This window comes from Enhydra lutris, unplaced genomic scaffold (assembly GCF_002288905.1).
Source record: "Enhydra lutris kenyoni isolate GAN:26980312 unplaced genomic scaffold, ASM228890v2 scaffoldscaffold9, whole genome shotgun sequence".
In the NCBI taxonomy this organism is placed as follows: domain Eukaryota; kingdom Metazoa; phylum Chordata; class Mammalia; order Carnivora; family Mustelidae; genus Enhydra; species Enhydra lutris.
In genome coordinates this window covers 33,763,765-33,907,943 of record NW_019154093.1, presented here as the reverse complement: position 1 = coordinate 33,907,943, position 144,179 = coordinate 33,763,765, and the positions used below count along the sequence as shown (strand labels likewise).

At 38.3% G+C, this 144,179-nt stretch overlaps 1 protein-coding gene across 2 annotated transcripts; it reads right to left on the bottom strand.

The window, feature by feature from the left end:
- Positions 1-28,151: 28,151 nt before the first annotated feature.
- LOC111143310 (leptin receptor) lies at positions 28,152-96,838 on the bottom strand. Of its 2 annotated transcripts, none has more exons than XM_022496962.1 (18): positions 96,591-96,630; positions 90,853-91,182; positions 88,404-88,527; positions 72,733-72,941; positions 68,097-68,242; positions 65,496-65,640; positions 59,529-59,819; positions 59,253-59,370; positions 56,785-56,984; positions 54,037-54,185; positions 52,858-53,017; positions 52,659-52,741; positions 51,110-51,326; positions 48,323-48,505; positions 46,806-46,901; positions 44,902-45,007; positions 43,666-43,741; positions 28,152-28,979 (listed from the first exon to the last, which is right to left on the bottom strand). In XM_022496962.1, exons 1-18 carry the CDS (start codon positions 96,628-96,630, stop codon positions 28,152-28,154), a joined length of 3,501 nt encoding a protein of 1,166 aa, XP_022352670.1. The 2 variants fall into 2 exon arrangements, with proteins under 2 accessions (XP_022352670.1, XP_022352671.1); XM_022496963.1 differs by lacking the exon at positions 28,152-28,979 and adding an exon at positions 29,770-32,054 and having other exon boundaries at positions 96,591-96,838.
- Between the last annotated feature and the right edge of the window lie 47,341 nt (positions 96,839-144,179).

Sequence of the window (144,179 nt, the reverse complement as noted above, 5' to 3'; positions counted from 1 at the left end):
GTCTGGAACAAAACAATAATGTCTGTGCTGAAAACATGAATCTTTACATTATCAGGAAACAGATACTGACTGAGGCTACGGGAAATGAAGGAGTATTCCAGGGAAAATAGGTAGATTGAAGAAATAAAATAGCCACTCTCAGGGCCCTAAGAAACATGAAATCAAGGAGAAAGAGTCTTCATTAAAAACTGAGAAAGAATGGCTAGAAAGGTAGGAAGTATCCACGAGAGCATAACGTTGCAGAAGACAAGATGGTACAATGTTTAAAAGGAGAAGTTGTCAACAGTCAAATGTCACCAAACAATGAAATCTAGTCCGATCTGCAGCCAGGAGTCGGTTTCCTGCCTAACCGCCTTCAGAATCACCCTTCCCGACAGAGAAATAGTGATAAGCATGATGGAACAGCCCGTAACTGCTCAGGGAAACAGAGGACACGTTACGTGGTTTAAAGAGGGCATTTCATGCTAGGGATTGGTTATGGTTATTGCTGGTTATTATTGGTTATGGCAGTGCCGGAAGGCTGCAGGAGCAAGGAGGGAATACGGCAACCTCTGGGGAACAAACACTGCAGAGCGCAAACCTCCTTCCTAGGAACGAGGAACCCAGAGGAAAAAGTGTTTCCAGAACTGAAGAGCTGGGGATTCAGACTTCTTGGAGGAAGCGCTGGGAAGCTGGCACTCAGGCCACCGTGGGAGAAGAATCCAGCAGCGCTTTGGCTTATCGAGGGCTTTTCAGGCCCATCTGGTAAAGGACCAGAGAAGGCTGGGTCCCTGATTGCCAGTGGACTTGATCCCCAGCGGCTGCTGGAGTCCCAGCGGCACAAAAACGGCGGCGGGGCCAACTCAGAGACAAGAACGTCCAAAGCGAAGGGGTGGGGGAAATCGCCCGCTCCCGCTCTCACCTCTCCAACCTCTTTCTAGCGCCTCCCAGTGGCCAAACCTCATAGAAAAGCAGCTGGCAAAGGCGGGGGTGCGGGGCGGGGGGAGGGGGGGTACAATTTGCAAAGTCCCTGGCCGAGCACCACAGATCATGGATAAAAGGCTAGGCTCGTTGCTGAGAGATAACAGGTTTTTTTAAAACCCAGCCCTCGTGGCATGTAAGAGCCTGTGTAATCCGCATCCGCGAAATGATGTCGCTTGCGCTGGAAAATGCAGCTTTACCGTTGACCAGCTCTGTGGATCAAGAGCGAGTTTCATGCATCCAAGCTCCTCTTTTCTCTTCTACAAAATAGAAATTCAATCGTTCATATATCCGATTGCACTCCATAGATGATCCTGAAAAATGTCCTGTTCTGCCAAAATCACACACTAAGGACAAAAGGACTGAAGGGAGACACAAATTGGGCAGGTCTCTCCAAAGCTGTGAAACATGGTAACCAGAGCATGAAGGAAAACAGAAGGAAGTCAGACGCAGGAGGCAGGTCATTCAGTGCACGTGAAGGCTGCTTCGGGGGATATTTTTAAAACATAAAATTATAGAGCAGAGATGCTATCCTGTAGCAACGAAGCAAATGCAGACAGAAGCAGAGCTCTGAGCGGTGGGGGGAGCCAAGGTGAGAGCAGACAGAGAGGGACTGGCTCCTGCTGGCACCTGTCAGGAGTGAGGAGCCTGTGTGAGCCAGCCTCCCTGGAGAGGGAGCCCCGGGGTAGGCTCTCATGTTTGATTTTCTTAAAGTAGAGCAGTAGGGGCCCCAGCCGAAGCCATACTTGAGCCAAAGGCATTCTCATTTCCTGCTGAAAGTTCTAATTTTACTCCAGCTCTTCCAATCCCCCTTCCCCAGGGGGGAAAGAAAATTGCTTTTCAACCAACCCAGCTTCATTGTCCTGAAATCATTCCCTTATTTTTTCAATCAGGTGTGAGTTCGGTGTTATCATAACACATATTGTAGCAAAACAGACTCTTCCCATAATCAGGATTTTGTGAAAAGTCAATAAGAAAGCCTATGAGAAATGCCAGGCAGAATACAGGGCCCTGAAGATGCTGTTGGCATTAGTGCCCTTGTTCTTAGGCGCCCAGCATCTCCTTCAACTGCTGTCTCTTGGGCAGCCTAAGCTCCAGCCGACCTAGACTACTTGTAGCAGCACCTACCCTGGACTCATGCAGTTCCACACATCTGCCTGTCTGTTGCCCGTCCGCCAACTCCCCACCCCCCATCCTCACCCCAGGCAGGCTAGCTAACTCCCATTCCCCTGAAGCTCTCCAGCCTAGGCTCCTAAAGACCTCTGGGCATTTCTCTCTGGAGCACTTACTATACTCCTGGATGCCTCTCCAACCAGATTTGGAGCACTGGAGATCTAGTACTGTGTCTAACACATCTCTATAGGCCCAGGGACACATGATGCAAATTTGGCTACTGACTAGGTTACAGGAGGGGAGTAGTAGACAATCAGCCTGGGATGAGACTGTGGAGGGCCTTACCTGCCCACCTTCTGGAATTCAGATTTTATTTTTATTTCATTTATTATTCAGATTTATTTTATTATTTAATGCCAAATGACGTGTGAACGGTTTTGGCAGGAACAGTCAAAACTGGCCCTCAGATGGATGAAAGCGGCATCTCTGAGTCAGATGGGCGGGGAGACAGACTAGGACCTCCAAACAGCTGAGGAGGCTTCAGACTGAGCAAGGACAGCGGGATGGAGCAAGGAAGCCACAGAGGGAAGGAGCAAAGATTGAGTGTCCCAGAGACAGAATCTTTGGGATGGGACACTTGTTTAGATGGGAGAAGAATTAAAAGCAACTCCCAGATTTTATACTTAGGTTTCTAGAAGGATAATGGCCCTGTTTTCAGCAAGGGGGGGAGCGTAGAGAAGAGTTCACTGGGAGTGGGGAGAAGCTGGTTTTGATTTCACTCAGGTGGTGTTTCATTTGCTAATGGGGAGAGCCTAGATTTTAGCTCCTCTCAGCCTGAGTTAAGCTATACAGGTTAATAATTCTTAAATTTTGACATCCACGAGCCTCTCCAGTAGCAAACAATTAAAAAAATAATAAAAGTCCTTGTGGCCCCCTCCTCCTCTCTCAAAGTATTCTTTGTACTTGTGTACTTGTGTACTTGTGTACTCTCTCAAAATACTACTCCTCAAAGTATTCTTTGTACTTGAGTGAATATATACATATTCTCCAGATTTGGGGTGGAAAAATAATGGGCCGTCTTCTGAAGTCGTTAATGGTTTCCATGCACCATTTCCATAACTGTTCCATGAACAATTTGGAGTCTGAGTCTGAGAAGCCTGCTGACTTTAACAGCCACCGAGCAGAGGCCCTGGCATAACCAGGTCAGCTGCTTGCAGACACACCCCAAACGAGGGAACTTTCTCTTCAGTAAGTCCATGGGCGAGTTTTAGCCAGTGAGGTCAGAGCCAAGCCAACGGTCTAAAATAAACTCCTTCAGAAGAACTGCAGGGGCGCTGTAGTCACTGCAGGCCTGAGCCGGCAGGGGGCCTAGCACGGACTGCTTGTGAAGCTCTGACAGCTTTCCCACAGATGACCAATAGGTGGCAGCAGAGCACAACGCAAAAATCGCGACTAGCCGGGGACTGTTTCCCAACTCTTTGGGGGGTTTGAAATCCAGGGATCTTCTGGGCTCACCCACTGCCATCAGTTAGCAGAGCTTTCCTATGAGAAGCACAGTCTTTGATAAGCTGCTTTCCATGATTATACGCCTTAAGACCCGACTCCATTCCTTATTCAGCCAATTACTAGTTCTGACTTGTTGGAAAATGTACTAAGCCCCCGTTTTCTTGCTGGCGTTATGAACCATTCTGAGGATTAAAATGAAAAGATGAAGTTAAACCGCCAGCACATTGGCCACATGGAAAGTTCTCAGTAAACGCCAGTGATCTTGCCCCATCCAAGACAATATAAAGTGAGGTGAATAAAGAGATCATCCATTATAGGGAGGGGTGTCATTTCAAGTTTGAAAGACAAAGAGAAAATTATTCTCAAATCAGAATTTTCTTTGTTAATTTATTTTTAACTTTCCTGTGCAATGCAAGCAATGTCAACGCTTCTTTGTCCTAAACATTTCCCTCAAAAATTGATTCTGTTCAATGTCACATGTAAAAATTTACCAAAGACCTATGAGGACCCAGGTGTTATCACAGATACTAGGGGTATATGTAGGGGACAAATATAAGTAAAACATTTGATTTGTTAACATTTTCTTGAAGATTTTGTGTCTATATTTATGTCTATATTCTGAGATTAGGCTTCTGGGAATTCAGTATGGGATTATTATTATCAGTTCTTTCATGTAATATCTGTGTCTGGTTTTGGTATTGGGGCATTTTCAGCCTCGTACGATGAGTTAGGAAGTATTTTCTCCTTTTTTTTTTTTTTTTTCTTTTTTAATTCTGGAAGAGATGATGCAGAACTGGTATTATCTCTTCCTCTAAAGTTTTCTAGAACTCACGAATGAAACCATCTGGGCCCAGAGTTTTTGGGGGGGGGAGATTTTTAAGAACATATTGAATTTCTTTAATAGATATAGAACTAGTCAGATTAACTCTTTTTTTCTGAGTAAGCTTTAGTAGTTGTTTGTGTCTTTCAAGGAATTGGCTAAATGGATGTAAGTCTCCAAATTTTGATTGTGTTGTGCCACTCTGAGCTCTTGAACACAGAGCACAGAGGACAGGAAATGACACCTAGAAAAAGGCGCCTTTGAAATGCATCAGGTTTAAGAGGTGGCCAGGAGCTCTATGATTCTGAGATTAGGCTTCTGGGAATTCAGTATGGGATTATTATTATCAGTATTATTTGGGGGAAAAAATGATGGGTTTGCTTCATTTCAGGCACTGTCCTGGGCATTAAGGATATAGAATTGAAAAAGCAACGCCATGCCCTCCTACAGCATATAAGCTTATATGAAAGTGAAATATACAAGCAAAAAAAGTAAGCAAAATAAATATTCATATGATTCTATTTAGAGAATAGTTTTGTTTTTTTTTAAAGGGAGAAAAAGTCACAACTTTTAGTAGTTTGGTCTTGGATGGTCTCTCTGGGTGAGGAAATCAGTTTGAGGGGAGATGTGCCTGGGGTGAGTCTGAGGCAGACAAACTTGGGGGGGTGGGGGAGGGGCAGGGGACAGCCTGTGCGGTTAACAGGTATGAAGTGAGAACCAGGGTCTCATGTTCTGATAGTCGGACTCTACGGTGTCTTTATCCAGCTCAGTGTATTGCCCTCAGGACAAAGATTTGCGTGTGTCCTTCTTTGTATGGGGGCTTCTTTAGATTCCTTACGTTTTTAGGATAAGCGAGAAAATCCTAGTGCCACTCATTTTTACATCTATACATTTCTGCCAACATGGCAGAAATTTTTATTTCTACAAAAACACTAAACTTAATGAGGAATCTCCACTTCTTTCCAGCTGAGGGGCAACAATACACTCTCTGCCTTTCCCTGTCTGCTCTTTCCCTCTTCCTCACACTTCTCTTGGCCTCAGAAAGCTAACCTGTACGGACTCTATCAATAGGCCTCCATATGCCTTCTTTTCTCTGCCTGGGTTTGAGTAGCTGAACCTCTGGAAGGAAACTGGAGGGAGGTGAGGAGGGTGATGTTGAGGTAGTTACTCCTTTGACTCTCTCCCTGTCTGGAGACAAAGGTCAGTGGCCCTCAACTGAAGCCCACTGCTCCTTTCAAAGTGGTTCTTTCTTTCACTATGTTCTCTGGAGGGAGCTCAGTCCACTCATCTTTCTGGGCTTAGGTCTGGTAACCATCTGGCTGTTACTTTCCTGACATCCTCATGGGAAAAAAAAGAGTCCAAAGTCTTAGAGAAACAGATAAGTTGGAACGGACCTAATACACGCAACCTGCTCAACCATCTTTGTCATAACCTCCTCAGAGGACCAGAGGATGGTCCCTTCACCAGTGAAAAAATGGCCTCATGAAGGGGCACCTGCACCGCTGAAGACCTCTGTGGTAACTGTCCTCTGAGGCCGAGGCTAGAGATGACCGTGCAGCATGATGCAATGGAACCGGCTCTGATAAGGAGAAGAGGATACCGGCATGGTAGGGGCTGGGTGCTGGCGCATAACAGTCGGTGATAAAGTGGCACAAATACCAAAGGAAGGAAGGAAAGACAGGACGTTAATCAGAGTGGTTTAAAGTGGCCTTAAACTAGCAATAGAAAGCAGATACTCTGGATTATAAACAAAGAACAAAAGAATGAAGATGAAAGCATGACAATCTGTGTCTTTTTCTCATTGAATTTGGGGGGAAGCTGTCTATATTTCATGCAGTCATCTACTTGGTTGGAAGGTTGTGGGTGGGAGCTGTTCCATTCTGGGAGACCATCAGTTTCTAGAGGATAAGAACCCTCAGCTTGAGGTCTGGTAGGAGTACCCATGGCAGCTCCCAGGTCTTCGATGGTGACGTTTATGTCTGCTTTTGTCCCTAGGGGTGGAGCAGTTCCAAGAGCTTCCACTTGGCCTTTCCCGCAATAATGGCTCCTCTCCCGGGCCAGAAAACAAATGTGGCAGATTCTGACAGTTACAAAGAAAGTCTATTCCCACTGTACAATCTGGGACTAGGAAAAGAAACACAAGACAGGGGCGCCTGGGTGGCTCAGTGGGTTAAAGCCTCTGTTTTCGGCTCAGGTCACGTTCTCGGGTCCTGGGATCGAGCCCCGCATCTGGCTTTCTGCTCAGTGGGGAGCCTGCTTCTTCCTCTCTCTCTGCCTGCCTCTCTGCCTCCTTTGGATCTCTGTCTGTCAAATAAATTTAAAAAAAAAATAGAAAAGAAAAAGAAACTCAGGACAAATCTGAAGCTTGGGCCAAGACTCCCTCTCTCACTGAGCTCCATAAACTCTCATCTGTTGGAACATGGGAGTGTTTGTGATCTCTGGGAATCAGGGCAAATTCAGAGCCATGGAAGGACAGTATTTCCCTGGCCCCAGGGCACCATTAGTTTGGTGAATGGCTGCAGTTGCTCTCACTTGAAGATCTTCAGTTCTGCAAACTGACTTAGTTCTAGGAACTCAGTAAGAAGCTATGAATCTCTACAATACATCCATGTCATCTCAGCAAATCCCCATTTTTCTTTCTATGTATGTCAAGCCACACTTTATGAGGCTCTCCATCTATTTCTAGAGACCCCGTGACCAATTAGCCACCACTACAGGACCCCGTGGTTAGAACAACCCGGCAGTTCCGTAACCCCTATCAAGTTAACAGGTAGGTTAGCAGAGAGGAGGAAAGAATATTTTTGGTTAAAGATCTGAGGATGTGCTTAGGGTTAATCTGGAACAGGAGAAATCCCTGAGGATTATTAGAGGTCCCCACTATTTGGGTTTGTTGATTTTGAGGGAGAGGTGGTGAATTCGTGGTAAGGATTAAGCTTTACCTGGTAGTGTCTATATCAATGAAAAATGTTCAAGGTTATCCTTGAATAGAGAAATTTCTCCTTGGGGCGCCTGGGTGGCTCAGTCATTAAAGCGTCTGCTTTCAGCTCAGGTCATGGTCCCAGGGTCCTGGGATCGAGCCCCACATCGGGCTCTCTGCTCAGTGGGGAGCCTGCTTCTCCCTCTCCCTCTCCTCTACTTGTGTTCCCTCTCTCACTGTGTCTGTCAAATAAATAAATAAATAAATAGAAATCTTTTTAAAAAAGGAATTTCTCCTTGTGAATTAAGTCGACATTTTTGTTATTGTTTGATACAGTCAGTTTATCCACATGCTTACCAATTTATCTGCTGAAGAATACAAATTGTATCTCACTTTGCCCTGGGTTCCATTTCTTCTGGGTATCACACATGGTTCCTCCAGGGTACGTCCATGCATGGCAAATTCCAGGTACACTGTGATTTTCTCTCATGGCATTAATTCACAATTTGGACCTGGGATTCCTGGATCTTTTTTTTTTTTTTTTAAAGATTTTATTTATTTATCTGTCAGAGAGAGAGAGGGAGAGACAGTGAGCACAGGCAGACAGAATGGCAGGCAGAGGCAGAGGGAGAAGCAGGCTCCCTGACAAGCAAGGAGCCCGATGTGGGACTCGATCCCAGGATGCTGGGATCATGACCTGAGCCGAAGGCAGCTGCCCAACCAACTGAGCCACCCAGGCGTCCCGGGATTCCTGGATCTTAAACTTCATGCTTTTCATTCCCCCAGCATGATGCATGAGCCCCTGCCTTAGCCAACTCCTGGAGAAGCCACACCGTGGTTCAGGTGAGCTCGTCTAGAGAGCTGATGCATAACCTAGCTGTCATGAAGCAGACTATGCAAACCTATAGAAACCCCATCATGGCCTAACTCAAACCAAGTCATCCAAAGCTATATTTCAGCTTCTGCTAACATCTTGCCATTACTACAAAGCTGATGGCAACATTTTTCAATTTGTACATTCCTTGGCATATGCCTCCCAAAAGATGCTACTCCTTAAGTGCCTAACATTTCAAAAAGTAATGATCATAATTTGTTAGCTGTTTTAAGAAGGATGAACATATTTGCAAAGGATACATATTTGCAAGGGATTTTTATTTTAGAAAACGAATTGTCCCATGTGTACTGTTGTTTTGGAATAATGTTCTTCTGGCTTTGGGTGGATAGACTTCTGATGAAGTTAAGGGTGATATAGATCACCTGCCTCTTTTACACCCCCATGTACTCTCTGGCATGAGTCCCTTCCTTCTGAGCCTGATTTTTCTCTAAAAATTTTCTCTGGGGAGCAGAGGGGAGGAGCACAATGGCAGAAGAGTAGGAGACCTAAATATCATCGGGTCCCAGAAGTTCAGCTAGATGGTTCTCAAACCATTCTGAACACCTACAAACTCAACAGCAGATCAAAGAGAAGAAGAGCAGCGATTCTAGGAACAGAAAATGGACCACTTTCTGGAGGGTAGGACAAGTGTAGAAGTGAATCCGAGGCAACATACAGGAAGAGAGACCGGGGTGGGAGGGGCCGGCACCTGGAAAGCGGTAGAGCAGCAGAGCACAAAATCAGAACTTTTAGAAGTCTGTTCCACTGAGGGACATCATTCCAGCGGCTAGGTGGGGGGTGGAGCCCTTGAAAGACAGTGTGTTCTCAGGACCAGTGGGGTCACAGAAAGACCAGGGGTGCCTGAGTGTGGCAGAGATCCCAGGTATTGGAGCAGGGAAGCTGGCTGCAGAGACAGAGCTGAAGGGTGAGCTCTCACCTAGGAGTTACCTTAAACTGTGATCTGAGCCACAGTCGGGCCACTGCTCTTTGAGCAGACCGCCTAAGTGGCAGATCTGGAGAGACCCCCTCCTTCCTCCTCCAGGAGGGGTGGTGCAGGAGCGTACTGCACAAAACTGCTGGGATTGGAGACTCCGAACTGGGCTGGGTGCCAGAAATAGAAATGGTCGTTCACAGGCCAGGTGAGATCAGAGTACTGCCTGAGACCAGGGAGATGTGAGGGATTGACTGCTTAACTCTGAGGGTGCACTGAGGAGTGGGGCCCTGAGCTCTTGGCTCCTATGGGGCTGGAGATTGGGAGGACACCATCTTCATTCCCGTCCTCTGAAGCTGTACGGAAAGAGTTCTCGGGAACAAAAGCTCCCGAGAGCAAACCCGAGCAGATTACTTAGCCTGGCCCCTGGCAAGGGTGGTGCAATTCCACCTTGGGCAAAGACATTTGAGAATCACTGCAACAGGCTCCTCCCATGGAAGATCACCAAGAACATCCAGCCAAGATCAAGTTTACCGATCAGTGAGAACTGCAGAACTCCAGAGCTAGGGGAAAGCACCACGTAGCATTCATGGCTTTTCCCCCATGATCCTTTAGTCTTTCAAAGTTAAGTTTTTTTAATTTTATTTTTTTCTTATTCTATTTTTAAAAACTTCCTTTTTCCTATTTTAACGTTTTTTAACTATTTTATCAATACTTTTTTTTAAAGATTTTATTTATTTATTTGACAGACAGAGATCACAAGCAGGCAGAGAGGCAGGCAGAGAGAGAGGAGGAAACAGGCTCCCTGCTGAGCAGAGAGCCCAATGTGGGGCTTGATCCCAGGACCTGGGATCATGACCTGAGCCAAAGGCAGAGGCTTTAACCAACTGAGCCATCCAGGTGCCCCTTTATCAATACCTTTTAAAAAATCTTTTTAAATATTCATTGTTATTGTCATATTCTATCCCTTCATTGTCTTTTAACCTTATTTTTTGTATATATATATAGGTTTTCCTTTCTTTAAAATTTTGGGATACAGTTTCTTTTAATAGATCAAAATATACCCTAAATCTAGCACATGGCTTTGTTCTAGTCTCCAGCCTGATCACATTCTTTCTTGTTTTTTTTTTTTCTTTTTCAACCAACTTCTTATCTTATCAATTCCTTTTTCATAATCTTTTTAAATTTTCATCCTTACAGTCATATTCCATCCCTTCATCGTGTTTACCCTTATTTTTGTTTATATATAAGTTTTTCATTCGTTAAAATTTTGGGAGGCACTTTCTTCTAACTGACCAAAATATACCCCAAATCAGGTGTGTGGTGCTGTTCTATTCACCAGTCTACTAATATATATATATGGGGTTTTATCCCTCCTTTCTTCTACCCCCAGTCTCAAGTCTCTTCTGATTTCATTAGTGTAAATTTTTCTGGGGTTGTTGCTATCCTTTTAGTAAAATTCACCAAAAAAAAAAAAAAAAAAAAGAACAAGAAGCAGTACCGATGGCTGACAGCTAGGGACTTAATCAATGTGGACATTAGTAATATGTCAGAACTAGAGTTCAGAATGGCAATAATCAAGGGGTTGACTGGGCTCAAAAAAAAGCACGGAAGATACTAGAGAATCCCTTTCTGAAGAAATAAAATCCCTTTATGGAGAAATGAAAGAACTAAAATCTAACCAAGTTGAAATTAAAAAAGCTATTAATGAGGTGCAATAAAAAATGGGTGTTCTTACTGCTAGGCTAAATGAAACATTAGAGAGAATTTGTGATATAGAAGACCAAATGATGGAGAATAAATAAGCTGAGAAAAGAGACAAGCAAACACTGGACCGCAAGGGGAGAATTCGAGAGACAAGTGATACCATAAGATGAAACAATATTAGAATAATTGGGATCCCAGAAGAAGAAGAAGAAAGAGAGAGAGAGGGCAAAAGATATATTGGAGGGAAATATAGCAAAGTATTTCCCTAATTTGGCAAAGGGAACAAGCAAAAAATCCAGGAGGCACAAAGAACCCCCCTCAAAATCAATAAAAATAGGTCAACACCCTATCATCTAATAGTAAAACTACAAGTTTCAGTGACAAAGAAAAAATCCTGAAAGCAGCTCAGGACAAGAGGTCTGTAACATACAATGGTAGAAATATTAGATTGGCAGCAGACCTATCCACAGAGACCTGGCAGGCCAGAAAGGACTGGCATGATATATTCAGAGCACTAAATGAGAACAATATGCAGCCAAGAATACTATATCCAGCTAGGCTATCATTGAAAATAAAAGGAGAGATAAAAACTTCCAGGACAAACAAAAACTAAAAGAATATGCAAATACCAAACCAGCCCTATAGGAAATATTGAAAAGGGTCCTCTAAGCAAAGAGAGGGCCTAAAAGTAACAGAGCAGAAAGGAACAGAGAAAATATACAGTAACAGTCACCTTACAGGCAATACAATGGCACTAAATTCATATCTTTCAAAAGTTACCCTGAATGTAAATGGGTTAAATGCCCCAATCAAAAGACACAGGTATCAGAATGGAAACAAGACCCATTGATATGCTGTCTGCAAGAAACACATTTTACCCAAAGACACCTCCAGATTTAAAGTGATGGGGTAGAAAACAATTTACCATGCTAATGGATAGCAAGAGAAAGCTGAGGTGGCAATCCTTATATCAGATAAATTAGATTTAAGCCAAAGAATATAATAAGAGTTGAGGAAGGACACTCTATCATACTTAAAGGGTCTGTCCAACAAGAAGATCTAAAAATTTTAAATATCTATGCCCCTAACATGGGAGCAGCCAATTATATAAACCAATTAATAACAAAATCAAAGAAACACATTGACAATAATACAATAATAGTAGGGGACTTTAACACCCCCCTCACTGAAATGGACAGATCATCCAAGCAAAAGATCAACAAGGAAATAAAGGCCTTAAAAGACACACTGGACCAGATGGACATCACAGACATATTCAGAACATTCCATCCCAAAGCAACAGAATACACATTCTTCTCTAGTGCACATGGAACATTCTCCAGAATAGATCACATCCTGGGTAACAAATCAGGTCTCAACCAGTACCAAAAGACTGGGATCATTCCCTGCATATTTTCAGACCACAATGCTCTGAAACTAGAACTCAATCACAAGAGGAAAGTTGGAAAGAACTCAAATACATGGAGGCTAAAGAGCATCCTACTAAAGAATGAATGGGTCAACCAGGAAATTGAAGAAAAATTGAAAAAATTAATGGAAATAAATGATAATGAAAACACAACTGTTCAAAATTTGTGTTTCACAGCAAAGGCAGGCCTGAGAAGAAAGTATATAGCAATACAAGTCTTTCTCAAGAAACAAGAAAGGTCTCAAGTACACAACCAAACCCTACACCTAAAGGAACTGGAGAAAGAATAGCAAAGAAAGTCTAAACCCTGCAGGAGAAGAGAAATAATAAAGATCAGAGCAGAAATCAATGAAATAAAAACCAAAAGAACAGTAGGACAAATCAACAAAACTAGGAGCTGGTTTTTTGAAAGAATTAATAAGACTGATAAACTCCTGGGCAGACTTACCAAAAAGAAAAGAGAAAGGACCCAAATAAATAAAATCACGAATGAAAGGGAGATATCACAACCAACACCAAAAAAATACAAACAATTATAAGAACATGTTACGAGCAACTATATGCCAGCAAATTTGACAATCTGGAAGAAATAGATGCATTCCTAGAGATGTATAGACTACCAAAACTGAACCAGGAAGAAATAGAAAACCTGAACAAACCCATACCAGTAAGGAGATTGAAGCAGTCATCAAAAATCTCTCAACAAACAAGAGCCCAGAGCCAGATGGCTTTCCAGGGGAATTCTACCAGACATTTAAAGAAGAATTAGGGGTGCCTGGGTGGCTCAGTGGGTTAAAGCCTCTGCCTCCGGCTCAGGTCATAATCCCAGGGTCCTGGGATCGAGCCTCCAGGGAGTCTGTTTCCTCCTCTCTCTCTGCCTGCCTCTCTGCCTACTTGTGATCTCTGTCTGTCAAATAAATAAATAAAATCTTTAAAAAAAATGAAGAAGACTTAATACCTATACTCCTGAAACAGTTTCAAAAAATAGAAATGGAAAGAAAACTTCCAAACTCATCTTATGAGGCCAGCATTACCTTGATCCCAAAACCAGACAAAGACCCCATCAAAAAGGAGAATTGCAGACCAATATCCTTGAAGTACATGGATGCAAAAATTCTCACCAAAATACTAGCCAGTAAGATTCAACATTACATTAAAAAAATTATTCACTACAACCAAGTGGGATTTATTCCTCGGCTGCAAGGTTGGTTCAACATCCACAAATCAATCAATGTGATACAATACATTAATAAAAGAAAGAACAAAAACCATATGATACTTTCAATAGATGCTGAAAAAGCATTTGACAAAGTACAGCATCCTTTCTTGATTAAAACTCTTCACAGTGTAGGGATAGAGAGTACATACCTCAATATCATAAAAGCCATCTATGAAAACCCACAGTGAATATCATTTTCTGTGGGTCAGGAACACAGCAGGACTGTCCACTATCAACACTGTTATTCAACATAGTACTAGAAGTCCTAGCCTTAGCAATCAAATACCAAAAACAAATAAAAGGCATCCAAATGGGCAAAGAAGAAGTCAAACTCTCACTCTGTGCAGATGATATGATACTTTATGTGGAAAACCCAAAAGACTCCACTCCAAAACTGCTAGAACTCATATAGGAATTCAGTAAAGTGTCAGGATATATAATCAATGCATAGAAATGAGTTGCATTTCTATACACCAATAGCAAGACGAAGAAAGAGAAATTAAGGAGTTGATCCCATTTACAATTGTGCCCAAAACCATAAGATACCTAGGAATAAACCTAACCAAAGAGGCAAAGAATCTGTACTCAGAAAACCATAAAGTACTCATGAAAGAAATTGAGGAAAACACAAAGAAATGGGAAAACATTCCATGCTCATGGATTAGAAGAACAAAAATTGTGAAAATGTCTATGCTCCTAAAGCAATCTACACATTTAATGCAATCCCTATTAAAATGCCATCAACTTTTTTCAAAGAAGTGGAACAAACAACCCTAAAATTTATATGGAACCAGAAAAGACCCCCAATAGCCAGAGGAATGTTGAAAAAGAAAACCAAAGTTGACAGCGTCACAATTCCAGATTTCAAGCTCTATTACAAAGCTGTGATCATCAAGACAGCATGCTACTAGCATAAAAACAGACGCATAGGTCAATGGAACAGAATAGAGAACCCAGAAATGGGCCCTCAACTCTATGGTCAACAAATCTTCAATAAAGCAAGAAAAAAATGTCCAGTGGAAAAAAGACAATCTATTCAACAAATGGTGTGGGGAAAATTGGACAGCCACATGCAGAAGAATGAAACTGGACCATTTCCTTACATCACACACAAAAATAGATTCAAAATGGATGAAAACCTCAATGTGAGACAGGAATCCATCAAATCCTTGAGGAGAACACAGGCAGCAACCTCTTCGACCTCAGCTGCACCAACTTCTTCCTAGAAACATCACCAAAGGCAAAGGAAACAAGGGCAAAAATGAACTATTGGGACTTCATCAAGATCAAAAGCTTTTGCATGGCAAAGGAAACAGTCAACAAAACCAAAAGACAAGTGACAGAATGGGAGAAGATATTTGCAAATGACATATCAGATAAAGGGCTAGTATCCAAAATCTATAAAGAACTTATCAAACTCAACACCCAAAGATCAAATAATCCAATCAAGAAATGGGCAGAAGATATGAACAGATATTTCTGCAAAGAAGACATTCAAATGTCCAAAAGACATATGAAAAAGTGCTCCACATCACTTGGCATCAGGGAAATACAAATCAAAACCACAGTGAGATGCCACTCAACAGTAGTCAGAATGGCTAAAATTAAGAAGTCAGGAAACGACAATGTTGGCAAGGATGTGGAGAAAGGGGAAACCTCCTACACTGTTGATGGGAATGCAAGCTGGTGAAAACTGCTCTGGAGAACAGTATGGAGGTTCCTTAAAAAGTTCAAACTAGAGCTACTCTGCGACCCAGCAGTCACACTACAGGGTATTTACCCTAAAGATACAAATGTAGTGATCCAAAGGGGCATGTGCATCCAAATTTTTATAGCAGCAATGTCCACAATAGCTAAACTAAGGAAAGAACCTAGATGTCCATCAACAGATGAATGGAAAAAGAAGGTGTGGTATATATATACAGTGGAACACTATGCAACCATTGAAAAAAATGAAATCTTGACATTTGCAATGAATGGAACTAGAGGGTATTATGCTTAGGGAAATAAATCAATCAGAGAAAGATAATTATCATATGATCTCTCTGATATGAGGAATTTGAGAGGCAAGGAGGGAGGGTCATGGGTGTAGGGAGGGAAAAAATGAGACAAGATGAAACCAAAGAGGGAGACAAACCATAAGAGACTCCTAATCTCAGGAAACAAACTGAGGGTTGCTTGAGGGGAGAGGGTGGGGAGGGATAGAGTGGCTTGGTTATGGACACTGGGGACAGTATGTGCTATGGTGAGTGCTGTGAATTGTGTAAGACTGATGATTCACAGACCTGTACCCCTGAAGCAAATAATACATTATATGCTAACAAATAAATAAATAAATAATAAATAATAAATAAAAGGCTCACGTTACAAAAAAAATTTTTTTTCTCTCTTCTATGATGCTATACTCCCCACAGCCATTGCACCTCTATTAATCTCATTCTCCAGCACTCTTGGCCTACACATCTGGCTGAGCTATTGAAACTGCTGAAAATCTCAACTCAGAGCAGTTTCTATGCCCAGTTTTTATGACCAGAGTCTGCAGGACACAGTCTTGTACAAGGCAATGCTGAGCACATATTGCTCAAGTTGCTGCAAGGAAAATCTAGGGAATCGGAAGCCATCTATTTGCTACAAGGACTCTAACGGGTCAATTGCCTTGGAGAAAATAATTAACAATTCTCCCTTCAAGTGCCCTCGACTACAGATCAAACACACCCCAGCTCAGAAGGAATAGCCACCTCCTGTGTAGCTCTCATCTACATCACCAAGATTTTATTTCCTTACAGTCATTTTTTACTTAGATGGCCTCATTCATTAGATATAAATCATCTCTTCCTCCGATGTTTGGACAACACTGTGAAATTGACAAGATGTACCAGTGTGGTAGGTCATTGATATGCCAGTGGTAAAGGGAGCTTTCAGCACACGGACTCACGATGACCTCCCACCTCAAGTTCCCGCCACCCCCCAGGCCAGGGAAGAGGCAACAGGTAATTCTTTCCATAGCGATTGACAGTGACGAAGGCGACAGGCATCCAAGCTTAAAGGACTGTGTATTCGTTGTGCTGGGAATTACTGAAACCAATAAACCCTCTTCTCCTGTTTCCTAGACTGGGGAATACAAAGCAGACCTTGAATCTACATGTATTCAGAACTCAAGATGCCACAAGAGGCAGGCTTAGGGGGTAAGGTGGGGGTTGGGACAGAAACCATGAACTTGTCATCCCCTAGACCTGCCACAGGTCTGACAGATAGCCGATTCTGGTTACATTTCCAGCCTAGATGGGAAATAGTTGGCCAGGTGGGTGGGTGCTCACGGATCATTGCTGTCGAAGGAAGAGGGGCAGATGTGGAGCCCAGCCCTGCTGTTCTAAGGCAATTAAGAAGGTAATTTTTGAAAATAAATCTGAAGTAGTGTCTTTCATTCTGTGAAATAACGTGGGTTCTGTGAAGGTGGAAGATTTCACACTCAGTTGGAACCAACTAAAAGTAGTTAAGTAGGGGATATTTTAGCATATAAAACTTTCTTAAGTTTTGAAATGTGTATTAGATTTGAAACAGGCTGATAAAGTGACTCTGTTGCAACTTCATTATTCCCAGATTATAGGGCAACATACCACAGAAGATCTAGCTGGCTAAGGTTATTTTCTGGAAATAAATACTTCTTTCTTTAAATTGACATAAATATCCTCTGAAATCAGAAGTTTATCTCGGAAAAATGCAACATCTTAAAATAGAAGATGGGGTTGAAGACCGAATAAAGTAAAACCCAAAGCTATCTAGATACCTTAAGCATAACGTGGGTAGACTAGATATTCTCAAAAAGACAGACATCCAACTGCAAAACATCTACCACTCAATGAAAAGTTAATGAAATATTCAAGGTCAAAAATCTTGAACAGGAATGGAAACCAGAAAGATATGAAAACCAAAATTCAGATAATAAATTCAGAAAATAAAACTATAGAACACCCAGCTAATATTCACTTGAGTTTCAAGTGAAAAATGTATATTTCCTAGGACATATTTGTAATAAAAAAATTATTCATTGTTTATATGAAAGTCTAATATAACTAGGTGGTGTGTATTTCATCTGACAACCCTGTCTCTGAGCCAAATGGTTGATGCTTACACATAACTGGGAAATGGGGCTTTGTCACTACAAACGGTGGGAGCTAAACCTGAAAGCTTCAGACAAAGCTCTGACCCTCTTTCTGTCCAGGGAAACTAATGTAAAAATTTGTCCTGTATCTCCTACATTTCTGGGTAAAGGAAAAAACATATGTAGCTCTAATAACTCTCCCCATGAGAACATGGAACTGGGATTCGAATTCGTATTTACAATATGGTGGGTGAAACTACAAGCTGAGAAATTGAAGTTCTAGAAGATTGATTGGACCCCTGGTGCTAGAGAGAAGAATATGCAAATCCACTCTAAAAAAAGCACCCTTAACTCAGATCTTTTAAATTTTCCAAAAATGAAGTTCAGCCAACTGATTCCATAATCTAAAAACCCATAATTTAAAAAATATATATAAGAATAAAGAAGTCACTATGAGTTAGAACTAGCAGAAATAATCAGGAGAACTGAGACTTCAAATATTGGTATTATCTGGTACAGAAAATAAGATGATTACTAAAAAGTTACATTAGAAATAGATGTTGAGGGGGATATTTTCTGTTCAGGGTATGATCTCAGGGTCCTGGGATCAAGACTCTTGTTGGGCTCCTTGCTCAGTGGGGAGTCTGCTTCTCCCTCTGCCCCTCCCCCTCCCTCTGCTAGTGCTCATGCTCCTTCTTGCTCTCTCTTAAATAAATAGTCTTTATTTTTTTTTAATTTCTTTTCAGCGTAACAGTATTCATTGTTTTTGCACCACACCCAGGGCTCCATGCAATCCGTGCCCTCTCTAATACCCACCACCTGGTTCCCCATAGTATTAGAAGTCCTAGCAACAGCAATCAGACAACAAAGAGAAATAAAAGGTATCCAAATTGGCAATGAAGAAGTCAAACTCTCTCTCTTCACAGATGACATGATTCTTTATATGGAAAACCCAAAAGACTCCACCCCCAAACTACTAGAACTCATACAGCAGTTCAGCAACGTGGCAGGATACAAAGTCAATGTACAGAAATCAGTGGCTTTCTTATACACTAACAATGAAAATACAGAAAGGGAAATTAGAGAATCGATTCCATTTACTATAGCACCAAGAACCATAAGATACCTGGGAATAAACCTAACCAAAGAGGTAAAGGAACTGTACTCGAGGAACTACAGAACACTCATGAAAGAAACTGAAGAAGACACAAAAAGATGGAAGACCATTCCATGCCCTTGGATCAGAAGAATAAACATTGTTAAAATGTCTATACTGCCTAGAGCAATCTATACTTTTAATGCCATTCCGATCAAAATTCCACTGGTATTTTTCAAAGAGCTGGAGCAAATAATCCAAAAATTTGTATGGAATCAGAAGAGACCCCCGAATTGCTAAGGAAATGTTGAAAAACAAAAATAAAACTGGGGGCATCACGTTACCTGCTTTCAAGCTTTACTACAAAGCTGTGATCACCAAGACAGCATGGTACTGGCATAAAAACAGACACATAGACCAGTGGAACAGAGTAGAGAGCCCAGATATGGACCCTCAACTCTATGGTCAACTAATCTTCGACAAAACAGGAAAAAATATACAGTGGAAAAAAGACAGTCTCTTTAATAAATGGTGCTGGGAAAACTGGACAGCTATATGTAGAAGAATGAAACTCGACCATTCTCTTACACTGTACACAAAGATAAACTCAAAATGGATAAAAGACCTCAACGTGAGACAGGAATCCATCAGAATCCTAGAGGAGAACATAGGCAGTAACCTCTTCAATATCAGCCATAGTCCTGCTCCATTATCCTCTAGGCCCTTACTTCCTAAATTTTAGGGAGTTTGTTATCCTGGATTCCCCTAGTCAGATGGGAGAAGAGAAAACAGAGGTGTGGCTAGGCCTTACATCTCCCTCCTGGGAGTGGTATCACCTCCCTCCTGGGAGTAGTATCATCTTCCCTCTGGTAGTGGTATACATCTCCCTCCTGGACTGGTATCCTCTCCCTCCATGGGTGGTATACATCTTCTCCACGTTATATGGGTAAGAAAACTTAGACTTAAGTGTGCTCCTCGGCAATCCCTCCTTTTACCCCTGCCGACCCCAGGCAAGCTGCGACCTACTTTCTAGAACCGCAAGTTACTTTGAATTTCCTAGAATTTTATTTTTTTAAGATTTTATTTATTTATTTGACAGAGAGATCACAAGTAGGCAGAGAGGCAGGCAGAGAGAGGGGGAAGCAGGCTTCCCGCTGAGCAGGGAGCCCGATGTGGGGCTCGATCCCAGGACCCTGAGATCATGATCCGAGCCGAAGGCAGAGGCTTTAACCCACTGAGCCACCCAGGTGCCCCAAATTTCCTAGAATTTTAAATAAATAAAATCATTTGGCACGTACTCTTTTTCTTTTCTTTTTTTTTTTTTTTGGTCCGGCTGGTTTCACTCAGCACAATCATGCTGAGATTCACCCACATTATTGTGTATATTACAGACTAAGTACCTTAACTGCATTTCACAAATTTTGATATGCTGCTCAATATTGTCTTTAAGGACCAAACTTTTCCATTTTCCTCCTCCACCTTCCTCAGAATATTGGCTTGGTTTTCCAGTCTCTGTGGTTCTGATACTGTCATCTGTTGTTCCTGCTGACTCTCACTAATGGCATCTGTGTCCTTGTGTAAGTGACTTTGTCAATAACCATACGTTCCTTGGAACTCTGAGGTCTTCTGGGTCTAGGCTGAAGGTGGATTCCCCCAGAGACCATTTGTATCTGCTTCTGGGGTGGACCTTAAAGGCTCAGCCAATCTGGGGCTCCTGAAAGTGAATATTCTGTTCGTGTTTTTCTGCATCACACAAGTGGTATAAATTCGGGCCCCAAATCCATATGAATGAAAATCTGAGGATAGAAATCCGAGTGGATACAAACCTGAGAGTAGGTGGCTTTTTCTGCCCCCCACCTTTTTTCAATTCAGTCCAGAGTAGTGGCTGAGATAGGAACATAAGCCCCAACATCTTCCTCTGCTGGGCATGATTTTCTTGTTCACTTCTGAGGTCCTCATTGTGAGATCTCCCCACTCTTTTTCTTCCATCATATTTTCCTTTCAAAACTAGGCTATTGGTCATGGAGAGCAGGTGATTCCAAAGCTATTTGGAATTTCCTTCTTTTTCCTTCAATGTAGCCATAGATTAAGATGATTTTTTTTAACCTACCAATTTTTATTTTTTTATTTTTTTTTAAGATTTTATTTATTTGACAGACAGAGATCACATGTAGGCAGAGATGCAGGCAGAAAGAGAGGGAGAAGCAGGCTCCCCACTGAGCAGAGAGCCCTATGCGAGGCTCAATCCCAGGACCCAGGGATCATGACCTGAGTCGAAGGCAGAGGCTTTAACCCACTGAGCCACCCAGGCGCCCCTAACCTACCGATTTTTAGATATGCTATACTGAGAGAGATTTCTCAGAACATTTAGTATACCTTATTGCTGGATAAAGAAAGCTTTTATGTTACTTTTGAGAAAGAGACACGTATATACAAATAATGCTATTTGCTACTAGATAGTTGTTTTCAGGTGTTACAATGGGAGAATTAAAGCAGTACTTTCATGGTCTTTAAAGTTCACCATGATTTTCAAACACCCTATACTTGAACAAATTTGATAACCACTGGTACATTAAAGAGATAAAAGCAACAATTATTGTCAGAGGGCTAGTCCTTTATATGATAACCACGTATTTTGTTTGTCAAAACTAGGGCACTTATAAGAATGAAAGGGATCATTATATATACCTAAAGAAAGATTTGGACAGGCACAGTGGGATGGATAATCATGCTACTTATAACCCCACATCGAAAGCATGAAGTTTAGAGCACCTACCACATTTCTATTCCATAGTGTCAAAGGTGGATTCTGGGAAGAATTTAATATTGCAGATGTGATATGAATTATTTGTCTCATTTAGGAAGACACAAATAACAGTTCCTTCCCCAAATTTTTAAATTTATAGGCAACACTGGGCAACAAAATACTGTTTTGATAACATTTTTCAGTACTTTTATATTTGCTACAATACTTTCATATTAACTACAATTGAAATACCAACAAAATTATTGTTTATAAAACTTAATGATACTAAAATTGTTCTGGAAAGAATAGCAATGAAGCATAATGAGCAGGGCTGAGGAATCCAGCCCTCCAGATATTAAAACATAACGGGTAGATGGTGGTAATTAATAGACTTAGTACTAGATGAAAACAGACTGAGCAATCAATGCAAATGAATAGAGAGCCCAGAAATAAACACAAATATACTTGGGAATTAATTAATGATAAACATGACATTTTATGTGGCTAAGAAAAAGGATTGTTCTCCCAGAATCAAATTGTGTTAGGACAACAGATTAGACCCTTGGAAAAAATAAAAGCTAGATCATTATATCACTCTTTACAGCAAAATTAATTCCAAATAAATTAAAAATATGAACCCCAAAATGACAGCACAAAATATCAGAAAAAAATAGTTATTAAGGAAGTCACAGTTGATCTGTAGGACAAGAGATTTCTTTAGGATGAAGGGAAATTATCCCAGATGGAAGAACACACAGATGCAGGAAGGAACAGACTACACTACAAAGGGCAAATTTTAAAGACTATTTACTGCTTAAAGCAACAATATAACAATACTTTAGATGTTTATGAAATACATAGAGATAAGATCTATGACAAAACAGCAAGTATGGCAGGAGAAGAATTAATTAAATGTTACTCAAAATCATTACATGTTACAGAGGTGCAAACCGAAACCACAAAAAACTGTTCCATGACCATAAGAATGCTAAAATTCAGAAAGCTGACAGTATCAGTGTTGAAGCGGCAGAACTCTTCTGCATTACTGATTGCAGTGTAAATCAGTTCAACCATTATTTGGCCTATCTATTAAAACTAAATTAGAACCTAGCCTTCATTCAGCAATTTTACTCCTAGATAAACACTCAGGGGGAAATGTGTAAAAATTCATTAAGCTATACACTGAAGGCTTGTGTATTTTTACAGCATATAAGTTACATCTCAATTAAAAAAACCAAGATCATGTATGTAAAAAAAGAATTATAAGAAATTATTAAAAATTATAACAACCCAATAGAATTCAGTACATATGAAAGCACAGAAAACCAAACGGCTTATAAACATGAAAATAGGTTCAACTTCATTCATCAAGATGAAATTAGAATATCGAAAAGATACTTCAATTTGAGTTGATTTCTGACACTTGTAATCAAGATTCCGGACAAGTAGATTTGCAAAATATGCCAAGACGATTATGTACAAGAATGTTCACTTCAGTATTGTCCGTTATAGTAAAAGATTGGAAACAACTGAAATGTTCACCAACTGTAAACTGTTAACATAAATCATTGTACTTTGATACAGTGGGACACTGTGAAACCATTACAAAAAAAGAAATAGGTATATATGGGTTTATATGGAAATATGATTTATTAAGGGAAAAGGATAATTTTATGACAGCAGGTGGAATACAATCCCAACAATACAAATTTTTTAAAAGATATGTGATATCATACTAACAGGTTATTCTGGGGAATAGGAACTGAGAGCTGGGTAGGGAAAGATATTTAGACCTTTTATCTTATATTTCTCTGTACTGTTGGAAATTTTTTCTGTGTGTATTTGTTCATTTACATTTTAAAATTAGAAAGCAAGAGAGTGAAAGTGTCTGAATACTAGCCCAAAAAGGGGTTAAAAATTCAAATTGCTGGAAACCTAAATGACGAAACAAATGTTCACAGATCACTAAATCAAGATTTCTTAAGGAAGTAAAGAACCAAACTAAAGAGCTCCTGATGTTTAAAATGAGTAATTTTTCATCACAAGTGGCTATAATGCCAGAAAAATTTGGTATGAAGTGATGCATTGAGTAGATGCCCAAGACAGTAACAGTAAAGGGAGATACTTGCATCTAAAATGTTTTCAAACCCCTTTCAAAGGAAAGGCATTATATAAGTATTTTGAAGATATAAAGGCTATCAATGTATAAAAATTTTATGTTAACTAAATTAACTACAATGATTACTTCTTTGTATTTTCAAAACTTTGCTGAAAGTAATCATATAATAATAAGACAATTCTAAAATAACTTAAACTCATAATAACTCTATTTGGACATTTGATTTCTCAAAATTCTGACATTGCTCATGATCTGTGATGATAAAATATGAAAATTTTCAGTCATAATTTACTTTCCTTCTTCGTGACTTTAGGGACATAAAGGAGAATTAGAATAATTACATTTTATAAAATAATTGGTGATCATATCTCACTCAACACTTGTGTTTATAACATTTGTTAATGTACCAATTGTGACCAAAGAGGAAATGTTCACTGAATGCCAAATACTTAATGACAAGTTTTAAAAGTACAGTATCTGCAATCTAGGTATTTCACTACAAAATTAGATAATTTCCCAAATTCTTCTCAGTTCTAGGGGTTTTGAATGAACACTATTTAAAATATCCTGTCAAAGATCCTCACAAAATTGAATTCAATGTCAAACATCTTAAGTAAAATTTTGAAAAATAGACATCTTCAGCAGCTTTCCAAAATAAACACTGAGTGACAGACTTTGTATAAAAATAATTTGTTCAGTACAAGAACCCATGAAAACCATTTCTTGATGCTCATACAAATACATGGGAAAATATCTCCGTTATAATCCAGACCTTTGTATTCTCAGCTGCTCCCCTGTGATTCAGCGTGGGAATGCTTCACCATTTTAAATTAGTTGTTCAAGAAAAAATAAAACTAGTGATTTCTCTAGTTTCCTTTTGTAAATGTTTTTTCACATTTTTTGGGTAACCCTCAAATGCAACTTCTAATCATCCTAGTAGAGTGGACCCTTTACATCTTGTGTTTTAAATTTGAGAACGTGTTTTTTCAATAAAAAATAGTCTGGCAAAATCCGTAACTATCAAGATGACCCTTAAAAGTGGAGCAAATGTCTTTTAGAAACTACAGGAAAGAATTTGGAAGGGGGTCTCTTTCATCACGTCTAGGTGACATATGGCTGCAGCATGGCCTGATCCATTCAGCATATTGTCCAACCCCATGTGAGCCCTGTGGGCACAGCTCTCAATGGCCTAGCTTGGATCCTGTGCCAACCAAAGTGGCTTTGGAATCTGGTATCAATCTGTGGAGGAAGTTTATCTTCTCTCCGCTTTTGAGGCGTCAAGATGAATATTCCTAAGGGAATGTGACCATATGTTTGGCGTTTGGAAAGAGGGAGTTGGCTTTATTGGAAAGGGATGAGAGAAGGTAGCAGCTCATGGCTCTGCGTCATCAAGCCTTATTGTAGGTCCAGGATCACCCACTGGTTTGTGAATGTAATCCAAGTCTTCTTACTACTTGAGACTAGGCTAAAAAATAGAAGACTATCTGCTCCCATTTCTCTTATCCAGATGTAGTTCATCTCCAAATGGGAACCCAGGTCTCCAACAGGAGGCCTCGGCTGTTACTGCTGGTAAGTGCACCTTGATTTGATTTCTTCGTCTTTGTTCTTGGGGGTTTAACCTAGGAGACATATCATCTCATTAACCCTGACAAATGATTTACCTTCAGACAATCTGTTGAAACTTGCAGCCCTAGCTCAAATTAGTAACTTCTGAGTTTCTTTTCATTAAGTTCAGGTTTAGAGAGACTGACTAGTAACTTGTCTTTCGGTTCAAGGCCTTCAGTGAAATACTCAAAATTCCAGATTTTTCCCAAATGTTGAAGTCCAAACCCATATTTCAGCTCTTCTCTCCCCTAACATTTTTTTAAAGGAATCTTTGGGAAGAAATGGAGAATACCTGGACCTCCTGCAGTATAAAAATTCTAAATTTTAATGAAAACCCACTATTTAATAACAGATAACTTTCACAAAGACCCAATAATGTATAGTAATACATAGAGTGAAACAAACTTTCAAAAGTGAAAATCAGAGCCCTAACACATTGACTATAGAAAAGAACTAAATCTATACATACCAATAGGCCAAACTGTACGCTTTAGCCTTCTCCATGAAAGAAACTCTCTTGGCATATTGATATTTGAGATATTTTCACTTGTTTTTAGGAAATCAAGCTGTGCCAGGATGCTGGTCATGCTCTCAACTTAATGTGCTGTTACTAAATTCTTTTCACACAAATAGTGGTCCTGGGACTTCTGAATTCACTACAGCGAACGTATAGCATGGTGAAATCTTGGGCTGATCGGAACCTCTATCAGTTTCTCTTCCTCACAGTTACAGGTCTCAGACCACAAGAAAATGTGTCTCAGTGGACATGCCCAGTGTTTAATCTCTAACCACGTGCAGACTGGAGCAAAATGTAATTCCTGTCTCTCCTATATGGTACCCTCAATTAAATGTCTATATTCTATAAGCAGCCTTCAAAATAATGGCCAATTTTACCAGAGCTTCCATACATGCAATAATTTCCTCTGTTTCTGAATCTGTGGACTACTTAAAACATCAGTGAAGAAAATATTCTTTCAATTTATCTTTGTGTGGAACTAAGGCTTTCATTCCGTACTAATTATTCAGTGAGTTGATAGGAGCCCTCTACCTTTCTCTGGTGAGAGTCATTACCGGAGTATGAGATCCCAAGCTAGCTCAATGATGCCTATGATAGGAAACAGCTTTATTGGTTTCTAACTGGCAAATGATCATGAAGTGTGAAAAAACACCTGTTGGTTGGGGTCTGAGATCTTTGTCATTGTCTAGAACTGCTCATTTCATAGGGCCTCAACTAGCATAGCGATAGGAAGCAGGATTTTCTTTTGGGTAAAAGTAAAATCAGCAGGATCCTCTCTCAGGCTAAGTATGAAACTGGGGATGTTTAACAACCAATAGGCATATTTGCAAGGACTGAAGTATTTGTTTTGATCATACCGATCATCTTGACATTCTTAATTATTGCCATTCAACATCGATCTCTGCAGGTTTCTTAATTTAGTTTGTTGCTCAATATGCTTTGAGTTTTGTTGCATACTAGAAACTGAAACCAACAATAAATATTAAAGTCTTTAAGGGCAAAAACAACATCTGTGTAATTCTCACTTAATTTTCATCCCATGTTCTATTTCTGCTTAATAAATTTTACTTGATTACATTTTTTTAATGAATGGCAAAGTAAGGTGTAGGTTTCAAACACAGTCACTAGCATTAAAAGATCCGGACTTGGGGCACCGGGTGGCTCAATGGGTTGGGCCTCTGCCTTCAGCTCAGGTCATGATCCCAGGCTCCTGGGATCAAGTCCCGCATCCAGCTTTATGCTCAGCGGGGAGCCTGCTTTCCTCCCTCCCTCTCTCTGCCTGCCTCTCTGCCTACTTGTGATTTCTGTCTGTCAAATAAATACATAAAATCTTAAAAAAAAAAAAAAAGATCTGGACTTAAATTTGAATCCTGGTTCCATCACCCACTAACTCTGTGACCTTGGGAAAATTACTTAATCTTCTAATCTTTAAAATGGGTGTTATAGGGGACCATGTCCCATATGATTACTTTAATAATTAGTTGAGTTAAAGTACGGAAAGATTTAATACGGATGTGGTTGATTATATGAGAGAGAATGCTCTGTAAGTTAGAAAAAAAAATAGCACACAAGCAAATGGAATCAGGGAAGACAGTGATTCTGGAGTGAGATACAGTAACATGTGGCAATCGAACTGAATCCAAAAGTGACCACTGCGACATCTTTTATAGAGAAGAGTTGAGACAGACATTATGTCTTCAAAAGTGCTTTTGTTGTCATCAAAATATTAATTGTGGGTATTGCCATTCTAATAGATAGTTTCATTCAATGGTACATATCTTAGATTTGACACATAAAGACTGGCCTACTTGTCAGTCTTCAGAAGTATATCCCCAAGGCCAGAGCTAAATCTTCTATTTATCTGCAATATTTAATGGAGTGCCTACCACAGAGTAAGTTCTCAAGACAAGTTTGTTAAATTGCAAAATCTTAAAATCACACAGTCAAGTAGCACAAAATACAAATACATCACATGCTTTAAAAATGTATGAGGATGCCTCTTAGGTACAAACGGGTGTGTGCGTGAATCGGTAGAAAGCAAAGACAACTCAAGGTAAAAAGTTAAAACAATGACACCCTTGAAACAAGTTACATCTCACAACTATCAGTTTGAAGTCTTCTTTCAAACTTAGGTATAACTGAGAAGATTAGCTCTTTCTACACAGGTCTCCTGTTCCCAAATGCGATATCTGTTGGGCTTGTTTCTAGCTTTTAAAAAACTTTTAAGAAGCTAGAAACAAGCCATTGGAAACCTTCCCGGTGTAGCTTGTTAATGGAATTAGAAGAGTCAGTCTACATTGCCAGGCTCTTGAAGGGTGTCTCACACTTTCTGTCTACCTTACTGAATGAGGACAGATACCACTGATTTGGGGACAATCGTTTCCAATTTTGATGGTTTTCTTTCCTCTCCCATAGCCACAACCACAGCAAAATATATTACACTTCACATGATTCATTCTAACATAAATCTGAGATGCTTCTTGAATGAAATTAGACAGTTAGGTCACACATTTTGTTTTCCATTATTTTCTGAGTCTGAGTGGAACAAATCTGAAACTGAGGCATGTAAGATACAAAAGTCTTCTGACCAGAAGTTTCTAAATTGAAGTTATTTTCTACAAGGTGTGAACAACTGTCCTGGAGGATTCTGATGTCAGTGAATAAACAGTGGGCTGGGAATGGACACAACACTTGGGACTGGTCAGTCAAAAACACACCAGTCTCCCTTTTTTTGATTGCGGTGACCCCTAAATAATAGACAGACCTTTCACCATTATTTTCTTCAGGGAAATTTCCCTCGAGTTTCAAAAGTTCGTCCAATCCTTCTGAGAATGGAAGGTGTGGCGAAATTATATTGGGATGCTGATCTGATAATATAAAAAATGCCTGGGTTTCTATCTCCCATGAGCTGTTGGAAAAAGAACCCTTTGGTTGGGAATCTTTGCTAGAGAAGCATTTGCTGACTGAGCTGTTTATAAGCCCCTGCTCGTCATCAATTTCACTTGATTTCGAGCTGCCGAGGAGGGTGGCGTATCTAACAGAGGGCTGCCTCCTGTTTTCATCCTCACGGGCTATCACGGTGCTCTCCAGCTCAGAGAAGTTAGCACTGCTGTGCTGGTCATGGGTACAAACAGAACCCTTCTCAAGATCCGGAGTTGTCAAAAGTACAGAGACCATAGTGGCTGGTACCATCTCATCTTTATTCTTCCATGATGTGTCAACACTGATATCTTCTGAAATGGTTTCAGGCTCCAAAAGAAGAGGACCAAATATCACTGATTCTGTATGCTTGATAAAAAGATGCTCAAATGTTTCTGGCTAAAAGAAAAGACACATTTTAATGCTCAATTGTATTAAATTTCTTTTTGCTTCATTATGACATCATTGCAGAAATGAAAGTGTGAAAGGTTACTACTAAAGGACATAAGTCAACCGCAAATGAACTGGGTTTTTGGTTTTTTTTTTTTTTTTTGGACTGAAAATGAATATGTCAAAAATCATAAGGGAGAGTCAGCAGAAGATGGTTTAAAAGTGGGATGAGACAGACTTTGGTCTGAGCCCTTCTATGACCATGGACAAGTACATTAACCTCTTTGCCTTTTAGTCTCTTCATCTGTAAAAATATGTTCAGTATTTACTTCCTGGCATTGTGGTGAGGAATAAATTAGAGAGTGTCTGAAAGTGCTTAGCTCTCAATAAAGATTGGTTATTGTAATTAAAAAGGGCTGTATTCTGAAGAATTCCTAATATTTTACAGCAAATTAGATTTCCACAAACTGAAAATTTAAACCTCCAATAAATAAAAAAAGAATTGAAATAAAGTTAAATGAGCAAACCAACTAGTCCAAAGACAGTTAAAATAACTACTCCATGACATAAGATATGGTACGAGGGTAAACTATTTGTGACTGTTAAGACTTATCTGCCTTACATCATACTGAAAATCTGTTTAAGACTTTCAGAAAAGAAGAACTAATACCGTTTTGTTGAAAACAGTGATGGTGAAAGCTATGATCACAGACTCTTAAATTACTATTCCTTTTAAATAGCTTCAAATGAAAACACATACTGTGGAACATGTGGAATGAAGACAAAGACGCAAAACAAATGCACATCGTTTCTTTTATAAGAATGCTGGTTACATCACAACAAAAAATCCTGCTATGCAGCCACAAATAAAGAATCTGTGTATAAAAAGCTCAACTCATACAATGTAAACATATTGAAAAAATAAATGCAAAATAAGGAATACCATGGACACATCAGACTGAAAAATTAATGCAACTAAATGAAGAGCTACTGAAAATGGGGTTCAATTCATAAGACATATACATATGGTTGAACTTCTGAATTTTACAATTTTTAAACCACTAGAATGAATTCAAATTTATTGCCTGAAATAACAATTTCCCCAACTGTTCTTCATAATGGCAAATATATTCCATATAAAAGCATAATTCATTAGCATAGTTTTAAACTCTTAAAGGAAACATATTGGTGATTATAACTATAAAAGAATAAATATACCAAACACTAAAAATAATAAAAATGGAATAGACTTATATAGATATTAAAATACTGCATAATGACAGACACCATATTAACACAACCTCTTCTGTTATTCTATGAACATAATGTATGAAAACTTCCCATGCCTTTCCTCTTTCTGATATAAATCTATCATTAGATTTATGATTTCCTTCAAATATTTACTTGCTCATTTTGCTTTTTCTTAAACTTACTACTATATATGTCTTGAATTACTTAAAATTCAAATGAACCTAGAAATTAAGATCACCAAATAAAGGCACTACATGCTGTCAATATGAAAAGAAAAAATACACACCAATAGCTAATAGCACACAAACTCACATATGCTCCTCAGATGATGTTTTTGGCATACTACATGCTCTCTAAAACTTTATAATCAGTAACTAACTACTGATACTGGATAATGTCCGTGTCTTCAAATGCATTCAGATGGAAGATTTCACTAATAATTAATAAGAAGTCACATACTCATATATTATTGATGTATATTTTATCAATGGGTCATAAACCTGTATTAAAAGTATGTTCATTAAAAAATTATTTCAATCATTAGATGCATCTAATTTTTCAAGAGTTTAGAATGGTCTGGGAACATATTAAATATGTAGTCAGCTGGTAGGAATGAAAGAATATCCTTTCATAATCTCACACTAAGATTTTACATTCAAGTGATATCAATTAAAAGTCAATGAAGGGGGAAAAAGGACCCATTCTTCCATATTTTTTAGTGTTGTTTTCAAAGCCAAATAAAACTGTGAATGAAATCTAAATGTAAGGGGTCAATATATTTCCTAAATTTGAATATTATTTAGGTTTATCAAACAGAAGGTTTGGTTTATTTTGAATGTGAGCAACATAACACATTTAGTATGCTGATATCATAGAAATAACAAGGGCATTTTTTCAGGAAGAAGAGTCCTGTCTTTGCCATGAACTATTTGTAAAAACTCCCTTTTTGCATCACTGTGTACCTACCTCTCTGCCTGCCAGAAGCTTTGGGTGGTTTGGTGTAAATAAATTGAATGTAGGCAAGAATTTCATGAAGAGGCTGAATTGGAGACTGATGTGTTTTCTCATCTGGTCAGTCTGACCTGGATATGTCAGGTCATCCTGATAAGAACTGTAACTTCCACTGGCCTCTGACCAGCACACACCCTAACTTCTGGCTTTCCCTGAACTGAAATCAAAGTTAGTGCCTAAGTCATTCGCAAGACTACTGAAGATGGGAATTTCCAGACTGACCCAAATTAGACAGACATAAAAACTACAAGACAGTTGAAAGAACACACACATGGGTCCATTTATAAGCTCAGGTGTCTATGAAAGAATACAAAATGGAAAATTTGGGACATAAAAATATAAACTAGATAGTTTCACTTTATCTTGTAATTAGATTCATTGTGTTTGCAAAGTTATGTGTCAGAAGCTACAGTTTTCACCTAGTTATGGCATTGTCTACTACTTGCCTAATGATATTGAATAGATATGTGGTTAGAACAGTCATAGCTTTTAATGTTTTATGACCACACAAATGATAAATCAAAAGCCAGATACCATGAATATTATTTTTTAAACTTTAGGTGACCCAAAAAGTAATCATACATTCAAACTGAATTGGACTCAGACCTATCTCTTGACCCCAAATTTACCCTTCTATTTAAAGTTCTATATCAACATCATCCACCATACTTTAGTTCTCAATAGTTCAACCAAATATTTTTTAGATTTGTCTCCCCTTCTTCAAAATGTAAAAATCTTCTAATACTCTACAGAATGTTGGGAAGGTGGTACATTGGATTCATCTGTAGTGATCATGATTAGACTTCAAAGAATGTCCGTTCTCTGTTTAGATAAAATAAAACAAAATAAGAAAGCAAAATAAAAAATCACTCACAAAGCAAAAGACGAAAGATTTCAAAAACATTTTCTGTCAGGCATGGCTTCTGGACTATGAATTCTTCTGTTATACTAGACTAATACATCTTTTTAGAGAAGAGTAAACTTTTGAATTGAGGTTGTCTCTTCTATTTTTGTAAAGCACGCCTTTACATCACGCTCTAGGAATAGTCTTGGTGACCCCAGACAAGGAAAAACTATAGAAGAATAACAGAATAAGAAGAAAAAAACCAAAGAGCTGGAAAAATAAAAAGGAGGATATTGGGAGCAACAGAAGTATTGGAGAGAAGTATTGAAACAAGAAAGAGTAAAAGAGTAGAACAGTAAAAGCAAAAATTTAAAAATTAAGAGAGAGAAGAGCTAAAACAGTGAAGAAGACAATGACAGATCATTATCATGATTTTTCTAATCTAGAAAAAAAAATCTAAGAAACCATCTGGTCCATGTGCTTCCTTTTTTAAAAAACAAAGCAAGTGGGGCTTAAGGTTGCAGAGCTAATTAGAGCAGAGTGAGGACCTGGACTTAGTTCTTTAATTTTTTCCAGCCCAACCATCTTTCTATAAAACCATGGAAGGATGAAAAGACATCCGAAATGCAAACTGGCAGGAAAACATGTTCTTGGTTTTGCTTTTAGTACTGCTGTGATAGATTTCAGCTGACTAATACTCTCTTCTGGTTCTTAAGAACCCACAGGCATATCATAAATATTAAGAATACAAAAATAAACAAAATGGAAGTCCTAATTTAGGGGAGTGAGATACACACTTCTAAGCCCAATAATGTACTTCTAAAGAGAACTTCCCACTCAAAACTGCACCAATTCTACCCACTTCTGCAAGACCACTCAAGCATTTTCAGGGGTGTTCTGCCCCAGATCTGTGAGACGGGTGTTCTTGGAACCTGCAGGTTGCTGAGCTGCTTTGGAGGCATAGAGCAGACTGTGGAATCATGGACAGTCTTTGAATCACATGGCAAAAACCCATTTGGTTTTAGCTTTCACACTCCTAAGGTAGGTTATTAACTGGAGTGTGCTCTTGTGAAAATGGACATCAACACAGAAAACAAAGAAGCGGGGTTAGGACACCCCCCCCCCCGGCAAAAAAAAATTATAGATGATTTAGACTTAGAGGAAGAAAATAACAGATTAAGCAAAAATACTAAAGAAAAAAGTAAAAAAACCAAATTGGTGGCAGGGTTTTAAACACCGTGAAATTTGAATTAGAAGAAAAGGAAGTCTATTGCATCACTACATTTTCCTACAAGAATTCAGCCCTTTTTTCTTTTTGATTCTCATTTCTATATTTATTTTTCTTTTATTTTTTATTTTTTTATGATTCTGAGTTTTAAAGTATCAAGAGGAAGGGTGTAGAGGGGTATTCTGGTTCAAGATGGCAGGTTGAACATGTTGCTCTCTCATCTCTGAAGAGACTCTATTAGAATGAAAGTACACAAGTAACAAATGCACACCGACAACACAGAAGATGACCTGAGAAGGCAAGAGGGAATAAGATTCTGAATGCTGGGGTGCTTGGGTGGCTCAGGCATTAAGTGTCTGCCTTCAACTCAGGTCATGATCCCAGAGTCCTGGGATGGAGTCCCCCATCAGACTCCCTGCTCTGCGGAAAGCCTGCTTTTCCCTCTCCTACTCCCCCTGCTTGTGTTCCTGCTCTCGCTGTCTCTCTCTCTGTCAAATAAATAAATAAAATCTTAAAAAAAAAAAAAAGATTCTGAATGCATGTCTAGGAGATAGAAAACAACTGGAAGAATGTAAACCAAAGAGGATTAGCAAAGGAAGCTACAGACCAAAGTACTTCTAGAGTGGGCTGTGGCTGAAAAGAAAGCCTGTTTGCACAGCTGAATACAGTAGACATGGTTAGGGAAGAAACGGCAGGTGAGAACACAGGAAGATATGAGACCTGACACTGAAAACCAGAAATTATGCACGTGGAATGGGGCTCTTCCATTACTCTGCTATACACAGAAACTCCTTCATATTAGAACTACCTTCCACACCCAAATTGAGGTTTTGTTTTCAAAATCAACTAAGGACCTATCCTGGGAGTTACCAAGCAGCTATGAAGTTATTGGTGCCTGTGAGTACATTTTTCCTCATCTAGCCAGAGCCCTATCTATACAACCAAGCAATAATTCCTGCCTATAGGCACCGGGCTCCCAGTCAACTTATCTACTATTTATTCTAAAACATTAAAGGAAAACAAAGAACTACTAGATATTTGGGGAAAGTCGGAGATAAAAGAAAAGAAAAGAAAAGCCAAGATAAACAAAAAGAAAACATAATCCTAGTACAAAGAAAACCCAGAGAATAGGAAAAAAGAGAATTTTTAAAACAATGATCCTTTAATTCGTATTTATAATAAGATTTAAGAAAATGTTGTATGCATAAAACCAGAACAAAATATTGTGGAGAAAAAAAACCTTGCAAATTTACAAATATATCAGTAAATAAAAGTGTAACAGAAGCATTAAAATAGGATATGGCAAAGTCTCAAATATAAAACAAAAAACAAAAAAGAACATAGAGATAAGACATACAGAAGACCATGCTGAGGGTTTAACATCTAACTGATACAAATTCTAGAAATAGAGAACAAAAGAAACAGGAGGAGAGGAAATCAGCAAAGAAATAACATAATTTCTTGGATATGATCAGAGTCATGGAATTGAAATTATCTTCAAATGGTGACCGAGTTAAATGAAAAAGAACGTCCCTAGACCCACTGAAATTTTAGAACATCGAAAATGGGGAAAATATTTTGTGGATGCCTGGGTGGCTCAGTTGGTTAAGTGTCTGCCTTCAGCTCAGGTCATGACCTGGGGTCCTGGGATCAGTCTGACACTGGGCTCCTTGCTCAGCGGGAAGTCTGCTTCTCCCTTCTCCCACTGTCCCGTCCCGCTGCTCATGCTCTATCTCTCTCTCTCACTCAAATAAATAAATAAATAAATACTTCTTTAAAATGGAGAGATTATCTTAAATGCAAGAAAATCGTAAGCAACCAGCGAGGAACAAAAATCAGAATGGCATCTGGCTTCTTGGAAGCAAAACTGGGTGCTAGGTGATGAGGCAGGAATCGTTTCAAAGTTCAACTGGAAAGACTTGTCCATCCCAGAATCTTGACATTCCACCAAACCAGCAATCAATGAAGGCACCATAAGAAGAATTTCAGGCATGCAGAGACTCTGACCTCACACAAAACCTTTCTGAGGAGGTTATGTAAGGATGTAGTTCATCAAGGAAGAAGAAGAAAAGGAATTTAGGAAGCAGCAGTCACTAGAAACTGGTTAAGGAAAATCCGGAGTGATGGCTTATGGAAATTTTAGAAAAGGCCCCATCCAGAAGGTTTCCTGGGCAGAGCACACTGGGAGAAGGTATCCAGTGAAGAAGCTTATGTAATAGCAGCACAAAAAACTCTTAAAGAAGCAATTAGAAACTCTAGAAAAAGCAACAACGACAACCCATAAGAACTAAAAATGAAGCCAACTAAAATTTGGCTCAATTTTGATCAACAGGTGAAATATTTCTAATATCTTTAAAAAAAATAGATTCTCCTGTGACATTAGAACTCATAAGAGTTTCACCACTCTATTACTTGTTCTGCAAATAACAGTATTTACATATTCATAGCAGTGTAAATGCAGTTTGTTGACTTTCTGTTTTTTAAACAATTATAGCACAAACATGCTATCAATCCCGACTTATCACACAGAGTTATATTTACAGATTGGGAAGTGGAGGGGGAAATGGAGGGAAAGCAAGAGCGCTAATGTCTTTATTTTATTTTTAAAAAGGGGGAGGGAAGGGAGCTCCAAGAAGTAGTCTATTTGATGGAAATAAACGTTATCTAAGAAGATTTTTCTGAGGTTGCAGAGTAATTACTGAAAAAATTGATAAAAGTGACAAAACGGTATGTGGTAGGACTGTGGGGAAAGGAGAAGGGCAGGAAAAGTTAAGTGTACGAGTAAATCTTCATTATTGCCAGAAATCAATATATGATGACTACATTTCATAGTGGTATAAACATATTATTTTTAGAAATATAAAGATGACCTCCCAGAGAAATTAAAAGCAAACCAGTTTGAAGTAATGGCATTTGGAGAGCAAGACTAAGGGTAGCTAAGGGTAGAGGAGGACACTATACTTTGCAATAAAGCTTCCATGCTATTTCACCAGTGAACCATGCACACTGGTCATCTGGTAATGCAAAAACTTACTTTTTAAAATAATGGGACCGATATAGCTCCAGAGAACACAGAGACATATACGATCCTGATTCCTGCAGCATTGTTTGTGATAAATAAAAAAAAAAGCTTTTTTTTTTTTTTTTTTTTAATTTATTTGAGAGAGAGACAGTGAGAGAGAGCATGAGCAAGGAGAAGGTCAGAGGGAGAAGCAGACTCCCCATGGAGCTGGGAGCCTGATGCGGGACTCGATCCCGGGACTCCGGGATTATGACCTGAGCTGAAGGCAGTCGTCCAACCAACTAAGCCACCCAGGCGTCCCTAGAAAAAAATTTTAAACAGCTTAAATATCCAACAGTAGGGGGATAGACATATTAATTGTGATATATTTATAGGATGGACTACCATAGGCCAGTCCACATGGGTAAACTATGTTAACTGTATCCACATGGAGAGATCTCAGAAAACAATGCTGAGAACAAAAGTAACTTTTGAATAATTATGGAAGTCAGGTTCACATTCATTATAACCCAAAGTGTTTTTGTTCACTGGTCATAGCTGCACATATGCAGGTGTAGGGAAGTATAAAAGCACATACTGGAAAAATACACACTCTATTCTTGAAAGTGGGTGCCCCTCAGAAGGAAAGGAGGCACTGAAACTACTGAGGGGAACAAGCAGGACGAACTTGAACTGTAAATTTTATTTTAAAAATATGAAGTAAATATGCATTTAGACTCATTATGAACCAAAGGGAATGAGAATGACAGCTCAAAAAGTGGAAGAGATTAATTTTAGGGACCATTTAAGAAATCAGGTTGGATGTCGAAGGAATTACAAGTATAGGGTTACTTTCAAAAAAACCAAAGTTCAAAATAATCTGAATTTAGAGGATAATTAAGGGAAATGCTTTATGTAAAAAATTATTATCTCTTTTAAAAATACGGTAAATATATTTTTTAAAGATTTTATTTATTTATTTGACAGAGAGATAGAGAGCACAAGCAAGCAGAGTGGCAGGCAGAGGGAGAGAGACAAGCAGACTCCCTGCTGAGTAGAGAGCCCTGTGCGGGGCTTGATCCCAGGACCCTAAGATCATGACCTGAGTTGAAGGCAGAGGCTTAACCCACTGAGACACCCAGCGCCCGCACTATAAATATTTTTAACAATGATGGGCTGTCATGGTCCATTTGCTTTGCAATAGACTATGAGTTATTTTGTTTGTTTGTCATTTCCTTTTGTTTTAGAATTGGATATATCACCCTTTGCTCACCCATTCATCATTTGATAGACATTTGGCTTGTTTCCACATCTTGGCTACTATGAACAAAGCTGCTATGAACACTCACGTATAAATCTCCACATAATACGTGATTTCATTTCTATTGGATATATACCCAGGAGTGGAATTGTTGGGTCATATGGTAATTCTATATTGAACTACTGAAGAACTGTAAAGACCATATTTCTAAAGGGCTGCCTCATTTTACATTCCCACTGGCAGCATCCGAGTTCTAATTTCTCCACGTTCTCACCAACACTTATTATCTGTCTTTTTGATTATAGCCATCCTCACCCGTGTAAAGTGGTATCTTCTGTTTTGGGGTTGTATTTCCCTAATAGCTGATGATGGTGAGCATATATTCATTAGTGCTTATTGGCCATTTATATAGCTTCCTTGCAGAAACGTCTATCCAGATTTCTTACTCATTTGCTAAATTTCGTGAAAGTATACATAACAAAATTTAGTCTTTCAACCATTTTTAAGTATACGATTTAGTAGCATAAGTTACATAAAGAAATATATCACTAAGATGGGACTGATAGCAAGGGTGGCAGTTTGAGTCCGATGGACCTGAGTTTAACCGAAGTTTTTACAAGGACAGGATAGATGATCAAGACAAGCCACTGAACCACTCTGAGACTTGGTTTGGTCATCAGAAAATAGAAGACTATGAAAAAATTAAAGAAAATAAATGAATATAAAAGCAAAGAGTCAATAGTAAATTTGCCTTACCTGGTTTAGAAATACAGTATGAATTACATACCACCATTTTTCCCTTAAAAAGTATATTTTTAGTGATCCGAAGGGGCACGTGCACCCGAATGTTTATAGCAGCAATGTCTACAATAGCCAAACTATGGAAAGAACCTAGATGTCCATCAACAGACGAATGGATAAAGAAGATGTGGTATATATACACAATGGAATACTATGCAGCCATCAAAAGAAATGAAATCTTGCCATTTGCGACGATGTGGATGGAACTAGAGGGTATCATGCTTAGCGAAATAAGTCAATCGGAGAAAGACAACTATCATATGATCTCCCTGATATGAGGGAGAGGAGATGCAACATTGGGGGTTAAGGGGGTGGGAGAAGAGTAAATGAAACAAGATGGGATTGGGAGGGAGACAAACCATAAGTGACTCTTAATCTCACAAAACAAACTGAGGGTTGATGGGGGGAGGGGGGTTGGGAGAGGAAAAAAAAAATTGGGGATGCAGCATACTCAACTAAAAGACCATATTTTGCAGCATTTTCTGAGCTGGTTTTGGCTGTGTGACCAGGTCCTGGTCAATGAGATGTGACATGGATTGGAGAAAGGCTCCACAAAGGTATCTTATCCCTCTGCTGAAAGCTATATATTTTTTGCCTAATCCATCATCTTTTTCTCCCAACTCCCCCTGCCCCCACCCTGCTTCTTGGAATGAATACTTGACAGTTAGCATTCCAGCTGCCATTTTGGACCTTGAGGTGATCTTAAAGATGGAAGCCTTATATTAGGTTGGTGGAACAGTTAAAGGGAGCCCCAATCTCAGATGTCCTTGGAGCTCTCCTATCAGGTCTGGGCTCCTCTCAGACTCTGTTTGTATATTTATACTCAGTTTATACTTCTGTCTTGTTTAAGCCACTATTATTTTGGGTTTTCTTTCATATGCAGTCAAACCTAATCCTTATTGATACAGCTGTAAGTTTGGAACTTTGAGTTTCCTTCAAGCTAAAGTCTTATTAATCAAGTGGCGTCTGTGTCTTCAAGGTAGATTTCCTGATCCTAAAACCTACCTTCCTTACCCCAAGAGAACGATTTGGAATTTATACTTACGGGCCCTCTCAGTTCCAAGAGACTGGAACAAGTCCCTTGAAGGGAAGAAGACGCTGAGTCACCTTGTATATTTAGTGTCTCACAGGAACTAAAGAAAAGGAATTTTCAGTTGATTTCATGTATGAACAAAGGAATGTTGAGTGAGAAGTAGAGGGGATCGGAGGAAAGGAAGACAGTGAGATTTTTGCCTTCCTTATAATTTTCCTGTATATGAGTCTGGTTATTGAGGGAGTGCAGTTGTAATAATGTGTTGAAATATAAAATATATATAAATATAAACTATAAAAAAAGTATATTTTCAGCTATTTAGGAGATTAAAGTAGAAGATGAGATCTTTTTAAGTTATTGCATTTTAGATGGTTTGATTTTTATCATTAGTAAAAATCTTTGAAATTATATTCTTATATTCTTATTTCTCTTCTTATATTCTTCTTCACTTTTCAAATATTCCTATTATATTCCCCAAACTGATTTATTCCTAGACTATGTTACCGATGTACCCGTTAAGCTCTAGAAATAAACTAGACATCTTGAGGACTGGTTATACTCAAAAAATTATCTTGTAAGATTACGAAGTGAGAATTACGAAGTAAGGTTACGAATATTGGCGGGGGGGGGGGGAGAAATAAAGATAAGGATATCCACACCCACTGCAAGGATCTTAAAAATTCTCCCCACTTCTTCACTTTACTAGAACATGGGAAAACTGAGTGAGATTTCAGTCTCCTTGTGTTTAACATCTGTCACATGATCTGCTGCGACACTATCCTCATCTTCAGTGCATGCGTGTGAGACAGCGGGAGAGCATGGTCTAAAACAAATGCTCACTGATCCAACCTCTATCCACCAAGTGGTTCCTTTGAGCCGGCCATCTTCCGGAAAGGGGAGAGATCATTTAGTGCAGGCTCAGACTTCCTTTGCGGAGGTGGGCCTGATCATTTCCCTACCCCAGTAAATATTTAGAAACCATTTTCATGGTGGTGCAGAGGGGAGATATTTTAGCTTCTCTTAAAGAGGCAAGAAGATGGTTATTTCCGGCACTTATGTATACCTGGATGGTGAAGCTTTAAAATTTTTGTTTACATAGATATCTAGTTTTTGTGACCAAAAAAAAAAAAAGTTCATCTTAAAATAAAGAGCTCCTCATATATAAGAAAAATCTCCTTACACTGTCTTTTAATCTTCCTATTTTCAGTTTATGAATGTGCTGTGGTCCTTCCTACCTTTGTGTTTGAAGGCGCCTTTGCCTGGGCTCTCCCCACTCCACCACAAAACCTAGCTAATGACTAATCATCTTCTAGAGCTTAGCTCAGTTGTTCCTTTCCTATCTTCACCGCTCATCCCCACCCATCCCACACACTAAGCTCAGCACACTGGATCTTTTTTTTCACTACATGTAGCTTATAATTATTAGTTGGTTACATATGCCATATGCATATTGTTATTTCCATGATCGTTGATTAATGCTTATTTCCCTGCCTGACCGTCCACTGCAGGAGTTTGTTTTTCTGATCAGTACAACCTGAAGGTACAGCACAGTGACTAGCACACGACAGGTATTCAATAAATAGGCTGTGAATGAATAAGTCAAACAAATTAATGAATTTTAAAATGAATAAACTATTTTAGAGATGGTAAAGAAGACAAGTTCTTTCTATTCCACTTTCCACTCAAGCCACTCCTCTATAACCTTACTGTCTTATTTCCCAGATAGTAAGGAAAATCTCTGAAAAATTTGTTTCCCAAGATCCTAGTCACATCCTAGACTTACATGTAAATACTTACTATGTGCTTATTGAATGAATGAATGAATGATAGATAAATATATATGGCTGAAATATCATTATAGCTACAATAAATGTTACTGTGTGAATTCATAATGGAAGAGAGAAGAGAGGAATAAATATTTTACTAATTGAAAAAAATCATGAGCTCTGTCTAATGGAAGGAGACTCCATGGCATACAGCGCCTGATGCCATAGCTGAGAGGTGTGTGGTGTGGGGCTGGTCGGACTCAAAACAAAGCGAAGTTTCTATAAAGAGAATGATCATCTTGTGCTGTCTCATCTGAAGATAAGACCATGTCGTTTCTGCTGAAAGATCACAATTTAATCGTTTGCACTGTTATATCTACAATATCATATATTCGCTCATTTGTTCATTGATAAACTGGAGAGCAGTGTTTTTCTTGCTGCAAGTCATAGGTCAGTAGTAAGTGAAATCAATGTAGTGGGTTGCAACCAGTAATTTTTAAAAGAAAATAGAATTTTGAAAATAGACAGCACTACATATACTGAAATCCTTTCAGTTTTGCATATCTGTATCTATGCATGTACTAGGCTACAAGGTAAAATGTATTGTGGGTCATGGTCAAATTAAAAAAAATTGAAAGCCACTACTATGGAGAAGAATGAGTAATGGAACAAACAGGCTCCACAGTCAGATGAATTGGCAAGCCACGCCTGGTTCTAAAACAAGATACCTAACCACTATAAGCCTCAGGTTTTTTCTTCTATAAAATGAAAATAATGATAATTATCTCACACAGTATCATTGAAAGAATAATAATTTGAAACATCTAAAAATGTAAAATAATGATGATTAATAGTTATTGAGGCTTTACTATGCTACAAGTACCATCTTCTTTAATCCCCAAAACAAACCTTATGATGCAAGTTCCATTAAACCTCATTTTACAGGAAAGGAAGCTGAGATACTGAGGACTGAAGCAAAAATCTTAATGTATCTCAGTGATTTGCACATATATGAATGGACATGATCATGAATTACCAGCACAGCTTTAATTAATTCTGACTTTAATACTTCCCATGCAGTAGAAGTTCAAAAAATATTTGTGAGGAGTAAGACCTACCCTGGGAACTCAGAAAGCTCTTCATAATACATTGAACAGTAAAATGCCCTGGGAACTTAGAGGGAGAGAAATCTTCTGAACTACTTTTGTTAAAGGAAAATTTGTAGAAAAGGGACTAGAGTGAAGTCGTCACCAACGTAGTGGGGTCTGTAGAAGTAAAGGGAAGAGCAAAGGCATGATCAAGGCCCAGGGACAGAAGAAATAGGATGCATAGTTTGGTAACAGATTACAGAGAGAGGTCATTGAGTACTAGCTTAAAGGGACTGAACTGTATCTCGTAGCTAAAAGGAAACCACTGAAGACTTTTAACAGAGACTAATGATAAAGATGAAATTGTTGAGACTGCTTAAAACCTCCATATGAGGGGCGCCTGGGTGGCTCAGTGGGTTAAAGCCTCTGCCTTCGGCTCAGGTCATGATCCCAGGGTCCTTGGATCGAGCCCCGCATCGGGCTCTCTGCTCAGCAGGGAGTCTGCTTCCCCCTCTCTCTCTCTGCCTGCCTGACTACTTGTGATCTCTGTCTGTCAAATAAATAAATAAAATCTTTAAAAAAAAAAAAAAACCTCCATATGATTACTGTTTAAAACATTGTCTAGATATTTTGACGTGAAAATTGAATTCTATTTTCTCAATTTTATGGGTGGAAACCCAACCTTGCTTCAGGGGAAATTATAAGAATTAATAAAACATTAGTTAAACTCTACAATTTTCTGGGGAATTCTATTATAAGATATATGTACAAATTATTTTATTATAGCTGATTAATTTATAAAGTACTTCAGCTTGAAAAAAACCATGTGCTTAAATGTAAGCTTTATTAGGACAACTGCTCTTTTTTCAGATTGCAGTGTTTAAGGACAGGATTATTTATATAGTTTTTAATTGATTTAAATAATTATGAATATAATTACAGGGATTAAAAATATTGTATTGATCCCAGCCTTTACCTAAAGACAATCAATTTACACCAAAAAAGTATATCTAAATATCTGTTCTCCATCAGATTTAACCCTTAATATTCTAATATTTATTTTATTATACACTAAAAACCAGAAGATATATAAATATAAATATATACATATATATTTTTCATATATATATATATATATATATATATATATACACCTATGTATTCAATTTTCATACGATGAACTACCTACAAAATTTTGTTTTCATCCTAATTTCACATCTCTGCATCCTGCTATTCTTGAAAATACGTAATGGATTAAACAGAACTCATATTTAAATGAATTGAATAAAATAAGATTTAAACCTTATCCTTAAACTATTTTAAACCTTAAAAATGTTGGATGCTATATAAGGCATACAGCATCTAAAGCACAATCTTACATATTTTGGGTTAAAAAAATTGAAAAAGGGACCTTCTGAAAATTAAGTCCTTGTGCCCAGGAACAGTTCTTGGGGTTTGGAACATCTTCCCAAAACAGCTTTTTCATTCTATAAAGGAGAAACAAAAAACATTCATATCGAAAATGTTCACAGCTAATGAATGCACAAATTAGAAATTAATCTACCAGATCAGCTACTTCTCAGTAGAATCTGATTCATTTTCACACACTACCCCATGAAGATTTCCACCAATGTTCTATCTAGATTAAAGTTAATAATCACTATAATAATAAAATAACCAACACTTACTGAAAGCTCTTTGCCAGGCACTGTGCTAAACACTTTGAGTGGATTTTTCTTGGAGAAACAATATATGAAAAGTGGCCATCGGGGTGCCTGGATGGCTCAGTTAGCTAAGCATCCAACTATTGATTTTGGATCAAGTCACAATCTCAGGACCATGAAATCATCGAGCAAAACATCGAGCTCCACGCTGGGCATGGAGCCTACTTAAGATTCTTTCCTTCTCCCTCTGCCCCTCCCTGCCCCTCTCAAAAAGGAAAAATAAGGGCCATCAGTTGAGTTTCAGAAACAATTCCACTTGATATGGCCCCATCGGCTCACCTGACTGAAAGATACATTCAGATTCTAAAATCTCCCATTCCTCTTTTTTGCTATAAGACAAAAGTTTCTGTAGATATTTGACATGTGGGAAATAATTTCATAGGTTTGGGCCTCTCAGCACACGGTGATATGGCACCCCAGAACCACAAGAAATTCAAGGCCATTTGCAAACTAGACAGACTGGGAAGCCACACAGTGCTGATTTTTAAAAACTGGAGTGCTTCCTAATCATAAATGAACTGGCCACTCCAGGTAAATCTTCACCACTAAAAGTCCTCAACCCAAATTATACAGCTCTAAAAGCCATTGTTGCCCTCACTGAGGACATACTGCCTCAGATTTCCTGTTATAAGCTTGTTATTTCCTGAATGTATTTACATTTAAAACATGAATCTCGTCCATGATGTTTGTGTTGTACTAGCAAAACAAAATGTGGTTTCCTGAAAACAGGCCTTTTCTTTTTAGGCCATTTTAACTGTATACTGAATACCACATAAACATATTTAGGATACTATAGGTTTCTGATTAAACTTTTAAATCTTTTTTAAAAGATTTAAAAGATTCTTGATTTAAACCTTTTAAATCAAGGTTTAAATATGTTCAAGAGCTTTGGCCATAAAGATTCGTAAGTCCACGTACAATACCTTTGGTGTGATATTAACAGTGTTCCAAGCAGTAAGATTGAAGAGGAAATAATTATTGGCACAATTACATATAGACCTGCATCATGCTGGTGTTTTTCAATATCATCTAAAAAGAAATAGAATTCACATGATTCAGAAGGTTGAGGAAGTAAAAACATCTTTTTGTACCAAAAATTACAGCAGACTTTTTTCTGATTTCATCATAAATCTGTACTACCTTTAAAGATATAAAAATAAAAAAGAAGCTAAAAGTATAGTTATGATCACATTAATGAAATATTTTTTGTACAGAATTATGCTTATAGTGAGTTAACAAAACACCTTTTCAAAATTATTTTCTGCCAAATCCATGTGATCACTTTAGGTCATATGAGTCAAAGTGCCAATTAAAGTTGTTCTGATGACTCTCTGTCTCAGTATCTGCTTCTAGAGAATTCAACATTCATTACCTGCCAATCTCTACTTTGTTCATTCCACACACATTGACCTTGCTTTTCTTGAGCCACCAAGCATGCTCAGTCTTCAGAACCTTCGCACTTGCTATTCCTTTGTCTAAAATGCTCTTCTCTTTTGTACTTGCATGGCTTGAACTAAAAAGACCAATTCTGACCATCCTAACGAAAGCACCACATTTTAACTCTATCATTTCATCTTACATTTATTTTGCTTCATGGCACTTATTTTTTATTAATATTAAATTAGTCCTTTTATTAATTATTACCAATTGTCACTCTTACATTATGTTTTATTGATTTGGGATTTTTTTGAGTGCAAGTAATTTTTTTAAGTTTTTATTTAAATTCTAGTTCATTAACATATAGTGTAATATTGGTTTCAGGAGTAGAATTTAGTGATATATCACTTAAATACAACACCCAGTGCTCATCACAACAAGCATGGCACTTATTTCTATCTGCCATTATATTATACATTTGTTTACTTTCACTTCCACTAGAGCATGAGGGTTAAGCTCCTTAAGGACAGAGACAGATGTTTATTGCTGTATCTCCAGTTCTTATTCCCAGCACGTATGTATCAAATAATAAATGAATGGGTTCTTATAATCATCTTAATGCAAAACCAGGAAAAATATTTCTCTCTTGAAACTTCATTATTAGGTTGCTTGGACTTGAAGACAATTTGAGCCATAATAGCAAAATCAAAATGTTGATACTCCAAGTATGGTAAAATGAATTAGAAATTTAAGAGGCACAATGAATTTATTTCTATAACTACTTCTCCACTTTTATTTTTAGAGGAAAAGTGTTTCCTTTAAAAGATTAATTAAAATTTAAAGGCCTGGGCACCTGGGTGGCTCAGTTGGTTAAGGATCTGCCTTCAGCTCAGGCTGTGATCCTAGGGTTCTGGGATCAAGTCCCACACCACACTCTCTGCTCAGTAGAGAGATTGCTTCTCCCTCTCCCTCTGTCTGCTACTCTGTCTACCTGTGCTCTGTCTCTCTCTCTCTCTCTCTCTCTCTGTCAAATAAATAAAAATCTTTAGAAAAAATTTAAAGGCTCATAAGTATATACCCCCCAAACATATTGTTTGGGGTAAATGCATTTATATAAATTGTATAGAAAATTAATATTTTTTCTAATTAGTCTTTCTGATTATATATTTTATTGCCCTGATGCATATTTTCCTTTATTTTGTTTCCATTAACTTTTTATCCAGTTTGAGACTGAAAATGTTAATTTCTAATACAAGAATACCATGCTTGATTATTCTTCTTAAACCACCAAGGGTCCATGTACCCCTCCTGCAATCACTCCCTGACACATCTGTGTAAGATTCTAGACTCTTCCATGACTCCATTAGAAAGAAAATAATCAGATGGCAACATAACTGCTGAGTAGGAAAACACACATTGTATAAAAAGAAACCAAAAGGAAAATTCTTACCTTGGGGGAAACTATTAATTATCTTCGGTTTCCCTACTCCTTCCATAAATACTGGGTAAAGACTAAATTGATATTTCTCAATGGGGATAAAATGATCTGAGGAGAAAAATATATTAAAGGTCATTCTTACTGAATTAACACTAACAAGTGAAACCTATATAAAAAAAATTTAGGTGACTCTCTTATTTTTCCAAACATAGAAATAAATTGTTATTTATGGATTAAAACTGATGATTAAGGGAGTTTCAAAAACTACCTAAGCATTCCAAATTCTCCTAGTAATGACAATTTTCAAATACTTTTTGAAAATATTACCCAGAGACACAAGACTGCAATTTTCAAGGGCATGTTCTAATGATAGCCAGTTTGTTCAAGCTCAGGGTGTATGAACTTATACTTTCCCTTTCCAGGACAATATGTCTTACCTCCTCTCCCAAATCCCCAAAGCCAGGAATATTCCCCTTTCATGGGCACTTAACTTCCTTATTTTCCCCATTCAAGGCAGCTGTGAGCCTAAAGTCTTATGAAATGCAAAGAAGTGGGGGTGGGGACCAGGAGTCCCCTTGCTTATCCAGGGATCCCCCTATCAGGGGGACAACCATCTGTATGGCAAAGTTCAAAATGAATCTATCAGTGATGTATCATTTTTATAAATGTTAATAACATACAAGTATTCCACAAGGAATAAATCTTGTTGAGGCCTAGATTATATATTTACATGGTTTAAAGAAAAGCACAGAGAATAATCATCTGGACAATAATGGTAATGAACTGAATTTAGTTCTCTATCAATCATTTCTATTTGCCCTGATGCTAAATTCTAGGGTCTTTGGAATGAAACAGAAGTACAAGTTTCTGGAGTGATATTGTATAATAATAGGGTCATGGCAATTGTTAGCTTCCCTACTAAAACCTTACTCAGACTTGGAGTTACTGTATTGTACACGATTACTTTGTACTTTAATCACCTCCTGGGGCAACTGGTCTACTTTGGGAGTTTATACATCACTTAGTCCTACATTTGTAGACCTTCAGCCTGGCATTCCCACTCACTGCTAGTAACATTATATGTTGGTACACAGATTTGGGAAAACAATTTGGTGGCAGATATCAAAGGCCATTAAAAAACAGTCCTAGAGAAAAAAAAAGTAAAGCTGGAAGCAACAAAAAATGTTCTCAAATAAATGGTTTAAGTAGACTTGGGAATAAAATGCTATATGATCACTAAAAATCATGGTTAAAAGGACTGGGGAGAAAACAGAAACGTGCTTGTGATATATCAAAGGAACAAACCAGAAGAAAAGCAATAGGTGACATGATTATGACTGTAAAATATTTAGAAAGGATCAAATGAAACAGAACTGAATGTTTGTGATAAAGTGATAGGATTACATGTGGTAAGATGGTAGTATCATTTACATTTTTGAAGTTTTCACTAACTGGCTATCTTATTTAAATTAATAATCACTCTCATGCTAATCTGTAAGAAAAACTTATTAAAGCACAGCAAAACTTACCGTGGATATAATACTTCTTAACTGATGGAGGGATCCTAAGCCATTTAACTTCACTGTCTTCATTAAGAATTTTCCACTCAGTAACAAAATACATCAGAGAGTAGTCACTAGGTAATAGCGTCCAGGACAGAAGCACACAACTGCTGTTTAAAGGATAAGCACTGAGCGACTGAACGGAATTTACTGAGGGGAAAAGACGGAAATTTGCTTTTAAATTCGAAACTAATAGAAAAAATTCCCCTAACACTTTGAGGGGCATATGACCTATTGGAGAAAGGGAGATGTTAGAGAAGGCTCACATTTATATAGATAAATATAATACAATTTTTTTTATTTTATTCATTTTTTTAACATGTAATGTATTATTTGCCTCAGGGGTACAGGTCTGTGAATCATCAGGCTTACACATTTCACAGCACTCACTATAGCACATACCCTCCCCAATGTCCATAACCCAGCTACCCTATCCCTACCCCCCACCCCCAGCAACCCTCAATTTGTTTCCTGAGATTAAGAGTCTCTTATGACTTGTACCCCTGGGGCTAATAATACATTATATGTTAATAACAATAAAAAATTAAGAGACTCTTATGGTTTGTCTCCCTCCCAATCCCAACCTATTTCATTTTTTCCCTCCCTAACCCCCACAACCCCTGCCCTGCCTCTCAAATTCCTCATATTAGAGAGATCATATGATAATTGTCTTTCTCTGATTGACTTATTTCGCTCAGCATAATACCCTCTAGTTCCATTCACGTCGTTGCAAATGGCAAGATTTAATGTCTTTTGATGGCTGCATAGTATTCCATTGGGTGTGTGTGTGTGTGTGTGCGTGTGTGTGTGTGTGTGTACACCACATCTTCTTTATCCATTCATCTGTTGATGGACATCTAGGTTCTTTCCATAGTTAGGCTATTGTAGACATTGCTGCTATAAACGTTTAGGTTCACATGCCCCTTCAGATCACTAAATTTGTATCTTTAGGGTAAATACCCAGTAGTGCAATTGCTGGATCATAGGGTAGCTCTATTTTCAACTTTTTGAGGAACCTCCATGCTGTTTTCCAGAGTGGCTGCACCAGCTTGCATTCCCACCAACAGTGTAGGAGGGTTCCCCTTTCTCCGCATCCTCGCCAACATCTATCATTTCCTGACTTGTTAATTTTAGCCATTCTGACTGGTGTGAGGTCATATCTCATTGTGATTTTGATTTAATACAATTATTTTTGTACCACAGAGTCATATATGCAGAAAGATGTGGAAACATATGCCATTGAGGAGAAACCAAAATGGGGTTTTGGGATAGAGTCAAAAAAGTTGCTCTCCACTGGAACACCACACAAGCCTATTCATCACCCTCTGCTTCCTTGCAAATTCCTCTCCTGCTGACAGAGTTGCGCTTTCAAAGGACAAGTCTGATTACTTAACACCCTCCTCACAGAGCCCCACTTAAAAGCCTCCACTGGATTTCCACATGTGAGGAGGAACCGCCTAGCATGTCTGTGAGGCACAGGGCCAAGCCTCATTCAGCCTCCCAGCTTTTCATGATTTTCTGCACCAGAGCCACCCTGGTCTTCTTCCCTCAGGTCTTCTACTGTGCCATGAGGACTTTCAATCAGACTATTCCTGTCTCAGGAGCCCATGCTCTTTCCCCACTTTTTGGGGAAGTTTAATTCCTATACTGCTTCTTAAGAAAGCTTCTCTAACCCTCAATGCCAAGTCAGGTTCTATTTTCTTTTCTTTTATAACATTACATTCCTTTCCTGGGAACACTGATTTCAGCTTATAAATAGGCATGAACTTGGATGATTATTTGATCAATGTCTGTGTCATCTACTGGACTCTCGTGATTGCTGAGACCATTCTCATGGTCTGCATGGTTTCTGAATGGTTTCCAAATGCTGAGACAATTATAGTTTCTCTCTCGTTGGAATTCCCACCACCTAACACAGCTGCAGCATTCAGTAAATATCTCTAGAACATACTGGTTCAAAATATTTTTAAATAAAATTAAAAAAAAAAAAAGAAAATATTTTTAGTGTAAAACATTGTGCAGATGCTATGGAACTTACAAGAAGCGTACCCCATATGTACAAAAGTAATCATAATACATGGAAGACATAAAAAACCTTAAGAAAGGTAGAAAGCACCTTGATTTAGGACATATCTAATTAAAGCAATAAGCAAAGACTTCCTGGAAGAGATGAGTAGAGGTAGGGTAGATTTGAAATTTTCCATTAAAAAGTTATACTCTGAATATGTAATCCAGAATAGGAACTCCTATTAAAGGTAGTTCTCGATTCTCTAATTAATCAAATATATCAAAATTAAGGAAAGAAGGTTCATCACTCATAAGAAATGAAGTACAGGTTAATTTGCAAGTCCGATCAATTACTTGCATCCATATAGTATGTAATACTGTTACATATGTGTAATAAACATAACACACATATACATGTATTTATTTTTACATACACACAGACAAGGAGATTGATTTATGTACAACTTCCATTGATCCAAGAGATTTAAGTATTAGATTTATTAGAATATTCTTATTGATCATAATACTATTTCAACATGGTTCTATTATACGAAAACCCAAGGACCATATTACATAATCAGGATGCAATCTGTTTTGCTATTTTTCGGAAAAGACGAGATAAAGGAAGAGAGCTCTCCAGGTTCAGAGTATTGCAGGCTTCTTGGAAGATCCTTTGGAATGGGAGGAGTACGTAAAGATTAAATACTAAAAAGGGGTACAGGTTTACTATTGTGTACCCTTTCTTACCTTTGCTCATAAGCCATGATAAGGTTAAATTAAAATTCACAAAAGAAGCACCAATTGAATTGACAGCCAGAACTGTAACAGAATGTGCTTGTTCTGTCCACAGGAAAGTGGATTTAGTGTGATTTCCCACATCTTCTGACCATGTTCCATTGCGGGAAGTATGATGTTTTACTACATATTTTCTCACACTGCACAATGAGTCATTTTTCATCAGAGGCTGTAGTAAACACAAAAATTGATTAGTTCAAGGGCTTCAGTGCTTTTTATACCAACCAAGCCCATGAACTCTTCTTATACATTCCCCACTGGGAGGCAAGGTCAGAACAGGGCAAGCCCCATCTAGTTCAAGGCTGAGGTATAGGGAGGTGAGAGGAGATAGGGCCCATCTCTGACCACAGATACAGTGAAGGTGTCTGGATGGGTATGGAACGTAGGAAATTTCTTTTCTTCCTTTTGGTTTTTCTCCCTAAGACTCGGAGAATAAATCATTCAAATATAATTAAATATGGATACAATTAGGACACTTTCCTACCAATAAATTTCACAGTAATTTTAGAGAAAAGAGGGACCAGCAGGGACTCAGGAGTTTCCTTATTGGAACAGCAAACAAGGAATAATAACCCCCTAGTTCTGTAAAGCAACAACAAAAAAGCTGGAAAGATGTTAATTATCATTTATGTTAATCCCAATAAGATTAATCATTTGTTTCTTCTGATCTGTTGCTAATTCAAGTAACAGAGGCTATCAGAACCATGTATATGGCACCCCAGAATTTCTGCTCATAGTTTAAAAAAAAATCATACCAAATCACTGATGATTCCAGTATAAAGTCCAGTCCAATTCCACTCTTTCACTTTACAGAGTACTAACAATATACTCCACCTGCCCATTACTGCTACCTATTTCAAATAAGATAAGCCAGGGGCACCTGGCAGCTCAGCTGATTAAGCATCTGCCTTTGGCTCAGGTCATGAATTGGGGGTCCTGGGATCCAGCCCCGTGTGGGGCTCCCTGCTCAGGGGGGAGCCTGCTTCACCCTCTGCCCCTCCCTCTGCCCCCACGCACTGGCCTCTCCCCTTCTCCCTGCTCACACTCTCTCTCTCTGAAATGAATAAATAATCTTCAAATAAGATAAACCAATCCCTTATAAACCTAATAGATAACGACTCTTTACAATAGACTGGAACAGTGCTTCTCAATGTATTTTTTTGTCATTAAGATTCCTCTAAGTCAGAAATAATGGAAAAAAAAAATACAAATGCATATCCATGTGTCCCTGCAAGGTGTGGAACCATCTGGGCAGGTGGGAGTAAGATCTGAGCAGGCATCCACCAGTCCAGCCTTACATTTATACAGATCAGGAAACTGAGGCTGAAGAGTCTAAGTGACTTCGCCAAATTAATGCTCAGCTGAGAACAGAGTGAACTCCCTCACCCAGTGCCAGGCCCCCCTGCATAGATCTCTGCAATCCCATCTCAGAGCAGAAACCAAGACAACCTTTCGCGAGCGTGAAAATAAAATTTAAGACTAATGTAAAAAGCAGGAATACCTTCCAGAGTAAAGTAACATTCCTCTCCTTTTTAGTGGTGTCTTCATTTATGATTCTCCAAAATTCAGGTCCTCTGGTAGGAACTGCAGAATGACAAGAAGCCCAAGTCGTACACATGTTCTCAGGAGGAACATGCTGGAGTCATATTCGAAAGCGCCTCCATGCATTCTTAAAACACATATACAAAATCTCCACAGACCTTTTATATCCATGACAACGGTGTAGGCGGGACTGCTCCAGTTACTCCAGTAGCCCAGCCCATCCAGCCTCCGGCAGCGCACCTGAACCGCGTAGACGGCACACAGGTCTGGCACCAGGACACTGGCCGACTTTGATTTTGCCTCGTACACCTCGTACATCTGTAAAATAAGGCCAAGCGGTAGAAGAATAATTTTGAACCCCTCCATAGCTGGCGGGCCCCAAACTGCATTTAAAACCTTAATATGATTCCAAAATTAAGAGAGAACTGACTTCGTGTTTTCTGGCTTGAGAAATACTTGCATGAGACTTGGATCCTGAGCTCCCTCAAGTTAAGGATTGTCTTAAACATCTTGTTGTTTCCTCCTCAGGACAAGATTTGGACTGGCCTACTCGAATCTCGGTCCCCGGTCACTCTTCACTCTGGTCTTAATCTCTGTCCACTAATTCCCTATCCACAAAAACTCTCAGTAATTTTAACCTGGTGGTTACATAGTCATGTCTCTGTTACTCAGTCTCCTCAACAAGCTGGTAAACGGTCACATTCCTTTCAGGTAAAATCATCGGGATCTAATGTCCTATTTAGGGTTCCTGATGTTTCTGGGTCCTTGCAGACCGCCATCTGAAAACTGACATGGCCAGCCATCATAGGCACACTCACCACTATAGGTGTGATTTTGGTTGTTTGATAAAAGCAGCCTCTTCCAAAATATGTCCCAATGAACATACACGTACTAGAGATTATTATTAGATGTTAAAGGAAAAAGGGTTCCTTGGTAAAATAAGTTTGAGAAACATAGGATGAAATAAAGGTCACAAATGTTTCTTTAATGCAGGACCTTTCTGAACCGTTAGTATGTACCAGAGAGCAATTCTATACCAGGAACACACAGTGATGTAGGCTTTCCTAAATTGATTCAGCCATGCAATCATTTTTCAAGGAATATTTTATAGGATCAATGTTCTGTCACGCTCATTTTGGGAAATGATGGCTTGCAGGAAATGTCATTCCTTAAAAGGGTTAGAACTATAGCAACCTATTGAACAAAAATAGCTACAGAATACACAAAGAGGTACTTTTATGCCAATAAAATAAAGCCTAATCAATACAGTTATTAAAACAGCTGTAAGAAACAACACTTAGTGAGGCAAGCTGGAGACATTTCTAGGTAAAATGTACCTTCCACTGTACTTCTTTTCCATTTAAGCCGTAGCGAATCTGGAACTTAAGATTATTCTCTGGAAAGACTGGCTTTTCCCAAGATATTTTCAATAACCCAATTTCTACAGTAATTTCTGCTTTCACACTGGATGGAGGCAGTGGTTTCACTAGAAATTTTAAAAACAGTATACTATAACAGCAATTTAAACAGTGATAACAGTTTTAAAACATGATTATGATAAGTTTTATACTCAATATTTATAAAACAGTATCTCCTTTTCAAAGCTTTCTCATTCATTATTTCACTTGATCCCCTACAATTTTATGTGAGTATAAGAAAGGGATTATCTCTAGTTTGCAAATAGTCTGATTGAAAAAAATCAATACATTGACCCTGTCACCTGCAAGTAATAATAAGATCTGATTAGAAACTGAGCCATTGGGGCGCCTGGGTGGCTCAGTGGGTTAAGCCTCTGCCTTCGGCTCAGGTCGTGGTCTCGGGGTCCTGGGATCGAGTCCCACATCGGGTTCTCTGCTCAGCGGGGAGCCTGCTTTCCCCTCTCTCTGTCTGTCTCTCTGCCTACTTGTGATCTCTCTTTAAAAAAAAAAAAAAAAAAAAAGAAACTGAGCCATTAGTTCCGCATGCAAAAGATCTCATACTGAACACGTAAGTGTCCATAGCATATCTGTTCTATGCAGAGCTTTAATAAAAGGAAAAATAAAATACACACTGCATTCTTTTCCACATGTGTGAGTTTCACACCATCCTACTGTTATTAAGTATTTCTAGGTCAAGGTCAGAGATAGTCTTACAGAGTAAAGACCTGGTTCTCTATCATCTGAGGAAAACAGGCTTTTGAAGGTCAGAAATAGAGGCAAAGATGATCAGAATGGCAAGGACTCTTGAAAAAAAAAATGAAAAGTAAAAGACAATATGCAAACTCAATGTATTTTGGAACTAAACATTCCAAAGCCCCAGGACACTAGTGCGAACTCTGCAGCTCCAGACTTCATCAACAATACCTTAGACTGTTGATGACCAAACCCCTGAACTTTTTCACTACTATACGGTTTCTCATACTTATTCAATTCTTCATATATGAAGAAGACATTCTTTACCAACCAGTAAGAGGACATGCATTTCATCTCCTGAAAAGATAATTCCTCCTCAGAAAAGGAAGTACATACGTTTGAGAGACGTTAAGATTGTCCTTGACTGAATCATATGGCTGTCATATGGATATATTCCATGAATATCTAGTTTACAGAAAGGATGCTTAATAGATAAGAGTTTTGCATGATCCACAACACACACCCTGGGGTATTAAGAGGAGCTTTCCACATTTTATAGGTGATAAAATAGTCACGGAGCACTTATATGTCTAGCCCATGTTTACAAAGCTAATAACAGGTGGAGCTAGCATTTGGATCCTAAAATTGAATCTCCACATTGTTTCCTAAGACTAAGTAGTTAATAGAAGCCCAACTTAAACTCCTTATTTTAGTACTGAAAAGAATAATATCGAGGGTTGTTTGGACAGCATATAGAACTAAATCCATGTTGCATTTGTCTTTTAGTACATGTGAGGTTATATCTGTGCATGTCTGTGGGGTGGAGTGTGGTAGGAGAGTTCTTTGCCATCCCAAGATATCTAGTACCAGAGAAGTACTGCTTACGGTAAAATCACTTTAAATGGAACCAAACTAAATAGCATGGGCTAGGGGGGGCTGGGGGGGGGGGTCAATTAATTGGGACTCTATGGTATTTAAAAAACTAAAAATTATGACTTTATGCTATATTTAACAAAATATAGGTTTTACTTCATATGTGTACTAATTATTTGAAAATGTAATGAATCAAATATTGTTTTTTGGCATAATTTCCCAAAACAAAATATAGCACCAAAAGATATTCCTTTACCTCTGTTGTATAATTATAAATGGGTCATTTCCCAAAGATTTCACATTAATATTGGAGGGATATATTATATATGTCAAGAACTCCCTTAACTTCGAAATCAATATATCTTTTTATTTATTTTTATTTATTTATTTATTTATTTATTTTATTTGACAGACAGATCACAAGCAGGCAGAGAGGCAGGCAGAGAGAGACTGGAGGAGGAGACAGGCTCCCTGCCGAGCAGAGAGCCCGATGCGGGACTCGATCCCAGGACCCCGAGATCATGACCTGAGCTGAAGGCAGAGGCTTTAACCACTGAGCCACCCAGGCGCCCCTCAATATATCTTTTTAAAAGTGTATTTAAAATTCATGATGGATATCATCATGCTTGATCTATTTTTCTCTTCTTCAATTTAGTTGTTTTGAATCCTGCTGCATCCTACGCAGCCTCACAAATTAAACCCCTGGGTTATGACTACTAGATTGCAAAATCCATCACAATACCCAAGTTAAATTTTTAAATTAAAAACACCAAATGTTTTCATAAGTACATTGGGAGAAAAACAAAGCAATGCATTATTTAGAATACTCTTACTGCTAAATTTTATTCCCAATGACCAATATAACTTGTCAGATTATATGCTGAAATTATTCTTATTGCAAAAATACTGTTATAAGTAATTTAAAAGATAAAAATGGCAAGACTTTCTAAGGTTGTCTTCCCAATTGCACTGTAAACATGAAAAAAAATTTTGTTTAAATATAGTGTGATCAGGAAATGGTAAAACACAGCAGTCTCCATGAATCAATCTCAATCCAAATCTGCTAATAAAAATGAAGACACACCACAGAGTTTGACATACCCACGGAATCAGGAACGACACACGTTGGTGGAGAGTCAAGTGAACCCAAAGAGTGATTGATTTTAATCCACATTGTATAGCCGGATAAGAGAAAGATTGGCTGAAATATGCATTCATAAAAACCATCTCTCTGCAAATGGCAATCTTTGGGTTCAGACATGGGATGAATAGATGGAACATCAGAACAGTAAAGGCTGCTCCTTAAAAGATACGAGAACGGTCAGTTAATATGCAACAGTGATGAAAGCAATAAGATATTTGAGCAATAAGATATTTGATTTCTGTTCCATCTAAAACAAATGTTCTTATTGGAATGACATTTTTGAATTCCCAGCTATATCACAATTTTATGTCTTTCCATAAAAGTAAACAATAAACTGTACTAAATATTTTATTAGGTAATAAGTGGAAATGCAAGTAAAATAAATGGCATTGCTCTAAGAAGGAGATAAGGATCCAATTAGAGATAAAACCTACAACACCTTGAAAGTCAAGCTAATGTTATACATAAGTGATACCATTTTAGAAGTATAGATTACAAGTGGTATTGGGACACTCCCAAAATGGGAAGGAAGATAAATCTCTTACGCTTTAGAAACAGATTGAATTTCACCATAAATTAAAGATACAATTGGTAGTAAATTATAGCCTAATTGACAATGTCTGAATATTATCCAGTTCAAAGCAATATAATGATAATAATACCAATTCTTGATTCACACCTGAGTCATAGGATTAAATATGTAACACATTTAACACATTTCCTCAGAGAAGAAATTTAAGAAAGTAATTTTTATAACTGTGTCCTGACCCACACTCTGCCTCAGAACTTACAGAACACTGTAAGTTGTCCTTTTCCTTGAAATAGCCCTGATGCCACTATTTGCTCTGAATACAGCGTTTAAGTAGTTAAAGTAGCAGTTACCATTTCCATAAAAATGGAGCTAGGAGGTTACAAGAAAATGAAAAATCTATATTTTTCTGTTTCTCATTTTCTATTTTTTGTGACTTTTCCTGCTTACCCCCTCCAAAATTACAATCATTGGGGTGTGTATATGAATGAGTGCTGGCGGGGTGCGGGGGCAGAGATGAGAACCAGGCATGAGGCTTCCTCTGTGGGTAAGGAGAACTGTGACCATGTACCAAAGCACAGTTATACGCCACTTGGAATGCAGACGTTAGTGTCTTTGTCATCATGAGAGCAAGAGCCATTTACTGAATATTTACTAGGAGAAATTCTATCACTTAATTACAATTAAATGGAATATATCATCAATTCTCACGGAAACCTTGTAAGTCCTATCATTCTCTCCAGTTTACAGACAAGGAAATCGAGGTTTAGAGAGGTTAAAAAAAAAAAACCTGCCCAAGTACATGCAGGGACTTTTGCTGTTCTTCATAAATGTTAGCAAGACAAATGAGACACAGAGCTTTTGTGATGGTCAGCCATCAACACCTTTTTTTAATGTGAAAAATGCCATGGAAAGAAAATAAAGACATTATAAAAGTAAAACAGCAGCCATAAATATTCTATTGATTTCAAAATACTCTTACCAGGTAAAATGAAGCCAACTATTATTCCTATGTAAGAAATGGCAAGAAATTGTCCTATTTCTTTTTCTAATACTACATAACAATAGACTGGTCACTTTAGGTATAGAGTTCAAATTGCAGTATTTCAGGAGGGGGGTTTGTTTTTCAGTAGAAAATTTAGATTTTAAGAATATATGAGGACAAGTGAAACAAACTGGAAGACCCCAATACAAAACACAAATTGACCCAGGGTGTTTGAGAGCAGTACACATAACTGAAAATACGAGAGATTATAAAAATAAAAATGTATCTACCTTCTCCTAAACAAGAGTGCTATTATTTCAGATGATACTAAAGGAAGATGAAGCCTTGAATTCTTTTCAAAACAGGGAAGGGTAAAAATAAACAAGCACAAATTACTCTTTAGTAATAAAACACTTCACTCCTTATTAAGTGTTTCTTTCTTAATCTTTCCTACTTCTAAAAGTATTCATATTGTATCTTACAATCTTTGTGCTACTACCTCTGATTTTTTTCCAAAATATTAATCTTCAGCAGATAATATTGGACTTCTAAAATCGCTGATATTGTCTTCCGGTCAATTCCCTAAGTCAAATTAAAATGTACAGAAACCAGTTTTTCTTGGATTTCATTCAGTAGTTAAAATGCAATTATGGAAAATTAATTGATTATCAGAAAAAATAATTTGAGGTGAAAACAAAATACATTTTTACCTCAATGTGAGTTTTTTATTTGATCCCTCAAAAATTTATTTGATCCCCAATTTATTTGATCCCTCAAAAATTTCCTAATCAAGTAGATTCTACCTTCCTCTTACAGGAAGAACGTCTCCTAGAGAACTGTTATGATATCTCTACCAGAAGTCTTATCTCACCATATCCACAGAACAATAAAACAGCGAGAACAACACGTACCTGTGATACCTCAACTGCAAAGTACTTCCCATGAGTGATTGGATTGCATTGGCTGACCATCTGCAAGTCATTTTAGTTAAGTACCCATCAGTTTCACATGATATATTGATATTGACATCTATTTAAAACACATTAAAATATTAATACAAAGCAAAAACACCAAAGCAATTTTTATTGAAAACAACATGTCCTTACATTATCAATGGGACTCTAACACAGGGTCGGTAATAAACATCTGCTTGTGGAAGGAAACGGAGAGAAGGGCGGTATTCTTACCAATCACGTATAGTTCCGCATAGCGATGGTGGCATTCCTGCTGGTTGCAGCAGTACACGGCATCGTAGGTGAACTTCCCACGAGGCTTGGTTGCATTCAAATGTGGAAACGTGACTTTGCTAACGCGGTCACCCACCACGGCATACTGCCTCGGAGGAATTTTCTCCGCCAAATTCAGCCACCAAACAATCTTTTTTGAGGAAACAATCTTGTTTTCACTTTTATAAATGCAGTGAAAAGAAACGTTAGACCCAACACTTGTCAGAATTTTAGGCGGAAAGTATACGACATCTGCAATAAGAGAAGGGGAGGATATGGGATGAAGACCAAAAACATCCTGTGAGGAATTGAGGCTATGTAGAAAGGCTTCACAATGCATTCAGTTTCACACCGCCAAAAATAAATGACTGTACTAAGAGACTGTGCAACTCTACCTGCCTATTTATGGACAGTTATGTAGTATCTCAGGCACTCTCATTCCCAAATGACTTGAACTTTCAAAAATGTCCAGTATTTTCTAAACATAGAGACCTACTACAAAAAATTTTTGTGCATAATTGTCACTTGATTGATAGGCAGAAAATTAATTAAAGTGAAATATAATCTAATTCCACAATGACATGTGTTTTCCATCAGACTCCGCTTTAAAAATCAGTGAAATGTAGGGCGAGTTCTTGAACCAAATCACTCTAAGGCAAAAACCCCAAGACTAAATGGTGGTTGCTACTGTTTCATTTGGATGTATGAAAATTTCAAATAAGCAGGTAAAGGAGAAAAGTAAACTTTAAATAAGAAAACTAGTTAGGATATGTAAAAATCAATGATGTGTCAAGGCACCAAAACAGGAAAAACTGTAAATACTGATCTGTAATATTTCAAGTTATTTAATGCCAGTATGGTGTAGTTACAGAAAAAGGAAACCAATATTTTTCTAAAATATTATTTTTAAGGCCTCTACACTATTCTATATTATTTTTTTTTGGTCCCCTATTGTTGGAAACATAGTTTACTTATATTTTTAATTAGAAAGAAAATAAAAGTAAATGACTCGTTACATAGGAAGAAATTATTTCTGCCACAATGCATTACAAAAACAGTATATTTCAGCTGTGCAATTTAAGGTAGGCCATTCTCTGCTGAAAGAATGTGTCTGTTCTCAGACATATCATCCTGATTACCCCCAAAACAAAAACAAAAAACTTCATTGATTTTTTTAAAGATTTTTTATTTACTTGACAATGAGAACACAAGCAGGGGGAGCAGCAGGCAGAGGGAAAAGCAGACTCCCCGCTGTGCAAGGAGCCTGATGGGGGCTCAATCCCAGGATCCTGGGATCATGACCTGAGCCAAAGGCAGAAGCTTAACCGACTGAGCCACCCAGGTGCCCCAAAACTTCCTTGATTTTTATTATTTAAGTTTTTCTTTTTTTTTGTAATCGCTAGCTAAACTCTCCTGTCCTTATATTTACAATCCTTACAAAACATTTTACTTGGTATTTCTACAGTCAAGCATAAACAGGAAAAGTTTTAGTAGCATGAAATCACTGACAGAAGTCAGTCGGTCAGATTCATAATCCTAGCCTAGGGTGGCGCTCAAGCGTCATTGGACCATTGCTTACTACACACAAGTATGTAGCACAGACCTGAAAGATCATTAACCTACTTTCAATATGCTCCACATCTCATTACTGAACTGCTTCAGAAGTCTAAGAGTAATTTATTTTTATAAAGAGTACAAATAAGATTTCAAAAGTTAAACTGAATCTTTTAAAGATAATAAAAATCTCAAAGCACTTCATTTCAAAATTGAATGACTAAGTAAGGCTAAGTTGAGAAATAGTCATAGTATTTTGGCATGATTAAATATTAAAATATTAGCTTAAAAAGAATAAAAACAAGTTATTAAATACCGGATTTTATAAAATATACACTGAATATATAGAAACTGATACGAAGTAAATGTTAAATACTTAATTTTCAAAATAACATACATACATATTTTATTCTCATGTGAGATACACAACATTTAATCTGTAAAATAAGAAAATAATTTTCTTCTCCTGACTACCAATACTTTTGCAGAATCTATACTAATGAATTTCATTAAAAGAAGAAATTCTATTGATATTAGTGAATTACTTCAATGAACATAAATTATAAAACACCTTAGTTTAAAAAAAAACACTTTAGTTAAAGTTATATTAAAATATGTTTATTATATGACCAGAAAATAAATTTTTAAATTTTCAAAGCAGATTTTCTATTTTTATTTAATGGGAAAATATTTTCTCTAATACATTACAAGCACTGTCAAGTACGAAATGTAGAAATTATCTGTTTTTCCTCTGGCAGGACAAGAGTGCAATTAAGAAAGGTATTACTAGAAGTCAACACTTCTAAACTTATTTTTAGTATGTAGCATAACTTAATTGCAATATTCTTGGACTTCTTAAGTTCTGGCAAGAGTCCAAGATCTCCCAACAGCTAAAGAAAGAACCTAGCCAATTCATTTTTTAAAAATCTAAAAGAATTCCTTGATTAAAATGTCAATGCTTCATTAACTGTACACTTGGTAGATAGTTTTAACAAATCAACAAACAAAAAGTAGTAGCTATAAAGGGACTGATAATTAGCATCTATTTGTTCTGGCACCAATATATCAGACAGCCTCTGTTCAAAAAAAAAAAAATCAATAAAATCCAAAGTGTTTGGAAGTGATAAAGTAGGTGTGCTAATTCACTGTAAATAAGTTAATGCCTCAGTCTTACAGAATGTTTCTGTTTGGTGGATGCCAGTATAGCACCTAGCAGTGAACAGCATGGGATAATCTAATAATAGCAAATACCCAGGTTTAAGGGAGAAGGATCCAAATCCTTTACACAAGAGCAGGAAGCTCCCAAGGTTGGAGAAACAGACTTCGCTGGTGCACAGGATTCAAGAACAAGCCTCCAGAGCGGTAAGCACTGGGGGATGCGGGAACTGCGGTGAAGGAAACTCAGCAAACCTGAGACCTGAAAAACCCAAGCAATGCTGAAGCCTCATTTATCAGGAATCACAAAGGAAATGAGGTGTTCTACGAAAGTGCTCTATGTAATTAAGCTTATCGCTTATTAGTTCCCAGGATCAATTTTTAGTGACACCAGAAGTCTTGTATAAACATACATTCGGAGCTTAATCACAGTATTAGTGTGTATGAATGTGAACACTGGAATTAGACTGCCAGTCTAAATTGGGCCAACGTTTACAATTTCCTTAACCTCTCTAAATCTCGATTTCTCTGTCTATAAAAGGGGACTATCAATACCTATCTCACAGGGGATCGAAAAAATAAAATGATAGTACATGTAAAGCACTGAGACCAGTGCTTGAAACACAGGAAGCACTCCATAACTGTCTTATTATTGTTGTTGCTATTATTATTATTATCCAGTAGGGAAGTATGAAGGTAGGTACACCTGTGATTTGTGATTCAGTACCCATCATTACGCTGTTACTGCAGATGATCTTATAACAGAGAAATGTGCTTGGGAGCTACTGAAGTGTAAAGGCTTTTTTCTCCCTGCTCTTGGTGTCCCTGGTCTACTTCCTATTTGGCAAGTTTCTGTCTTTCCCTTAATAATCACCTGGTACCACTCAGTGGCATCTAAGCCATCCAAGCCTGTTAAAATAGTAAGCTTACCTTTATACTCATTGCTAAATCAACAAATTCTGCCCTTTGGGGACTATTTACTTACTCACTGTCCGGATTTATTTCTCACTTACTATCAGATATTTCTGTTTGGAATGTCTAACGTCACTAAAGGGACACATCTGAGGCAAATAAGTAAAAGGCCAGGTGTTAATTGCAATATTTAGACACTGTACAAGCAAGTAAATTGGCAAAGTTTCTTTTCAATGAAGCATATCTTTATTACTGTCACATACATAAAACACTAAATATTTGCATAGGGAAGAACATATATATACGTATGTATGTGCTTTATAATGTATATTTAAAAATCTGATTTATATTATGTATAAAAGCATATAAACATGGTCCAACATATTGAGGAACCTGAGCAAATTTAATCCTACAGATATTGATGTGCGCTAAGAAAGGTTACTTTCTAGTAGTCTAAAAGAGTTTTGTACAAAGTAAAACAGAACTAAAACTATGTCTATCCAAAGGTCTAAAAACCTATGCTGAGAAATCCAAAATAAAATCTTATATGAAATGTAACACAAATAACTATTATATTATGCTGGATCAAAATGTTCATCTTAACCCCACTAAATACAGAATTGCTAAGAATCATTATTCTAGAAAGGTATAATCTACAATTTGAATATTAGCAAACTTTAAAAATAACAATGATTCTTTTAGAATTTCCCTCTTCTTCGGGGAGGGGGTGGGTTTTCAGATCTAATTAAGAAGTAAAATCACAAAGAAGAAAGCCACCTTCTTGTGAAAGAGAACTATTTCACTGGACGGTAAGTGAAGGCAGCAAGTCAGAGGCCTCTCAGAGTGGGGGTCAGGGTTACTTGCCTCCTCTGCACCCCATCCCACTCTCTTAAAAACCTCCATAGGACATTCTTTAAAAGTTGATGTTGTAATTTATTCCCCTCTATATAATTCACTGCTGGTGATTAAGACCCATTTATCAACAATAAATAATTGAAGGTAGAAAAGGTGACCTTCTCCGAAAAATTCCAGAAGCTGAGTCCTCAGCACACACATTGTGATGCTCAATAATTATCTGAGAAATCCATGTCTTCTAAATCTGTTCACAGAAGGTCCCTGGCTTCCCTGGGTAGAACCAATCCTTCCTGCTTCCTAGAACTTTGTTAGCTCTTCTGACAGCCTTGCTCATGCAATTAGCTATGTATCATGTCAACCTGTCACCTTCATTAGATGCTGAGGTTTTGAATATTGAGACTGTGGATTTGGAAACTGTGACTGCATCTACTGTTTACTGGGTGCTTACTAAGGCTCAGACACTATAGTGAGCACAGTAGGTGCACTGTTTCATTCTATCCAAATAAGAATGTCCCTATTTTGCAGATGGGCCAATTGAGGCATAGAAGGGCAAAGAAACTTTCCAAATAAGTGGTGAGGGCAGAACTTTTATAAAACATCGTCAGACTCCAAAGTCAGTGCTCTTAAACCACTAATGTTACTGGCTTTTTGACTAACTGATGCTTTTTAAATAGGAAGTAATCAGTAAATGGACTTAATTCATTAAATGTGTTGACTATCTGCTCAATGACTTACAGGGCACTTGCTGTCTCTACATATCCATATTCACCCTGCATGAGTTTCAGAAGGAATAATTTTGCTCTTTTGACAGATCAGACGACTAGGCAAAAGACCCTGGAGTGTCCTCCAGGTCACAAGTTAGCATATGACAGGGCTGGACCATTCCAAGATGTCTACGCCCTTTGTAAAACACCACCTCAACTTCATGAGGAAGTTTTAAATAAACCACAGGTTTTCTGATGTTAAAGATTAAAAACATGAAAATTGACAGGGAAAATTCTTAAAAGCCACCATCTGGAGTGAAAAGAATTATTCCATTATGTTATTATTTATTATATTATGTAAATATAATAAATGAAATTTGAATATTTGGAATTTATGTCAAATAAATATATCTGATTTTAAATGTAAATTAAGGAAACACTGATACCAGTAACGTTCTGAATTTGTGAGTCTGGAACCTTTCTATTAAGTCTATCTTTTGAATAGGTAAGAGTAATTCAGCAAGACACTCAATACGGATGCACATAAACTTGGGAGCTCTTACACAAGTTTCTTTTTTTTTTTCCACAAGTTTTCATTCACAAATTTACCTGCCAACACTCAAATAAAATGTTAATATTGTGTCCCCTCTTTTGGCTTCTTGCCACAAACTTTAAGACGCTTACAATAGGCCAAAAGAAAAATCAGGAAGCATATTCTCTTGATAGGAGCTACTATTACAAAACCTACCTTGTGTGGTAAAGATAAGAGGGGTGCTCCAGTCACCCCAGATTCCTGGGCCATCCAGTCTCTTGCCCCGCACTTGAACCTCGTATGAAGACCCAGGGAGCACACTGTCTATCAGCAGAGATGTAGTTGAGACAATCTCATCAGCCTGTTAAATATTGTTTGAAAACATCAGAGCATCAAGTTGACATGGAACCTTCATCAAAATTGAGAACAAACAGTCCCAACAAGTTTCAAAGAATGAAAATCTTAACAGAGTAGTTGGCCGGACCACGGTAACATTAAAGAGAAAACAGTGAGAAAATCACAAATGTTTGCACCTTTGTCGATAAAATTTTAAATAACCCACGACTCCAAGAAGAAAAACACAGTGATGATCAGCAGATATTTTTTACTGAATGATAACAAATATTGACCTTGTGAAATTTGAGAGGTACAGCTAGTCAGCAGGGAGTTTCAAGCCACCACTGACATCTGTAATACACACGTGGTAGAAAATCATGAGCAGGAGTGGACACAGAATTATTAACATTCCTAGAGGAAAGTGTCACAGAGGAGGGCATGAAGAATTTTAAGAACCTGAACCCTGACCCTGAGAAGCTGTATTGAATCAAAATACAGTTTACAAACTAGAGGGCAAATATCTAAGAGACCTAATTCTGCATAAAACAACCACTAATAAGAATTGCTTAGCAAATACACTGTTTTCCAATGATGTACTCCAAAGTGATTAAACTCCCTGGCCTCTTAAACTGTGGGGTACCAGAGACCAAAAGGGTGAGAATCACCACAAATGTATTATACAATAGCAGGCCACCTAGATTTCAAATCTTCTTGTCTCCATTTTACAGATGAGAAAACTGAAGCCCAGAGAAGCCTTAACTCTGCTTTTCCACACAGGATACCATGGATTCCTTTTCTGCTCTTTATGAAAATAAAGTCTTTTTTAAAAATTGGCCCAGAGCTACAAAGACAGGTTTTTACTTCTAAATTATGTAACAGTTTGTTTCACAAAGGAAAATGCCAAAGTCCATGCATGGCCCATTCTCTTTATGATTTCCTCCTCCTCCTCTCGTTCTTCTCTTTGATTCCTCCATTGCCCCCCCCAACCTCCAGCTTCTCCCCTGGCTTAGGGCCTCTGAATTACTGTTTTCTCTCTTTGGAAACTAATCCCCCTAGATATCTACTTCACCAACCTCCTTCAGATCCTTGCTCAAGTGTCACCTTCTCCATGAGGCCTCCCCCACTTCCACTGACTATTACAACCTTCTAGCTCCACCAGCACCCATTAGCTCTACCACTCAGGACATCCTGATGCACATAGAACAGCTCCTAGTACCTAGTAGGTGCTCAATAAATACAGAAAGAATGCAAAAAGAGTTTGACAGACTTTATACAGCAAATGCACACGGTACAAGCAAACAAATATGTTGACCAATAAAACAACAGCTGGAATTGTAAAATCAGAAATCAGAGGTCTGTAGGTGAGAAAATTATAATTATGAATTCAAGTTTCTGTAACTGGTCTTCCTGTTGCCATTCAGCTGTGTGTGTGCGTGTGTGTGTGTAAGGAAGAGGGAGAGGGCATGGAGGTTCCTCAAAATGTTGAAAATAGAACTACCCTATGACCCAGCAATTGCACTGCTGGGTATTTACCCTAAAGATACAAACGTAGTGATCCGAAGGGGCACGTGCACCCGAATGTTTATAGCAGCAATGTCTACAATAGCCAAACTATGGAAAGAACCTAGATGTCCATCAACAGACGAATGGATAAAGAAGATGTGGTATATATACACAATGGAATACTATGCAGTCATCAAAAGAAATGAAATCTTGCCATTTGCGACGACGTGGATGGAACTAGAGGGTATCTTGCTTAGCGAAATAAGTCAATCAGAGAAAGACAACTATCATATGATCTCCCTGATATGAGGGAGAGGAGATGCAACATTGGGGGTTAAGGGGGTAGGAGAAGAGTAAATGAAACAAGATGGGATTGGGAGGGAGACAAACCATAAGTGACTCTCAATCTCACAAAACAAACTGAGGGTTGATGGGGGGAGGGGTGTTGGGGGGGTGGGGTTATGGACATTGGGGAGGGTATGTGCTATGGTGAGTGCTGTGAAGTGTGTAAACCTGGAGATTCACAGACCTGTACCCCTGGGGATAAAAATATATTATATGTTTATAAAAAATAAAATTAAAAATAAAAATATTAAAACAACAGCAAAAAAAAAAAAAAGGAAGAGGGAGAGGGAGGGAGAGGGAGGGAGAGAGACAGAGAAACCTACTAAAGTCTGGGAAGAATTTGTCACACTCCTCAATATGTAACAGGGATCCATACATGAGAGATATTGTGCAACATCAAACAATTTCTCTAAAAGTGTTTACCGCAGATGAGGACATGTTGTTCATGTGATCATTTCCTATGCTGATCTTAAATGAAAGCCAGTGATATAATGTTAAATTAGAGCTGATTCTCATCTAGAAGGACCATGCATGTTTGGCATGCAAAGGGCATTTTCTACAGGACACGGAAGGGGTCTCCTCTTTACTTCAGTTACTTCTCAACTTTCATTTTGTTTATTGAAATGTACTTACTTTTCTCATGTTTATTGAAGAATTCTCTGAATATTTCACTTGATATTGAAGTTGAAATGGCACCAATGTTGGGCTGGACCAAGAAATCCTCAAGTGGCCAGCATCTGTGATTTCCATATGTAAATCTAATGGGGGATCAGGCTTCACTTAAGGAAAAAAGAGAACATTTTTAAGTCAAGCAGTTTTCAAGATAATCACAAAACAAAGTCAAAATGAATTTTTAGCATATCCTGTTCTTTCAACAACTCAAAAGGTGATCTTCTTCAAAGGTTAATTACAGACCAAAATATTAGGTCTACTCCTTGTACCCTTCCGTAGCAATCCACATATATTCATTTTCTCTCCACACATGGCAAAAACTGTAAATCAGTAATGAGGTTGTTTTGATAAATGTGAATTCCTGCTGTAAAAAAAAGTCTGCTAACTTTATTTAACCTATCACTCCCCAAACTTCTTTGAAGCCTCCCCCACCACACTCAACTGCTGGTTTAGCAGGAGACAAGGAAAAACAGTATTTTGCAGAACACTACTCTGAAAACGCATACGGAGTTTGCATGCAAAAATTCAGGTAAATATGCATATAAAATTCAGCAAATCTACTAACTTTGAAATATAATAATATAGACACACCTACTCAAAACCCACAGCATGCATGTTTTACGTGGAATAAAACACGCAGGCCCTAGCTTGCCACCAGAAATGGGGATATAGTTTCTTAGCTTAATAATGCATTTAACTTAGTAAATCATTTGAGTTCATGTGTATATGCATGTGTTCTTGTATGAATATGTATTTGTGTACAGGTTGTGTGTATGTGTGTGTGTGTGTGTGGTTTTGAACACAAGTAACCTTTAAATTATTCATAGAAACAATACAAACATCTTATGATAAAGGATTGATTAAATAAATAATGGTTCATCCCCATAGGGAAATCTATACAGCCATTAAAAATCATATCAGAGGGGCGCCTGGGTGGCTCAGTGGGTTAAAGCCTCTGCCTTCGGCTCAGGTCATGATCTCAGGGTCCTGGGATCGAGCCCCGCATTGGGCTCTCTGCTCAGCAGGGAGCCTGCTTCCCCCTCTCTCTCTGCCTGCCTTTCTGCCTACTTGTGATCTGTCTGTCAAATAAATAAAATCTTAAAAAAAAAAAAAATATCAGAGAAGAATATTGAAAAGGCTAATATTGTTAGTTTTAAAAGTTTATTATTAATCATCTATACTTGAGTTCTTAATTTGTTGAAATTAACAAAAGAATATTTATAAATATGTATTAAAATAGAAAAAAAAGCCAGAACGATAGAAAACAGATGACGCAATCTTCTTCTCGGTGCATCTCTATGTTTTCAAGATTTTAACTAGCAAGAATTATGCACAATGAAATAATCATTACATTGAAATGTTTACTGATTTGAATTTTATTTTCAGGAACTAAAATGGCATATTACTATAATTACTATAATTAACATACCATATGTTTTAAGAGTTTAGACGTGGTTTTTCTCCTTTCCTTGAGTCAAAGTTAATAAAGCTTTTACTTTATGTGACATATTACAAATTTTAGTTACTTTAAAGCAGAGACAGGTAAACACTGAAGTCTAGAAATAGTAGGTGAAATTCACTGAGTTCTCATGACCAAAAAGAAAACAAAACAAAAACACCAAACAGAAATCATGAAATTATAAACTATTGTACATTTTCTGCCGGCATACATATATGCCTTCATATTAGAAATCCAAAAATAAATCTTTCCCTGGACCACCCATGTCTTGGATATACCCCATCTATCTGCTTCTTTCAGAGTACTATTCCTTGGCAGAATTGGCACTACTCACTCTCCCCACTTCGTATTCCATTTTCCTAACCAACCTACTCTGATCAGGTAGGTCTTTTGCTCTTCCAGTCCACTGAAACCACTCTATCAAGGTCATCATCCTTTGCCAAATCCACTGTCAGTTGTCTGATGCATTCTCCTCCACTGTTTCGCGGCATTCCACATAGCTGCTCATTTGGATTCCACTTGACTTCAAGGCCACCACACTCTTTTCACTCCTCTTTTCTCTGATTGCCTCAGTCTTTCTCTCACTGAACTCCAAACGGATGATCTCAGGCAATCCCATAAACATCTATACACCAGATAGTCCCATATATATCTCGCATGAACTCTAGGATTATGTGTCCAACTGCCTGCTCAGCATCTCTTGGGTATCTATGAGCATCTCAAAATAACATGTCACACATCTGATCCTCCCCAAATACCTGGTACCACTATTCACTGGCATGCTCAGGGCCAAGTCTATTATCTTTGGTTCTTCTCTGTCCATACTCCATATCCAATCCACTAGAAATTTCAGTTAGCACCATCTCCAAAAGGAATCCCAGCTATGATCATCTCTTTACTTTTCCAGTGCTACATCTCTAAACCAACTAGATCGTTCCAATAGCCTCCTATCTGAGCCTTCTGATTCTACTCTTATAACTATCCTTCCTCATTCCCCCATCAATTTCCTTCTCCACATGCAGAGTAAGTTTTAAACATGCATACATACATACACACACGACCCTATCACTCTCCTGGTTCAAAAGCTTCCACTGTAATTAGAATAAAACCCAAACTCTATAACCCTGGCCTACCATACGACCTGAATCCAATACCTCCGACCACATCTCCAAATATTCCCCCACCTCATTCACTCCAAGCACAAAGGCCTTGTCTTGGGTCCTCCCACTTCCAAGCTCACTCCATCTCAGAGGTTTTATGGGTGCTATTTTCCTGGCTGGAGCACCTTTGCCTCTGGATTTTTGCATGGCTATCTCTTTTTCATTTAGCTCAAATGCTATCTCCAAAAACAGGTCTTCTTTGACCTCCACAGCTGAAATAATAGTCCTTACACCTACCTAACCCTCTCCTCATCGTATTTATTTTGTGGAACTTAACATTTTTAGGACATTATCATATATACCAAAGTATAAGGAAAGATTTTTTTTTCCCTCAAAAAATTACCCCTGAAAAAAAGACAAAATTCTTTTTAGGTTTCTTATAAAGTCTCTCATAAACACCTTCTAACTACCTTATTTTTGTAAATATTTCATTTAACTCTGGTTCTAAATGCTTCTAAAAATCACCTGACAGAATTAGTTTTAAAAAGAGAACAAAATGATATTTTATAAATTATATGTATGTTTTTCCCTGTGCTATAACTTCATCACAGAATTGCTTGGATGTCATTGTAATTATGTTGTAGAGACCACAAATATATCCCTAAAGGACAAATTATTTGAAGGTCCTAATGTTGAAATATGATGTCATATACAGATTCAAAAAGTGGTATATCCCCGGTAACTTAGAGAAGTGAAGGTGAAGTTGTTTGGAAAATTGTGTGTGAAATACCTGGAAAAGTGGTTTGAGTGATGTCAAAAACAATGATGTCAAGATGCACATAAATAGTTGGTATATAATGGTTTCAAGAAATATAAGTGGAAAATAGTAACACTGTTAAATTATATATTATATATAAAATACACACACGAAACTGAGTTAATAAAGTTTAAGTGAACAATGCCGGTATTAGTCACATCTGTAATCATATGTTCAAGTTGATCAAAAGAAACGGGGGCCGGGGGTGGGGGGCGCCTGAGTGGCTCAGTGGGTTAAAGCCTCTGCCTTTGGCTCAGGTCATGATCTCAGAGTCCTGGAATCGAGCCCCGCATCGGGCTCTCTGCTCAGCAGGGAGCCTGCTTCCTCTGCTCTCTCTCTGCCTGCCTCTCTACCTACTTGTGATCTCTGTCTGTCAAATAAATAAATAACTCTTTAAGAAAAAGAAAAAGAAACTGGGAATCTTTGCACCAAAAATATGGGGTACTACCTATTATTTGAGTTTTCCTTATAATCAGATTTGTACAGAAAATGATTTAGGTGTTTACTTTTTTGTTTCTCTCTGCTCACTATTGTTTGTCTCCAGTTTATGAGGGAGGAACTTTGTCTCATTCACCATTGTTTCCCCAGCTTTGAGATCAGTGGCTGACACACATGAGCTTCTAGGAAATATTTACTGAAGGAATAAGTAAAAGTATAAAATAAATAAATAAACAAGGGTAAAAACAGGCTCCTAATTATTTCTGGAAACTGTTATATGAGAAGTGAAAAAGTAACACCCAATGATATATATCCATTGGACAGATCCAGGATTGAAAGAAAAACTGTTTTTAAGAATGAATTTAAGGCGTATCTGGTTGACTCCATCAGTTAAGCATCTGACTGTTGGTTTTGGCTCAGGTAGTGATCTCCTGGGTCATGGGATCAAGCCCCTCATCAGGCTCTGTGCTCAGCAGGGAGTCTGCTTGAAGAGTCTCTCTGCCCCTCCCCCCACTCATGCTTGCACTCACTCACTCTCTCTCTCTCTCTAAAATAAATGGGTAAGTCTTTAAAAAAGAAAGAATTCAAGTCACAAGTGCAGAGATAACGTATACTACTGTTAAAACATTCTAGAGGCTGCTTTTAATACTCCCTGGTACTGCATTTGCTGTCCTGCCCACACGGGTCAAAGCAAGATAAGCTACTGAAAACTTCTGTAAGCAATGTTTAACCTATTCGTGTGGCTGATGTTTAGATATAATACCTTTTTTATGTGTGACTTACCAACATTTATGGGCTGAACTGACATTAGAGGTGACTGGAAGTTTATTCCACCAGACTTGATTTTCAGATACAGAAGGAGAGTGTGGTTGAGTTTGGCTGTGGGCACAGGCACGTGGCATTCACAGCTGTCGTGAACACTGCAGTTGCACTGGACAATCTGAAAACTGCTTTTCTGGGGGACCGGAGGTGACTCTTCTAACACTTCAGGCCTACGTGCCAAAGGAAGAGCTAAATATTAGCATAGATGCGACAGGATTGGATTTATCTAAAATATATGATAAAAATCCAAACTGAGGTGAACTGTTCCGAACATCCAGCTTAAATGGCATCTAGAAAAAACAGGATACATTATATATTAGAGACGTAAAAATAAGGGTTCAAGCAGGTTAGCCTTAGAAATAATAGCCACGGGGCGCCTGGGTGGCTCAGTGGGTTAAGGCCTCTGCCTTCGGCTCAGGTCATGATCCCAGGGTCCTGGGATCGAGCCCCACATCCGGCTCTCTTCTCAGTGGGGAGCCTGCTTCCTCCTCTCTCTCTGCCTGCTTCTCTGTGATCTCCGTCTGTCAAATATATAAATAAAATCTTAAAAAAAAAAAAAGAAAGAAAGAAAGAATAGCCACACGAAGAGAGTGAAGCAACAGCCAAGTACTGAAAGGAAAGACACACTGTGATCCTAAAACTCTACACCCAGAGAAAATACCTTTCAAAATAAACATGAAATAAAGGTTTTTCTCAGGCATACCAAAACTGAAAGAATTTGTCACCATCAGATCTGCGTTACAAAAATTGCCAAAGAAAGTCCATCAGACAAAAAGAAAATGACAGCAGATGGAAATCTGATTCCACACAAAGAAATGAAAAAAACTGGGGCACCTGGGTGGCTCGGTTGGGTAAGCGTCTGCCTTTGGCTCAGATCATGATCTCAGGGTCCTAGGATGGAGGCCCATATCAGGCTCCCTGCTCAGTGGGGAGCATGCTTCTCCCTCTCTTCCCCACTCGTGCTCTCCTTGCTATCTCTGTCTCTGTCTCTCTCTCAAATAAATAAATAAGATCTTAAAAAAAGAAAAGAACTCTAAAAGGGTAAATATTTACTGACTGCTTAAAACAAAAATAATACCATGTAGTGTAGGGTTTATAACACAGGGAGAAGTATAATGTGTGACACTGGCTCCCAGCTTGGGGGAGAGAGCCGTGACATAAGTATGCAGTTTTAATGTTCTCATACCATCCATGAAGTGGTATGATATTAGTTAGAGGTACATCTGTTAGATTGTAATAAGTTAAAAACCTATATTATAAATCCTAAAGCAACCACTAAAATAATAAAACAAGGAGTTATCGCTAATGAACCACAATAATCAAGCCAACAGAGTACTAGCATAAAGACAGAAAAATAGATTAATGGAACAGAATAGAGACCAACACATATATGGACAACCAGCTTTCTATAGAGGTACAAAAGCAGTTCTGTGGAGAAAGGGCAATCTTTTCATTAAGTCGCATGAACAATGGAATAGCTACACGCAAAACAAAACAAAACAAATTTCAATCCATACTCACACCAGATTAAAAAATTAATTCAAAATGGATCATTGATTCGAACGTAAAACCTAAAGCTATAAAACTTCTAGAAGAGAACACAAGGACAAAAATTTGTTACCTTGAGTAAGATAACATTTCCTTAGATGCAACACCAGAAGTATGATCCATAAAAGAACAAATTGATAAGCTGGATTCCTATCAAGATTGAAACTTGTTGTTTGAAAGAAAGACACTACGGAACAACAAGAGGACAAGCCACAGACTGAGAGAATATATTTCCCAATTATCTATTTGATAAAGGACTTGTCTCCAGAAGATATAAAGAACTTTGCTCAGTAACAATAAAACAAACAATACGATTAAAAACAGGCAAAGATTTCACCACGCACTTAGCCAGAGAAGATAAATCAATGAAAATAAACATGTGAAAAGAAGCCCAAGGTCATTCGTTATTCAGGAAATGCAAACGAAAACCACAATGATAACACTATCCACATATTAGAATGGCTAAAATTTTTTAAATTAATTATAAGGATGTGAAGAAACTGGAGCTTTAATCCACCATTGGTTTCCCACCTTTGGTGGGAATGTAAAATGATACAACTTCGGAAAACAGTTTAGCAATTTTTAAGTTGTTAAAATTACACCTATCATATGATTTACACATTCTATCCCAGGTGGTCATCCAAGAGAAATGAAAGTATATGTCCTCTCAGAGACTCATAAATAAACAGAGAGGCTTGTAGCAGCTTTATTTGTAATAGCCAAAAGCTGTAAATAACTCTAGTGTCCATTCACAGGTGAATGGATAAACAAAATGTGGTCTATCTATAGTGTGGAATGCCACTTTACCATGGAAAGGAATGAACTTTTAGTAGATGCACACAACATTAATAAGTCTCAAAATTATCATGCTTTATGACAGCATGACAAAAGTACTGTATGACTGCATTTATATAAAATTCTAGAAAAATACAAAGTAACCTGCAGTAACAGGAAGCAGGTCATTCATTGTGTGGGGACAGTAGAGGGTGATGAGAACGGTAGGAACCACAGACAGGGACAGCAGGTGGAGTTACAAAGGGTCAGGAAGCAATTTCATGATTGGCAATATATTTGTTTTCTTTATTGGGGTGATGATTTTATGAGTGATTTCATATGGCAAAACTTACAAAAAACTTACAAATTTATACTTTGAATATATAATAAACTGTGTAAATATGTACAGTTTATTGTCTATTAATCTTATGTCAATAAAGCTGTTTACCCAAAAAAAGAAAATTTAGGAAAAACTTTTTAAGCAGTACTGTGCCTATCACTATAAACCTACAAATGAATGAGCTAACCTTAAAAAGTAATTGCAGGGGCGCCTGGGTGGCTCAATCGGTCAAGTGTCTGCCTTTGACTCAGGTGATGATCTTAGGGTCCTGGGATCAAGCCCTGCATCAGCTCCCAGCTCAGCGGGGAGCCTGCTTCTTCCTCTCTCATGCCCCCAACATGCCCCCACCCTGCTTGGGCTCTCTCTCACTATCTCTCAAATAGATAAATAAAATCTTTAAAAAAAAAAAAAAAGTAATTGTAGTTTTTCCTTGAGTTGTTGGGTTACCTCCTGATAAACTCATCATAAATTAGAGATAGCCTAAGTTGAAATGTATTTAATACGCCTAACCTATCAAATGCCATAGCTTAGCTTAGCCTACTTTAAACATGCTCAGAACACTTACACTGGCCTACAGGTGGGCAAAATCATCTAACACAAAGCCTATTTTATAATAAAATATTGAACATCTCATGGAATTTACTGAATATCATACCCAGAGTTTAAAAAAGAGAGAGAGAGAGAGAGTATGATCAAAGTGTATCAGCTGTTCACCCCTTCATGGTCACATGGCCGACAGGGAATTGTCACTGCACAGCATCACAAGGGAGTATCCATCCTACCATATATCACTAGTCTGGCAAACTATCAAAATTCAAAACTGTACTGAATGAGTATTGCTTTCACACCATTAAATCATAAATCAAACCATTGTAAGTGGGTGACGGCCTATAACTAGCTGGGTTGAGTTACGTAACTCAAGGCACAGAGAATAATAGTATGCAACCAAGACACAGAGTTGTTATTTCCGATTTATTAATGTTGTGTTTTTTCATCTGTCTGGCTGCCTGGAGAGTCTAAGTCTAGCTGCAAATAAGAAAACTTACTGCATTGGGAGCAGTTATGGGTGGGACAGCGGTAACTAACATGTCCCTGTCTTGCTTGAGCCACCCCATTAGTCCATAAGCACCTGCTGCCTTCTACCTAAACCACTCTGTTGTCTTTTTTTTTAAAGAACTTAGGGAGAGGAAGAGAGTATTAATATGTAGATAGGATCACTGCCTTCAGAATTCTCGCAGTCCTTTTGTAGGGAAAAAACTGTAAGTGCTAACTATACTAAGGAGAATGCACTGTTCTAGAAACTCTGCTAACTAGCATATCCCCGAGAATTCACATATAAATACAACGTGAGCAAAATGGACCTGAATCTTTCATACATATACCACCAGTATTAAGTGTGAATTCTGATAGATTTTCGAGTCTCCCGAGATAGACTTCAGCATTACTTTAGTCCCAAAAGAAATCAGTCAAGAAACAACAGTTACAGGCCTTTTAGCATGCAAAGCAGTCTACTGGACACTGTGTCAGGGATAATATTATTGTAGGAAGCACCCTAAATTAACACCAAGACCTAAAATCAAGTCCTTCCATTGGCTGCTGAGCCATAAGACTATAGACAGGTATGTTCTTCTTTATGAGGCTCAGTTTCCATAATCAGTAAAACAGAGAACATGCCTGTACCACCTCCCTTTACAAGGCTGTTGTAATCAAAGATGATTACATAGAGGTATTTTTGAAAACTTTAAGTGCTATACACCCATAAAATACCATTTTGATTTAGAATTGGAATGACTTAGCACTTTCAATTTTATCTAAACCTTTAAACAAAGCCAATGAAATGTCATTTTTAAAAAAATATCATACTATGCCTTTTAGGTATTTTTCAAATATTAATATAAAAGCTTCTATGAAAAGGGTATGGAACAAATTAAATAAATTGTAGTATTTTATGTCAGAAATATGCTTGCACGGTATTATGCTTTGAAAAACTCCCAAATTTTACAGCAAAAATAGAAGTAAACAGAAAATAAGGCATACATTCTTCACTAATGCTTTTCAAAGGACAGAAAATTCTAGTGATATTTTTCTTTTTTAAAACAAAAAGAAAAGTTAGAATTACACTGTCTTACTGTAGATACTCTTTCCAATACCATCCATATTTTCTAAATAGAATGGATAGTTGTAGAATTGGGCTGATTACCAATTAGATTAACTATCTGGTTTCTCTATCACTTCACTGTTGTGTGTTCTATTTAATCAATTTCATCATTAATTTCTTTATAATATCAATATACATAAAATATATTACTATATATTTGTAATAATGACCATATATAATATATATGTTTATTTTAGTAATTCCTTAATTGTGATTTTTTTAAGGCATCTCCATTCAGAAATTTCCCATATCACTCCAACAGACAATCCCACTATGAAACTCTAAAAATCAATCTAGAACTAATTTCCAAACGTTCTACACAGGAGTGAGGAAACTACAGCCCACAGGCCAGATACACCTGTTTTTGTACAGCCTGTGAGCTAAGAATGGTTTCCTACATTTTCAAATGGTTAAAAAAAAAAAAGAAAAAGAGGAAGAATATCCCATGATACATGAAAATTGCATAAAATTCAAATTTCTGTGTCCATAAATATAGTCATGTTTATTCATTTATACATATTAACTATGACTACAAGTTTGGAAGAAAGACTGTATGGCCTGCAAAGTCTGAAATATTTGCTATTTGGCCCAAGTTATTTGCTATTCTGGCTATTGGCCAGAAACATTCTGTACTCCCTACTGGTGGGAATTTGATGGACAAAGGACACAAAAATAGAAAATCCACATTAAATATAACATCACATTTCCTTATATAGCATATTTACAATTTACACAAACACCTTGTGAATCACTAATTTAATTTTCAAACTACCTTATGAGGGAACTAATATCACCTACTTTATAAGTAAGAGAGGCTTAGAGACAATGTGGACCTGAAACTTGTCTAAAGTCTTGTGTTTCAGTGTTCCTTGCTCATTTCATTACATCCAAGATGTCTCTCTTTTTTTCTTTCTTTTTTTTTTTTTTTAAGATTTCATGTATTTATTTGACAGAGAGAACCCAGGAAGGGGGAGTGGCAGGGAGAGGGGAGAAGCAAGCTCCCCATGGAGGAAGGAGCCTGATATGGGGCTCAATCCCAGGACCCTGGGATCATAACCTGAGCCGAAGGTAGACGCTTAACAGACTGAGCCACCCAGGCATGCCACCCAAGATGTCTTATTATCACAAGATAAATTTCCCTGTTACTGAAGCCACTTTATTATTTTATTTAGGGGATTAACACACCAGTGCTCACAACTAAAAAATAATTATAATCTGAACCATCTTAACATTTCCATACATCAGAACTTTAAAGAATTAGAGGATTATATAATTATGTAATAATTACCTAATTATTATTATTTCAAGGATTATTCCTTGAGGAAAACACAAGATATTGCTCATATTTATGAGAGCATAAACTTTGCAAAGTTTGTGTGAAACTGGAATACAGGGACCTTGTAACTTGTCAAAGTCAGGATCAGACCTTCCTTTATCTTCTAAAAGAAGTCTGAAGTATTTGTGAACATCAAACAGCACTCTAAATTTTGATCATTTTAAAGTGTAAGGACTAAAATGAAAATCAATTTTTTAAAATAAGAAAGGAGATACATTGGTTTAAAATAACCAAAAGGTAAACATTTCTGAAATCCTTCACAAATTTTTATGCAGCCAAGTATCTTACGCCTTGCCAACACACACACACACACACACACACACACACACACACACACATACATTCAGTACCACTATTTAATCTCTCTATAAGTGAGCAAACTTTACTTAAAAGTGAAAATAGTTACACAAAACAAAACAAAACATTTCTCAAATTTTAAATTTGGCTTCCTTGAAAATTTTACCATTTGGGCAATTATTCTACTCAGAAGTTAGACTTATTAATATTTAGTACTGAAATTTCATTTTTGATAGATACAGTGATTTATAGAGAGAGCACAGTCTATCCTCTGATCTTTGGTCATTTTGTTTGTTCCCAGGATTACTTTTCTATGAATATATTTAAACTTCTCTAAGCAAATATCTATGCCAAGCTATTACAGGAATAACATCAAATGGGCACCACCCAATTCCTAACTGTGACATAAACTGAGAGCAAACCATGGTGGACAAATGAATAAGTGGGACTTGTTGAAAACAGTATTAGTTTTGTATATCATTTAATCAAGTCACTTATTTTAATCTCAGACTGGTAATCTATATGGATGTTACCCAAAAATTCTACTTTGCGAATCCCCCCAAATTTCAAAGCCCAAATTAGTATTCCAAACTAGTCTCATCAGAATCACCTGGAACCTTGTTAAAAATAGATTCCTAGACCTTCCATGAAGAATTCAGTAGGTCTGGGACTAAGGAATCTGTTTTCATTAAGAGCCACAGATTGGTTCTCAAAGAGTTATCCCCACACCAGTAGCATCAGCATCCTTGGGAACTTGATAAAAATGCAAATTACTGGGGTGCCTGGGTGGCTTAGTTGGTTAAGCAGCTGCCTTCGGCTCAGGTCATGATTCCAGGGTCCTGGGATCAAGCCCAGCATCAGGCTCCTTGCTCAGCGGGGAGCCTGCTTCCCCCTCTGCCTGCTGCTCCCCTCCTGCTTGTTTTCTCTCTCTCTCTCTGACAAATAAATAAATAAATAAAATCTTTTAAAAATATGCAAATTACTGGCTCCACCCCAGATCTCATGAATCAGGCCCAGATAAGAAGTAATGGCCTAGATAAATGTCATCAAGGAGACAAGTTTAAGAAGCATTTTGTAAAACACAAAGTACTCTTCAGATGTAAGATATTACCAAACAAATGGAAAATCAACAAGGATGAAAGGGAGAAAGAAAAAAAAAAAAGACTGCAAATAAAAACAAATGAACCTTAATGCGTATCAAGTTAACAGTATAACCACATTGGGGGAGAAATCCTAATTACCTTTGGAACATAGTATTTGGACCATGAAACCTTTAGCCTTAGCAAAGGTAAAATGAGTGGAAACAAATATTGTACTCTAGTTAGTATGCTTGTTTTTCATAGTGGTATAGGTTAGCAATTCCAAAATTACTTTACATATGTTCTAGGACAAAGCAAATTCGTTTGATATTGTGGGAAAGGGAAGGCAGTTTTTTATTGCTGGAGAAAAAAGAAAGAAAGAAGGAAGGGTGGGAGGATGGGAAAGAGGGAGGGAAGAGAAGTGGAGGGAGAGGAAAAGGAGAGGAGAGGGGAGGGAGAGGGAAGGAAGGAAGAAAGGAAAAGGAAGGCTAGAATGGATCCTATGGTTTTGGACTAAAATGGGACATACTAGGGGTGCCTGCGTGGCTCAGTTGGTTAAGCTTCAGACTTTTGGTTTTGACTCAGATCATGATGTCAAAGTCCTGAGATCAGGTCCTGGGTTAGGCTCCATATTCAGGAAGGAGTCTGCTTGAGATTCTCTCTCTCCCTCTCCTTCTGCCCACCCCCTGACTTGCTCACTCTCTCTCTAAATATATAAATCTTTTAAAAAATGGGCGATGTTAGTATGAATACATGCTTTTTTTTTTTTAAAGATTTTATTTATTTATTTGACAGAGAAAGATCACAAGTAGACGGAGAGGCAGGCAGAGAGAGAGAGAGAGGGAAGCAGGCTCCCCGCTGAGCAGAGAGCCCAACGCGGGACTCGATCCCAGGACCCTGAGATCATGACCCGAGCCGAAGGCAGCGGCTTAACCCACTGAGCCACCCAGGCGCCCCAATACATGCTTTTAATATATGTGTATACAGAGATAGAGAAATACAAATTTGTGCCCATTATATATACACATTGTGTGTGTACTGCGGATACACATACATGTGACTAGCTCTGTAACTGAGAGGGCCCAGAAACAACGCCCCCCAAGTAACATGAGACTCTGGCTCCCAGATACTGCTTTGTAAATACCCTTCTCCAATAAAAAGGAATCTGGGCTCCTTGGAGAAATGGCTCATTCCAGTTTTAAAGCAAGAAAAGTATAAAACCAACTTGAAATGTCTTGTAATACTGGAGAGGAAGGAAGTCCTCAAAAAAGAAAAAAAATATGAGACACATCAAAAGGACACAGAAACCAACCTGAATAAGTTCCCAATGGCCAAATATGGGGCAATTTGAGCAATAAAATAAAAAATGATAGTAACTGATTATAGCCCATAAAATAGAAGAAGAATCCATGAGTTCATCTTGACAGGAAGGAAGGAAGGAAGGAAGGGAGGGAGGGAGGGAGGGAATGGGAAGTGTACTTCTCACAGAGCCCAGCACTGTGGCCTATACACACCAAATGTTTCTTTCTTTTTTTTTTAAGATTTTATTTATTTGACAAACAGAGATCACAAGTAGGCAGAGAGGTGGGCAGAGAGAGATGGGGGGAAGCAGACTCCCTACTGAGCAGAGAGCCCGATGCAGGGCTGGATCCAAAGACCCTGGGATCATGACCTGAGCCGAAGGCAGAGGCTTTAACCCACTGAGCCACCCAGGAGCCCCACATCAAATATTTCTTGACTGAATAACATGAGCCCTAAAATGTCCCAGTTAGTAGGGAGCACTTTTATTTACTTTATAAATAATGCATTTGTCTTCTCTAAAAATTGCAGTTAGTTCTTCTCTATATTGCCAATTTCTCTCATTATATTCATGTTTTCCTTTATATCCTTGAGCATGTGGAACATTGTAATAGTCATCCTTGCCTGCTACTTTTATTATTTCATTTCTGGATCTGTTTCTATTGACTGATTTTTCTTTTCCTCTTGGCTAGGGGTTACATTTTCCTGTTCCTCATATGTGTAGTATTTTTTTACCAGATGCCAGACATTATGAATATTACATTAAGTGTTGGATTGTATTGTTTTGCTTTAAACAATGTTGGAATTTGTTCTGGCAGTCAGTTAAGTTATTTAGGCACCAGTTTGAACCTTTTTTTCTTTCAAGTTATTTTGGGGAGAGAGTAACCTTGACTCTAGGGTTAATTTGGCCCCACTTTTAGAATGTGGCTATTATGGGGTTTCTAATGTCATTGTTATTCACCAACCTGCTTGGTGGAAAACTTCAATTATTCTTGGTCCTATATAACTTTTGAGAATTGTTTAGTTTATAGTTCCTGGTGGTTGTTCTCTTCCTAGTATTTCTTATCCAACTCAGTTTCTTACCAAACATCATGGGCAGACTGGTCATCAGTCAAGGGGACTCCAGTACTAATTCTGTGTACCCCCTGCATCAAATACACTACTCACAAATTCAAGCTTCCCTATGCTCTCTGAACTCCTACTTCTGTCTCCTTGATCCAGCAAAATCACTGGGCTCCACTTGAGTCTCCCAGCCCTGTGCCAAATTCTGAAAATTCCCTTTAGTCCAGAGAGCCTGAGTAATTCAGGATTCACTTTGTTTCCTTTTCTCAGGAATCACAGGGGCACCTGGGTGGCTGTTTGCCTTTGGCTCAGGTCATGATCTCAGGGTCCTGGGATTGAGCCCCACACTGGGCTCTTTGCTCAGTGGGGAGCCTGCTTCTCCTTTTCCCTCGGTGCTCTCTCATTCTCTCTCTCTCAAATAAATAAATAAAATCTTAAAAAAAAAAAAAAGAAAGAAAGAAAAAGAAATCACAGTTCTGTTCTGCTTTTGTCCCATATCTGGAAGTAGATGTCTCCTACATTTTTATCCGGTTCTCTAATTGTTTATGACAGAAGAGTAATCCCAGACTGTATTACTCCCTCATGGCCAGAAGGAACTTATGAAAATATAATATATTCAAATACTTTAAAACTTGATTTTCTTTAAAGGAAGCAGTGAAATGGGGTGCTGACTTGATGGAATGTGTGATCTATGTCTTAAATGGGAGTTATTACAGTGTGTTATCAGCTGAGAAGAAAGCTTGATAATGCAAGGAAGAGAGGGGGTAACTATAAGAGCAAAGTCCTTGAGTAAGCTACAGGGGATGGGACTCAAAACACATGAGAAAGGGTTCACTTGAGATTGGAACACAGAGAACTCATCCATGATTAGAGAAGAGAAGGATGCTGTGTGAGCACTGATATGAGCAGGCTGGTAGGTTTTGATGAGAAAAGCAATTGTAAGAGAACCTCCCCCCAGCTCCAGTTTTCCTGCTGAAAATCCAAAGTAAGGTCATCAGGGAGTGTCTCTGGCTCTTTCTCAGGGAAGCCAGCTGCCATGTTGTAGCATAACGTATGGAGAAATCCACATGACAAGGAACGGAAGGAGACCTCTAGCCCCAGCCTGGGAGGAACTAAGGCCCTCCGTCCAATAGCCCATGAGGAACTAGGAAGCCCAGGAAACAGATCCTCCTGAACTTAAGCCTTAAAATAACTGCAGTTCTAGCTGACATCTTCACTGCAACCTTGTGAAAGACCTTGAGGCATGCGTCGCCAGCTAAGCAGCACCTGGATTCCTGAACCACAGGGCTTGTGAAATGATAAATGATTGTTGTGTTAAGCCACTAAACTGGGGGTAGCTTATTATATAGCACAGATAACCAAGACAGGTATTGGTACATGGAAATGGGATGATGTCATACAATAACACCTAAAAATGTGGGAGTGGCTTTAGAACCAGGTGATAGACAGAGGCTGGAACAATTTGGAAACACAGGCTAAAGAAATCCTAAATTGCCTTGAATAGACTGTGAGTGGAAATGTGGAGTTTGAGGACACTGCCAATGAGGGTACAAGAGGAAGTGAAGAACATGGACTGGAAACTGAAGGAAAGAGAATCTTACGTAGGGGCAGAAAGCATGCTGTACACAGCGTGTGCCTCCTGAACTGGGTGATCTGCTGCAGGAAATTGCCAAGGAGGTGTTTGAAGGTGCCTCTTGGCTTCTTCTTGCCACAAGAGGAGAGATATATATTGAGCAAAGGGCTGTTAAAAGAAACCAAGACGAGAGCTGCAAGATACCTAGTCTCTCTAGATAGCATAGATGTCGCTGCTAGGACATGGCTTCCAAGCAAAGATCAAACAGAAGGCAGAGGAGGGCTTATCTCTAAGAGACCTGTGGGCTTTTACCTAATGGGGTGAATCACAGTGAGAGTCACAAGAGGCTGTGTGGCTCCTGTGAGAGAACAGGTAGCAGAAACACTACTAGATCAAACTGAAAGGGTACAAAATTAAACAAAGCCACTGGATTCCCAAAATTGTTCTGAGAAAATTCCCCCACTGCAGAGATGTACAGAAGAAATGACAGAAAAAGAAATTCAGAAGGCAGAGCCAAGAAACATGGAGAATTATTCCAGACATTGAGGCAATAGAGGGAAGAAGGCTAAGGTGAGGAGGAGGAGGGGGAGATGGTCAGAGAGTGAGGTGCTTGACTCTGAAATACAAACAGAGCACAGTTACCAGTAATGGCAAGGTCTGGAGCAAGTCCACAAGAATGGGTGAACCAGATGGGGTGAAGAAGCAAGAATAGGGAAAGTAAAGCCTTCAAGAAGTTGAAGGTCATCCATATGGACATGGAAATCATGATAGGGAATAGTAAAGAGACAGAGTAAACGAGGTGTTAGCAGTTACAGAAGCCCAAACTCTTTGGATGACCCTTATTCATCCACCTCCATTTCTCACCATTCTCCAACTTGATAACGCAACCATACTTACCTTTTCATGTCCCCAAATGACCAGATGTGAATTTGGGACCTTGCAAATGCTCCTCACTCTACCTGGTTCATCCTGTGTCCCCCTCGTAATCCAGGCAGATACTTCTAGTGCCTGTCTCTACGTGTTTTCACAAGTCCCTGTGTTTATTTCACCATGTTTTCAAACTTTATTATGTTCCTCATCTTCACTGTTAGCTCCAGGAGGGCAAGGGCTGTGTCTGAGCTGTTCAGCGTGGTTGCCCACACTCAGCTCAGGGGCTGGTGCACACAGTAAACATCTCATGAAGGAAGAAAAGGATTTCTCTTCCATGTCAAAGATAAAATGTCCTAAAGCAGTTGAAAATAGCACATTTCTATGGTATCTCTCCTTTGGATTCTCTACAAACATTAATATCTGAGCTCAAACAATGCTTTCCCTTAAGGGACATATTTATAGGGCTTTAAACCCCTTATAAACATTGGGTTTTAGTTCCTTTAAGAAACATACTTATTTACACATAGAAGCATTTGAAAGATTTCTTCCAAGGATTCTCTAACGTCTGGAGAAGGGGATTTTGATTTAAAATCTTTTCTTACAGAAACCACCCTTATGGATTTTCTCTCCCATGGAGGTCTTGTTCATTATACTGACTAACTCTTCCTTCTAATCTGAAAAGTCTTATTTAAATTATTTGGAGATATAGTGCCCAAAGATGCACACAACAGAATTCAAGATAGAAACAGCATGTAACAATGGGTAAAATGGACATATTAACCAAATTGTATAAAGGAGAGAACAATTAATGTGGGAGGGGGAATGCCACAACCCCACAATATTTCTCAAACTGCATGCAATTATGATAAGTTTTCCTGTACTGATATTTTTAGAAGCCTGAGTTCAAAATAAAAGCAGTTCAGGATGCCTGGGTGTCTCAGGCAGTTAAGCACCTGACTCTTGATTTCAGTTCAGGTCATGATCTCAGGGCTGTGAGAGGGAGCCCTGAGTCAGGCTCCATGCTGGGTAGGGAGCCTGTTTAAGATTCTCTCTCTCTCTCCCTCTGCCCTTCCTCCAACTTCTCTCTCTCCATCGCTAAAAATAAAGTAATAATAATAATAATAGCAGGTCAAAACAATCTGCTAAATTCATCATATGAGCAAGTTAAAAATCTAGTTAATTTATCATAATTTTTTCATTTTCCTGGATCTGACAATCTATATGAATAGACCAGTGACTACTTGGCTGAGTGAAGTGAAACGAAAATTCATAGCTGTAGCCAAGTTACTATGCAACTTTGTAATATTCTGATAAACTCAGATATATCTTTTCCTGAAAATGCAGAACTCTAGATGTAAATATAATCTATACATAATAAAATTTAAATCCTTACAGATAGTCACAGAGCTTTAACAACAAGCACACTGCCCCACCCTGCTGATAACGTTTGAAATTCTCTTGAGTAAGCACCCAGAGTTTCTGATTACCATCCAAAACATTTAGGTCATCGCAGGAATGTGCTACATTGCAAAGGAATTCTCTTCTCTGAACCACAATCTACTTTGCTCAAAAAAGTAGGAAATTTTCTGCTCTAAACTTCAAATATATCTTCAACCAAAAGAGGGTTTCCTTTCTTTCCTCATTACTCAAAGTTGAAGTGAGCCTCCTTCATTTTAAGACCAACCTTCCATCTGTGCTCTCTTCCTGGAACTTACTTATTTAAATACTCACTCTTTGTCATAGATCTTCAATGGATTCTCTTCCACCATATCTTCAACCTTTCTTTCCCTGCTGGGTCATAATCTATAGACTAGAAACAAGCTCATTCTTTCCTGTCCTTTTAATGTCCACCCTTGGCTGTCCATCACCAATTACTACTCCAACCTTTCCCACTTTACAACCCGTTACTTTGTTCGCCTCTAGAGATCCATAGCGCAGTCATTTCTGTTGTGAACATGAATCTAGGTTTCCTGGCTGCCCAGCAATTGTCTGGAAAATCTAACATTTTGTACAGCTCAAACACTGGCAGCTGGGGGCACCTTCTCACCAATCGGGCAGTCCCATTCAGAATGTTGTCCCTAATGAGAACTACCCAAAGAAACAGGGGCTAGCAGGCTTTCAGAGTCATCTAGAATTCAGCTGCACTAGCCATCCCCACCTAAGGCTTCCACAACAACCTTGTGCTCCCGTGGTTTCACGTACATTCCTAAACAACATACAAGAGTAACTACTCCAACTGAAGCCATGTGCGAATCTGCCCCAACAGTAGTCTGTGATGACTCTGAGACAGACAGCATAACCCTTCTTTCCTTTTTAACATCTTTAAATTTCTCTTTTAATTATTTTAATTTATAAGGGTATACTACATATTGGCAAACTGAGTTTAAATTAAAAAAATAAATTATTTTAACTTAAAATGATTTTTTAAATATATAATTAATATAATTATTTTATTTAAAATATACATAACATAAAATTTTCCATTCTGAGTGTACAGTTCAGTAACAGTAGTACATTCACATTGTCCAATAATCATCACCACCATCCAGCTTCAGAACTCTTCTCACCTTCCCAAACTGAAATTCTGTACATTAAACAGGAACTCGCCATTGCCCCCATCCCTAGTCCCTGGTAACCACTATTCCACTTCCTATCTGACTCATGTTTATATACAAAGTTTCTAGCACATTGCCTCTCAACGGTATGCCCTCAAAACTGTAGAACTGAAGGGAATTAGTGTCCTTCTCCTTAAGCGTCACAGAAAAGAACAAATTAGGAAAAATTTTTAAAGAGCTAAAATTCATCTAGAAATGATACGTATTGTCACTGAAGTTATTAGGAAACTTGAATGATGTCTTTGCTGGAATCATAAGTGTATGGCTATTTAAAACCATCATCTTGACTCTCTACCCTGCACAAATAAATATTGAACACTTACATTTCTAAGCTAATAAAATGATCAAAGAGGAGAAAAGAATCTGCTTGAAAAAGAAATGTATAACAAGTTTTCCCCTGGCACTCAAATATCTAAGAGCCCTGAACTGAGTTCATCCTTCTTGCAGAATACACGCCCATCCATAATTGCTACCTTAATCAACAGGAGGAGCAAAGAGGAAACCTAATAGAGACTAATATTGCATGAAAAATACATAAAACTGCCCTCTAGAAATGGACATACATACAAAAGGAAATGTAGGGAGAGGAGAGTTTTCATAATCCACTTCTGTATATGGAAGCTCTTGCATTAAAAAAAATTGTATCGTAGAAATTTCCAAATTAATTTATTTAGCACTTACAGAACATATAAAAGATGGACCTTAAGGTCATAAGTCTTGAAAGGATTCTTAAATAATGACTCCATATAACAGATGAATAATTTCAAGTCCTCTTTCATCCAGCACTGTATGTTCCAGTTTGCACCTGAATTAAAAATAAACTACATTAAATCTGAAAAACATTCAGAACAACTCCGTGAAAGAGAAGAACTAAATTAAATTTACCAGTGTTCTGATACAACTTCCATTACCTATTCAGAGAGAAAAAGAACCGGCTCTAACCAGTGGTATGTATCTACCTAAGTCACTTAGCCCCCGAGGTCCCCAGTTTCTTTTTAGGTAAGTAACAGAGTTAAATTCTCAAACTTTTTTTTTTTTTTCCAAATCTTCAACTGCTTAAGCAGGACAAAAGACCTCACCTAGCTCAGTTCATGCTCACTTTCGAAGAGGAAAAAAAAATATTCAATATCAAGGGACAAGCAAATTGGAGCAGTATTTCTGAGTCTGCTTTAGCACTAAAAGCACAGTGATTCACATGTGAACCATGATTCATGTCTTGAATTCTTGTTATTGTAATATCATAGGCTCCAAATACAACTGATGCAAATATACTTCACTGTGCACTGGAAAACTCACCTGGAAATAAATTATTGGTGATTTGTAATTTAAAAAGCAAGAGTAGCAACAACTACAAATAATGGCTAACCCAAGACAACGCTAACATATTTCCCCAAACCTGAAGGATTTGTAGCTGGTCGGGATTTTACAACACTGCTGAGCCCTTAAGAAGTAAACAGCATGCCTGATAGAACCACCTGTTGAAATCCTCAGCAATTGCCACTTAACCTACCAATTTTAGTTAAACTCACTAAGAAGCAACTGGTTATGGAAGCTTTATTTATGTGTAAAATTTAAATCTACAGCATCATAATCATTCCTCTTGAAAACTGAAGAAAGTACTAACACTTTTTGATCAAAGCTCATCACAAAGACCGTGCCTTATTAAGTTCACTCTTGGTATATTTAATAATTGCCAAATAGCTAAGTTCCCCTATGAATTAAAAAATATATATGCCTCATTTAAAATCAAATGAATTTTATTAATTAATGGCCATCGACTCATTTGGAGACACTAGGAGCTATAACTACTAACTTGTTTTAAAACTCTGATTTTATTGTATATTTATGCTTTGTTCTTACTCCTGCACTGATTTCAATGAACTGGAGTGTTTCTACCATCTAATCAGTGATGCTCAACCAAGGACAATTTGGCCCTCAGGGGCATCTGGCAGTATTTGGAGATATGTTTGGGGGAAGGAGCTACTTGCATCTAATAGGCAGAAGCCAGGGATGTTACTAAACATCCTACAATACACAGAACAGCCCCCCATAACCAAGAATTGTCTGGCCCAAAATGTTAATAATGTTGACATTGAGAAATTCTGATTAACCCTTTATAGGAGTGTTATACTTATGTGTGCCTCTATTTTCATACTATAGGTCTCTGTATACTGATTTAATTGACGCTGCTCTGTTAGCTTTTCCAGAAGGCTTGGAAATAACTTTGTGGTTTTGATTTTCAGATGCAGAATTATTACGCTAGCTACATTCAGTATGCATTATACTTAAACAACAAAACCCCCTTGATTTAAAATATGTAATTGGCTACTGAGAGATTCCTTGCTTGAACAAATATTATTCATAAGTGTTTTAAAATTTAACTAATTCAACAGTTGAATATTTTTAAAAGATTTTATTTATTAGAGATAGAGAGAGAACACAAACCAGGGGTTGGGGAAAAGCAGAGGGAGTAGAGAAGCAGACTCCCCACTAAGCAAGGAGCCCAATGTGGAGCTCAATTCCAGGATCCTGAGATCATGACCTGAGCTGAAGGTAGACGCTTAACCAACTGAGCCACCCAGGTGCCCCCAACAGTTGAATATTTTGAATATTTTATCTATTCAACAAAATAAGGTGTGCGTTTTCTATTTTAAAGCAAATTTAGAAGATTGCAAGTAATAGATTTATAGGAAAAAAGAGTCCCCTCATTGTATTTTTATAAAATATAAAATAATTTGGGGTTCATTAGTTTGGTCACATGATTAATCATAATATTATTACTAATACAAAATGATGATATGTATAAGAATCCCATCTATATTACATTTCTTCATACAGGTTTCAGAGAAGGAAAACATTTTGTTTTAAACAGTTACTAGGGGAACATCTGGGTGGCTTGGTTAAGCAACTGCCTTCAGCTCCAGTCATGATCCCAGGGTCCTGGGATCGAGCCCCACATTGGGCTCCAGCCCCACATAGGGCTCCCTGCTCTTCCAGGAGCCTGTTTCTTCCTCTCCCTTTGCTAGCCACTCTGCCTGCTTATGCTCTCTCTCTGTCAAATAAATAAATAAAATATTAAAAAAAAAACCACACAGTTAATAGGTAATGCTTGGAACATTAATATACTTACCTATTTGTTGAAAAACTAAAGAATTCACTGTTGAAACAAAGTCCTTCCCATCAATGTTGTCTGCATGTACAGAACAGTTTTTATCTTCCTTGCTCCAAAAGCAACAGTAGAAAGTTGTTTTGGAAGATAAGTTAGAAAAGTAGGTAGTACTCAAATTCAATTTAGCTTTGACAACTGCCTCATAATGTTCATTCAGATTGGAAGTGTTCTTGGAGATTCCAGTTGGCAAGAGGAAGTCGTAAGTTGTATTTGGTGGCATGCAAGACAGCTTAAATCTCCAGGGAGTAATTGGATATGCCAAGTTAAGTGCAGTTGTCAAATAAATAAATTCTGTTAGGATATTAAAGACACACAGAAAAACAATTCGTCATTTTGATTAAGACATAAATAGGAAATACCTGAGATTAAACCATGTAGTGCTCAGTCCGTGCCTAATGCAGAGCTCTGGGCTTCCATTATACAATGTGTGATACTTCGAAGGGTACATTAATTTACTGAGATAACTTCACCCTTTAGCACCTCTTCTTGGAAATCTGAAAATTGCTTTGAAAATTGAATTCAAATACTTCAAATGGAGCATTTTCAAATGCTGATTAATCTAGCCTTCTATATTTACATTTTAATGAAAAAATTATAGCTAAATATTTCAATCACTTTTTCTTAAAAAATTATTCTTTTTTTTATATTAACATATAATGTATTATTTGGTTCAGGGGTACAGGTCTGTGATTCATCAGTCTTACACAATTCATAGTGCTCACCATAGCACATACCTTCCCTAGTGTCTGTCCCCAGCCACCCCATCCTTCCCACTCTCCTCCACTCCACCAAACCTCAGTTTGTTTCTTGAGATGAAGAGTCTCTTATGGTTTGTCTCCCTCTCTGGTTTTATCTTGTTTCATTTTTCCCTCCTTTCCCTTATGATCATCTGTCTTGTTTCTCAAATTCCTCATATCAGTGAGATCATAGGATAATTGTCTTTCTCTGTTTGACTTAATTCGTTTAGCATAATACTCTCTAATTCCATCCATGTCATTGAAAATGGCAAGATTTTGTGTTTTTTGATGGCTGATATTCCATTGTATGTATATACCACATCTTCTTTATCCATTCATCTGCTGATGGACATCTAGGCTCTTTCCGTAGTTTGGCTATTGTGGACATTGCTGCTATAAACATTCGGGTGCATGTGCCCCTTCGGATCACTACATTTGTATCTTTGGGGTAAATACTCAGTAGCGCAATTGCTGGGTTGTAGGGTAGCTCTATTTTCAACTTTTTAAGGAACCTCCATACTGTTTTCCAGAGTGGCTGTACCAGCTTGCATTCCCACTAACAAGGTAAGAGGGTTCCCCTTTCTCCGCATTCTGGCCAACACCTGTTGCTTCCTGACTTTAGCCATCCTGACTGGTGTGAGGTGGTATCTCCCTGTGGTTTTGATTTGTGTTTCCCTGATGCCAAGTGATGTTGAGCACTTAAAAAAAAAAAATTCTAATGAGCTTCCAGTATAAGTGGGAAATATCTGGATGTGCAATTTATATATATAAACAAATATTAAAGTGTTATTTTAATATTTCTTAAAGAAAATATTACCAAAATGTTAGCACTATGAGTGTTTTTAGAAGAATTTATCTTCAGCATCAGAACAGCTGGATGATCTCTTGAATCTACCCTAGACAATGTCCTATATCCTCAGATATAGGACATTGTCTAAGACATGTCTTTAATGCACTCTCCAAGAATCAATGCACAAAGATAGAAAAATTCCATTGCTGGTTAAAGACAATTCTCAATTTTTAGACATATAAAAATTAAGAATAATTATATAATCTCATACCCAAAAAATTCTGGAGTGGTACTTGTTTTTTTAATCAGTAATTGTTTGAAAATAAAATAATAATTAATTCTCAATAATTCTTTCTTTTACAAGTTACTCATATAATTCAACAGCTGTGTTGCTTCACATACAAACCAATGCAGAATGAGAATTCTGAGAATTTTGCATGGATTTGCATGGAATGAGAATTTTGAAGAATTAGGGTAAATGTAAAAATGTAAGAAAATTACAATTTTTTTAAAAACCAGTTCACCAAAAAAGCTTTAAATTATTAAAGTAATATATGTAAAAATATCTAAATAATATATAGGTAGTGACTGTTAAAGTTTGATTTCTAAACTTTTCCATAAAAGTGAACTAACATAAAAAGGTATCAGATGCAAAAATTAAAGCGAAGATGACCAACATGACTAACATTTTGCCCACACTGATAACAATTAGGTAACATAACTTCACCAAAAGTGACTCTTCATTACAACTGTGTTCCTTTGGACTTCATCTTTCTAACATGTTTCTGAAATTAGCACATGTCAATAAAAACAGATTATTTCTTTGGTTTTACAAAACTATGAATATTTGTTGGTATTAACTAAAAGCACATTTTCTAGCTGCACATGGAATATTCAGTTGGCTGAATTGAATGAGTCCAAAATCCTCAAAGAAGTATTTGAAATTTAAAATGTAATAATAAACGTCATAGACATAGCAACTATTGAATCAGTTTAATTAAAAGATGGTTCTATTTTACACGCTTCTTTTGCAAATAATATTTCTTTCCCTCCAGATGAGCCCTAAACAGCCAGGAATCCAGAATTTGCATCTGAAGACATATGTTATCATGGTAACAACATCCCAAGAACTCTCCTGATTCAAAAAACTTCATCAAACAACAAACCTTTTGGAAAGCGAATATGAAACACATTGAATGGAGCCTAATAAAAATTAGTGAATTCTCTCATTGGGGAGAGAATGAGTATGTTGTTACTTTTTGATAGTCCCTTGTAGTATAGGTTTTCTGAAATCTGTTAACAGTGGAGTTATTATGGGTATTTTCTATAAATCTATAAATGGCTACAAGAAGAAAGAACAGTATGCATGAAGAAAACTTGGAGAGAAGCTTAGAAGAGCACCTTCAGATTGGATTAGCCAAGGAGATGCTTAGAACACACAGGTGGACAGCTGGACAAGCTCCCAATATGGTTGCCAGCTAAAATGGGTTTTGTTTAAAAAAAGCTTGACTTTAATTTTTTTAAAGATTTTATTTATTTACTTGACAGAGAAAGAGCACAAGCAGGAGAAGCAGTAGACAGAGAGGGAGAAGCAGGTTCCTTGCTCATCAAGGAGTCTGATGCAGGGTTTGATCCCATGACTCTGGGATCATGACCTGAGCTGAAGGCAGATGTTTGACTGAGGCACCCAGGCGCCCCAGCCTGACTTTAGTTTTAAAAAACTTGGAACACAGCCTAAATTAGATGATTTGAGTTTTTTGGTTTTTTTTTTTTTTTTAATCAAAATATCTCTAGAATGCAGTAAGAAACAAGTCAGAGAATACTGTGTTCAAAAGTCATTGGTGGGCCGGGCGCCTGGGTGGCCCATTTGCTTAGTGCCTGCTTTCTGCTCAAGTCATGATCCAGCTCCTGGGACGGACCCAGGCCTTGGGCTTGGTGCTCAGCGGGGAGTCTGCTTCTCCCACTCATGTTCTTTCTCTCTCTCTCTCTCTCAAATAAATAAATAAAATTTTTTAAAAAAGTCATTGGCAATGGGTGACTAATTTCAAACAGAAGCATACTATGATTTATAATAGTTAAAATCATGACATTAAAAAATTATCTGTGAGCTTTCACTTGAGGATACTCCTGCAGTGGATAGAAGGAAGACTAGTATACATTTAAGTCTTCTGGTGATATTCAAGATGGAAGTGTTCAACATAAACACCACCACTTGACAATATCCCCTTAGAACATAATACTTGTCATTGTCTACTGGAGTTATAATGTAAAATAGCATTTAAAATGGCATCTCCCTTCCACTTAAGAATAAATCCATTATTTTGTGTCATAGCGATATATTTTACATATTATCACCAAGTAAATTGCTCCTTGGTACAGAGAATTAGTTTTCACTAACATCTGATATTATACATTTATAACCTAATAATGCTATATTTACTAAATTAAAACATTCAAGTGTGACCATATCATGTTTCTATACATGTATAAGGATGTTAGTGTGCATAAATAAATTTTCTGTATTATAAAAGAAAACAAAGTAGCAAACAGTGGGCAGGAAGAAAAAAAATCTGCAAAACATAATAAATGGTTAAGGGCTTGTGATGATTAAGGTAATGTGTCAACTTGTCTAGGGCTACTGGGTGCTCAGTCATTTGGTGAAAAAGTTTGGGAGTGTCTGTGAGGATGTTGTGGATAAACTGAACATTTGAATCAGTAAAATGAGAAAAACAGATTGCCCTCCCTACCATGGAAACATGGATGGGCCTTATGGATCAGTTGGAAACTTGAATAAAACAAAAAGGCTGAAGTAGAGGGAAATCTAGCTGCCTGACTGACTTCAGTCTTTTCCTTCCTTTGGACTCAAACTGATCATCAGCTCTTCTTGGGTCTCAAGCCTGTCAGTATCCAGACTGGAACATATCCCATCAGCTCTCCTGGCTCTCCAGCTGACCAACCAAAGGTCATGGGACTTCCCAAGCTCCACCATCTTGTGAGCCAGGTCTTTATAATAAATCTCTTTATCTTGCTCTATAAATCCTCCTGGTTTTCTTTCTCTGGAGAACACTGACTAATACAGTGCTGAATATCAGTGATATTTTAGAAATTCTGAAAATGTATGAAGATAAAACCCAGCAACAAAATGGTCAAAGTACATGATTTAGAAACTTGCATAAGAAATAAAATGGATGGGGCGCCTGGGTGGCTCAGAGGGTTAGGGCCTCTGCCTTCAGCTCGGGTCATGATCCTGGGGTCCTGGGATCAAGTCCCGCAAGGGGCTCTCTACTCAGCAGGGAGCCTGCTTCCTCCTCTCTCTCTGCCTACCTTTCTGCCTACTTGTGATCTCTATCAAATAAATAAATAAAATCTTAAAAAAAAAAGAAATATAAATGGCCTATAAATAGTGCTCAACCTCACAAATAATCGAGTAAATAAAACTGAAATGAGATGCCATGTTTTCCGTATTTGATGGGGCAAAAAGGTAGAAGAATGATAATATACATCTTTAACAGAAATACCATGGGATAGGATTCATGTATTTATGTTGGTACTGCAAATGGTTCAAGGCTTTGCAGAGAAGATTTCACAGTACCTACCAAATTTTTAAATGTGCATACTATTTAACATAGAAATTCCTCTTTAATAATTAATCAACAGGAATATCCTCCCAAATATACAAAGATATATGCATGGATTTCAATGCAGCATTATTTGTAACAGATAAAGAAATGTCTACCAATGGGGAATTGGTCTAGTAAATTAATAATTTAAGGTATAGTCATAAGTTCATTGCTATGCAACCATTAAATGAATAAGCATATCAGTAAGTACTCAGTAAAAAAAAAAAAAAAGTTGTCATGATAAACTGAAAAACTATTAAGCAGAAAAAGAATAACAGAACAATAGAGACCAATTCTATTTTCACAACCATAGATACAAATTGTGTGTGTTTGTGTGTTACAGTTCTGGAAAGTTACACGTCAGGTTGTGCCCAGGAGATTGGGAAGGATTTTTTCATTTTCACCCTTACACTTTGGTTTGGTTTGTATTTTTAATCATGAGCATGAGAATTTCTAACGCAGACAGGGGACATTCTGCTAGCCAAAAAAAGAAACAGCATCTCTAAGGGCAAAATCTCTTATATGTGGAGATTTAAAAAGCAAATTACTTACCCCAATGTAACAAAGCCACACAGAATTTTTGACAAGTCATCTTACTTCAGAGAAGTAGACCTGAAAAACAGTACATCTAAAACAAATAACATACAACACACAAAAACACCCGACATCGATCTCTACAAGTTGTCTGGGGAAATATAAAATGAAAAGGATTATGAATAAGTCTTTAAATTTTAATCCTCTATAATACGATGCATCAATATCAGAGAAGTGTCTCACATTAAAGTAGAGCTAGACATTATAGATTCATTCCCGTGCACATGCTTAAAATATAATATTAGCCACATATTCACATACAGTATATTCAAAAATTTTTTAATATTCCTTTATGCCATGACAAACCGGGCATCATAGGATAAGACCAAATTTTTAACTAAACGAAAGTGTTCATAAGGTTGATTCAATACGTACACCATTGAACATTAATTTTTTTCATACTCAACTCTTAAATTTCTCTTATTTTCTAAAGCCATTACATTCACTGTAATACTACAAAGCCAAACAGTTATAGCATAGGTAATGACTGTATATTTATTTCCAATAAAGAGAAGTAAATTACCCTGTATACTTTTGGAAACCCCTGGTGTTTTTTTGCAGATGCAGTAATACTCACATTGGAGAGTTATCAGAGTAATCTAAGGAAAGGTTGATGGCTTAATATATCCAAATCATAGGCTGAATTCAAGAGATAAGCTTTCCCATGAAGTCTACTCAATTTGAAATACATCATGAATAAGATTATTTGTACTAGGACATCATGAATTAGATTGGCAGCATAATTTTAATATACTGGGCTTTGACTCGTAATGAAAGCCTAAACGTTTTTGTTGTTCCAGTGTTTTTTGTTACCTCAAACTGGGGATTCAGCTCACTACAGAAAGTTAATCTGAGGTAAAAAGCTCTGAATTAGGTGTCAGGAGTCTTGAATGTTGATCTAGACTCTCCAACTAATCAGCTGTGGGACTTGGGACTTCGACACTCTAGACCTCAGGTTCCTTGTATATAAATCGCCCTGACGGATGAGCTCTATAATCCCTTTCAGAGCTTCCCATGATTCTGAGAGATTTTATTTTAAAACGGAACTCACAGCTTTACCACAAAGAATATTATAAAATATGAAGTGAGAAACATGTCTCATAAGTCACATCTGCAAATTGGCACCATGTGATGAGTAAACAGGAAAACACGTTTGTTTAGTTCATGACTTAATGACGCTCGGGAAGAGAAGGGATGAGCATAAACATATCAGCTCTCTGATAAATTTGTTTTTCAGCCTCTCAGTTTTCATCAGAAGTTTGATTCCTTATACATGGATATCACAACGTGTCTTTAGGACTTCTAAACATCCATTCGGTCGGTCTTTGGACTCCTCAATATCTAATCATATGAATTTTTTGATACCTGTTTGTGATACAAAATTTTCTCCTAAGGGGAGGTTGCTGGGGGGATGGATGAAATAACTGATGGGGATTAAGGAGGGCACTTGCTGTGATGAGCACGGGCTACAGTATGGAAGTATTGTATCACTACATTCTATACCCGAAACTAATTATTACACTGTTAACTAACTGGAATTTAAATTCAAAACTTTTAAAAAATCTCTCTTAAAATAAACCTAAGAACAAGTTTCATAATCAGGATGTGTCACAGATACAACATATCATTAGACTAAGTGTTTTGAATGAACCAATTGGTGGCAAATAATTCAGGCCAACAATTGATTTGACTCACTTTTAACTCAACTGATCTTCTGAGTCAAATGACCAAACAGCTCAGTTGTTCTTGCTTATATAAGACAAGCATTCTTTTATTTAATGTTCCATGCAAAACACAAATTATTCTTATGGTTTGAATTCTTGCAGGCAGGTTTCACTCTTACATAACAGAGAAACAAGCACAACAATGAAAAGGACATAGATGCAACCTTGAAGATGGTGTAAAATATGGCCCCTTATATAGACTCAATGAGACAAATATTTATATGACCCTACATTGAACCAGAAAGGAATATACAAAGAAGTTTACGGAAGCACAAATAATACCGGGGAAAAAAAGAAAAAAAGGCAGAAGTTTTTAAGCTGTGAGGAAAAAAAATCAAGCAAAGCGAAAACTAATGGTAAGATGACCAAAGTAAGTGTAATATACAAAATGCCATTAAGTTGAATTCACTTTTTAAAGATGAACTATTAATTTCCTTTATACTTTCTTCTGATCAAATTGTTCAATCATATATTCAGAGTGCTTTTACACTAAAATGAAACCAACAGCTTAGGGAAAATGTTCAAATAATCCTAACACTAAGAACAGAAAGAAATTTTTGCCTGAATAACTTCAAAACCGGTAACATCCTCATGAGCATCCTAACCGTACCAGAGTTTCATGGGAACTTCACAATTCAACAGTTCCTCAGCCCCTCCACTGCCGAGACCCTATTCTAAGCCACCACCCTCTCTTCCCCGACAGTCAGAAGCACCTCCTACCTTGTCTCCCTTCTGTTGCCCTTACGCCTCAGTTCAGTCTATTCGCAAGGCAGCAGCCAGAGTGATCTAGATCATGTCTGTCTTGCCCCAAACACTATAGTACTTGCCTTTTCATTCTGAGTACAAGTCTCAGTCCTACACAGAACTACAAGGTCCTGGATCTCAACTGCCCCTCTGATCTCATCAACTACTGCTCTTCCTTTGTTCAAGTCACCTTCTCAGAGCCTTCCCTGCTAGCCCACCTAATAGTTCAACACCTTCCCCACCCAAACATGCCATACCTGCTGTTCTGCTGAATTTTCTCCTGATTTCTTCACACTATCTAATGTGAATATGACTTCTTGTTTTTCTTGCTTATTGTCTAACTCTCCCCACTAGAATGTAGACTCCCCTAAACCAAGACTTTTTTTTTTTTTTTTTTACTGTTTCTTTTTCATCATTATATCCTTCACCCATAGAAGGCTGCCTCTCACCTACTGGGTGCTTTCTATATATTAAATGAATGAATGAGTGAATGAAGGAATGGCATGATATGACTCTTGAATATTCTTCAAAATAGCCTGGTGGCATCATACCAAGAAAATAACAACAATCTTCAAAAGATGCATTATGTGGGTAACAAAGATGTGATACACACACACACACACACACACACACACAGAGAGAGAGAAAGAGAGAGAGAGAGAGAATATTATACAGCCATAAAAAAGGATGAGATCTTGCCATTTGTGACAACATGGATGGACAACATAGATACTAGGTGTAATAAGTCAAACTGAGAAAGACAAATACCATGTGATTTCACTTATATGTGGAACCTAGAAAAAACCCAAAACAAATGAATAAACAAACAGAAAGCAGAATCAGACTTTCAAATACAGAGAACAAACTGACTGTAGCCAGGTACCCCCTTAACCATTTTTAAATATGGATCTTGTTGGGACATCTGGGTGGCTCAGTTGGTTAAGCGTCAGACTCTTGATTTTAACTCAGATCATGATCTCAGGGTTGTGAGATCAAGCCCCACATAGAGCTTCACAGCAGAGTCTGCTTGGGATTCTCTCTTCGTCTCCTTTTGCCCCTCCCCCTCACTCTCTCAAACAAATAAATAAAATCTTTTTAAAAAATAAATAAATATGGCTATTGTTGAGAATTTGGTAAGAGCAAGGTACCAACTGCCAGGAGGAGACACGTACACCCAAAATTAGGGCTATAATTTCAGGGGGTTAACAAACTCTGAAATTCATCTAAATTCATCTAAAGCTTCCCGATTTAGAGTTCCTGATTTAGATAAATAAACTGCAGTCCTCTGTAAGTATACTCCTATAAATTGAGCCACTGATAGACATCAAGCTATGAGGAGTTAGAGATAATACTGCCTAACGTTCCCTCTGGAATATAGTCATTCTATGTTGACAGTTAAGAAAAATAATGTGTTTTATTTGAAATCTTCACAAAATATACAAAGATGCATTCATAGATTGATCTAAATGACCCACCCATAACATCTAGATCTGTGGTCAGTAATTCAATTTTCATAAAACACCAGAGTAAGCATATTATACATGTCACTGACTCTGGAGTTATTATTATAAACTTCAAACGAAAGGAGAAATAAAAAACTATATTCTCCTGAATTATAATATTATGGGTTTTCAGAACAAAAATCAGACTTCAACTTCTATCATAGAAAACTTTTTGTGTATCTTTATGTATCAAATTCTACTTAAATATAAAGGAGAATGGTCTCAATTAGTGTTTGAGTGGAAGAAAGGAAATTATTTACAACTTGCTCCAATGATCTCACAAAGTCTCTAGGTTTGTAGAAAAGTTTATGAGTAGGAAAAGCAGTTCTGACAACTTTGTTGCCTTGATGAGCGCCATCTGCCACTAATTCTTGCTTTTACTTTCTCCTAGACAGGCGCCCATTTTTCACTTAACACCATTTAAGTCTTTTATCCAAATATAAATGAAAAACCCTATTTCTTCAAATGTCAAAATAAATATAGCCTGGTCTATCTCTACTAATCTTGTCATTTTAAGTATGTTTACTTTTATTTCTTCATTTAGGGCAGAAATTGGTGATGCTATTCCTTCCCATCAAGTAGCTGTTAAAGACGTAAATTATTTTAAAATTTTTTTTAAACCCTTTCATCATTTTGGTATAAGCATTTGTCACTTTGAAAACTTAATTTCAAGTGTTTTAATTCCTGATGTGGCTCTAATTATGTAATCTTGTTGCAAATTAATTCCTTGAAAATACAGAGGGATAAACTGTGATTCAGAGACGTAGGTACCATAAACTCAACAAAGGTGAGTCAGAATAGGCATCTTACCTACAAAGTAATTTAAAAATCTATATGTAAGTTAACTCATTTAATTATTAGCTAAATATTTGGTAAAATATAAGTTACCATATGAAGGACTAGAAATATAAAAATCAATAATAAATCATTAATTTTAACTTGTTATTTTTAATAAGTAACATTATTTTATGACTTTTTTATATATCAAAGTTTCATAATACCAATATTGGGTAAAGTACCATGGGACTTCACATTCAAGATAACAAACTAAACAAATAAACTGATCTTCTCTTACTCCTGAGATGTCTCTAGTATTACAGTAAAATAAATCATTATTAACCAATAGAACACAGAATGAGAAGGGAGCAGCAGCAAAAGAGAGATTTAAACAAATTTCTGGAAGATGAAGCAAGGATCAATGAAGTAGAATGAAGGAAGTGACCACACAGGATATTTGGGGAAGGAACTGTCATCAATGAAGAAACAAATTTACTTAGCAAAACCCTGGAGATGTTCCAAATGGTAAAGGGCAGAGTGATATGGGGCCAAAAGGAGAGACAGTTTTAGTCTGTATATGTAATATCTGACTTTCTTTATCCCCTCATGAACAATTCACAGCAGCCAAATCTAACTCCCTGTAACTGTCAAGAGTTCTTCACATTCTTCATTCTTCATATTTTTCATATTTTAATTCACATTCTTCATATTTTTCCCCTTAACAGCCATGTTGAATGAAGACATGAACTAAGACATGATTTACAACAAGAGAAACAACTCTGGCTAGTTTAAACAGGAAAATAAATAGTAAAATTATTGGGTACCTCATAGAACCTCAGTGAGAGCCAGAGAACTTGACTAATAAAGCACACAGTCAAGAATCTCACCCAAAATCCCATGTAAATTTCTCTAGAAAAGATAACCCCGCTACCATGCTAAGACATTGCATGTTATGACTGAAACCTCAAAGACTACTACCTCTGAGTTCCTCTGAGCTCATCTGTTCTTCCATATCCCACACTTCTGATATAAGATTTGGCATGAATGTCTCTCACTGATGCAGCCTAGTTCACAGTCTACATTTAGGCAGCCAGGAAACTTGGGAAAATAGGGATTTATAAGGTAGGGAAATCCCCAAACATAGATAAAATATCCAAAGATGTCAAATAGCCAAAAAGAATTAAAAAATTGTTACATACACTCCTACATATTAAAGGAATTAAAAAGTACAAGGTACTTGAGGAGAACTTGGGCTTTCAGTATAGACTTGACATGAACATGGTAAAGAACTTACATGTTCTGATAAAGGCAGCTCCCCACTCAAGTGCCTAGAATAAAGCCTACCAGTTGACAAACACCGCCCATATGCACACAATTCACATTCTTCATATTTTTCCCCTTAACAGCCATGTTGAATGAAGACATGAACTAAGACATGAAGACTTCAGCATAATGAAAAAATTTTGTAAAAAGAGGGGGGAAAAAAAAAAGAAAACCTACCACAGGGGACATAGATAACTCAGAGGAGGAAAAATAGCTTTAATAAATGTTCATGAGTATCTTCAAGGACATTTTCAGAAGACGCTGCACCCATAAATTCAAAGAGTGCTCTGACAAAGTAATCATCATCAGAAGAAAGAGCTTTAGAAAATCGTAAGCACAGTTGCAAAAACATTTTCAATTGAAATGTTAGAAAACACTTTTGCATAATTAATTCCTCCCCAAAAGGAAAAAAGAAAAAAGAAATGCTTAAAGAAAAAGGTCAAATGATCCATATCCAAACAGCAGTAGTTCCAGAAAAAGAGAATAAAGAGAAAATGATCAATGAAATAAAATGAAAAACTTTTCCAGAGGTGATAAGAGATACAAGTTTTCAAACTGAAGGAAAAAAAAAAAAAAGTGTACCAAGTCCAAGGAGTAAGAACGGAAAAAATATCCACTGCTAAGCATATCACTAAGAAATTACAGAAGAGCAAAGAACAGAAGACAGGAAACATTTCCAGAGAAGAAAAAAATCTCTAAAGGAATGAGAAAGAGAATGGAAGCAAAGGTTTTATACCCAAACAATGAATACCAGAAGATAATCCAGTGATGACTGATGGAAAATTATTTACAGTGGAAAATTCTATTAGCCAGTCAAGCAAGTATCAGAGCAAAGCAAATATATTTTCAATAACACAATGACTTAGAAAATTTATATTCTATAAATCTCTTTCTCAGAAGGAATTTTACAAGGTATTCTAGCCAAATGAGAAGTAAACCAAGAAAGAGGGATTCAGGGATTCAGGATTCAGGAAAGCAGAACTACAACTCAGCTGATGGCTCCACAGGCTTGAGAATGACCAGTCCAGATAGCAGCTGACCCCTGAAAGGAAATGACCAGAGGGGAGGCAGGAATGGAGGTAACTCAATGGGTAATATGATTCTGAAGCTGCAAAAATGTGACAAAAACAAAAAACAAAAACAAAAACAGAACCCACAGAATAGCACAAGGGAAAAAAGGAAGTCGTATTTCAAAATTGAAGCCACTAGACCAAATAAGAATATGAGTTCATGGTCGACAAAAAGAAGAATGAAACTGATCCCAAAAAAATCAAGAAGATTGGATAAAAACCTAAAAAATTAAAGATATAATGAAGAAGGCCCACCTACCTTCTCCCAACAAGAAAAAATAAAGTTAATTTAAAAAAGCTTTATGGAGAGTCCTGATCTAAATATGAACCAAAATAAAATATGGCATACTTTTTTTTTAAGTATACCCAACATGGGGTTGAAGTCAAGACCCCAAACTCAAAGGTCCCATGCTCTATGGACTGAGCCAGCCAGGTGCTGCATATATGGCATAATTTTGGCCAAGTGCAGAATTAAAGACTCCATTTGAAAGATGGAAGAATCCCTTAACCTTGATTCCAAGAATATTTTCCTTTGGGTGGCTAAGGAGTCATATTAAATGAAATGACACTTTTTGATTCTGCAGTGAATGATAGTTATGGTCATAATAACATTAATGCTCTTTATAGATTTTTCAACTTTTTGGTTCAACAATAAACAAAAATGAAAGATTCAATTAATTACAATACTAAATGTGGAATATTAACAATAGTCTCACTATACACTTCTCAAAACTTGGGCGGTATGATTGTATAAGGAGAGAGAATGGGAAGGCAAAGGGTGAAATATCCCAACCTGATGATGGAGGGAGTCAGAGGATCTACCTGTAGTGAATGGGACAGAAAGTGTGGAGGGAATTACAAATGTAATCAATTAAGAAGCTCAGGAAATTGGTATAATTATATGCAGGAATAGAGAAAGAAAGAAGGCAAAGCTAGTAAGCTAAATTCTCTTCTAGGATGCTGCTTATGGTTGATAAATGAAAAGAAGTCAGTATAAGCACATTACCCAGCCCTTCAGAGGAAGCCACAGGTCTAGGAAACAAAACCAGCAATGGTTCAAGTTAGTTGTTCCCAAGGTCAGCACGGAGAAGGTATGGGGCAGGGGGTGAGATTTTTTTGATTGCAATAGGTTTTTGTAACCATGTGCGTGGATTATTTTCATGTAAAATTCTTACTAAGTCCTTTTAACTAAATAGAGGGCTATGAGATTTCAGAGAAAATAGCTACTAACAAAGTCCTAGCGGCCAACGAAAAGGTTCACAGAGGTGATATTTTAGTTGAACTCCAAGAAACACAAAAGAAGAGAGTACTGCTGTATTTCTTCCATTTTAAGGTTCACAAAATGTTAACATCTCTGACATCAAGATCTTTGTTAAAATCGATGTTATCTCACAATTACCGATAGCCCAGTAGCAGCTGTGATCAAGTTGTCATTGATTGCATACGGACAAACTGGGGCGCTTTCCTCATGATAGACTGGGCAATTTTAACCCATCAATATTTCGGGCAACAAACTATTTAAAGACCATTTGAGGAAGGGAAAGGAGCCCTGAGCAATGTCTGAAAACCTTATGTTGACGTCTTATGGGAAGAACATATAAAGAGCCAGCATAAAGTTTGCAAAATGGAACACGCTGATAGAAAATCTAAGAAACAATAGTGAAGCATTCTTTTATGAAATGCTGTATCACAAGTATTCTTGATAACCCAGAAAATGCTAGTGTTTGGAAAAATATTGACATCAACAGCGCTGAGATGAAAAGTAATTAAAAAAAAAAAAACAAACAGATTCTGAATGTGAAAAAGAACTCCTTAACCAATTTCTTTGCTTTATACCTTCCTTATGAGAGTGATATGATTTAAACAAAAATCTTTATTTACTAATTCTAAAAGAGCTCTTCCAGTAGATATAAGAAAAAATTCTAAAGGTTGAGAAAGCACTGTAAAATACAGGCAGAGCCTTTTCTTTCTTGGAGGTACAAAAATGATAGCATATCTTAAAAATTCATGATATCTAGATTTACAGAATTACAACTACCTAGAAAGACGGTAATTAGGAGAAATCAGAGAGATGACTTCCAGTTTTGGGAAATCGTAACAGATACCATGGAAGAGTAAAGAGTTAACTGTCCCCTTGAAGAATGGGAAGGCACAGGAAGCATATTTCAGTATTACAAAAGAGATTCACACAGAACCTATGGTCAGTAAAAACAAAGATCGGCCAAAGAATATCAATAAAAGACAGTAAGAACTCCAGTGTGCAAACTGATTAGCAAATTTCGAATCAAATGACCAAGAAGCCATTTGCCCAGATGACTGCTTTTTATAGAAAGAACGTTTTTTACATCCTGTTCGTTCTGTGTAAAAACCTTCTCTCCCTCAAATCAAAACTATGACTAGCAGTGTTGCCAAAAGAACCCAGATCACTAGAGAAATAGCCAGCTACCTCCTGGGTAGGTCTAATGTGGTAAGTATGTCATAATTCTAAGAGATAACATCTTGATAACATGACAGCAGCTATAATTATTGGGTGTTTTTTATGCATGTGTCATTATGTTTTCTCTCTCTGTTGATAGAGTGTGTGTATATCTATGTCTGTTTATAATTTATTTTCTTTTAGCTCCTAAACACCAACAAGTTTGGTTCAGAAATTTTGTTGGTGCATACAGAAATCTAATTGTTTGATTAGCTCATGTTCATTGTTTCTCAATTTTCATAGGTTTAGACACCCAAAGAACAGCTGCTGGATAAAATAAAATGAGAAAATCTGATTCTCAGGAAAACTAAGTTGTCCTATGCCTTCACAAAACAAATATTTGATAGCAGCTGTTCTTAAACATGAGGTCACACTCTTAAAGCCCATTATAAAAGCTCCTGAGAATCTCTGTTTGTTTCAGATCTTTAGGTATACTCTAGTACAAACAGATAAAACAGGTACATGTTCCCACAAACCTTACAGAAACTACTAGCCCAGGAGTAAAGCCTTTCTCTCTGCCCCCAACTTCTCTTCCTCTCTCTCATTCACTATCTTACCCATATTGTATACACATTTGTAAGTCTACATTGTTTCTGGATTTCCCCCTACTAATTGGCAAACACTTTTAAAATTAATACCACAATGCCCCTTAAGAGAGTCTCTAGTTAAGTCATTTTCTTTTGCTAGTTCACAGTACTCTCACGTGATTCAAATACATGACTCTCTTCTTGGAGATCATCCACCCATCCCCCAGGCAGTGGCTCCCTACAGCTCTGTGCTCTCCTCAGGAGTTCTTCATGCTGTACTTGCCAGGGCCATAGCTCTTGCCCAGCTAAGCAGATCCCTGAAAGACTGCACTGGCCAGGCAAACACTCTCCTGCACTGGACTATATTCACTTTGGGGGAGACTTTATGGAGTACCAAAAAATTGTGTAAGTGGGAAGAGCCTAACCTACTAATTTTATTGAATACATGACTTGCTGACTTTCCTTCAGTGAGAATCAATATTCACAAAAGTTTCTCATGGTCCACCTTATACATATTGAGTGTTCACAATTCTGAAAAAGATTTTAAAAACTCCCAAGTATGTAGAACTTGAATTGGACAGTAATTTTCACTACATATCCAGCATTGCTGTGTCTAATATTTCCTATAAATACTTATTAAAATTTACTTGAAAATGATATACTCGCATTAATCACATCTTTTTAAGCTTGGCATGTTGGCAATGTAGATTTAAGGGTCACATTGCTGGGGGGGATGTAAAATGATGAAAGCTGTTCTGGAATGTAGTTTGACAGATTTTTAAACGTTAAACACAGAGTTGCCATGTGACTCAGCAATTCCGCTCATAGGTATATACCAAAAAAAGATAAAAACATACATTCACAAAAAAACTTCTACACAAATGTTAGTAGCAGCATTACTCATAATAGCCAAGAAGTGGAAACTTATCCAAATGTCCATCAATTGATGAATGAATAACCAAAAAGTAGTATACCCATAGAATGGAATATTGTTTAGCGATACAAAAAGAATGAAGTACAAGTCCATGCTATATAGCACAGATTAACCTTGAAAACTTGCTAAGTGGAAGAACTTGGTTGCTAAAGGCCCCATGGTTTTATCTATATGAAATATCCAGAACAGGCAAATCCATAAACACAGAAAGTAAATCAGTGGTTTTGAACACAGGAGGAAGAGGATTGGGGAATGAATGCTAATGGGTACAGAGTTTCTTTGAGGAGTAATAAAACTGTTCTCAAATTACATAGTTGTGATGGCTGCATAAATTTCACAAATCTGTTAATGTACTAAAAACCAGTGAGTTTTATACCATAAAAAGATGAATGTTATGTGAATTACAATCAAATAAAGCTATTATTTTGAAAATATGTCCAAATGTCAGGTGTATTTCTATATGGTATCAACAGACAATGATTTTTCTAAAGATACTATTTAAAATAAATGTTAAAACATGCAATTCCTGTGATAAATCTTATAAGAAGTTGTCCAAGAACTCCAAAGGAAAATATTAAACAACACTTATGTTTCTTATATCAGAGAAGACCTAATATATTGGGAGATAGTCATGGATTCTAGGACCAAATATTTAAAGGTATCAATTTCCTTTTAGTTGTTTATAGACCCAAAACAATCTCAACACAACCTCCATTAAATTCCTAACAAATTTTATAGAACTTGACACGCTGATTCAAAAACATGTATATGGAAAGGCAAAGGGCCAAGGAATATGCTATTACACTCTTGAAAAAATTGCACAAAGTGAGAGGATTTGCAACCACACTTACCAGATAGCAAAATTTAATTTAAATCTTCAGTAATTACAACAATGCGATATGGGCAAAAAAAAGAGACCAAAAGCACAAATACTGGGCCCAGAAACACACCTATGATATATTAACTCTTGATATTTGAAATAATAAATATTTGTTGTTTTAAGCCATCAAACTGTGGGGTAATTTGTTATACAGCAATGGTTAAAAAAAAAAAAAAAAAAAAAAGCACCGCTCACCAGTATTCCCAGATTTATTTTCCTTTTAGCATCAAAGAAGATTAACCCTCCCCATCTCCTTGAAGTTAAACATACTACATGACTTCTTTTGCTCCTAAAATATGAGTGGTAACAATTCATGTCACTTCCAGACAAAGGTATTTAAAATTAGCTCATGATTATCCATGCTTTTCTTCCCATACCATACCAATTGGGAGAGGCCTATGTTGCAGATTGTACAGCTATAGAATGATGGACAGTCCCTGAATTTAGACCTCTGAGTTATACTAAGGACAGTTGCCCTGGAAAGTTGCTTTAATCCACAGGAAACTTTGCATGAATGAGAAATTAAGTTTTATGGCATTAAGTCAATGAGATTTGGAGATCATTTGTTACTACAGTGTAACTTACAGATACCAAGCTCAATCTCACTAGTAATTTAGTTCTTTAGAAATAAAAAATAATGAAATAACAACACATACCCACCAGATGGACAAATATTAAATGTTTTGAGAATACTAAATTTTGGCAAAAATACAGAGCAATGAAAGCAGGAATGTAAATTGGTAGTACATAGTGAAAAATGTGGCATCATCTAACAAAGCTACTATCTGCAATCCCTGTGATCTAGTAGTTTGACAAATAGTTTTAGATTCTCCTGCATCTACGCATCATGACACTTGTAGAAGAAGAATCATAGTTGGTTTATTTATGGTAGAAAAATAAAAAAAGAAAGGAAGGAAAGAGAAGGGAAGGGAAGGGAGAAGGGAAGGGAAGGGAAGGGCGGAAGGAAGGAAGGAAGGAAGGGAGGGAGAAAGGGAGGGAGGGGGACAGAAGTAGGTAGGAAGGAAAAAAGAGAAGAGAAGGAGGAAGGTAGGGAGGAATGGAGCCCGATTATCATAATCAGAATCAGTAAACAATAAGATATTATATATGAATATAGTGAAATATATCCAGCAATGAAAATAAACAACAGCCACAGTCAGCAACAACCTCCAATCAACAAAAAAATTACTGAGCAGCTCTTTTGTGCTAGGCCCTATTTCAGGTACTAGGGATACAGTAGTGAGCAAAACAGAAAAAAAATCCATTCTCATAGAGCTTATATTCTTTTTTTTTTTAATGCTTGAAGATATTCTGCTTCCTTTATTTTTTTTAAGATTTTATTTATTTGACAGAGAGAGATCACAAGTGGGCAGAGAGGCAGAGAGAGAGAGAGGAGGAAGCAGGCTCCCTGCAGAGCAGAGAGCCTGATGTGGGACTCGATCCCAGGACCCTGAGATCATGACCTGAGCTGAAGGCAGAGGCTTAACCCACTGAGCCACCCAGGTGCCCCTAGAGCTTATATTCTAATCGAAATAAGAGAGGAAAAAAACAATAAATGGGAAGTCATATAGTATGTTAATGGGTGATAAGCACTATGCGGAAAAGCAAAGGAAAGGGAAAGAAGTGTATTGCAAGGTTAGAGGATGTGTAATTTTAAATGTGATAATCAGAGTAGGCTTCATTGAAAAAGAAGTATTTGAACATTTCAAGTGTATTCCAGGCAGAGGACACTGAAACACAAAGGTAGTCTCTGATATAGTCAAGAATAGCAAGACCAGTGAGAAGAGCAGTAGGCAATGAGATCAGATAGGTAAAGTGGATAGGAGAAAAGATCAGGTAGGGTCTTGTAGGTGATCCTAAGAACTTTGGTTTTTAGTCCATATGAACTAGAAAGCCTTTGGAGCTTTTGAAGCAGAAAGGTGACCTGATTTGACATATGCAGTAAAAGGAGAACTCGGATTGCAGTTGTGAGAATAGATTATAGAAGACAAAGGATAAAGGTAGGGAGACCAGTTACAGGGTCCTTGCAATAATTCATGTGGGATATAATGGCAGCTCAGACCAGGGTGGCAGCCATGGAAGTGATGAGAAGTAATTATATTCTGGGTCGATAAGAGAAAACAAAGAGGATTTCCTGACATGTTACACCTCAGGTATGAGGGAATGGGAGAAACTAAGATGAAGCCAAGGTTTGGGGCCAGAGCAACTGAAAGGTGGCTGGAAGTGAAGAAGATAGCAGATAGAGTAGACTTGGGCAAGATGAAGATTCTGTTGGGGTATGTAGAAGTGGAGATGTCTACTGGACATCCAAATGGAAATGGTGAGTAGGCAGCTGATACAGAGGTCTGAGGTCAGGGAGAGAAGTTCAGGCATGAGCTCTATCATTTCTGAGTCATCAGTATACAATGGTAAAGATCAAAGAGAAAAAATAAAGAGACTGTATGAAATCATCAGAGTATACAGAGAAAAGAGCTCCCGAGGACTACATCTTAAGGCACTGGAAGAGTAAAACCTCTCAGAGAAGCTCCTGATTGGCAAAGGAGACAGGAGCAGCCAGTGAAGAAGGAGGGAAACCAAGATCCTTGGTGTCCTGGAGGTCAGTAAGGAAGGAGTACCCTGAGCAGACAGTGATAATGGCGACAATGCTACCAACAGGTAAAGTAAGAGCAACACTGATGACTAACTACTGGAATTGGAAAGGTGTTGTCACTGGTGACCAGGACAGGGGTAGTTTTGGCAGAGTACTGAAATGGGCTTAAGAGATAATATAGGGGTGCCTGGGTGGCTCAGTTTTTTAAGAGCCTGCCTTTGGCTCAGGTCCTGATCCCGGGGTCCTGGATCAAGCCCCACGTCGGGCTCACTGCTCGGCGTGGAGCCTGTTTCTCCGTCTGCCTCTCCCTCACCTCATTCATGCTCTCGCTTTCTCTCAAATAGATAAAATCTTAAAAACAAACAAACAAGAAAATAATGTGAATAGATACACTGTAGAAGCAAACACAGACAACTCTTCAAAAGATTTTGCTTTAAAGCAGAGCGAAGAAATGGCTTCAGCTCACAAACATGTAATCCAAGAGAATCTGAAAGAATCCCTCTTAAGTTCAAATAACATTTTTTTAAGGTAGAACCAAACTTCTGATCAAGAAGGAATAAGCAAGCATTCTCTAGTTACTGGCATGTTCTCTTACTGGTGTAGTGAATAATAGGGTATTTACCTTATATTTGTCTGTTATAATCAATTTCTATTATTATTTGTCAACCAGCATATTTATTTTATGTACCTCTCCTCTCTCTATATGTCATATAAATATACATATATATGCTCAAAGGGTTACAAAAATTAAAGATTAATAAGATCATGTTCATGAAAAGACAGCAGATAATATCACTATTGCATCACAAAAAGTTTTAATAAAAAGTATGTGAGAAGGAATCTTCCAGATTATAAACAGACCAAATTTGAATTGAAATTCCAAAAGGTTACATGTGCTAGGTCTGGCCAGTAGGTGAACATTTGCGCCTTTCTGTTTTAATTAAAAGCGGAATTTGTAAATCACATAAAATCTCAAGAATGAGAGGAGACCGTAAGCTCTTTTCTTCATTTTTAACTCCACAGGATATGTTTTTTTAGTATGTGTGCTTGGTTCTCAGTATGAAAAACACAGTATAGTATCTGCCAAGACAATTTTTTTTCTGGATATTTTAAGTTTTATTTCCCAGGTCCACACAGATATTGCACTTCACAAATAAAAACCATTTGATTATATAATAGTGATCTAAGTATGAAGACATGACTGTTTTTTGGTTTGGGGTTTTTTTTTTTTTTTCTTTTGGTAAATTCATTACAAAAGAGAAGCAGAATTTGGCCAGCCATGGTGATGCTCCCAAGCCATGAATGAATCAGGGGTAGACCCTGAGCAGTCAGATTCATCTACTGTTTTCCAAAAACCCCTAGAAGGCAGGGTATTTGAGTTTTTCTACTCTCTGTGATTCACCAACTAATTTACTTAACTCCTTGAGCATCAGTTTCAAAGGAGCTGATCACCTGCTTCACCAGAGAATATGAGGCAAGATAATGCCTCAGTGAGTAAGGACACTTGCAGCCCAAAGCAGGAAAGGCCATGGAAATGAGGGAATGTGTTCACAAAAGAGTACTGTACTTGAAATCCACTCCACTCTCCCAAACTACACACACAGCACAGGCTAGGTGGGAACGCATTATTTTATTTTATATCAAAGCCACCAAGAAGAGCCAGAAATACTTCTAAAACCTATCCTAACTACTGATGACTATGTCTCAAATAATTTTAAGCTGTAAGTAACAACAAAAGCCATTCTAACATCCTCTGTCTGCCAACAAACCAACAGTTGTTTGTTTTTTATCAAAAATAAACAAAAGGTAAAAAAATAAACAAAAGGTTCACTGACCCTTTGGGGCACACACTTCTTGTACAAATTTTTGTGGGGGTCAATTCCTTATTTCTGGTTTATCTGCTTCACCTCTGCTATTTTCTGGGCTTCATTCCAAGACAACTAAAATGCATTACTAAAACGGGCATCTCTGGTTTTTAGCTTAATTTCAGAGGCTTTGAAATGGTCTGAAACCATTTTTTAAAATATTTTGCACACAACTATGCTAAAAAGTAACACATGTTGGTCAAGATCAGTAATTGATGGGAAAGGTACAATTTCTGTTTTCCTCCAAAGCAATTTTTATTTCCTCCAAATACACAGTACTGAGAGAGAATTAAGTGCTGTGCTAAAGCCATGTGTTTTTGTTGTAGTGTTGCAAATATTGGCTGAAAGTTGAACATAATTCCTTAAGGCAAAGTAAGAGATGATCTAAATATTCACATATAAACTATACATTTCTGAACTCTTTTATAAGCATTTTTCTCTTTAATTTCTGGTTGGAAAACCCTAAAGACACAAGTCATAAAGGCATACAAAACAAAATGCTGAGATCAAAATAGATTTTTAAAGTGTCATGAAATCATGAACCTAGCAATGTTTGCAACATGTTAAAGAATTACAGAATTATACATTTTTAAGGTGGGAAGCATCTTAAATATTATTAAGAGGCCCCCAGGATCCAACCCTCTAATCGGACAAATGAGGAAAATGAGGCCCAGAGAGGTTAAGCTAATCCCAGCTGTCACGGATAATAAATGGCCCATCATGCCAAAATCCAGATATTCTGACTGCAAATCCAGAGCTCTGAAAGAGCATTTCTTTCAATACACTTTAATACTTATGGAAATACATGGTAACAGAAGGCACTCCGGGCAGGCCCTCAATAGAAGGAACTCTTACAGCTCATCTGTTTGCAAACACAAGTCCTAGAAATAGCACTGGCAACAACTAGTTTCTTAGGCGGCTTCACCATACCTGGGGTTTCCACTGACTCCTCGGTTAGGTCTAGTTTTCTCACCTCTACGAATCCCTTTAAACAAGTGCTTTGGTTGGGATTAGGTTCGTTCTTTTGTTTTTCACATTTCTTTGGGGAGAATGGGAGAGGGTGAAAAAGAGAAGCTGGGATTTTAACCACCCCTGCAGCACGAGTTTGTTCTCTCCTCAGCCAAACCAACAAGTGTTTCCCCGAGCCCCAGGGCTTACTGGTTTACGTCGCAGTCCCTTCAGTTTCCAAAGTAGGAAGGTCTTTGAGACCTGAAAAAGAAGTTGGCTGGGGCGCGCGTCGCTTCGGGGGCACCAGGCAGGTGCGCGCCCGGGTGCGGCCGGCTGCGGTCAGACGCGTGCCCCTATCCTCCTCGCCCCGGGAGCCTCCCGATCCCCGGGCCGGGGGACCGAGAGGCCCCGCCGCCCCTCCCGCCACCCCCGAGCGCTGACCCCTCCGGTGGAGCCGCAGGGTCGTCCCCGGACTCCCCGTCCCCCCGTGGCCCGCGGGCTCCGCGCCCGCCGAGCGCGCCCCAGCGCCCCGCTCCTCCAGCTGCCGAGAGCGGGAAAGGGGGCAGTAAGGGGTGGAGGAGAGAGAAGCGGGTCCCACCTCGTTGCCGGGGTTCAACCCACAGGGAAGACAGAGATGGCGGCGGCGCGGGGGCTCCGACACCTGCGTCGCTCGCGCGCGGCGGGCCGTGGGCTCTACGGGCCGTGGGCTCTGCTGTGGGGCGGCTCCGAACTCCTCGCCGGAGGTGCTGGCAACTCTCCGGAGAGCGGAGCGCGGCGCAGTGTGGGGAGGAGGGGGCGGGGGGAGCGCGTGGGGTGGGGAGAAGGGAGGGAAGAGCCCGTGGCCGCACGCGCGCGCCCCCCGCCCTCGGCGACCGCTCCCGGCCGCAGCAGAGGACCCCAGCGCCCAGGGCGGCCGCGCAGGTGACCGGGGCGGCCGCAGGGAACGCTGCTGCGCGTGGCCGCGGGCCTGGCGAGAGAAGAGAAATGCTGGCGAAGAAGGACGGACCCCTTGCCTGCGGGGAAGCCGAGAGCCCAGGCGATCCCAGCAGGAAGGCGGCGCCGCTGCTTCAGGCAGCTGTCAGCTACAGCGCACCCACCTCGCCGCCGGTGGTTCTCAGACCCTGGGCTAGGCACTGGGGTTCCCTCTGTTCCTCCCACTCCCAGACTTCCAGGCCTCTGCTGCATCACGGGCGCAAAATGCTACTATAAAGATTGCAATAATTGACAGAAGTGGAAAAGGAAAGCAAATTGGCAAAGACTAGAGGTAGTGAGGTAGTGAGCTTCCTGTCACCAAGTCACCAAGGATGTTTCAGCCAAGCATATGGGTCATGTTTGTCAGGAAGGCTGAAGATGCACTGATGTATCTGTGTGGGGTTAGACTAAAAGACCATTTACTTCTCTTTCAGTCCTAACACCACTGAATTTCAGAACGATGCAAACAAAATCTGTCCTTGAACAGATTCCAACCCCTGATAGACACCCAAAATGTTCACTCACTAATCTGTGTATTAATATACTTTTTATTGAGGACCTACTGTGTGTCAGACAATATGCGAGGTACAATTATGTTCCTTGAACTTGGAGTAAGGACAGACAAGCCAGTGTTCATAAAATTTCCAATTATGATGGGTGACATGGAGGAAACCAAGGGGGAAAAGAAAAATAAAGGGGAGTGGACATACTCCAGATTGGGTGATGGTTAATTTTCAAAGGTCTCTAGAAATGAACTTGCCTAATGCCCTCATAGGAAGGTGCATCATAGGAAGAGGCAAAGAGAGAAAGTAGCCCAGAGATGTGCATAGGGCCAGAAGCAATGTGTCTTGGCTCCCTGGCCCAGCCACTTTGTCAATTTGTGGAACTTTGTAAATGGAACTTTTCACCCATAGGCATTTCCTCTCAGAACCAATGGTACTTTTACAAAGAGCATTTAGATCTCCAGACCACTTGTTGAGACCAATTCATTCAGAAATTTCATATTTGTGCCCTGAGGACTTTCTGGGGCATCTGTGGCTAGAAGCACTAACCTTTGAGTTTCATCAAACCTCAGAAAACAAACGTCTCCATTGGATAGAATTGGAGTAGAGATACGGACTTTCCAAAAATTGTTATAAAACAGCACAACAGAATCCTTAATTAGGCAATCTGTATGAACTAGCTTATTGGTTTCCTACGGCTGCCTTAACAAACGCTTAAAAGAAATTTTTTTCTGTCCCTGTTCTGAAGGCCAGAAGTCTAAATTAAGTGTCATCAGGCCCGTACTCCTTCCTCAAGACTATGAGGGAACCCTCCCCTGCCTGGAGCAGCTTCTGGAGGCTCCAGGAATCTGTTGGGTTATGGCTGCATCGCTCCACTCTCTGCCTGCGTCTTCCTATGGCCTTCTCCTCCATGTGTCATCTTCTCTTCTGTCTCCTACAAGGACACTTGTCATCAGATTTAGGCACCACCCAAATAATCCAGGATGATCTCAGCCCAAGATCCTTACTTAGTTGCATCTGCAAAGACCCTTTTTCCAAATAAGGTCACATTCACAGGCTCTGGGATTTAGTGTGGACCTATTTTTATTGGGAAGCCACCATCCAACGTCTAAAGCTAGTACACCAATAGGGACCAAAATCATCATCTATTGGGGTATCAGGGTACCGCTTCAGCACTGTTATACAAAACTATATTGACACTAAGTATAAGTTATCATTTCATTGTGGGCTACTAAAAACAGATATCATTAAACCTGAGCATTATGAGGAATAACTGCCATAAGGAAAAAAAGTGCAGAGCCCCAAGCTGGAAGTTCATGTTTGAGTCCCAGGTGATACTTGAAGGCCAACCATGGATCTTCAGCAGCTACCATGGTTAAACAAATACAGAAACATACCCCACATGCATAGGTATGGGTTTCTGATAATGTGATCCAACACCGAATGTCTGCTAGGCACCAAGCTCTAAGTCTGGGGCTCCTAGGGAGCTTTCATTCTAGGTTAGGGAACAACTTTGAATCTCACTCTCTCTGCACAATGCCTGCTACATATCTGAGGCCTGATAAAGAGCTGTTAAATGAGTAGATGGGTATAAATAAATCACCACCAATCAGCTAGGCAATTATTACCCCATTGAAAAACATCTCTATAATAAGAAGATAGGATTTACCAGAGCAAAACAGATTAACATGCTGACTCATTCAGTATTTTCTTGAGTGAAGGAAAAGTCTCCAAAAGGAAAACTTTGATTTGAAAAAGAAAATAATGAGATACCTACCTTTTTCTTCTTCTCCTTTTTTTTTTTTTCCCCGAATCAATAATTGCCTATTTACACAGATACAGATCCCGCTGGGAACAATCAATCATGACTGAAATTATAGTTACTTGAAGTGAATAAAATATTTTGTTTAAGTATTTGGTTGATACATTCAAAAGCATAAACATTATTCAATTGGTAATTTCATAATACTGAAGCGTCATTTCTTGAAACTCTTGCAATGATTTCAATGACTCCACTTTCTCCTGGTTCACTTCTTCCCTCTTTGACGTTCCTTCTTACTTTTCCACTCTTACAATTTTAGACAATCAACCAATATATTAAAAATTACCAAACTGGTTTTCATTCTTGGGCTTACTTGAGTCATAGGCCCATCCCTGAACCAGTCATGGTGTCCAGTGAGTTGGAATATGATGACCGTCCAGGTATGAGTCACCGGTGTGCTCCTGGAAAACATGATTGAGAGGAGAGTTGATCTCACCCTAACCAAATAACTTAGAGTGGGGAAAGTGGGATCCCAAAAGAGCACTAAGGTGCTCTTACTTAAGAAAAAGTGGGCAAAAAAGCATAGATATCCACTGCAATAGACACTTTAAAAGGTTTGTTGTTAACTGAATGTAGGGTTTTTTTTAAGATTTTATTTATTTATCTCACAAACAGAGATCACAAGTGGGGGGGGGGGGCGGGAAGCAGGCTCCCCGCTGAGCAGAAGGCCCGATGCAGGGCTCGATGCGGGGCTCAATCCCATGACCGACCATAGGATCACGACCTGAGCGGAAGGCAGAGGCTTTAACCCACCAAGCCACCCAGGCGCCCCCTGAATGTAGTTTTAATTAAAATATCACTTCGTCCTTTCTATGGTGTTCTAAGTGTTTTCCATAAAGTTTTTAGAAATGAATTGATAATTATAACTATTGATTACATGTCTAATTACCACACAAATCTTTAGAATTTACTTTTATAAAAGACTGAAAAATGTTTTTATATGCATCCAAAGTTATATAGCAAGCATATGGATTCTGGAATCTGACTGCCTTAGTTGTCTGTTTGTTTGCTTGTTCCTTTTTAGCACATTAATTATGAGAACAGTTTCTCTACCCTCTGTCTCAGCATCATTTACTGCAAAATGGAGTCCTTAATAATTACCCCTCTGAAATGCCATGCAATGTAATGAGATAATAACTATGCCTTCATAATAGGACTTGTTCCCTAGAACTCTATGACATTTATTTATCATTCATCTCAGTTAGCTTTCACAGCATCTCTAGAAACTATTTTGGGGAGTTATACTCTGATCATTTATTCTTCTCTTAATAAATAGTCAGTATCTATTATGTATCAGGTACAACTACCAAGATAAACAGCATGGGTCATTTATGCCCTGGAGGAGTCAAGTGAGGATTCCCATAGTTCAACCAGGTTAGTGTAGGGCACTCTATACAGGGGAACCAAGGATGGAAGGAAAAGCACAGAGGAGAGAAGCCATAGTAGCTTTGGGGACTGCCAGTATCAGAGCCCTGCGTTATGTTGAGATAAGAGTACCTGGAAAAGTACACAGCAGTCTAATAGAAGAACTCTGAAGGTCATGTGGATTTTGAAGGCCATTTGGACTTTCGCCTCTATGCATGAAGAAACGTTGAACACTTTTAGACTCAAGAATTGTCTTCGGGGCACCTGGGTGGCTCAGTTGGTTGAGTGTATGCCTTTGGCTCAGGTCATGGTCCCAGGGTCCTAGGATTATGCCCCACATCAGGCTCCCTGCTCAGTGGGGAGTCTGCTTCTCCCTCTGCCACTCCCCATGCTTGTGCTCTCTCTCTCTATCAAATAAACAAATAAAATCTTCAAAAAAAAAAAAAAAGAATTGTTTTCAAATTCGTAGGAAGGAAAGCACATCCTGGGTGTGTGAAGAGATAAATGTAGAGCCAGGGATAACAGTTAAGAAAGTAGGCAAACCATAATGTGCAACTAAATTGAATGCGGGTTGTTTAGAACATCAATTCTGATTCCGGAATGCTGGGATGGGACCCGGACTCTGCATGTCTAATAAGCTCCCAGGTGATGGCAATGCTGCTGGTCCCCAGCAAGGCAACAGACTACCTAACTACTATCAGTGCTGTCTCCCAACAAAAAGACATTTAACTCTAGTGTACATCCAACTTTCGAATCCCCATGGAGAAATAATTTGCAGCTCATACAGCTGTTATGACTAATTGAAGAACTCTTGTGTATAACAAGCCAGTATGATAGAAATATTTTATCTTGATTCTTCAGGTATCTCTGAGAACAAGTCCCTTTAAATTGTGAACATCCAAAGGAAAATTATTAGGTTATCTGTAAGGCGGTTACAATTTGTACAAAATTACAAATTTCCCCAGTTACACAAACAAACACTCATTGAAGCGTTGCTATGAAGATATTCTGTAGATGTGATTAAAATCCATAATCAGTTGACTTTGAGTAAGAGAGATTATCCCAAATAGTCAGGGAGGGCCTGGTTCAGTCTGTCGAAAGCCAAAAAAGCAGAACTGAGTCTTCCCTGAAGAATGAGAAACCCCACCTGTGAACAGAAGCCTCAGCCCATGGCCAAGTGCTCCAGTCTGCTTCCCCTGACAGTTTGCTTTATGGATTTTAATACTCATTTTTTAAAAAGATTTTATTTATTCATTTGAGAGAGAGAAAACACAAGCAGAAAGAGGAGGGGCAGAGAGGAAGAGGGACAAGCCCCCACATGGGGCTCGATCCCAGGACCCTGAGACCATGACCTGAACCAAAGGCAGATGCCCAATTAACTGAGCCACCCAGGGACCCCTGCTTTATGGATTTTAGACATGCCTAGGCATGTCTAAAAGTTACATAGGCAGTCCTAGGCAGTCCCTAAGTTACATAGGCCTTGCAATAAATATCTTACTATATATCTCCTACTGGTTCTCCTCCTCCAGTTGGACCCCAAAAGATTTTGGCAACAAAAGCCAGGGTGCTACTATAACGAAGACCCAAAAATATGGTAATGGTGTTAGACATGGGCAACTGGCAGAAACTGGAAGAATTTTGAGAAACACAATGGAAAATGCCTATCCTGTCTTAAATAGATGATTAGTAGAAATATGGTGGTTAACAACTCTGCTAGCGAGGACACGGAAGGCAGTGAGGAACACGTTTTCGGGAATTCGAGGAAGGGAGATTCTTGTTACGTAGTGGAGGAAAGCTTACCGGAATTGTGCCGGGCAGTCATGTAGAAAGCATAAGCTGTATACAAGTAAACTGGACACATACCTGAGGAGATTTCCAAGTGTTGAAGAGGTATTCTGGTTACTTCCTGCCGCCGACAGTAAAATGTAAGAAGAAAAATAAATTGAAGAAAGAATTCTCAAACAAAAAGCAACCAGGGCTTGATGACTGGGAAATTCTTGGGTCATCCAGTCTCTGAAGGGTACAAACATGGACTTGGCTTTACTGCCAAGAAAGCATGCTGTCGAGAAAAAGCCAAGAATATGGCTGGTCAACCTTTTGCTAATACTTAAGAAAGATTTTAAAAATCAGAGTATTCAGTCACACAAAGGTTCTTTGAAGAAATTAAGTATTTGACTCATAAATTCCCTCACAACTCCCAAATAGAAATGGGATTATTTAGGGAGGATCAATGGATAAGCCCCTTTTCTTCTGGACTGAATTCCTTTTAACATACACAGGACATCTATAGGGTTCTCAAAAACTCGATACTGGTAGAAATACTGCCATTTGGGATTTAAAGGATGGAGTACAGAACAAAGAAAGCTTTTGGACCCCCAAATTCTACATACAGAAAGTAGGCTGATAAAAACCAAACAGCTTGTACTCTAAAACAGACAAAGTCTTGGGGCCCATCATAGACTTAATAAATAAAAGCCTCTGGAGGTGGGGAAACAACTCTGTGTTTTAATAGGCATGCCTAGGGAAATGGGAAATCATTAGCTTTTGGAGAAAGGCAAGAATGATAGTTTACTTCAAACACTGGGAAGACAACCAAGAAGAAGATGTGGTAGATTTTTCTATACAGCCCCTGTAAACCCAACTAACATCAGTGAATGGAAAGCACAGGAAGCCAGATTTAAGCCCAATCAAAGGAATCCCTTGCTAGCTGCCATAGTCATTAGAAGTGGAATGGGCTACCAGGTGAGACAACGAGCTCTTCATCAGGTGATATTTTTTAAATTGAGACTAAAGGACTGGCCAACAGGAATATTGCAGGACGACACTGGGTGGGAAAGAGATTAGATCAGAACAATGGTAATTAGGGCTGCACCATATCAAACCATCTATGGTTTGGAGATGCAACTTCAGAGTATTTCCATGAAGAGGGTTTGGGCTGTAAATGACAAGTTCTGTAATAAAAACATCACCTATTATCCACAGAGAGCTGACTGACCATTCACAGAGCATGAGCAATCTTTTCCCTCCAGAAGCGAGGATTGCCTTTAGTTACTTCGCCTGCATCTGTTTTCTATTGTAATAAATAAATAAGTACGTAGAACGTGTGTGTGGGGGCGGGGGGGTCTTATTTTCAAGACAATTGGGATGAAACAGTAAATCTGAAACAGGAAAATTAATTGATGTGGATTTTTATTTAAACATACATATGCAGGGGCACCTGGGTGGCTCAGTGAGTTAAAGCCTCTGCCTTCGGCTCAGGTCATGATCCCAGGGTTCTGGGATTGAGCCCTGAATCAGGCTCTCTGCTCAGCAGGGAGCCTGCTCCCCCTGCCCCCTACCTCTCTCTCTGCCTGCCTCTCTGCCTACTAGTGATCTCTCTCTGCCAAATAAATGAATAAAATCTTTAAAAAATAAATAAATAAAAATAAAAATAAATAAACATACATATGCAGCTTTGATTTTAATTAGTTCAGTTAAGCAGCCAAAGAACTACTAGGTAATTTGATAGCTTGGACCATATAGGCTCTGCTGTGACTTTCAGATTAATTGCATATGAATCCTTTAAGTCTAGGGTCCTAGTTCTCTGCAGGAGCCATTAGTGCCTCTGGGTATAGGGGTATTTAGCAAAGTTGCCTTAATGTTGACCGACATTATATTCCACACCCCATTAGTAATGCCAAAGAGGTAGGGAACACGCTGAGAGGTGAAAGGACATTATTATGATCGTCTAAGAACTACGGGAGATTATTCAAATGGTAAAATTTCCTGAGAGTAATTTGAGATGATTTGGTTAGCATAGTCCTAAAAAGCACCATTTTGCTTGGCTTTTTATTTTGTGATTTCCCTGTTGGTACAATTGCTCTGATTTTCATGGCTTCGGAAGGCAAACTAATGAAGTCACAAAAATGGAATCTCAGAATATGTGATGAGGCTTTGTGAAATGGGTACAGAGGCATTTGGATCTAACAATAGAGAGCTGTATTTGCAAACCTAAAAGGTGCTATAGGAAAAAATAATTCATCAATATGATCATCAATATTTGATTATAATAAATTGCATTAGTCATATAAACAATATAACTGCTTAATTAAATAATGGTTTCTGAGACCGAAGTAAACTTTAGAAGAGAAGACCTTTTACATGAGAGTGTTGGGGGTCACTTGACATGCCATTTACAGATAATAAGTAGGCCAACTTATTTGGGTAAATGGTAGCCAGTACCTTTGCCTACACCAGAAATATATTAAACAATGGTAAGTTTAGAGCAGATAATGTAAAAGCTGATTTAATGAAAGCCTAAATTGAATTTTCTACATTAAATATAAATGGTACCCTTAAAATATGATTTTCAAAAGGTTTTAGCAATTCAAAGTTAAATGAAATAGGAAAAAGCAATGAAAAAAAAAACACTTTAAAAATGTAGAAAGGAGGGGCACCTGGGTGATTCAGTTGGTCAAACGTGTGACTCTTAATTTTGGCTCAGGTCATGATCTCAGGGCGGCGAGATGGAGCCCTGTGTTGGCTCCACACTGGGGGTGGAGTCTGCTTGAGATCCTCTCTCTCTGCCCCTCCCTCCCATCACTCATGCACTCTCGCTCTCTCCCTCTTTAAATAAAAAAAAAAAAAATGTAGGAAGGAAAATAAAGAAAACCTGAGTTTCCAAATATTTAATAAACAGGATAATTAGTATCAACTAATGAAGTCTGGCCATCATAAATGCTAGCAAGTTTATCCTTAAGTGTGTGATAGTCAAAATTCCTCTTATTCAAATGCTATCTCCAGGCCCAGAGTTTAATCCAAAATTTCCAGAAGACATAGTTTCTTCTTTTTTTCTTTCTTTTTTCTTTTTGTGTGTGTTCCAATAAAACTTTATTTACAAAAATAAGCAAGGGAGGGCTAGATTTCATCCATGTGCCATAGTTTGCTGGCCCCTGGAAGACACAAAGCACTTTTTCTTAAAGATTTTATTTATTTATTTCACACACAGAGAGAGAGACAGTGAGAGAAGAATATAAGCAGGGGGAGTAGGAGAGGGAGAAGCAGGCTTCCTGCTGAGCAGGGAGCCCAATATGGGGCTCGATACCAGGATCCTGGGATCATGACCTGAGCTGAAGGCAGACGCTTAACTGACTGAGCAACCCAGCTGACCCCAGAAGACAGAGTTTCTGTAATACCCATTATACAATATTCTCAGTGAAGTTGCTGCATACATACTTTTTGAGTGAATAAAGCAATCTTATGAAAGACAAAGGGAACAAATATATACAGAACAAATGAACATTATGTTGTCTAGTTACAAATGATAAAAAAAATACTACTAATAAGGAAGTTTAGATATTAAAATACTGTAGGAAATCCTTATGCTCTTCTAAAAAGTTCTAAAAATGTATTCTTGGGATGCGGAGAGAAAAACAAAAGCTTAGCTACAATTTACATTTTTTTAAAAAGGATGCTTCGAAAACAATTACATGAACACCTACCCACACACACAAATGGCCATATATCACTCCTTGTTGGGGTTTTAGGTCTCACATAATATTCTTAAGATAGAGACTTCATCATTTTATGGGCTGCTCAGAAATATCTGTGGTTCTCCACTGCCTACGGATTAAAGTTTAAACTCACTCTGGCATTCAAATTCATTCCCAGTGTACTGTCTGAGATTTAATTGACCAATGTTTCTTCCCACCATGAAGGACAACTCCTAGCTACCTAAACTTATCTTTGCTTTTTTTTTTTTTTTCCACTTCTTGCCTTTGTGCATGCCGTTCCAACCTGAATGTTTTTCCTCCATTCTACAACACCTCTCCCTCAAACATCACCCATCACCATCCTCTATCTGCTGGTCACAATCTTAGCCAATAATGCCAAGATCGCAAGATCCAACTAAATGGACTCCTCTTTGTAAGCTCCCCAGTTGGAGCTATGCTATCTATGGACTACAATCATTTAGAAATTTATGTTGTGTCCATTTTATCATGACATAGTTAGTTGTGCTTATATCTACATAAATGCCCTGAGGGCAAATGTTAGGTTATTAATGTTTGGTTTTCTAGTCCCTAAAAGTATATCACCATATCTTGGATTGCTCAATTAATATGCATTGGACTAAAATAGAAAAAGCAAATCATCTAGTTTTCCATCTTTATTATTAAAAAGAACAAAAGTGAAAACTTTTATTTATGAGTAATTACTTCACAATGATTATTTACCTACAGTACTGCTTGAAATTTGCGTGCAAGAAAGAGATTTTTATTCTAAATTTCTGTAGAATTGTTTATAGGAATTATATATGTAATAAAGCTATTTGAAAATATCTGTGTAAGATCACATGTTCTTTGGAAATACCTCCTGGGAGCTAGACCCATTGAAATACACCTTAAGGCCTGGGGCAGCCCAGTTACTGTTGGCTGTTGCTCACTGGCCAGCTGCCCTGATTTGTAACTCATTTAGGCCCCTAATCTGCCGGAACACTTTTCCCTGCCCTTAGGATGCTACGGGTGTGCATGTGGATGAAATGTATTATCCTGCCTGCCTCAAAAGCTACATAACACAATGAAATTCACAGTAGCTAAATCAGCTGTGATGAAAAAACTGTTAAGAGTTGAAAGGCAAGTTAATTGGATTGTTTGCTTACAATTTAGGACCAAGGATAAGTATGCTTTAACTCCAAGGTTAAAATTAGTACCAGACCGTGGACTAAAATAGAATTTTTCTTCAAGGGATTTCTTTTCTACATTTTGTCAGTTCTTCTTGCTCTATTCTTGTATCTATTATCTATTTACCTCTTTATCAGAAATGGGTACCGCGGTATAAAAGAGATTACAAAATTCTCCAGGTTTTCTACTTAAGCCAAAGTAATTATTATTTCCTCACATTTGAAAGAATATAAGAAGAAGTAAAATTAAGAAAATAAATGTAGAGCAATTACTCCATGCCTCTGGCCTGAAAAGGCTGCTATGAATAAACAGTGGGCTAGAATCATTTCAGAATTATGTGGCCAAATGAAGTTTTCATAGAAATGCATTTCAGATTTAAGTCTCTATGAACCTTGAAGGAGAGTGGCCAGTATTTCCAATAATCCTGAGGATTGGTACACACATACTATAAACTAATTTTCACAGAGCACTTTTTTCTTTGCTGGCACATAATGAGATTTGAGAGGAAAAAGCACCAGGCCTATTCATGACCTATCAGCCAAATCTAGCTGAGCTGCAATAGAATTTACACATATACAATGAAAAGGTTGTGTTTTTATTGTCATTGGGGTTTTGTTTTGTTTTGTTTTGTTTTCAGAGCCCAGTTTCTAGTTCTGAACTGATGAGTCATAAAAGACACAGTCAGTATCTTGTTAATTATTTTCCTTGCCTTCATCATATCAACGTGGCACTAGGAAACCTTTATTAGTGCGGTCCAACTAGACAGCTACCCTAGATAGACCGTGGAGGAGACTCACTATTTTACCAGCCAGCTCCCCCTTTCCTCTTCTTCTGGCCGGAGTATTTCCTCTGGTGGAGGAACTACTGCTCCGCGGACTCCGAGCTCACGGATGTGTTCCAACATCTTGGCTCCAGGGGCCACCTAGCACGTGGCCAAGCTAGATTGATCATAGCATCTCACGGTTCTGGCTCTGTAATTGGTCAGTGGGGTAGGAGCATGACGAGAAGGAGAGTGAAGATGGATCTCTGAGACTTTTCCAATGGAAGCTGGGAGGAGAGGACCAAAGGGTGGGCGTCAAAGGGGCCAAGAGCCTTTTCCCGTCGAGGATGAATCCATGTGATTGTGAACTGCAGCTACTAGCAGCCAGGTTCTCTGCCACAGGGAAGAACACAGCCTGTAGGAGAAGCCAGAATTTGAATTTCAGGCCACGAAAGCAGGTGTTCAGAAAGTGTGGCCATTTTTCTTGTATGCAACTCTACTTGATTTCTTCTGTGCTATCCTGTTATACGAACTGATAGAAACTAAATGTCAATGAATTCAGGTTCCCCTTTCCTTTCCCTAACTTTTCTTCTAACTTCTAAGCAGTAGACAGTGGGAGAGAAAGGTAGGCTGATCCTTGGTTCTGATTGTTGGTCATCTGTTGAATTTCATATCTGACTCCTCATCCTGTCTGTTTTTCAGATGTTGATCTACAGGGATCCGTGCCAGGGGTCACTTCAGGATCAATGACTCTCCCGGCTTGCCCCTGGTGCCTTTCTGAAGTAAACTGAGTATTCTCCAAATACTGCCCTGGGCTGTGGCCACGTTGATGAGGCTTTCCAAGCCAAAACCACATCTATTTTACCCTTGGGAATTACGCTGCTGCTCCCACCCCTCACTGAGTCAAGTTGGAACTCTTCAAAGCTACTTCAGATGTGACTACCTTCATCACACAGACATTCCTACCTGCTGCCTCAGGCTACCCCAAGTTGCTGAGCTCCGATGGTCTTCTCTCCATCCCTACCTTCTGTCCAGGATAGGGTCAACTGCTCTTTCTACTCTGATCCTCTACGTTCTTAGATTTCCTCCAAACTCATTGGGAGTGTCTGCTGCTGTTCCCCTATCCAGTTCAGTCCTCAGATATAAACTTCATAAGGCACTTCTAAACATTTTTCATCTATAGGTTGGTAACTGATATTATGAAACACATTCAGTTTAAAACACCGGTAAACGTCGACGCCCACAGTGTGTTGCTTAGTGATGGAATCATCTACAGGGGATGGGGCCTCTTTCTCATTGGTGCCTCAACTTAGCTCTCTTTGTTTCCCTCCGGGCTTTCTTCTTTTCCCCTAATTTAAGACACCTCTGTTAGTTTTCAGAGCCTGAATGGAGTTCTGAGACTCAGAACACAGTCTGTTATCACATCTCCTGTGACAAGGGACACAAAAATGCCCACGAATGGAAGAGTTGTTAGAATATAAATAAATGAAAAGTACTTGGGGGGAAACACAGCAAGTAATATATCAAAATATTCCTCCACAGAGGGCATGATGCCCAGGCAGAGAAGGGTCAGGGGTCACATGAGGGAAAACTGAGTCCTGATGGTACCCACCTCCTGGCCCACGACTCCGAGTCCCTCCTAGAGAGCCTGCTCCTACCTTCATGAAGCTTAGTTGATCAGCTCTCCCTTTTGTACTGTCAGCTGCCTCAGGATCTTTCCTTAATTCCCTCCTTGTACTTAAGCTAACTCAAGCTATGTATGGCTGATATAATAGTTCAGCAAAAAATGGGTATTTTTATTTCATGAAATCAGGAAGATTTGAGCAACTAAATAACAAAAGGAGTAGACATGTAACTGGTCTTGAGGAACCCTAAAACCACCATTAACCTTCTCCATCTCTTATCTCTGCTTCTCAGTATGAGTGGGTGTCATTCCTTCTTACTACACCTTTCCACATGGTAGGAAACATGGCAACTGACCATTCCCAGGTTTTTCATCCCGGGGTTCCACCATCAGATAAAGGAAAACATAAGTCAGGGTTTAACGTTTCCATTAATTTCTTTCAGTAGTGGAAATGTAAAGAGAAAGAAAATTACTGAGTTCACAGGTTCTTCTTCCATGCAGTAAGGACAATAGCTTTTGTTTGGATTATAACTGTGTAAAAAAATGTTCCTCCCTATGACTAAGCTATTTGACCCTTCTAAATTCCTTTTTTAAAGTGTATAAAGGAAAGAATGAATTTTAAAAGATGGCTATGTGTCTTTTCCCAAGCTAACCACAGAAAAAGAAAATAATGAGAACATTAACAAGCATATATTTTTAAATAGATGAAAGATAAAAAAAAATCATGCCTTAGTGTCTTTGCAGTTAAAATTAAATGTGATATGATACAACAAAGGAGGATATTACATTCCTAACAAAGAAAAATTTTAAAGTCAAGGAGACTAAACTATGATAAATAGTACCCTGTGTTCTTCTACCCTGCCCAAGCACAGGGTACTTCAAAAATTTTGTTTCAATTATAAATTGACTGTACTTGACATTATAAAACATGGTGAATTTAAAACACCAACAAACACAAATGTCCAATGCGTGTTGCTTAGAGATGGAGCTCATCTATAAATGAACTTCTGCAATTATTTATAACAAAAAGGATGTGGATTAGTGCAAATACAAATGTTCCTGGATCTGAGAACATGAGAGTTCTTAGTCACTCTCACTCAAACTTCATGGAGGAATCCTGTAAACTTTTCGCTTAAACTTCCAGATGCATTCTTAACCTCTTCCTCTCTCTCTCTCTTCCCCCAGCAGATCTGCAGGGAAATGCAATAGTGAACGATGCAGAAAATAACCATTTCATTTTTATAGTTCCTTCGATTTCCCCCTGATATTATTTCCCTCTTTACCAGGAGTGAGACCCTGTTATGTAAACAACGAAGCCCAGTAAGTTGAGTGCCTGCCGTGACAGCGTCCACGTTGGCCGCTTTCCCCAGATTTGTAAGATTCTTGTGGTAAGAAGAATTACAGCTGAATTCCCTTAATGTTTCAAAGTCAAATACTCATTGAGATCAATGGTTCCCAGACTCTGGATTTCAAAAATGAAATTTCAAAAATGTGTGGTGAACCAGCACAGGTCTGCCAACTTTTACTTTTGCCAAGAAAGGGTTTGGGGAAAATAGTGCTCTCCACCATCAGCATCATTTTACAAAACAAAGGAGGTTTTTAAGGCCAAGGAAGTAAGCCATACTTATGTCAAGTTTAAAAAAAAAAAAAAAAGGTGATTGGAGGGGTGGTGGCAGGTCGTGGCTCTCAAGAAGAGAGAGGGTAGGCCACTATACACTGATTCTATCAGTCAGAACTCTGACAAGAAGCAGATGGCACCCTCAAAAGGGTTAAATCAAAAGTATTTCAGTGAAGTGACTATTTACAGAGGTGTGGGCAGAATTTTTTAAACTCCAACAGGGGATATGAGTTACCCAGAAATAGCCAGAGCAGGAAGCAATTACTTCTCTGGGGGCTGAAAGGGTGAGGAAAGGGAACAGTTTCCAGAGCCAAGCGAGAACAGGAGACAACAGGAGCTGGATCTGGGACAAAGGCAGCCACGGCCCACCATAATGAGGAATGGAGAGAGTGGAGCTAAAAGGACATCTATCTCCTCCCTTCTGCCTGAACTCAACGGGAAAACAGAGGGCAAGAGGGCCCGGGCGTTGCAGTCCACAGACAGCCTTCGGGGCACAGAATAGGTCAAAAAGGGTAAAAGATGGATTGGGCTGTGGGTCCAGTAGAGCATAGCGACTGGGGGTCATAGTGAGGGGGCCAGGGACGAGAGAGGGGAAAGGGTGTACATGTGAGTGTCATTTTTCACTTCAATTGCGGGAAAATTACAAGGGAAATTTTATTTTAAGATATGATATTGCTTGTAATTATACGCTTGATACATTGGTCATTTAGTGCCTCAGCATCTAATAGTGTAACATCAAGTGGTGTTCCCATGAGCAACTCGTTCCAGTACTTTATTTTTATCACACTCATTATTAAAAATTCAACTTCACATAGGTGTAAAATGGAAGCAACACTCAACATTTTTATTTAGTTCAGAACATTTTGAGTGAACTAATGCCAAAATATAACAGCCTCCAGCCTCAGAGACTTCTCCAACGCCAGAGGTCCCCAGACTTCTGCTGTATATTGATGTCATCTGGGATCTCTAGAAAAAAACCATGATGTGCCTGGCTTATACCCCAGAAATACTGATTTCATTGGTAGAGGTGCAACTTGGCAAAGGAATTTTTTAATAACGTTTTATTTTAGGAGTTTTAGATTTAAAGAAAAGCCATAAAGATAATAGAGTTCCCATATATCTTCTGGATCTCCCCTATTATTAACATCTTCTGGATCTCCCCTATTATTAACATCACCACCAATGGACCAATCTTGGAATACTGATACATAATTTTAAACTAAAGTCTATGCTTTATTCAGATTTCATTAGTCTTTACCTTCTGTCCCTTTTCTATTCCTGAATCCCACCCAGGATACCATATTACATTTCAGTCAGCATGGCTTCTCTTGACTGCAATAATTTCTCAGAGTCTTCTGGTTTTGGATGGCCTTGGTGGTAACGAGGAATAGTGGTCAGGTATCTCATACAGCATCTCTCAATTTAGATCTGTGAAATATTTTTCTAATGATGAAACTCTGGTTCTACATTCCGTGGGGAGGAGGACCACAGAGGGAAAGTGCTACTCTCATCACACCATGTCAAGAGTATATACTATCAATAGATTTATCACTGTTAATGTTGACCTTGATCACCAGGAAGACACAGTGTTTACCAGGTTTCTTCACTGTAAAGTTGCTTTTTTTTTTCCCCCCTTTCCACTCTGTACTCTGGGAGGAAGTCACATATGCAGGCCTCACTTAAGGAAGGTGTGCTCCTCCTCCTTGAAGACAAAGGATCTACATAAGTTATTTGGAGTTCTGCATGGGAAATTTGTCTGTTTCTCCCACAATTATTTATTAATTCAATCATTTATTTATATCAATGGGGATTCATAGAGATTTACATTCTGGGCTATAATCCAATGCTACTTCATTTTGTTGTTCACATTGCTCCATCATTACAAAGTGTTCCTTGTTTGTTTTTGGCACTTCCATACTCTTTGGCACTATAAAATGCTCCAGGCTCATCTTTTATATTTCCTATAGAGTCAGCTATTTCTTGAAGGATTCCTGATTCCTTTTATTGGACAATAGTATTAGAAACAAATAAATGGGTGTTTGCGTATATCCTTCTTTCTAGGCCCTTTGGGCTGCCAGAGCAAAAAAAAAAAAAAAAAAAAAATGTGTGCATATAGCTAATCCCTGAATAGACCCATACCTATAAATATTTCTACAGGTAAAGATCTATATAATAAGGTTCATAATAATATCTCTCTTATCCATCACCACAGGGATCATTCCTGCCTCTGCACTTGCTTACTGTAGACTCCTAATAGCCATTTACTTAATTATTTAATTCTGGTATACATGTATACTTATTTCAGAACGGTTAACCCATGCCCCCATAGGAAACTTTATAGAATAGAGTGCTTATGTACAATCCCTTTTTCCTTTGGTCTTCTAGTCACTGCTCATTAGGTCAGCCAACTTTTCCCCTAGTTCTGGCAGTGAGGTTTTTTCATACATTTGTAACATAGTTAGATTGTTTTGTTGTATTCTGTATTCCATCCTGGGAACCTCTGACCTCCTAAATGATTTCTTTTAATTTGCATAAATTATGGCCCACTTTTCATGCTGTAGAGTTCTATGGGTTTTGACAAATGCATTGTTACAATATTACAGAATCATACCAAAGTTTTCACCACCATTATGCTCGTGAGTATTCATCTATTCAACTTTCTGCCCCTCAAACTTCAATAATGACTAATTTATTTATTGTCTTTAGAGTTTTGTCTTTCAAGAATGTCCTATAAAGGCATATAGGAGATAGCCTACTTCCACCTAGAAATATCAATTATCATTCATCTGCATCTTATTTGATACCTCATTCTTTTTTACTGCTAAATAGTATTTCACTCTATGTATGTAACCATGATTTGTTTATCCATTCACCTATTGGAGGACATATGGTTGTTTCCAGATTTTGCTGATTATGAGTAAAGCTGCTATAAATTTTCACACGGAGGGTTTTGGGTGGACATAAGTTTTCAAATCAACTAGGAATTTCTGGATCATACAATAGATTATATTTAGCTTTTTAAGAAACTGCCAAACTGTCTTGCAAAGTGGGTGTATGACTTAGGGATTTTTTTAAGAGCTTCCCAGATGATTCCAATATACAATAAAGTTTAGGGACTTGATGCTCTACTCTGAATGGTTTGAGGAGAGTCAGGGATAAGATGAATGTCTATCATGAGGGCTGCAAAAAGAGATTTCAGTGTGTTCTCCATCTAAAGACTACTCATAATTCAAGACACTGATCATATAAACAGCAGTCGGGAATTTTTGTGGATAAATAAATCATAGATAAATCTGGTGACAAATCTTGGAACTTCACTATTTCCCCTACTTACCTTTGTGATAGGTCAGATACATGTTCATACTGTTAAAGATGTTCTCTGAAATGGCACCTAAATAGGAGATAAAAACAAAAAAAAACCAAAGTGGGTAAGAAGGATGGGTTAGTCAGATGCTTTGCTGCAAGTTAACAGAATTCCAAATCAGCTTAAGGAAAAAAAAGGGTGGGAGCAGGAAAGGAGGGGTGGTATTTACTGGCTTATGTAGTTGAAGTGTGCAAGGGTAGTTGAGTCTCAGCTGGCACAAATGATACCAACAAATTGTCTTTCTTCCCTCTGCTCCTCCAATCTTCTTCTTCTCCTCTATCTCCCCCTCCCTCTCCTCTTTATCCAACTCCATCTCCATCTCTCCAATCTTCTTTGTATTAACTTCATGCTGGGTGGTGCCTCTGTATGTGTACAGATTTCTTCTTATAAGGACACCAGTTAGATTAGATTAGAGCCCACCTGGATGGTCTCATTTTAACGTGATCACCTCTTTGAAGGCAATATCCAAACATAATCACGTTCTGCGAGGGAGTTAGGTCTTCAACATACCAATGTTGGAGGGGACAAAATTCAGTCCACAACAATTATGCTTCCAGTGGGCAATCATTTCTTGTTTTATATATGAAGGAGAAAAAGATGAGGAACACTATCTATCTCGTATCTCATATCTATCTCATAGAACTTCCACATTTTTAATGTTGCCTTATTAAAATCTCTTCTTTTTAAAAAATAACATCCATTGAATTTTTTTAAAGACTACATCTCAACTCTGATTCAGAAGGAAAATCTAAGGGAAAGTAGCTACAGTCTAGGAAAATATGTCCAAAGACTATAGCTCGAGCATCCTACTTGGATCCTTGTGTTTTGTGAGTCACCATATTCGGTACTACCAACTTCTTTCATTTTGGACATTATTTAAGTGACTTCTGAGAGAAGAAAGCCTGGGAAATCACTCTGAAGAACCCTAATATTTAAAAAAGAGGCAAAAGGTGGGAGCTCCAGTGTTATGGGTTAAATAGTTTTCCCTAGAAAGCGATTTCCTAAAACATGATACCTGTAACCTTATTTGAAAATAGGGTCTTTGCAGATAAAATCAAATAAATATGTGGTCATTCTCAATTAGGATGGGGCTTAATCCAACATGATTGGGGTCCTTTTAAGAAAAGAAAGCAGAGACACCAGGAAGAGAGTATCACTGACAGAGAAGATGGCCATGTGAAGACTGAGGCCAACATTGGAGTTACGTTGCCACAGGCCAAGAAATGCCTGGGGCTACCAGAAGCTGGAAGAAGCAGGAAAGGATCCTCCCCTAGAAGCTGCAGATGGAGCACAGACCTGCCAACATCTTGATTTTGACTTCTAGCTTCCAGAACTGGGAAATAATAAATTTAAGTTGTTTTAAGCCATCCAGTTTGTGGTACATTTTCCAGGCAACTCTAGGAAACTAATACATCTACCAAGGAGACTAAGAAGGCAAAGTCAGAGAGGAAGTAAGAAATTCACCCTTTCAACATCAAAGGAAGGCAATGGATGGAGAGTCGTTAGTATTGTCAACTACTCTAGACAGGTTAGATAATATCCAGATTGTAAGTATCCACTGAGTTTAGCATTACACAGGTGCATAGGCATTTATTGTTAATGTTATAAGGAATTTTAAAGCAGTTTCAGTAGAGAGATCACTTCTGTCTAAAGGATTAAGGAACAGTTCATGAAGGGCATGGCATTGATGGTGGAATTTAAAGCCTAAATAGGGTTTTTAATATGCAGAAATGGAAGGTATCGCAGTTAGAGGGGGAGAAGTGAGTGAAATTATGGAGAGAAAAAGATTCAGGACACGTAGAGGACATGGCCAAGAGAACACAAGGTCTTTATAGAGGAGATGCTATCTGGAGTCCCATCACGGATGTCCTTGAATGCTATGATAAGTTTGAGCTTTTCTCTAGGAAGTGGGATACGGCACAACATTAAGTATAAGTTAAGAAGGTTGTGTGGAAAATGTTATATAAATACTAGTGAGTAAGCAAAATGCGTAAACGGGAAGACGTTAGACAAGGAAAACTGGAAGCTACTAGAAAGCCCAGAGGAGACATTCTGAGGATCTGAACTAAAGTGACAAAGAGAATGGAAATACGGCTCCTATTTTTGAAGCCCTGTCATGTACCAGGTCCTCTGGTGGCTGCATTATATGGGTCAATTGCATGAATTCTGACAATTCCTCTCTCTGGTAGAACTTACAGTTCTAATTGTATACCTGTGGAAACTCTGACTCAGAGACATTAGGGATCTCACCCAAAGTCACACAAAGCTAATAAATGGTGGGGCTGATATTTGTATCCAGAAATTTGGTATATTTTAGGCTCTTGTCTCTCTTGTCTCATCAACTTATCTATCCTACAGCTCATGTTGTAAATTCCAGACATTATTTGGAAAATGTATGAAATGAGACCGCGCTCTTTGCAATTTTGCACAACCTCCTCCAAAAAGGGAAGAATATTGTGAAAACACAGCAATGCTCTCTGGGAAATCCACTGTGTGGACTGCAGTTCATTTGCCATCTATTTTCCCATCTTTTCTAGTCCCTAAAACACACTGTTTCACTATCATAAGCATTTAATAGCTTTTCTTTTCCCCCTGGTACCTGAGGTGCATTTTGACATAGGGAAGAAAAGTAGCTTTTTGAACTACCTTTGAAGCACTGCTACTCAGTGCACATTGATTTTCCTTTTAAACTAGAATCACTTAGTGTTTCTCTGTCGGACACTCACTGACGACCACTTATCCTTGAGACACACATGAATGAATCAGACAATTTTCTAATGATACTGAATTGGAAAGAAAATGGTACCTTGATTCCCGTTTGTAAGTTTATTATATCAAAATACATACAAACTTTTAAAAAGGGCATTCTTCTAGGCTTGATGAAATAGAACACAAGCTACCCTTTGATGAGCTTATAAAGAAATCTTTGATCTACTTTTAATAATAAAATATTGGGAAGTCAAGTGTATTCCCGCACATCTCAGGCATTTAAGGAAATGCTCAACATCATGGCAAGATAACTGGCTGCCATCTTTTGAGAATCTGAACTAGAAACAGGAGAACTGGAGGATTAGGAAAGAAAAGCACAGGGACTGAATAATTGCCCTTCCTCCTTCTGTTTATATAATAAATGCACTCATTGTTGCCATGGCAAAGGAGCCAGCCTGTTTCTCTTATTCCTCTGTTTCTACCCATTATTATTATATCCAACACCAGAAAATGTCATATTTCACTATCATCTTTCTTGGATCATTATGTTTATCCATCTACTCTGCATTAAATACTCCAGCCACAGTCTTTTTCATAGTGAAGCTTAGACAAAAAGTGCTTTCAGGCGAGGAAAGTGGCTTCAGATGCAGCCAGAGGCATCAGGAAGCAAAGAATGATGGAAGGGAGGGATGAGGAAAGACCACAGTTCTTTAGCCATAATGGCCTCCCTAACCTTGGAAAGCCCCTCAGATCCAAAAGGAAAAAAACTCTAAAAATGTCATTTAAAGCAAATTCCACCTTGCTGATAAACTGAATTGACTTTGACTTTCAAAACTCCCAAACAACCATCATGCTGGGGGTCCTTGGTCTCTTTTGTCGTGATCAGGCTGAGTTCATCTAAGCATAAAGTCTAAATTAGGGAAATTAATCCTACCACTGCTCTACAATAGTCATATGACACATGGAATATTCTGTCCAATCCATGATGTCACATTTTGTCAGAGACAGTGACACACTAATATATTTTCAAAAGATGACAACCAAGGTCTTGCAACCATGTCCCCCATTAAATCATTTATGTATTCAAAAATTACTTATTAAAAGCCTATTATGCACTAAGCACTGACCTAACCTGACATTAAAAACAAAATACTCTAGTAAGACTTCATCCCCTTCTCTCAAAATGTTTACATTCCAATCCAACCATGCAAGAGGCAGTTGAACGAAAAGGGTATTTTTAGTTTAGAAAAGAGAAGACTGAGTTTAAAGAACTATCCCTGAGAAGATAGCAAATTTAGGAAAATGCCACAATCTGTAGGAAACAATCAATAAAGGGGAGATAAGTGGTTGCATCCTGTTTATATGCCCTAAGGCTTGAGTGTATAAACAATCAGCTCAAATGTTCTATCTTGTTCATTTCCATTTCACAGGCAAAAGGACAAGGCAGACTGCCTTTCCTTTCATAAATCCCTCAGTTGGCAGATCCTGATATTCTTATTAAAACAATCCTAAGGAGAGACACCTGGATGGCACAGTAGCTTAAGGGCCCAATTCTTGGGTTAGGTTCAGGGTCTTGATCTCCGGGTTGTGAGATTGAGCCCCATGTCTGGCTCCTCGCTTAGCTACAGGTTCTTTCTCCCTCTCCCTCTGCCTCTCCCACTCATGTGAGCTCTCTCTCTCTCTCTCAAATAAATAAATAAATAAATCTTTAAAAATAAAAAACAAAAAGCAATCCGACAGAACAAAGGGACCATGGGAAAGCTCAGGACAGGAACGTTTCCAGCCTTGAACAATTCAGAAAGAGACCAGCCAACAAACCTGGATTCTGCCTTCAAAGATTTGAATAGTTCTCATGTGCAGTAAGATCCTAGACTTCTATAAAATTGCAAGAAACTAAATGGAGACTAATGAGTGGCTATTATAAAAGTAAGCTTTCAGATCAATACTATAAGAATAATAATTTTTAAAAAAAAGGCATAGAGCCATACTTCTCAAGTTGTAATATGCATGTGAATTACTGGGAGAGCCTGTTAAAGGTAGATTCTGATTCAGACTTGGCATAGAGCCTGGGGTTTTTCATTTCTTTTTTGGGGGGTGGGGGTGGGGGTTAATTTTACTTTTATTTTTTTTCCCATTTATTCCCCCAGCTCACTTCTCTTCTTGATCTCCCCATGTCCTCTGTGTTATTCCTTATGCTCCACAAGTAAGTGAAACCATATGATAACTGACTCTCTCTGCTTGACTTATTTCACTTAGCATAATCTCCTCCAGTCCTGTTCATGTTGATACAAAAGTTGGGTATTCAACCTTTCTGATGGAGGCATAATACTCCATTGTATATATGGACCACATCTTCCGCCGTGATCGTATAGTGGTTAGTACTCTGCGTTGTGTGTGGACCACATCTTCCTTATCCATTCGTCTACTGAAGGGCATCTTGGTTCTTTCCACAGTTTGGCGACTGTGGCCATTGCTGCTATGAACATTGGGGTACAGATGGCCCTTCTTTTCTAACAAGATCCCAGTTCGGCCTGGTGCCAGTGGTCCTAGGATTAACACTCACGTATCATTGCCCTAGAGTCATCTGACAACAAGGCTGCCTAGGATGTACTGGGTTGTCTGCGCTCAGACTATTTAAGGGGAAGTCAAATAACTATTTGTCAGGCAGGCCACAGAAAGGATATCTCCACTGCATGAGAGAGTGGGCTAGATGTTCCTTTCCAAACCTAAATCATTTGATTCAGGGCTTTATTTATAAAGGAGTTAATTTTACATATGATGGCTTCCTTTAAGTATTAAAACACTTGAACATAGATAATGAAGAAAGTAAACTGAGAGATTTTTCTTACCACTTCAACAGACGTAGAAACAAAAGATCTTAGACATTAAGTGATTTGTTCAAAATTCACTCTGAATACAATGAGCCCAAGAAAGTGTGATATTAGCAAGGGTTAAGTCATCCTAACTTGTACAAACAAAACAGAAACTAAAAATCCCATCTACTCACTTCCCCACCAGCTGCCTTTCCTCCCTACACCTACCTTTGTAGGATGGACACAAAATCCTCCCACCAAGATAATCCAGAATCCTTCACACTACAAAAATAGGCAGACTCGCAGGAAATAAAAACCCACCAAGACCCTGCAGGCTGATTAGCAACTGTGCATTCAGTTTTATTGTGAAGTTAACCTAGGAATTTCTTTCTTCCACAAGCTGGTCCATAGAGTGGCTCACTGTTACTCTCTTCCAGTCCCCTCAATAATTTCCTGGATGACCTCCATCTTTCTCTCTTTATAAGGCTCAGAGTACTGCTTGGCCCATTATGGATTATGTCCTCTGACTTGTGTTTTGCTCTTACTACAAGGTTCCAATCCTCTCATCTTTTCCCTAGGCTACCTCTAGTTTCTTTTCTTCAACGTACCATTCCTGCCATTTGATTTAAACTCATCCGTCAGGGCGCCTGGATGGCTCAGTGGGTTAAGCCACTGCCTTCGGCTCAGGTCATGATCTCAGGGTCCTGGGATCGAGTCCCACATCGGGCTCTCTGCTCAGCAGGGATCCTGCTTCCCTCTCTCTCTCTCTGCCTGCCTCTCTGTCTACTTGTGATCTCTCTCTCTGTCAAATAAATAAATAAATAAATCTTTAAAAAAATAAAAATAAAAATAAACTCATCCGTTAGAGAGAAGACTGAGATAAGCTAACATATTTTTATGTAGCCTCAGGTCTCTTCATTGTGTGTCAAAGGTTGGGCTTCCCAGGAAACAGATTTCCAGATGGAGATCTGCATCCCAGTGGTTTATTTGGAAGTGCTCCATAGAACACCAACTCCAAGGGAGTGAAAGAAGCAGGACAGGACAACTGGAAGAGAAGAAAGGCAATACAGGTGCCCAAGGTGCCTAAGACAATTTCACAAGGAACTCTGAAGCTGGGTTGACCCTTTTGAGATATCCCTCACGGAGGCAAGGCGAGAGGGCTTTGTATCACCTACATTGATTGGTCATGGGATGTAGGTCTCTTCCATGGTAAAAGTGTAGTCAGGTGAGTTGGTTTTCTTTCTCCAATAGCTGGTCCTAGGGTTGGACTCAAATGGAAGAGTTTGGTGCTCCTGGTTCTCAAGGAACAGTCTGAAGAGCAAAACACAGCAGCCACTACAATCCATTCTTGCGCTGCTGGAATACATTTGCTTCATATAATAAATTTACCTCATGTGGGAAGAACTCTTGCAGAATTCTAGTCAGTCTTTTCCCTGGGAAAAACTTACAAGCTGAAGAAGGGTGGTGGGGCAAACTATAGCTTCTGGCACTGCAGCTGATCCCTGAAACACAGTTGATTCTTACCACCTTCCTTTACTTCCTATTTATTTATATTTTAATTCCAGGGCAGTTAACATAGTATTATACTAGTTTCAGGTATACAATGTAGTGATTCAGCAATTCTATACATTACTTGGTGCTCATCAAGGTAAGTGTTGTCTTGGGGCACCTGGGTGGCTCAGTCAGTTAAGCATCTGCCTCTGGCTCAGGTCGTGATCCCAAGGTCCTAAGATCGAGTTTGCATGGGCCCCCTGTTCAGCGGAGAGCCTGCCTCTCCCTCTGCCTGCCACTCCCCCTGCTTGTGCTCGCTTGCACTCTCTTTCTCTCTGGCAAATAAATAAATAAAATCTTAAAAAAAAAAAAAAAAGTAAGTGTGCTCTTAATATGTTCACCTAGTTCACTCATCCCCCAACCCATGTCCCCTTTTGTAACTATCTGCTTATTCTCTATAGTTAAGAGTCTGTTCTTTGGTTAGTCTCTTTTTTTGTTGTTCATTTGTTTTGTTTCTTAAATTCCATATATGAGTGAGATGGTATGGTATTTGTCTTTTTCTGACTTATTTTGCTTACCATTATACTTTCTAGGTCCATGCTGTTGCAAATGGCAATATTTCATTCTTTTTTATGGCTGAGTAATATTCCACTCTACATCTATATACACACATCTTTGTTATCCATTCATCTATTGATGGACACTTAGGCTGCTTCCATATCTCAACTACTGTAAATAATGCTGCTATAAACATAGGGATGCATACATCCTTTTATATTAGTGTTCTTGTATTCTTTGGGTAAATACCCAGTAGTGGAATTAAAAGGTCCTATGGTAATTGTATTTTTTACTTTTTGAGGAACCTCCATATGTTTTCCACAGTGGTCGCACCAGTTTGCATTCCAACCAATAGTACAAATTCTTGCCAACACTTGTTTCTTGTGGGTTGGGTTGTTTTTGTTTTTGTTTTTGTTTTTAATTTTAGCCATTCAAACAGGTGTGAGGTGATATTTCACTGTGGTTGTGATTTGCATTTCACAATGTCGAGTGATGATGAACATCTTTTCATGCACCTGTTGGCCATCTGTATGTTTTCTTTTGAGAAATGTCTGTTCATGGTTCCTGCCCATTTTTTAATTAGATTATTTATTTGGGGGGTGTTGAGTTGTATAAGTTCTGTATATATTTTGGATACGAACCTTTATCAAATATGTCATTTGCAAATATCTTCCCCCATTCAATAGGTTGTCTTTAGTTTGTTGTTTCCTTTGCTGTGCAGAAGCTTTTTATTTTGATATAGTTCTAATAGTTTATTTTTGTTTCTGTTTCCCTTGCCTTAGGAGACATATCTAGAAAAATGCTCCTTTGGTCAGTGTCAGAGAAATTATTGCCTGTGCTCTCTTCTAGGATTTTTATGGTTTTAAGTCTCACATTAGGTCCTTAATCCATTTTGAGTTTATTTTTTTTGTATAGTGCTAGAAGGTGGCCCAGTTTCATTCTTTTGCATGTAGCTGTCAAGTTTTCCCAACACCATTTGGTGAAGAGACAGTCTTTTTCTCACTGCATATTCTCACCTCCTTTGTCAAAGATTAGTTGACTATATAATCATGCGTTTATTTCTGAGCTCTCTATTCTGGTCCACTGACCTACGTCTCTACTTTTGTGCCAGTGCCATACTATTTTGATTACTACAGCCTTGTAGTATAACTTTGTGATACCTCCCTTTTTCTTTTTCTTTTTTTTTTTTTCAAGATTGCTTTGGCTTTTGGGGGTCTTTTGTGGTTCCATATATATTTTAGGATTATTTGTTCCAGTTCTGTGAAAAATTCTACTTCCTATTCTTAATCCCCTTTACTCAGCTAGTATCTCTGCTAGTCTGGGTAGCTTAGCTGGTGGGTGACCCAGATTCACATTCTTGAAAGGTAGAAGCTCATGATTACCATGCTGTTCTCCTTAGGCTGTGGCTTACTTCACTTGTATATTTACTAGTGATAAGTAGTGATCAAAGTCAACATTAACATTGATAAGTCATTTTGATAAAAATCACACTTATAAAAAACACATAAATCTACTCTAATGATGAGAAAAACATCAGATAAATCTCAACTGAGGGACATTCTACAAAATACTTAACCAGTCAAGATCATCAAAAACAAAGAAAGTCTTAGAAACAGTCACAGCTATGAAGAGTCTAAGGAGACATGACAAATATAATGTGGTATCCTGAATGGCATCCTGGCGTTAAAAAAAAAAGACATTAGGAAAATATTAAGGAAATCTGAATAAAATACAGACTTGAGTTAATAATCATGTATCAATATTGGTTATAGATTGTGACAAATGAACTACCGATGTAAGATGTTAATGATAAGGAAAACTGGGTGCAAGGTACATGGAAACCTTCTGTACTATTTTTGCAATTTTTCTTTAGATCTAAAACTGTTCTAAAATTAGAGGTTTTTTTTTTAAATTTATTTTTATTTATTTGTCAGAGAGAGAGAGAGAGAGCACAAGCAGACAGAGTGGCAGGCAGAGGCAGAGGGAGCTGAGCATGGTCCCGCTGAGCATGGAGCCCGATGTGGGACTCGATCCCGGGACACCAGGATCATGACCTGAGCCGAAGGCAGCTGCTTAACCAACTGGGCCACCCAGGCTTCCCTAGAGGTTTTTTTTTTTTTTTTTTAAAGAAAAAACTAAATCACTTTTATGGAGATAATTATCTTTCTAGTAAAATTATCTTTTTAGTAAAAACAAACAAAAAATGTTTGTCATGTCCAGGGCATGATAGAAATTTGGGCAAGATAAATAGTGGACTAAATTTGGACAAATTGTGATATTCCAAGAACTGACTAGCAGAAGGAGATTAGGGTCCCAGAGCCAAGCAGTAAAGGAAATGGGATGAAATCAGTGACCTAGCAGGAGACCACAGATACTGAAGAATGAAGTCAGTTCCCAAATATTTCCAGGGGTAGGAATGGCCAATGAAGTTTAAGAACAGTGTTCCTCATATCTCATTTACATCTTTCTGCACCATTCTGATGTAAGTAACCTCCATCTTCGTGCTACCTCCTCTTTCCACTTAAATATTTCTTCTGGACAACACACGTGGTATTTTTGCAAAATCCAGGCAAACAGAATGCTTCAGGGTATATGTTGGCTAGAGGAGAGGGAACAGCCACAAGAAACAAAATGCAGGCAACGAAGAAGAATTCCAGAAGCAGAAAACCAGAAGGAGAGGGGACTCTAAGAGACATAAGCCTTCTGAGAGTCTTTTGAGGTATGAAAGGAGTAGGGAGACACTGGGTCTCCCCTCGGTCTGAAGACACGAGAAGCACGTACGGGACAATTCTGAGGCAATTATGTAACAAAACACATTCCTAGAAGAGTGTAAATTTATAGGCGTTTTTAAATAATAGGAACCATGAAAGTATTTGCCACTTGGCAATTTCATGAGTGTAAAATGTTCACCTCAGTTCACATCCACCACTTCAAACAAAAGGAAGTTGAAATTTATTTGTTACCATCTTAGTTAGAATAATAATATGCCAGCACAGAAACTTCCTTTCAATTATGTGTTCCTGGCTTCCTGCCTTTTTAAAATAAATAAAACCGCTGTATTCCCACCTCTCAGAACAAAAACAACAGCACCAAGTGGCAGTTAAAGCAAAACCTCCAAAGCAGATCAACCTTTTAGGCCAACTTCTGACCCTGTGGACGCTTACCTCCCTTGCTCATATAAGTGGAAATGTTTGCAAACGGTCTGTTTCATTGCTAGGAGGATCCAGGTCTGTGAGCAGAGGACGGTTCCTGCGGAAAGCAGGTTAGATGAGCAGAGACGGGAAACCAGTCAATTCAAGTTCATGAAGTAATTCATGATTATACCATGATTATACCAGGCAGTCTTATAAGGGATACAAAAATCAGGAACATGGCCTTGTCCTCAAGAAATTTCCAGTCTAATAGGCAAGGTAAATAAAGCAAGCAAATAAATGGCTATCTAAAAATATAAAGACAGATTTCAAGATGCAAAGAGTCCTGAAGATTGGTTGCATAACAGTGTGAATAAACTCAGCACTACTTAATTATATACTTAAAAATGGTTAATGGGGGGGGGCGGCATCTGGGTGGCTCAGTGGGTTAAAGCCTCTGCCTTCGGCTCAGGTCATGATCCCAGGGTCCTGGGATCGAGCCCTGAGTTGGGCTCTCTGCTTGGCGGGGAGCCTGCTTCCTGCCCTCTCTCTCTGCCTGCCTCTCTGCCTACTTGTGACCTCTCGCTCTCTGTCAAATAAATGAATAAAATCTTTTTTAAAAAATGGTTAAGATGGTAAATTTTATGTTATGTATATGTCTTCCTGCAATTGAAAATTGTTTTCATTTGAAAAAGGAAAAAAAGTGTAAATAAAGATAGTTGATTGACCACCTCCCCCTAGTTTGGCACCAAGCAAGATTGGATTCTGCCCAAGAAAATCCACTTTAGGGGGGAAAAA

What these genes read in the sequence shown, in the direction of transcription:
- LOC111143310 (XM_022496962.1), bottom strand. Translation starts at nt 96,630, where the DNA reads ATGACTTGTCAAAAATTCTGTGTGGCTTTGTTACATTGGG. An exon ending in CGTTGTCATGGATATAAAAG is followed by an intron (nt 52,742 to 52,857) that starts GTCTGTGGAGAT and finishes GTCATTCTGCAG; the next exon opens with TTCCTACCAGAGGACCTGAA. An exon ending in AAGGACTTAATTTTCAGAAG is followed by an intron (nt 28,980 to 43,665) that starts GTCCCTTTTTCA and finishes CTTTTCTTTTAG; the next exon opens with CCAGAAACATTTGAGCATCT.